Source organism: Amblyomma maculatum, chromosome 5 (assembly GCF_055883805.1).
Source record: "Amblyomma maculatum isolate TAMU_Amacu chromosome 5, ASM5588380v1, whole genome shotgun sequence".
NCBI classification, from domain to species: Eukaryota; Metazoa; Arthropoda; class Arachnida; order Ixodida; family Ixodidae; genus Amblyomma; species Amblyomma maculatum.
The window spans coordinates 119,227,585-119,371,763 of NC_139348.1; the positions used below are offsets into that span (position 1 = coordinate 119,227,585).

The following is a 144,179-nucleotide window of genomic DNA, read 5'->3' on the forward strand; positions in this document are numbered from 1 at the left end:
CACAAAGCACACGCGACTGACACCGAAGCGGCCTACGTAAATGCTGCCGAATACAGTCACCCCATGGCACTTGTCATCAGTGTGATTTCCTATAACTTCATTCACATAGTTTCTGCCTCTGTCAAAGCAAAGACGTCGACAGCATCCGAAGAGGCAGCCATGGCGTTAGCCATCTCCTCTTCCACTGCCACGCTCATTTTCAGCTATTCTAAAACGGCCATTCAAAATTTTGCAAGAGTGAAAATACATCCAGTCGCCCATAAAAGCATAACCTCTGGCTCCACAGCTCCTCGACCCATTCACATCGTCTGGGTACCAGGCCATGCAGGCAACCCCGGTAACGAGGCAACCCACTCAACTGCTCGAGCGCACGTCAACGTAGCTGGGCATACCGAAGACAGGGGAAGCAAACGGGACAGACTTCTCACCTATCATGACATAACACTTTACTACCGAGAACAACGACTCTTATATTCCCCACTTCATACCTCTCTCTCAAAACCCCATCAAATAATCTGGCGACAGCTGCAAGTAAAAATTTTTCCCTCCCCAGCTTGGTTGGCCTTAGCACACCCGGGCTGGTACGACCCCAAATGCTCTCTATGTGGCGCACCTAGAGCCACTCTCAATGAAATAATGTTTCTATGCGAAGATATCAAGCCACCGTCCCAATGGGGCCTCACGGACAAAGAGGGTTGGGAGATTGCGGTCTCCAGCTCGGATCCAGTAGCACAAAAGATGCTGGTTGACTGGGCTGAAGCGGTCGCTGCCAGGCACGGCCTGACAGATACCAGCCGGGATCAGGAACCACCTCAATCCTTATAATGTACCCTGGTTCCCACAATAAATGGTTTACCACCACTACCACCTACATAATTATGAGGCCTCTTGACAGGGGTCCACTATAATGTCAGCATAAATGACGCAGTTCTCCTTTCTACGTGACAGGAGCGTCTCTCTCATCCGAGGAAAACGAAGAACGTGCAGCGATTTCCGCTAGGTAAACGTGTGAAGGTTTGTAGCAAGAGCTACACTACGTCAGCCATATCGCCTCTACGCCGGGATCGCACCTTGAACCATTCAGAAGAAGAATAAGAATTATTGGAAGAATAAGAAGAAGTCGTGGGAGGCGGTAGCTGGCAGCTAACATGGCCGGGCACGAACTGGACGTTGGGCTTCCTGACATTACATTTGGCAGGAGGTGCCAACTCGGGCTTCTTCTTGCATATGGTAGGGTGGTTATCACAATCAGCCTGCCAAAACCCTTGCATTCACGTTATCCCTAGGCCACGCAGGCACGTTCATGCGACTCGGTTAAAGCGGGTTGGTTGGTTGCACAACTTTTCTTTAATCGGAAATGGGCGTCCTCTTCCCCGCCCCCGGCATGCGTGGTGGATAGCTTTATATGTTGACGTCATCGCAAAGGCGGGTGTAAACAGAGAAAGAGGTGCCGTAGCGGAGGGCTTCAGACCACCGCGCAATAGAGGCTTTCGTCTCATCGCACTTTAGTGGTGACATTTGTCCCCTATGGCATAAAAAAGCTGAAACTATAGACCAACACCGTGTTTACAGACAAAGGGGGCGCTCGCGGCGCCGCAGCCGACTGGGGGTGAAAAATAGGGTTAACGTCCATAGGAATACATGGAATCGAAATATTTCAAAGCAGTTTTCTCATTTCACGGGGCACCTGTGATCTCGTTATTCGGTGCGAAGCAACTATGAACATCCTACAACAGATCGTCAAAATATGAAATCTCATTGCCGAGGCGAAGTATTTTTAAAATACCGCGAATTATGTGGGGGTGCGGGTTGGGAGGGCGACCCGTAGAAATACATGTAAACACAACTTACCGGAGCATTTTTCTCATTTCGCAGAGCATCAAAAGTGGTGGCCGTTGACCCGCGCTTTGAAGAAGTGTGTGATAAAGTATGGTGCGTCGTTACGGAGGCAGTCTACTATAAAAACTCCCCGAATAATCTGTGTTATGAATCCAGACGCCGCCAAAAGGCAAGCTGCAAGGTGTAGCGAATCGCGCAGTTTTGCTTACAGTCTGATATGCTGCCGCATAGGGTAAATAAGCTTGATAATACTCTCACTTCAGTGATACTTCCTAGACAGAATTACATTTAAAAAGCCGTTGACAAACGCCATACGACAATATAGACCGGACGAGATTCGCGCATTGCAACAGACGACAGCTCAGCTAGCGACACCGCGGCCGCCTCCACCTCCGGAGCGTCTGCTGGCGACAGCGCCGGTGATGCATGGTCGTCTGCAACTGTGGGCGGTCAGTTTATCGTGCTGTGAGCGGTCTGGCAAGTCGTCAAACTTGCATTAGTTGCAAGAGAATGTAGTGTGTCATGCAACATGACATCGGGTCGTCGTACAAGACGTTCACCAAAAAACGAGAAGGGTTCAACGCTGTTGAATGGAGCACAGTATTGCGGTAAGTTGTGTCTACATGTATTTCTATGGGTCGCCCTCTCAACTCGCACCCCCATAAGTTTCGCTGGGTTTTAAAAATACTTCGCCTCGGTAATGAGATTTGGTACTTTCGTGATCTGTTCTAGGATGTCCATGGCTGCTCTGTGCTAAATAACGACATCGTATGTGCCCTGCGAAATGAGAAAACTGTTTTGAAATCTTTCACTTCCATGTATTCCTATGGGTGTTAACCCTACTTTTCACCCCCAGTCGGACCACGCTAGCGACAGAAGCGCCACCGCATCGTGCTTGCGTCACAGATCGGTGTTGGTCTATAGAATAGACTACTATGTGCAAAAGCCAAGTCGTTACTTTCAAGCCGAACCTAAGCGTAGCGTTGCAGATGGTTCTTGCGTAACTGAACGTTTACCCACAAACTAATCCACAGGTAATTTCTGCCATCTAGCACTTCGCCGCCTTTTTTTTTTTTTGCTTACGTAAGCGTGTGTATACCTTTCTTTGAATTGTTCAATATCAGTGATGCCTGCTTAGTGCCGCTTCTGTATGCATAAATGTTCTGAGTTTTTCTCATTATACTGACTCTCTACTTTATTGTGGTGCTCGGGCGAAAATTGCTCTTGTATCTGGTTCTGGACTTACCTTGGCCCTCCGATACCCCGAATCAAATAAATATTATATACACCTAGCTGTTGCTTATTGACGTGCACACTTTCAAACTTTCAAACAGAAATTTCAATTAGGAGCTGGTGCAAATATTTTATGACATTGGCAACAAGTCATTCAAATAAAAAAACTAATAAAGAGGTCAGAATATTTCCGAACAAAATTGTAAGGATATAGTAAATTAAAGAAAAAATGTCTAGCGTATCGTAAAAGTCAGCGTCATCACTGGATATTTTGTCACCTCAAGAAAATTTCGCAAGAGTTACCATAATGATGCATCACGGCGTCGCAACCTATTTTTTGATGGCAATCCAGACATAAATAGAACCTGGCGGCAAGCGATTAAAAACCTAATTCTCTTCGGACAGCTACCTTTCCTGACATTATCAAAAAGACTACCATTTAGGGGCTTTAATGGCTTACAGAGAGACATGTCTGTCAATGGTTCTTATGAAATATTCAACGCATGTTTGCACAATTACTCGCACTCTCACCATCGTAGTTGCAGGCTTCGACCTTTGCGTGTATTCAGTCACTTTCTATAAACTTAACCAAGAGGTTGTCGGAAAACATCGTTTCCAGAAATTTTGTTTGTCGCTATTGCTTTCATTATTTTAAATATTACTGTTTAGGTCCAAGTATAATACATTTGTGACATTCATATCACCTAAAAGAAATGGAGTACATGTTGGAAAACAAATTACCACAGAATATTCAAAGAACAAATAATGTACCTTTAACTGATACTTTTAGGCTCGGTGGAGAATATGTGCGATCGATAATTCGTAACCTTCGCATTCACAAAACTTTAGCGTATGCACGTTAATATTTTTTCTGATCATCAAACACCATTCTGATCTATAAAAATTACTTTCTCTTTAGAAGCAGAGTCAAACAAGGATTCTTCAGACAAATTACTGGCAACCTTTGCTACTGAAGACTGTTTTATTCTGCAGAAGAACCAAACAGCACCTGAAGTGCGTAAGTACGCGTATTGTGAAATACTGGAGATAGAAGAACTAATGAAAATACTCTATCATGCATTTGGGTTCGCACTGACATGTGGTTTTCCTTTTTACGAGGGAGACTTGTAAGCACTCTTGATGGCTGATTCTCAGTAGAATCAGTAAACTAATGTAGTATGATCTTGTAGTAGTCCCTGCCGGAGTATGTAACCGAAGTTAAACACGCGATATCAGAAAACAGCTCTTAGTGACTCTTGCTTGCTTGACGCTTGCTGTTTTTTTTTTCGTTTTTTTTTTTTTCACGTATTCTAGCTGCGCTGGTAGTTTTTGCATTGCATTATGGCGATTTAAGTGAAGGCTGCCGATGCTGCAGTGCAAAGAAAGGGGTTATCCAAATTTTCCAGCAAGTTATCTAACTGCATTAACAAGGTGACTAAAGAGCTTTCTTTGGCTAACTGACACGACTGGCCGTACGATACCTGTCAAACTTTCGAACAGGAATACAATACCAGCGCAGCGCAGGGATCAGCACTCATCCAGTTATGATATGTTTGCTATCATAGAGGCACGAGCCATGCAGATAAATTCCCCTTCCTCTGATAGAAACTTCACCCCGCTATTCTGAGCCACCTGAGCAAGCAAGTGCGCTTCCTAAGTCACGCCCTGGACGCTATTTTACACTTCCAGGTGAATATCTTCAGGGGACTGCCTTGTTTACTATCGTCGATGGAATGGCATACTCAAAAACCTAAATTGTACCAGAACATTCGCTACGATCATTGTTTGCGCCCATGATGTTCTAAGACAGCAGATCTCCCATAAGGTTTTGTTTTCGGACGCAGATGGTTCCATTTGTGTCTCCACAATACCAATTTCGGAATAAGTGCACTGAATTGTTCATCCTCGGCGTATCAAATACTCTATGATTGCATAGTTTTTTTATTTAGAAGGCCTACATTGCCTCGGAGTACTTTTACATCCTAAGTTTCGTTGTGAATAGGAAGCCATGTGCCGTCCAGTGACTGCAGTGTACCGCGTTCCTGAGAGGTACAAGGCATTATTTCCCAAGGATTTTATGTTTAGTGAGGAAATACATGTTTTAATCTGAGTGGGTATGTATAATGCACTTGGTAGGGCTTACATTTTTCCATATACCTGTATCCGTTGGAAAACTATGCCAATAATATTTTTCTCATCAGGACAGCTCACCGTGAACTATCCCACTTAGTCTTCACAGCCTTTCGTTTCCTTTTCTTTCATATTATCCCGTAGTTTCGTGTACGCTGTAAGATAAATAGCTCCTCTAATGTTATAGGCAAAAATAATGCCGCGATACACTCCTATATCAAAAGAATAAATTCAGTCGTTGACGATAAGTAACGATAAGTAACAAGTATTACTTATCGTTGATGATAAGTAATACCTTTGCCCTCGGGAGCTCAGCAGTTAGGGCTTACCAATCTATGCGGATTCATGTCTCGCCACGGCGACTGCATATGGCTATGGAGCCTGCATATGGCATGTCTCCCCACGGCGACTATGGAGGCTAAAAATGGCACTGTATAATTGTTATTTTCACTGCATTATAAGAAATAAGGGTTTTGAATTTCATGAAACCACTGCCACAGCGTCCACCATACCCTTATGCTGGTGAATCGTTTAGGCAACAAAACCGAATACCTGCGTTCAAGTTTCCTTATCGAAAAATGTGATGGCAGCCATTAAAATTGCACTAATTTTAAATTTCTTAGTGTTCCGTCAGTAGACGCTTTTTTCTGGGGTATGTCATGGAATTATTGACAACTGTAGCAGCGAACCAATGACTATTCCCAGTTTATTGCTATCAACCTCTCAACGCTGCAATAAGTGTTGTGTCGCAAAAATATTTCGCTTCCTCTAATGATATGCATTACAGCATAAAGACGCCCGTTCGGGACTCCTCTTGTGGGTCCATTTTAGTACAATTGCACTTTGGTAATCTCATAATAATTTAAATGGTTTTTATTGCTATCTAATTAGCATGCAGCTCTAAGCCGCCGCAATAGGCAAAATATCACATCATATTTATTTATTTATTCAGGTTACCCATAAAGGCCCTCCAAAAAAGGATATTACAAAGGGGGGGGGGGGTGATACAATTGTAAAAAAAAACGCGATGCAATTAGCAACAATTACAATGAGAACCAATAAATATAACATCAAAAGAGGAAAGCAAAACAACACCACAATACTCTACACATTTCCGTCACAGCGAAGTAGCTCTTGGAATTTATTTATGTTAGTTTCTGTAGCGATGTGCGATGGCAAGTTATTCCATTCAATGATAGTGCGAGGTATGAATGAATTGGCATAAGATGATAAATGACACTTGGCGCGTTTAACTTTGAAAGCATGATCAAATCGTGGAAAAATGACATCAGGTGACTGAAACAAATCACTGCGCAGTAGTGGATGGCGTTAAAGCTTATGGAAAAGTGTTAACCGAGCGTGTTTACGACGACATGGTAAGTCTTCCAGTTCAGCACGTTGTTTTAATGCTGTGACGCTAGTGAAAGGTCTGAAAAAATAAAACGATATATTATAGATATAGATATATATATAGATATTAAAAGAAACTGCTCCCAAGCCGTGCAAACGGCCATCCTTGTCCAGGCAGTGTCGTCTGACTTGTAATCTCAGTGTCATTTTGAGATCGCTGACATGTCAAAAGGGCTAGAAAATTTAAAAATCCTGCATAGTATGTGGTGTAATAATGTCAAAGCACTTGCCGACAAATCAGAACCTGGCCTTATCACACGGCAAAAAATCAATTGCAGGGTTATGCTTGTGAGTTTACCCTCAGAAACCTATGCCTGACAACGGGCACTTTACCCTATTTAGTGCATATTTGTCAGATCTCGCCAGCAGAGCTACATCTTTCTAGGAAGTAGTTTCTGCAAACATGGGGTGAGCTGATCACTTAGAACGAAACCGTAGACGATGGACTCCTTGATAAGTAAGCATTCACACTGTGCATCACAGGCGCAGTCCCATGTTCTTGATCGTGACACAGGTACGATGGTCATTAAAAGATGGATACCATGGCTTTCATAAAAAGTTGCCTTGTACAGCCGGAATTAAGGTTTCGGTCAACTGTGAGTCTAAAAGTACTAAATTGAGATACGCTCCGACGAGTATGAGTTAAAGAACGCGCTGGAGGAAATTATTTTTATTTATGCTGCGCGCTGCAAATCTACAAAGCAGAAGGTTTTCACTTGATAATGGTAAAGGCCTTGCTCGATAAATTATCCTGCTTTAAGGCTGTTCGCGGTCAAAATCAAGAGATGGATTCTAGCAGCTAGTATTCCCCAAGCGACATAGATGCGTACTAATTGGTTGTCCACATGACCAGAAGACATGGGCTAGTTTACAGGAAGTATCTGAGTAGGCCTGGTTAGGTGGTATGCGACATGAAAATGAAGCAGGCGGACCTTAGATCTCAATTCCGTCTCTGTATACAAATCAGGCACCTTCCCCCGGCAAGAGAACTAAAGGAGCCATGTAATAATAGTCAAACGCTCAAAAACCCATCGTATTGATTGATTGATTGATTGATTGATTGATTGATTGATTGCAACTTTATTTTTTCTCCATATCAGGATGCCCCTACTCTCAGCCTCCCGCTCGTAGGATTAGAAAACAGCGGCCGGGACCTTCGCGATTAGAAGCAGTCAATGAGGTCTTGACACTTTGCAGCTTGTTCCCCGAAGCGTACCGCTTTTTGCTTTGGGACATGCATCTCGCTCCGAACCAGTGCTTCCCAGGCATCTCTACACATTATATTTGATTTAGCTCTTGAGGAGTTATTGCATTAGTTGATTATGTCGTAAAATGTCCCTCTCGCCGCATAATGCTTACGCTTATCAATCTGGACATGATATGCGCAGACCGAGTTTAATACGCTACCAGCTTGGAGATGCTGACGCGCAACTCGGCTCTCTGTTGTTTCGATATTTATTTGGTAGTTGCTCCAGTGTCCTGCCTAACCATTAATTTCCCACACTCTCCGAATACGTCTGCAGACGCTCACCAATCTTCAGGCAGTTGGGCGGAAAGCTTGGTCTAACTAGTAGACTGCCTCGTTTCCAGAAACGGACGCGTGTGGGGGTACAAATTGTGCATTTTTTTTTCTGTTTATTCCTCTACTAGCTAGAATTCCTGCCGCGTCAGGCGAGATCTCACCCTTTCCAAAATCCCAAGTGGTCGTTTTGCTATCGCTGTTTATAAAATAGGCTTCCCTTCCAATGCAAGCGAGTGCTATCGCAACTTCTGCAGCAGTTTCTGTGTTGCTGCTTCTAATGATGCCTGCAAATACAGAGGCACCTTGGCCGTTTACCATCGAGGAATCTGCCGACCCCGATCTGTCACTTACTGCGTCAATGACTCGAGTTGCTGTCCATCGAATCGAAACGTCTGATTAACGCTTCTGCTCCCTTCTCTTTCCTCTTCGTGTTGAATAAGGGATGCATGTTAGGAGGGAGGAGGGGGGATGATTACTTTGTCTTGTTATTGCTGCGGGTGCTTGACTTGCCTTGTAGTTCTCTACCTCTTTGTAGGCCTAACATTTTGTGGATAGCTATACCCGTGGGCTTCGGCCTAATGTTTCCATCTGCGAAATTATGAGAGCCTCCGCTATTTAGTTCCAAGTATTGTAGTTAATAATTGGTAAGCGTGTCTGTGGAGTTAATAATTGGTAAGCTCAGGGTCCCCTTTTGCAATGCTGAAAGAGCGAGTCTCGTTTCCTCTGCTCCTCCAACCTGATGTTCAAGAAGTGCTTGGCATAGCTCACGCAGGATGTGCTTGGGTTTAAGCAAGCGGCTTTCATTCAGGCCTCGTCTTTTTCAAGGAGACCCTACAACCCTTTAGAATCCCTCCCCAGTGACTTTCGTGGGGACCCTTTCTAGTTTTCTGATTGTCCTACCAAAGTCCTGAATGAATAGCCCTAACACTGATTTGATTTACTTTTGGAACCAGTTACCCTTGAACTTCAATGTGAAATTCCCAGCTCGATTGCATTGATGTGACTTCGGATTATACACGAACAATTCGGACTTTCGTGGAGAGTACCCTCTGCTAGCAGCATAGTTCACGATAGAGTGCTTTGATTCGTGCGCTTCCCCCCGCCGCCGTTGCGGGTTGGAGACAACCGCATCGTCTGCTACGACGTCCGCTGTTACGATGTCTGCTCCGCAGGCAGCCATGGGCAGCGGAAGGAAGTACGTGCAACGATGCACCTACCGAAGGGACGTTATGCAGGAACATGTCGAGATGGTTGTGATAAAAAGTGTGCTGCGTTAGCACTATGGGAAGAACACAAAATATTCGGATCTGTAGTGCGCAGGGCTGCAATTATTGTTCTGTAATCATTGTTTTTAAAGCGCAATTTTTGGTTCGATTTCATGAAGAAGAAAATTACCGTGAAAACCAGCCGCGTATATACATTAACAGAACGTTTTGTTGGGCTGGTTGGTAACTATTCATCTTGATTAAATATGTGAAATACAGACATGAGTCCCGCCCTCGTTCGTAGTGTTTTTGTGTTTCCCGCGTTTAACCAAATCGTGTAAAGACCGTTTTCCTTCCAGCTGCAATGCGAATTTCATTCAGCGGCATGCCGTCACGAGACATAAAAAAAAAAAACCTCTCATCGCACACCTTACTTTCAAATATTATTTTTGAGACAGCCATTATATAGCCAATTTAATGACTGCTTCAACTCTGACTAGAAGGCGACGGTCATTATAGTAAAATAATTACACTTTGATGGGGTTTAAGGGGCCGTTTGTAGTTCCGTTCTAGCACTATTGAATAGTTGTTCTCGGGATCACGGAAATTGCAATAAAGAAAGCAGCTTTTTCGCTCGAAGCTGCGTTAGTTGCATTGTATGGTGATTTTTAGGTGCGAAAACTTATTTTGGATAGCTTATTGCGGACTTCAGATATGAGGCAGGTCGCAAAGACGCCTTCTTACTGTTCTTACTTTCTCCTTCAGCTCTACTCGATGCTTACAAATGAACGTTATTTTAGACAATACTTCTGGCATACTTTTGTTTAACTTAAATATATGCCATGTTTCGTTTCTTCCATGCCATGTTTCGTTTCGTTGTTCTTCTTCATCGCCCACATTGAACGTTTTCTGCTCAGCAAACTGTTTCCAGAGCTATTCTGAATTTTGGCTTATTTTCTGCTCTTTGTTACCTGAGTTTGCTACCGTTGGCTTGATTCTTCTCTTTTTACATGAGTTAAATATACAGATGTGGGTGAATCAATTTTTAATAGATATGAAATTATTTTGTTCTTAACACCTTTCTTTTGCTCTAATCCTGTCATCACCATTAACAATTTTCTGTTGTTAATGGTGAAACCTTCGTTACTCATTTCTTGTCAGATGTTTGGATAATTCACCGATCATCGGCTCCTCTGAGGAAAGAAAAGCGAACGCCTAGACAATGCGTGATCACAAGGTTCATACCCAGTACCCAGCTATATGGCTTTTATACATAGCATTAACTACCAATTTTCATTCACAATATCAGTCATGATCAATTCTCACATTATAGGCGTCATGCTTAGTCATATGCCTCATCTCTTACTTACACAAACCTGCACGCGCACACCGTCCGAGCTGGACATTACATGAGTGATACTTAGTCATATGCCTGATCTCATACTTACTGAAACACGCACGCGCACACCGTCCGAGCTGGACATTGGCAAAGAATAAAACGCTGGGAAACTGTCTCAACGCGCTCTATATGTTAGCACATGAAAGACAAGCATATAGTTTACTTTACGTTCCACTGTACCTTACACATACTCATTACACAGGGTACAAAAACAAATTGCAGAAGGTTCCGGGTGCACAGAGTGCGCAACATACGCGCACATGTTAAGAACTAAGCATTTTGTGTTACGCAGACATAAACGAGTTAATCATGCAAGCATACGTTTCAGATATCAAGAATACAAGACAGACAAACACTACGCGAAAAAGCACCTACTTTACGAATGCAAAATTCTCTAACGCTGCACACAAATGATTTGTGGGTTGCTACTTGCCGCGCTTGATTTAGACCAGCCTGATAAGTTGTCTTCACAGTTGTTTCGGAAATCTGAACATATTCCAGACATATTGTGACTGGTTCGTGCACTGAGGCACGCAATACCCGAGCATTTCGCCCCCGAAAACGCCATGCCAGTGTCTCTCTCAACAACCCGTGACGAAGCGTAGGCAGCGCAATGGCAGCCACCGGTCGAAAGGCGGCACTCACTCCTTAACAGAATGACTCCACCCTGCGAGGGGGTGCGTGTATCGAGGCACCCTAGTTCACGATAGTGTCCGCCGTCACCTGCAGGCGATGTTCACATCGCTCCTCTGCCTGATTCAGAGGTTTGTCTTCGACCACACGTCAGTGGCACACTTCCACCTCGCATTTTTCCCAACTTTACACCATTAAAACATATTTCGGATGCTCATGGACATATTGTAGTTGCATACGATACATACGTACACAAAATTTGTTTTCAAGCGCACCATTTCAGGCGAGCCATAAGTGGCTCCCTGAGGTTTTTACATGTTCCGTAGTTTTAACATTCTATGTCTCGAGTTAACAACACGTACTCACTCTGCTTGGTTAAACGCCATCTTTGCATTTTTGTGTAACTGTTCACGTTCTTTTTATTTCAGCACCTCATATGTGTATGCTCTGGGTAAAGAAGGACGCAAAAAAAAGGAAGAAGAATAATTGTTTAAATAAGACTAAAACAATTTGTTCTCCGAGCATTGACACCACCTTTCGAAAGGTTCCAACCTGTCACTCAATTTTTCGAAAAGCTGGAAGCAGTCAAGATAAACTACCATAAGCTGAACTAGTGTTCGCTTGCGTGGACACTAGAAGCACGCAAGCTCGTTAAATTTAAATTCTACATTTCAAATATACTCTAGTTTCAGCAAACTTGCGAATACATCTGCAATAACTCCAGTGACTTAAGCCGAAAGGCGCCACATGAATAAAAATGTCATTCTGTTCACGTGCCTCTGTTTTCTCAGTACTCACCAGTTAGACGCTTTACAAATTTGCAGGATTTTTTTCAGGTCGAGGAACCTAAATAGAACAAAATAAGAGAGAAGCGCTGCAAGTATTTTGTTTTCTTAGCACTTTTGCAAGGTGTCACGGTCTGTTATTGTAAAGCAACTATTGACAATGGCCAATGGGTTAAAATTTTCCATGATATTCTACAACAAGTTCTGGTGTACAGAATGAGAATTAAAGCGGTAGAAAAACTTCGAATTTTCGCTTCGCTCTACACATGTCTGACATAAGCAGAAAATATATTATGAAACTAAAAAGGATTCCTTATATAATGTGCGCCTTTTGTTTTTACTCTATCTTATATTATAATTCCTCTGCTATATTATCTACAATATATCAACAGCAACAGCACCTAGCCAACGCCATTCACTGCACCCCAACGAACTCTCCTATATCCATTGAGTTATTAAGAACTGTGACTCATCCATCCACTTGTCCTAGCGAGGATCCTATTATCATCGGCCTGCCTGACTATCTGCCATCACCTGCTTCGTTTTCCATTGCTTAGAATCCAATTAATTAGCTTAGCCCCCCCCCCCCCCTCCCCCTGGTTTTATTGCCTTTGTATTTGGCGCACTGCTTATGCGAATTACTTCGCCGGGGTGGCGCAGTGGTTACGGCGCTCCACTACTGTTCCCAATGACGCGGGATCGAATCCCGGCCTTGACGGCCGCTTTTCGATGGAGGCGAAAAGCAAGGCACCCGTGTGCTGTGTGATGCCAGTGCACGTTAAAGAACCCCAGGTGGTCGAAATTTCCGGAGTCCTTCACTACGGCGTCTCTCATAGCCTGAGTCGCTTTGGGACGTTAAACCCCACAAATCAACCAACCAACTAATCTACTTCGCGAAGCAAATAAATAAATGACATTTGCTCCTTCGCCGCCTTTTGTGGCTTCCTGTTTCTTATGTATATACCCATTATTTTCTGCTCCATACCACTTTCCGCTACCGTTAAGGTTACCATTTAACTCTCTTCTTTATCCACCATGTTTCTTCATCCATAGTAAAATGCTCATGTATCGGTGCAATACAATTCTTATTCTTCGATGAGCTCCCAAATGAGCTCCACCTCAGTGTCTTTCAGACATTTCACTTTTGTGCTTCGGATCTGCGGTCAATACTTTTCGTAAGCAAAAGTATCAACTTTTTATTTCTCGTGGCTCGCTACCCAGGAAAACTGATGTTTGGTTGTAACATGGCTGAAGAGCCTTTTATTTGTATGCATATTATTTTAAATACCTTTGAATTAGTGTTGCCTGTTTATGCCTATTTGCATTTCTTTGCCTCATTTAATTATGGTGGCTAACCTACTTCCTAGGTTCGCAATCCATGCAATAGAGCTGGAGTTTGAAGTGTAAAATCGTTAATCGTAATCTATGGAAGCTATGCGAGGATCCTCGTAATATTTCCTGCACATTTACTTCACATGTTTGAATGTGTGGATATGATAAATCGCCAAATAAGCTTTACGGATGCCTCCTTGATTTTGGAGGTTTAATTATAAGTGTTCTTTTTTTTAGCAAAAACTTCAGTAACTGCCTTCGTACTGTAGCCAATAGCAGGCCAATCGTCCTCTAAATTTAAAGTTCATGAATTCGCATCAGTGATGGACTAAGATATTGTTAGCCTTCTTCTTAAATTCCAGACTGCGGTGTTTCCAATCTCAAAAGAAAGAGTGTATCGAGAACGGTTAGACTTTGTACAATTTCTCAACCATTACTCAATGAATCTGCAGCTAGTTGACCTTGCCTAGCTGCGTTGACATGTCTTACTGATTCTAAGCATTTCTTTACTTCGTTTTTTACTTCGTGGCATGGAGTCTAATACCTCAGAAGCACTGTTCCCATTGTCGCGATAACAATTTGGGTGTTGTAGAGATCAGCCCCATGCCACACACCGACAAATACACCGGCGCTGGCATTACATTGAAGAAAATTGTTGCGAGCCACTGTCCAGCACTGCCGTGTACAAGAAGGGGTTTTTCAAAATACCATAATTGCATGTTTGGTTAGCATAAATATGTACCACGGGTGGACATTTATGCAAAACAGGACCTCTATTTTGCAATTTACGAACATTTGTAACACGTTTATGCCAAAACTGGGCACCTGTTCAGTCTATATGACCATTTCCATGATTTGCGGATGCCCTGATTGGATGTCTAACGGCTTACATGGGCCATAAGCTTCTACCATTGCATTATCAGTTTAAGGGCACATTCGCCTTAGGTCTAATTCGAATTAAAACGCTACCACATTGCCGGTTTATCCACAAAAGCTAAGCCAAGGGCTTAATTCTTGCGTATATATAAGTGCATTTTCTACACACATCGATCTAATCAGCCCACAAAAAGTTTAAACAAATTGTGTTTTAAGAGATGCAGCTACCGTTCGTAGCGCCGCAACCAAGCGAGGGAAAGAGCATGGGGCAAGCTCTTTGGCTGTTGCCTAAGACTCCTGAAGACAATAAACTGATGGCTGTATGGCAAGGGTTTGTCAAAGGCGCATTGCTCGCGGATTCAACAAAGCCTAAGACGGGCTACACCGTGACTTCACGGTGTAATGACCTCACGAAGCTTCACGGTGTAGCCCGGTGTACACCGTGAAGCTTCAGCGGCCGCTTTTTGATGGAAGCGAAAAGTAGGGTGCCCGTGTGTAGATGTGCGATGTCAGTGCACGTTAAAGAAACCCCGGTAATCGATATTTCCAGAGTCTTCCACCCCGGCGTCTCTCATAGCTCGAGTCACTCTGTGACGTTAAACCCCACAATTCAAGCCAAACGAAACCAACCTTCTGGCTCCGAAGTAATACATGGCTTCTTTAATATCGCAAACATTATGCCAGGCTATTGCATCCTGTCGTAAGAAGTGTGAATTCTTAGTGCGTGCATCAAAAGGCAATATATCAACAAAATGGTGGAATGCGTAGCGAAGAAGGAAAAGAAGAAGAATAAGAAGAAGGAGAAGAAGATTTCTTCTTCTTCTTCTTTTCCTTCTTCGCAACTGTTCAATGTCAACCGTGGCCTTTCCCGGGATGACGAGACGGGTCGAAACCTAGAGCAGTATTGCTATCGCAATAAACGTCATTCTTACACTAGAGACCAAAGCTTATACTTGCATCTCTGTAATTCTGCACACATTGTTTGCCGCTCGGGCTTTCGGGTCCTTTTTCCGCACTGCAGGGCTATTGTTATCATACTACGTTGCATATCTGACTGCACTAATGGAAATTGTACCGATAGGCAATGGTTTTCCATGCACGGCAAATTTACAAAAATTAAGAACCAACAAGCGCTTTCCATACAGGTTTGATTCTTTGCACCACGGGCTGTAGCTCTTTTATATGTCGTTTGAGTGCAAGGAGTGACTATTCAGTAATTTGAATGGCCATGCCTACGGGCATCTCCCTTTACATGAAATTTTTTTCTCCCATGAAAAGCATTCTCCCATTTGAGAAATGTGACAGCACAAATTTCAGAAGAAAAAAAGTGCGCAGATAAAGAACATCGGTCAGTAACAGAGAGAAGTTGCATCACTACGCCGAAATTGACAAGCATGCATTTTGATATTTTTACACTGCGTCCGTGTCGCCACCTATAAATGAGCTATGTAGAGCCATACCTAGATGACATGAGGAGATATGTACTTGTGTAAAGAGAACCCTGTTGGGAAAGTCAACTACCAAAGCGTGAAGCAAACCTGCCTATAATTGCGTCAAAAGAGTTCCATGCTTCCGCAAGCAAAAGCTATAAATTTACAACGCAAAACTCGATGTAAAAGCATCTCAGCACTAATGCTACCAACAGAAAGCATAATTCACTCATCTCTACATGAAAATGTTTGCCATGACGCGCTGAGCGGTATTTCATCAAATAGCTTCAGGTTGACTCTCCAACTAAACACGAATAATTAAATGAGTGAGCAAAACTGGTCTTTGATGTCTTCTAGCGCGCTCACTTGTAGGGCCATTGTATTCTTTCGAAGTACTGGGATACATTTTCATTGCTCTAAATGCAGAATGTATGTGATAGCAATGTAAGCTTATTTTAACGTCAAAACATTTGAAGCTCTACCACAGGTTATCACTGAGATTTCAATTTCTACTAATTGCTAACCTGAAAACGCCTGGTTCAGTCGTTAAAAGAATCCTGCATCCGCTAACTGCAACTGTAACATTTCCTACCTTTAGCAGTGAAATCCTACCCCAAATCTGGGAGAGAACACCTTGATCATACAAGAGAGAGTGCTAAATGATAGGCCATTCTCACGTTACTTACTTATGGACTTGTTTACTGTGTTGAAGCCATTTCGAGTAATCTGCTTTGTTTTCTTTCTGAGACACCATTATTTTCAAGCCATTATCTTCCGGCATGGGAACACAAGCTCTTTTTAAGTTTACATCTTACAATGTGAAACAGAAACATATTTTAAGATGCATGCTCAGAAATGTCTGATAATAAATATCATAAACAATCTTTTCAACTGCTTCAGTGATTTTCATTCCCCTGAGCAGGGGAAAAGGCTGTATGAAATTCTCACGGAACAGTGGCAGTTTTCATTCCAAGAAAAGCTTCGCTGTGGTCACTGTAGTATAATGTATTTATTGCAGCATAAAAAAAAACAGCAAAAGTATACCGTTATTTGCCCTTGTAGATGGTCACAATATGGGGATGAACACGAGCATAAAGCATCTTAGATTACGCTGACACTTTCCTTAAGCATATTGTTAAACCATCTGCTGATTACACAACCACGTCCTGAAGCACGATTCCGCTAGAAAAATTAACCCTTCTAGGTTCAATTTAGTTGTATCACTCGAACAGGTTTAAGAAGCAATGCTTTAATCCATGCTGCGCGAGCTCAGTTGAGGTGCCGAGCCTTTCGGACCGAATTTCCAACATACATACAAGCTCTCACCAAACTCGTGGGACCTGTAGAGTCTCTCTTGAAGCGAAATGCTTCACTAGGCTCGTGAACACCGCGCTTCGCATGAGTTGGAGGCCTAGATTTGCCACTTATGCGCATGCACGAAACTTAGTGACGTAATGCATGGCGCAGGTGGCCGCCGTCGCCGCTGACTCTCAGTCGCCTGATTTTTCGCCGCCGCAGCCGCGCGCTACTGTGCATGTGCGCCGCCACTTCTTCGCCTCGATAAGGCACGCTTGCTCACAGAACAGGTGCAACCACTTGCCATGGAAGCAGAAGAAGAGGAAACAGTCGGACGGCGCAGAAATGAAAAGGTAGATTTTTTAGCAAAATCCGCTCTTAGTGGACCTCTTGTTCCATTCATACATAATACCGTTTACTTAGCACGATTTCAAAATTTCCAACGTCTCCATCACCTCATAACGAGCCTCTCCTTTCTGCACCAGATTACCAACACATCAGATGGCCTTGGCGTGGACGCATGTGTGTTTCAAGGATATGTGTGGTGTCTATGACTCTCTTGCGCTGCAGATTACCGAAACTAAATCTGTATTTATATCGTTCGGGGCTATCCGCTACTAAAATCTGTGAGTCTTGCAAAGAGATTGAATCTATCCATCATTTTTTTTCTCTTCTGCCGGAGGTTCGCATCTCTCCGCAAAATTTACTTAGCAACTCCCCTTTCGAGATTAGGCTTTCCACTAACCATTCTAGTTCTCCTCTCCTTCGGAGCAAGCGTCAAGGGATATGCCTTAAAACCAGTTTGCGATTTCATTCATGATTACATAATTTCAACAGGTAAATTCCTATGCTAGGTACAATTTCAACTTTTCTTTTCCTTTTTGGTTTTCGAAATTCTAGTTAAAGATCCATATTTATCTGAAGACTCCAGTCCTTGATCATAATGATTTACAAACTACAATGCACCCTGGCTAATCCCCCGCCGTGGGCATGTGTCATTTTGGCTCAGGGCATCATCATCATCATCAACAACACCGATCCAGAAGAGGTAGCTTGTGAGTTGGGAGGGGAGTGAAGAGTTGCACTTGCAATTAAAGAAAGAGAAAATGCCACGAGTCCTTTACTCACTCCTCCTCGTTTACCAGTATTAATTTGCCTATCGCATCAATATGGAGAAATCTAAGTTAAGCAATCTTTCCTACCTATTTTTTGTAGGCACCGAAAAGTACTTCACACATAGATAGTGCTGTGCTTTGACTTTAGTGCTGATCAAAATTCGTATATTTGCTTCCTTTAAAGTGCGCTGCATATGTGGCTTTCTTCGTGCTCCCAAGCATGCCACCTGTTTGCTAAGTGTGTCGCACCAACTGATCACCGCTTTTAGGAACGACTTCTTAAAAAGTGCGCTTGTTTACACAAATAAGCATACTAGAAAGGTTGACTAAAAAAACTGTCACATAAAATAGTGTCAGTCACCTCACGCAGGATGAATACGTTTCAATTTAATAACGGGCTGTCCCTACTAGCCTAATGCAGCAGTTTTCGGCCTAACCTGGTTCATTATACATTACAACTTCTCTGTGCATTTATTTATTATAAAACGTTCGCAAGCTACTTAACTGACAAGTTTACGCTTGTCAGGAAACTAGCAGTCATATTTGATAGGGAATTATTCTATTCTATCTGCTAATTCCTTGTTAAATAAGGTAATTATGCTAATCTATCTGTTCCCCGCCGGGGTGGCGCAGTGGTTACGGCACTCGACTACTGTTCCCAAGTATGCGGAATCGAATCCCGGCCTCGGCGACAGCTTTTCGATGGAGGCAAAAAGCAAGGCGGCCGTGTGCTGTGCGATGTCAGTGCACATTAAAGAACCCCAGGTAGTCGAAATTTCCGGAGTCCTCCACTACGGCGTCTCTCATAGCCTGAGTCGCTTTGGGACGTTAAACCCCACCAACCAACCAAAGCAGCCATCGATTCTGAGTACAACATAAATATATTACAATATAAAGTGCTAATTTCATATTTGGGCAATGATTACAGTACTTAAAGAGTAAGTATTATGTAATAAATGTATGCCAACGTCGTAATTCGTATCTTTTATCCATAATAAGAATAATTCTTCAAAAAACTGATCAATATTCAATATTAAGTGTTGATTCATTAGGCGCAGCAATAAAAGACCCCAATTGATTATTTAGACATATCGACTTTTCTCTCGTTCTTTAAGCCTCTCAATAGTTGGTATTTCATGTTATGGGAACCTCTCGCCGTCTGTTTGGAATTGAGTCATGCACAGGTCCGGCAGCCGAGAGACCACCAGTGTTTTACACATATATTGTAGAATCACTACGCATGGTGCAGAACGCATTACCCAATTGTGACCCGAAGGAAATGTCCCCCACAGATATATGTGAAAACATAGCTATTCAGCGCCTGGATGATGGCCCGCGCAGGAAGGTTTGCAAAAGAAAGCGGAGGCCGTAGATCACAGCCTCCCTTCCAGCGGATGTCTGCGATTTCATTTGGTTACTAGAATGGCAGGCACTACCAACGGCCGACCGCCTTGCAGCGTGGGGCGTGGCGCGCTCCGCTTTATGCCCGCAATGTGGTCGCACTGAAACCTTAGATCATGCTTTGCATGAATGTTGTGTGGCGCACACATTCTGGCGCCTAGTGACGCGCATGTTTCATGCCAGAATGCAGTGGCAGAGTCGCCACAGAGACATTTTCATAGAGCTTGTCATGTGTATAGGCATGTACGTACTGTGGAGGCGGAGAGGCCTGGCTGTTTTGCGGGGGCGACCGCAAAAAGCCATGTTTCCTATGCTGCATAGATTAAGAACATTAGTATACACTCACTTGAATGAGGAACTTGTCATGCTGGGGGAGGAAGAATTCCTCCGACATTGGTCAGCGAGATTCATTGTTGTTGCAAATGGTAAAGTGACCGCGCCTATCCTTCCATACTAGGAAGATAGGCAAGTGAGAGAAATGTTTCAATGGTGTTATAATGAAATAGCTCCACAAAGCAAAAAAGCTTTGCATAAATGTTATCAGCGAAAGAGCATGTATATTTTTATGTATATTTGTGTATATGTACGTGATTGAACACCTCTAGAATTATTGATTTTTGTCCGCTAAGGCCCCAGACGGATACACTTGTGTTCCATAGATGTTTATGAAAAATAAAATTCCCTTCAACAGGGTGCTTCATGTTGCGCGTTTGCATCGAGTTTGAAGGAGTGCAACTTCCGCACCTCCGCCGATGTCCTTTCTTTTCGTGTTGAGGCCTTTTTGGCGTTAGCAGATTCTCGGCGTTGTAGCGTTGGCGTGATAGCACTTTAACTAGCATACAGGGAATGTGCTCATAGTACATATAGCATAGATGGACGCGTGATTGTCGTCGACGTTTTTCTAGATTGCCGCAGTACTCGTTCTGCCAACGTGTACGCGCCTGTCACGCGTAGTTTGAAAAACGAGTTCTTTCGATCCATCCCGACATACTCTCTCGATGACATGCCTCACATTCTGCTCGGGGATTTCAATTATGTTTTAGACAATGCGCGACATCACGAGACCTGGTCAGGGCGCTTTCAATTACCACACGAAGGAACTTGGAAAGCTAGTACGAGCTGCTGGTGAAGGGTGGCTGTTCCTGGTCCTACGGGGCTGGGACGATAGGGCAACGCCGCTTGCAGCGGGGGCTGGCCAGCCACCAACTTTTTATCTGTTGTAGGCCGTCATTGTACCCGCCACCACTTAGGTGGTGGACAACGGCTGCTGCGGCGCGCATCTTTCTTTCCCTCTTCTTTTTCTTTTTCCTCTACTTTCTCTCTTCTGTCTGCACGCGGCAGTGGAGGTGGCTCAGCTACCGAGCCAATAGCAGGCCCGTGTACTTACTGCTCCTGTTTCCTACAGCCACAACAACAAAGCTAGTACGATCATTACGCTCAGATGAGGCGTGGGTCACTTTTCACAGAGACCATTTCGAGGCAACACGAGTCAGTGGACAGAGCGCGAGCCGAATAGATCGAGTTTACATCCCCTCTGCCATGACACCTGACTTGCTACAGTGTGACATAAAACACTGACCAGACAACAACAAGTAATATGGAGACAGCTACAGACGGGGACCCTCCCCAATCCAAACTACAATCAAAATTCATAAATAAGGATACGAGTCCCTTCTGCCGGTTTGGCAGGGAGAAAGGCAACTTCGAGCATATGATCTGGGCGTGCAAAGCCCATAATCCTCCCTCAGAACTCTTGCCTGATTGCTCTGAAAAAAAAAAAATCAGAAGCTTGGGACAAGCTAAGGTTCAGCGATGACCCTGGCATTCAGTTCAAGGCCGTCGAATGGGCCGGCGTTGCCAAAAGTCTCCACGGCTTGCGGCACGCTAGCTGACTTCCCCTATTCCTCCCACCTATTGTGAATAAAGTTTTATCAGTCTCAGCAGCCATCAGGCCTTAAACTAAGATAGCACTTCCAAGTTAGGGTTATTCTGCTGGCAGCCCCAGGCAGTGCAAACACCCCCTGATGTGGCGCATAGATGCAGCGGTACTCCACGGTGAAAAGTGCATTGATGATATACGCTGAGAGTTGTGCTTGTCTGTGGACGCAGTTAGTAACGTAACCCCTGCTAATTGGGATGCGCTGAAAGCACGCTGGCGCGATGTTTTTGTGTGTGCGGGGAAAGCGCGGCGTATCCTCCTTACGACCATACTGAATGACGTTCTACGCCGTATGCGCATCGAACGTGGCGGTCAAACGCCTTCGCTCGCGATGCGCGAATATCTCGAGACGCTGCGCGAGCGTCACCGCATCCTCGAGGACAGTTCACGCGCATCACTCTCTGCAGGTCCGTCCAACGTGCCACTTGAGGATGGCGCAGACCTCGGACACGCTCGAGCCGTTATTCAGCGCACTAATAGGCGAACTCGCGGGGAGAGCGTCCTGCTTGCGGACTGTACTACGTCTTCGGATCCCACGGACATCCACAACTTGTTTATAGAACATCTCGCGGCCCTCTTTTCATCGCAAGGCCTCGACCAGGAGGAGGATTTTCGAGAAGCTGTCAGCTCCTTCTGTGGGCCTCTTTCTGAACTTCCAAAAAACGCAAGGTCAGCACTTAATGAGGCGGCAACTTTGGAGGAGGTGCGTTTTGACTTAGGCGCCATGAACCAGCCGACCGCACCCGGTTCTGATGGGCTACTAGCCGGCTTTTATTCTACTTTCTTTGAAATTCTCGGCCCTTCTTTACTTAGGCTCATAAATTGTTTCCTCGAGATCGGAGCCAATCCACCCTTGTTCAGTATCGGCTGTATTGTTCTATTTCCGAAGGAGGGAATGCCGCCGTCGAATCCATCATCGTGGCGACCGATTGCCCTCCTTGACACCGACTATAAACTCATAGCTACATTGCTCGTTCGTAGGGTGCGAATCTACCTGCAGGATTTGGTTAGCCCATACCAGTACTGCGGGGTACCTGGACGATCGGTGTTCGCTTCGCTCACACTGACGACCGATATCTTCGAATACGCTTGTGCCAAACGGATCGTTGGAACTTTCATTTCCTTGGACCAGGCGAAGGCTTTCGACTGCGTAGAACATGGTTACTTACTCGCCGTGCTCCGCTCATTTGGTTTTCCTGACGAATTCGTTCAGCTCTTACCTTGGTAGTAAACTAGTACTGAATGTACAAATTGGCGGCAGCTTTTCGATTACGCGGGGAGTGTGTCAGGCGTGCCCACTCTCGCCGGTAATCATACTTTCGTTCGACCCGCTGCTGCGTAGGGTCGCCGCGGACAGGCATATTCGAGGTCTCCCATCAGCAGAACATGAGACTGTCGTTGTACCCTCATACGCCGACGACATATCACTCTTCGTGCGTGACAGTGACAGTTTCGTTGTTTTTTTATCATCTTTTCGTAATACGGAGCTTTATCTGGAGCGCAGCTCAACACGAAGTAAAGCACTCCGCTTCGGTAAATTCAAGGGCCCTTAGACACTGTTGTTGTAGTGGCTGTAGGAAGGAAAAGAAAATGCACGGGACTGCTACTGGCTCTGTAGCTAAGCCACCTCCGCTGCCTGATTGCTTTATAGGAAGGGAAAGCTGCGGTAACTGTCTCGTTTTCTTTGTACACCTCTGATTCATTAAAAAAACTGATTCATTTATAGGAAGGAAAGGCGCGGTAACTGTCTCACTTGTTTCTGTGGACACCTCAACCGCGCCGTAAGGGAAGGGAGGAAGGTGGGAGTCAAAGCCGAAGGAGAGAAAGAGGAGCCGTAATGGAGGGCTACGGAGTAATTTCGACCACCTGGGGATCTTCAACGTGCGCTGACATCGCACAGCACAGGGACGCCTCTTCGTTTCGCCTCCATCGAAACGCAGCCGCCGAGGTCGGGTTCGAACCCGGGTACTCCGGCACAGTAGTCAGGCGTCTTACCACTGCACCACCCCGGTGGGGCCGGGTGAAGAGCCACCTGATTTATTTATAGGAAGGGAAAGGCGCGGTAACTGTTTCACTTGATTTGTGTGGACACCGCAACCGCGCCGTAAGGGAAGGGAGGAAGATGGGAGTGAAAGTGGAAAGACAGAAAGAGGAGCCGTAGTGGAGGGCTACGGAGCAATTTCGACCACCGGGGGATCTTTAACGCCGAGAAAGGAAAAGAAGAGGGAGAGAAGGACGCGCGCCGCGACAACAGCCATCGTCCACCACCGAAGTAGTGGCGGGTGCAATGACGGCCTACAACAGATAAAATTCGGTGGCTGGCTAGCCCCCGCCGCAAGCGGCGTTGACCTACCGTCCCTGTCCCGTATGGACAGGAACTGCCACCCTTAACCACCTCCCACCATTTCTCTTTAGACGACGACATACCGTTTGTGGATGTAGTGCGTGTACTTTGCTTGCTGTTTGAGCTAAGCGGGATTTCTCCCTGTACCTGGGATTTGTTCTCTCGCGAGCAATGCACGCCCTTTCTGACGCAGTGCGTTTCAACCTCACGCTCAATGCTAAAGTCAGTGTCGTCAAGACACGTGCGTGCGCTTTCACCCTTTATGTGGCGCGTATCGCGTGCGACAATCCTGCGCCGTGTGGGGAACAGACTCTCGTCCCTTACAGGGACTTCGGATGGCAGGACAGCGCTATCGCCCGTCACATCCTACACCTTTCGAGAGCAAGAGAGGCTTTGGCCTGCCGTGTATCCGACAGTGGCTCGAGTACTAGCGTTAAGGCTGGTGGAGAGTGATAAAATTATTGGAAAATGCAAAGTCGAAACATTTTACTTCGGTGAACAAGACGTGGTTGGTTAGCTTGAGACTTTAGATTAGATGCACTAGTGAAGTAGCTGTAATTAGAGTAAATAAAGCGGATGGCTCGAATTTGTACTGATTCGACAGTGTTAGCAAGGTATGATTGGTGCAGGTCCCAAATAGCGCATGCGTATTCTAATTTTGGTCGAACGAAGTTTAGGCAGGCCATAAGTTTTACGGAGCGAGAGGCAAGTTTTAAATGACGGCGAAGGAAGCGAAGACAGCGGTTAGCACCGTTCGTGATTCCAGAATATGGTCATACCATGAAAAGTCGCGGGTCAAGTTAATGCCTAAGTATTTGCAGGAGGAAGCACAGGAGATTACTGAACCAAATATTATGTAATTAGGCGGCGGGAAATGCTGTTTCGATGAAAAGATATGACAGATGTTTTGTTAGTATTGATTGACAATAACCACTTGTTACACTAGGATTCAATGTGATTTAGATCGTTTTGTAATACGGTTATGTCAGCAGAACTACTGATGGGGCGATAGATACACAGTCATCGGCAAACAAACGAATGTTAGATGATATATTATTTGACAAATCATTAATATAGATACCTTGAGGCACTCCGGAGACGACCTGGGACATTTGCGATGAACACTTGTTGGCGTAAACGAACTGCTGACGGTTAGTTAGAAAGGAATGGATCCAAGTTTGAACTGAGGGGCTTATATTTAGGCATAAAAGTTTAGAAAAAAGACGTTTGTGAGGAACCTTGTCGAATGCCTTCTCGAAGTCAATGAACGCTGAGTATGCTGGTATATTAATTTCACTGTAAGAGCTTATATCATTAGTAAATAGTGCTAGTTGGGTTTCGCAGGATAGACCATTTAAGAACCGTGTTGGCTAGGATGAAAGGAATTGATGGATTTTAGGAATTTAATTGTGCTAGAGTATATTACGTGTTCCATTAACTTCGAGACAACACTAGTGAGCGAGATAGACGGTAGCTTTGACATGAAGAAGACGGACCTTTTTTTGGAACCGGTACTTTTGCAGTATGTGCGATGCGTGTTCACGTCTTCCACTTGAGCTCTGAAGCGTGCCCTTCATAACTGGTTCACAGGGATGGAAAGGAATGGAAGTCTGTCAAACTTGTTTCTGTAGACAATCGCGTCGTTAGGGACGGAAGGTGGGAGTGAAAGTGGAGAGAGCTCCTTTCATAATAGGTTCACAAGTATGGACAGGCGCAGTATCTGTCACACTTGTTTCTGTTGACGCTTGAATCGGGCTGTAAGGGAAGGAAGGAATGTGGGAGTGAACATGGAGCTGGTTATGAGGGATAACGGCGACGACGACGCGAAACCTAGGAACGGGCGCCAAAGAGCTGCACTCTAAAACTGAAATGAGGTATGGCTCGACTGCACCCGCGGCGGTGCTGCAGTGGTGAGACGCCCGACTTCTGTGCCGGAGTTCCCGGGTTCGATTCCAAACGCGGCGGCGCGTTTCGATGGAGGCGGAATGAAGTGGCGTTCGTGTGCTGTGCGATGTCAGCACACTTTAAAGGTCCCCAGATGGTCGAAATTGCTCCGTAGGCCTCCACTACGGCTCCCCTTACTCTCTTTCCACTTTCACTTCCACCTTCCTCCCATTTCTTACGGCGCGGTTCAGGTGTCCACACAGCAAGCGTGACAGATTCTGGCGAATTCCCTTCCTGTGAACCATTTAAAAAAAATGGCGCGACACGGTTCGAGCGTCACAAAATATTTGTGACACACGGACGGCTCTCCTTTTCATGTGCATCGGACCGCCGGATGTGCGTTTCGATGGAGGCGAAACAGAGGCGTCCGTGTACAGTGCAATGCCAGTGCGTGTTATTATCCCCAGGTGGTCAATATACTCCAATGCCCTCCTCTACGGTTCCTGTTTCTCTCTTTCCACCTTCTCTTCATCATTCCTCCCTTTCCTTACGGTGGGTTCAGATGTTCACAGAAGTAGTGTGACATATACTGCGCATTTCCTTTCCTGCGAACCCAATAAAAAGACATCCTGGAAGGAATGCAGTTTGCCTTTTCCTTAACGAATTTTGCCCTTACGACATTAAGATTTCTTAACTAATTTGGGATTAGCCACCCGGAACCTTCCGTAAACTGCTGCATCGAAGTGAATTTTATACAAACCTTCGAAAGCCAGGTGCACTGTCGGTTTACTTTCTGCTCAATAATAAGCGCAAACAAATCATTTTCACTCCAATTGGTGTATTAGCCGAAGGCACAGCAAGAAGCAATGCCCGTGCAGGAATCCGTTCACTGCACCACGGACTCACTACTTCCTTATGTTTCTGCTCAATAATAAGCGCAAACAAATCATTTTCACTCCAATTGGTGTATTAGCCGAAGGCACAGCAAGAAGCAATGCCCGTGCAGGAATCCGTTCACTGCACCACGGACTCACTACTTAAGCGCAAACAAATCATTTTCACTCCAATCGATGTATTAGCCGAAAGCACAGCAAGAAGCACTACCCGTCCAGGAATTTGCTCACTACACCACAGACTCACCACTTCCTTATGTTCCCATGATGTATAGCGCGGATACTTGCATGAGTAGACAAAATCAATTCTGGACTTGTACAGTCGAGTATAGCAAAACTCTATGAATCACAAAGATAGTGCCTACTTCTGCACTTTGTTTCTTGCCGTGCTTTCGGCTGTTATACCAAGAGGAGTGAACGAGAAACAATAATTATGTATGAAGGGAAGCCCGGATGATTGGTTAGCGCTCATTATAGAGCAGAAAGTAAACCGATAGTACGTCTGGCCCTCAAAAATAAATTATTTTATACAACTGCCACTTCAATGAAGCCGTTTACGAAAGGCTTCATATGGCTAATCCCAAATTAGTTAGCAAGTGTACCTGTCGTAAGGACAAAATTCGTTAAAGAAAAGGCAATGAAGTTAGCTCTTACGACAGAAAGCCTTACTAACTACATTGGGATTAGCAATGCGAAACCTTCTGTAAACTGCTTCATCGAAGAGATCACTGCTTCCGTATGTTCCACCATATTTTTATCAGTTGGCCGTCATTGTACCCGTCATCGATTCGGTAGTAGACGACGGCAGTTGCGACGCGCATCCTTCTCCCCCTTTTCTTTTTTTTTTTTCGATGTATTCTCTTCTGTCCACACGATGCAGCGGACCCGCCACCGCTAAGGTGGTGGATGATGGCGGTAGCGGCGCGCGTCTTTCTCTCCTCTTTGTTTTTTTTTCTCTACGTTCTCTCTCCTGTCCGCACGAGGCAGCGGAGCGAAACGAAGAGGCGTCCGTGTGCTGTTCGATGTCAGCGTACGTTAAAGATCCCCAGGTGGTCGAAATTACTCCGTAGCCCTCCACTACGGCTCCTCTTTCTCTCTTTCCACTTTCACTCCCACCTCGCTCCCAGTTACCGCGCCTTTCCCTTCCTCAGGCAGCGGAGTTGCCTTAGCTACAGAGCCAGTAGCAGGCTCGTGCATTTTCTTTTCATTCTTCCTTCAGTCGCCACAACAACAACTTCCGTATGTTCACTTATTTAACAGTAAGGCAGGCAGCCGCCGACATATTCGCTGTTGTGAATAATCTGAGTGAGTGGTGCATGTTTAAGGTTTCATAATCATGCTGTTTACTGATGCAAGTTTGTACCCCAAAAATTCAGGAGCCACTGTAGCTGTGGAATTCAGCTGTTTTGGGAGACTTTAGCATATATTGTTAGATTTTTAAACAGATTCTTTATACAGCTCCCGTGTGCTGTGCGATGTCAGTGCACGTTAAAGAACCCCAGGTGGTCGAAATTTCTGGAGTCCTCCACTGCAGCGTCTCATAGCCTGAGTTGCTTTGGGAGGTTATACTCCACAAACCACAAACCAAACCAAACCTTCTGTCGAAACTCTGTCGTACCAGTAATAGTCCGCACCGCATGTTCGAAATAATCGGGGCTGTATGAAGTAATGGCATGATGGTAATTTTTGTTCCAGGGTTTTTTGTTGGATTGATGGCGAGTTCATTATTTTAACGAATTAAACAAATAGAAAAACAGTTTGGTGTCAAAATGCAGAGAATAAAAGCCAATGTTTGGAGATGATAATTACGAAATATAGAGTGCACAATTCAATAAATAAACATAATATGGGTTCAAAGGTCCACACTGTTCAGAACCGAAGGCCGACGATTGCTGATGCTTAGTATCGGAGTATTAAAAAATATAGCGGAAAAATTGTCCATACGGGAAACGCTATTGCGGATACTCTCCACGGCAGAACTTATTCGTTCTTGTCAATTTTGCTTTGCTGAATGGCTCTCATAATAGCAGTGAGTGTCATGTATTTCAAAATTATGACTCAAAACTATAAGTTGTCCGAGGCTGTTGCTTGATAAGGTCTGATTGATTTGATCTTGAAAAAGATCTTTTCCTGCTTTGCTTTGGCTTAGATTGTAAACCCGTGCCATTCTGGAAGGGTAAAAATATTAAAGGTCATCGCTGAAACTACTTGTGCGAAGTCGGAAGTATTAGCGCCGCCGTCACGTTTAGAACCACCTACCCTAATGGATCACCAGTTACGTTAACAATATTATCTTATCTCTTCTAGAATGGCGCTTATTGAACCTTTTTTTTTAATCACGAGGAGCACGGGCATGTACTTGCTGGAAAGTGAAGTGGAATCTTCCTTCAATTGCGACAACAACTTGCATACGTTAACTTAATTAACAGTAAGGCAGGCATCCGCCGACCTATTTGTTGTTGTGAACGATATGTCAGCGAGTGACATATGCTTACGTTTTTATGATCACGCTGTTTACGGATATAAATTTGTACCCATGAAATTCAGGAGCCCTGTGGCTGTGGAATTCAGCTGTTTTGGGAGTCTTCGGCATACAGTTGTTTGATTTTTAACGAATTCTTTCGAACGTCGTACTAGTAATAGCCCGCATCGCATGTCGCAAATAATCGGGGCTGTGTGAAATAATTGTATCATGGTAATGTTTTGTTCTAGGGATTTCTGTTGGATAGATGGTGAGTTCATTGGTTAAAACAATAAACAAATGGAAAAACAGAGTTCTATGTCAAAAGGCTCAGAATAAAAACCAATGTTTGAAACCTTGTTTACCTGATCACTAATTATCGCATTTTGATTGTCTTCTCACTAACTAGCTGTCATTATCCCATTCCTAAATATTTTCATCGTTTCTGTTAACAATAGTAATCTCATCATATCTTATTATCATTACTCACTACTTAAAAATAAAAACTAACTAAAAATTGTGCGTACCAGCAACGCTATCGTGCGCTCTCTCAAAGGCAGATCTTTTGCGTCCTCGTCATTTTGCTTCGCTGATTGGGTGAGAACGCATCACATGTAAGGTGATGGCCTCACAACGGCGAGACATTTTGATGAACGATAAATTTCAACATAGCTTTGGGAGCACTTCCGGTCAATTTATTCACGTGAATAAATAGCTGCATATTGGCATTGGCCTGTTGCTAATATAGTTTGGCTTTAGAGTCTCAATGAATCCTAAGTCATTATTGAATGGTCTCAAATAAATATTTGCATAGGGTTTCAAGATTTTAGCCCGCCGTTGAGAAAAATGATATCCTTTGACAGGCGGCGCGCGCCACGCATTCTGGCGAACCACTGCTTGTACAGAGAACATTGCTGTGAAGTCTGGTAATCTGTTGCGCAGGGTGGCAATGACAGGAAATTGGGCGGTGCTCAGTCGTGCAGCTAAGCATCCTTAGCATAATTAGCATCTTTAGCATAGTATAATAAGCAAATGACAGGCTGTTCTCTACCTTTGTGTGTCTAGTCTAGAAATGATAGAGCGGGATGTTTTCGTTTCTCTTGCGGTCAGGCTGAGAGAAATGCACGCCATGCGATAGCAAAGGGTGAAAATTGAAATCCAATAGCATTTTAGATCCTGCCACAGACTCGCATGCAGTTGTGTGCTTTCCACACCAATAGCATGACTCCACTCCACTTCCCCGCAAATATATGCCCATGTTTTCGTGATTTGAAAAAAAAAAAAAAAAAATGGGGCAATAAGTGCCATTCTAGTAAAGCGGAACACGTTAGAATGGGGTTTCAAATGACCTGCTGAAGTACTAATATCGATCACACCGATGACAACCTTTATTTTCTTTAGTGAAATATAACTGCATGAAGTTTAGTCATTTTATTTGAGCTCAGAACAGCATCGCAATTTTAAGTTTGTTCAAGTTCAATTCAGATTTTATGCAATTTCAATTTTTTACTTTATGTGCGAAATTTTAGATCGCGTTTTTAGTATCAGTTGCTTTTCCTTTTTTTTCCTCTCCTCAACTGCCAGCCTTCTTAAGGGCAAGACAGGAAAGCAATGCAACCAAAACGTCGAAGTCAGGATCTTCGTTCATACAGCTAGTTTAGCGCCATCGCAATAAACATTGCTGTAGCGCAACAGCAGATATTTTATTTTGACACGTTTCCCGAGTGGCGCAGTGCTTAAGGTCTCGACTACTGTTCCCAAGGATGTGGGATCGAATCCCGCCCCAGGCGGCCGCTTTTAGTTGAAGGCAGGAAGCCAGGCGCCCGTGCGCTGTGCGATGTCAGTTCACGATAAAGAACCCCCGGATGGTTGAAATTTCCGGTGTCATCCACTACGGTGTCTCCCATAGCCTAGTCACTTTGGGACATTAAGCGCCTGTAACCAAACAAGACATTTTGATGTATCTTTTTTTACTACTGCGTTGATAGAAACGTCGTAATCGAAAAGGTAGAATCTGATGTGCTTAATCGAATTCCAAGTATCAGGTGTAGCGCTCTGATGTTTTCAATTGACTTGTTACAACGGCGAGGTTCAAAATTGTGAAGCCTAATTATAAGCTGATAAAAGGACAATTGCGCTTGTTACACTATTACCAAGTAGAAAAATCCTGTTACTTTCAACACAATCGCTTTAATCTCGTCGCGCATTGGCACATGGCCCATATTGATGAGTTAGCTCTTCTCCAATAGCAAACTGAATATACTCCCTTCGACCACGCTCTGTGGTAGACGTAGACATATAGTAACCGCCTCGGTTCGGCAAAAAATGCTTTAAAATACATGTGCGACTTCCCATTGAAGAATACCGATGACATATTCCCAGGTCGAGCGGATGTGCTCTATGCGGACACAACAACCGTTCAGTACGCTCTACGACTGTATCTTAATCCTTGATACAAACGCGCTGAAAAATTCGATTAACTTCCTGAAGAAGTTCTCAAAGAAAACGTGATATATTTTAGTATGCGTTAAGTGCACCTCTTATATGAAAGCCAATTAACAGTGAGGTCAGGCAACACCTTTCGTAAACAGGCAGGAAAAGCGGCTCCATTAAGCGAGAACGAAAATTGCTCGTACAGTTAAACCTCAAACAGGGGCTCGTTACAAGCAAATCTAGTGAGAACGGCAGGCAAAACGACATCAAAACTGTGTATAGCCACCCTGCTTCAGTATTCTGGAAACCAAGTAGCCGAGCTTTCTACGCTTGGTGCGAAAATGTTTCCTAATATTTGTACAAGAACAAAAACCTTCAAAGTGCTTCCGTGTGTTTTAAATATTATGGGTATCAGTACGAGACATTATAGTCACACCATCATGACTGATGTGACCAGACCCTCTTTACCAGTACTCTGCTTACTACAGAAATAGAAGTTTTCGAAATACGCGGCTAACTGAAACATAACCTGGTTAATAGGATACATTTAAGAAATACGAACGTAGTCTGCGGCTTGTTAAGTGACTTATAAACAATTTTTCTTCTCCTTGAGCGTCGAAAAGCGTGGCGCTAATAGCAGACTATCGTTTTATGGGGAAAGGGACTGATAGATTAGGAACGCACTGTAATTACTACGAGCCACCAATTGGGGCTGCAGCCATCAACTGACGTTAACTTACTTTGTTTCCTTATTAATCATCGCTGCATTATCCAAAACCACTATCATACATCACGCTAGAAGACTCAGCATTAGTTGAGTGGCGCAGTATGCTGGATGATAATATTCTAACCGAGACTTCTTTACTTTTCTGTTTTGTAAGCCTGAATTCTAATTCTGTCTCAACACCTGCATCGTCGCCCCTTCCCCTGAACATCATGCTTGTGTGACTCGTTGTCGCTTTTCCGCATGCATAATTATTTCATGACATTAGTTTTTACGTCTACTGCGCAAACTTGATGTAGGTTCAGCAGCACTGATAGAGGCTTTGTAATCCTTAAAAAATTGCGAGAAACGTTCCATGAAGACGGTAGAGCGCAAAGCAGGAAGAAGACGACACACGAGGAAAGCGATGTGTAAAAAGGAGTGGTATTAACTGAAAATAAATGACGACATCTTAGCATTGGAGTCCGATTTATTCAGTCGCATTGATTATATACTCTTATTGCTGTCAGTGGCTGATTAGGTGAGCCTTACAAAAATTTAATTATTTGCGGTTGCATAATGCAGCACTAGAGGTTTTAACGCGCTGATGAAACGAATGAGGACGAACATGGAATGTACTTCGAATAAGGGTTGTTACTTCATAATGCATGCCGCGATTCAATCACTAAAGAACTAAGTGAAAAATGCAATTCGGCAGGATCACAAAAGCTTATCCTCACGAATGCTACATAGAACACCTGGCAGCATGGGCTTATACAAGGCTGCAAGCGGAACTTGTGAATTCTTCAGCTGCAGGTGAATGTCGGCGCTGCTGATGCATCGATGCGTATGATGATGAAATCAGAGGGACGTTGAGCAGTAGATAAACTGATGAGGCCCGGTAAAAGTAGCTATTGTTGGGCAGGTGTTGTCTTGCTAGTTGTGCTCGTGGTTGCCAGTTGGACTCAATGCTGCTGTTTTGTGCTCGAGGTGGGCGAAAACACTCAATATAGTTCCCTTTTAGTTGAGTGGCATTACAACTCAAATCTTGCGTCGAACAGTATAACCGAGAATCATGCTTTTTGTTATGTTTCGAAATTTTTCTCCTCGACACACTTTCGTCTCTTTTGTTTCTGCGGCACGGTAAATAGCTAACATATCCTGTTCAATCCCCTCTTTGCACCATCCGGATTTCCCTCGCATTAACACTTAATGTGGTGCAGAGAAGGATAAGAGTCATTGAACAATAAACAGGTGTCTCTACGCCTAATCCAACACATGAGATTATATAATAATTATCATCATAATTATCATCATCATCACCATCATCAGCCGGACTATACCCACTGCAAGGCGAAGGCCTCTCACATATATTCTCCACTTAACCCGGTTTTGTGCTAGCTGCATCCACTTGACCCCTGCGAAATTCTTAATCTCATCCGCCCACCTAACTTTCTGCCGCCCCTTGCTACGCTTACCATCCCTTGGAATCCAGTTTGTTACCCTAATCGACCATCGGTTATCCTCTCTTCGCGCTACATGTCCTGCCCAGGCCCATTTCATATTCTTGATTTCCACTAGAATGTCAATAACTTGAGTTATTTCTCTGACCCACTCTGCACGCTTCCTATCTCTTAATGTTACCCCTACCATTTTTCTTTCCATAGCCATCTGCGTTGTCCTCAACTTAAGTAGAATCCTCTTGGTTAGCCTCCACGTTTCAGGCCCATAGTTGAGTACAGGTATATAATGATAAGCTTTCAGGAACCCCACGTTTCACCTTCGCCAGTCCTGGTACTATTGTTTCGCTACGTGCACTTGGGATGGCGCATGGAATAACTAAATTTACGATTCCATTTTTATTGTTCAATGGAAGATTGCATCCCAAGGCGGGAATTTGCAGTATCGTTATACGGTTTACGCAAGCTTGAGTTAGCCTCTTTTCTCCCTCTTCAATATATAATCTCTCATGCCCCCGTATTCCATAACTCTACACCGATGTGCCATTTGGCCTTACTTAATTTCGAAAGTTTTTAAATGCGTTTTATGTCTATTATGTTGTTCACGCTCTCCCTGCACGTTTCAGGTGAGTCTATAACAGCGACGACGTTACTGGTACACCTGATGTGCAGTAACCGAAAACTATGGTGGGCGACTGGGCTTCTGGCGGGTTTGCAGTGGCGATGAAAGTGATAACTAGTGCGTGCTTTAAGTGGTCTACCATAAATGCAACCGACACCTTTTTGGGGTACCGAGGTAATTGCTTTACATTAAGTCGTATCCGATTCATGCGGGTTAAATAAAGCATTCACCTATGTATCTTAACTACGCAGCCTACCGTTCAGGCTATTTCTCTTGGACAAGGCATTGAAATCCATTGCCTTGCCCATAGGGCACGAGAGGTTCTCCTTGGATAGTATACCACCTAGGTTAGTTGCCAAGGTAATTCTCTGTAGGGCGTGCATGACCGGGGTGATTGTTTTTAGTCTGCAGTTGTGCGTACTCAAAACTGCTTTTAAACGTTCGGAATAAGCATTATGTACCGATCCCTTGATTAGTGTTCCAGTCAATGTCGGGTAACCAAAACGCTCCTGAAATGATTTCCGTTTGACTGCGTCCAAGCCGTTTTCATCGGCTTATCTTGGCTCGTGTTGGGGAAAGTTACTCAATTGACATCGCCATGGATGACCTCTGTACCAAAATTGTAACTTCTTTTTCCTTGCGTGCCCCGAGGCCCTGGTATTTCATTCCAACGCGTGTGTAGTAACGTATGCAGGGACCACTGGCAGTGCTGGGTGCCGCCGGTTACTGCAATGGTAGAGTTATGCCTTGCATTTGTTGCTGGATGTAGTGTAGCGTGTTCTGAAGACGCGTTCCCTCTATCACAGTAACATAAATGGCATTGAAAAATTATTTTTGCTTCGGGCACATTAACAGCCTCTTAGGCTTGCTGCCTCTTAAAACAGAGTTACGGGTACGCAAAGGAGTTGCGCATTCCAGTGTTGGAAAGAAATTATTGAAACGTGCAACTCAAAAGCACCAATACCAGATGAAAACCACAAAATCAATATTTGATCGAACATTCCCGCGAAACGCACAAGGCAGAATAGATTTGTAATAAGGTTACTGTTTGTCTACGCTAGTGTGGATATCAGTGATTGATTGCTTTCCTAGTAATATTCAATATTTTCATCAAAGGGATAAATATCGCTAATAATATTTTTAATCCTTATATCAGATCTCGAAATATTGTTAGGAACACGTTTTCTCATTCGATTGGAAACTCCTTAATACGAAGCGTCCATTCTCAGGAATATTCAGTGTATCTTGTGTTGACTGACATTAGAGTGCAAAAACACTTCTTTTTCTGGAATACTTGTAAGAGTCTGCGGACATTTTCACTCGCCGAAAGACGTCGTCTGCTTCTTATTGGCTGCCGAACTACTCTGCGGTCGAGTGTACGCTCATATGTCCTGTTCTGGGCAGGTTGCCACCTCAGTTCCAACATGCATATTCATGTCGTGCCGATAGTAAGTCTTACATTTGCTAGCAATTTGTAGCATTTACCCCGCCACTGGAATACAGCTAGAATAATGAGGTTGTTATTCGTCATGTCGGTTCACATTACCTTCCCGGCATGCACTTGATGATGTTTAGACTACAGAACAGGACTACTAATTGTCCTGTGCGCGTATCCTGTGCTCAAGTTTGATAACTTTATGCGAATAAAATCTACTAAAATCCTAAATACTTCTGCGAACTGTCTGAAAACAAGTATGTACCTTTGATTTCCATTTATTTGTAGGTTGCATGACAGCAAAGTTAAGTTTTCTGGTCTTCAGAATAGTGGAAGAGCCCGGAGATATCGACCTCCTGGCGTTATATATAGCGCACTAGCACGGCATAGTACACGGGAGCATTGATGATTGCTTGCATCTAAAAGTGGCCGTGGTGGCTGGGATCCGATTCCACATCTTTGGGCACAGCGGTCGAGTGCCCTTGAAAAGTAAAGATATCACCAAGCGTGTAGCAAAGTGCATAGAAGTGAACATGAACGGGAAACGGGATGATTTAACGCGGTCCCACCATGCCCTTTAGACGAAGCTTAGGGAAAGCGCAATGCATCAGCAGTGAGGAAAAATATGCTTTTAACGTATTCAAACCGAGTAGGGCACGAGAAGGCACTTTGCGCGCAGAATGAAGATCATAGAGACGACGACGTGCAATACAAATTGCGAGAGTGTTCTCAATCCGCTTGTGGGTGATCGGCTGCCGCGATAGCTGCGACATTGCGTACTCGTTCCCAGGGTAATTTCGATGCGAATCCGCTCCACTCCGACACGTTGCTCTTTTTAAGGCGAAAGCATTCGGGCTCATAGAGTCGGCGTTCATTCGTCCGGCCACACAATATCTGTCCGTCAGATGACGTCATCACCCGAAGCCGAAACTAACGGCCTCAGATAAGTAACAATTCGCTCTCCAATGAGAATCGAACCTCCCTACCTGTATCCCGAGTCCAGCACTTTAACGGGATCATTAAACACACATCATAATTCTCCTTGTCTGCAGTAATGATGATACAAGTGATGACAATGACGCTGCAATTAGTGATAATATGAAAGATGGCAATAACGATCAAAATGATGCTGCAGTTAGTTTATAATAATAATGAGAGCACATCTGACGCACCGAGTGCAGCAGCAACATTCAGGCTTTCGCCATTCTGTAGTGCACACTCAAGTGCTCCCTGAATTTTTTAGTGCGAAGTCTCTAGAAATAAACATAAAAAGTTAGAGGGTTTTGCTAGGTTCGGTTCGATGTTTACTCTTGTTTGCCCAATGATAGCATATGAGAGCAGTTTTATTTTAATTACCCATGACGTCATGCTTTGACTGCAATGGAAGGATCTGATGGGCCAGTGAGGAGCCAGGCATAACAAGCTCGTTGGACGGCTCTAACAATTGGATGAGTCTTTTGGAAGTAACATCATCGCACATGAGAGTGACGCCACACTGGTGCCGACTCACACGACGAGTTATGGTTGGAGCACTGCGTTGGCGTAGACATGAACCTGCTTCGTTTGTAACTTCAAGATCTGGGGAATGAGCTAGTGTGATTTCAAACATGGTTGTGGGGGCTACATAAACGCGCTAGAACTGCACATATTTAGAATAGGTATCTCACATTCTTTATCTAAGCGTGTAGTAAAACTATAATACATGGATAACTGTAGTCACATTTCGCATTAGCGAATATTGCTATCGTCAGCCATTTCATTTGCAGAGCAGATAACTTGCAAAAGTAGTCGATGAAGGTCTGTGTTCTTAACGGCGCCTGCTGAAACAAACTGAGCTGTGTGTACTCCGGGCTGTGCGTGTACTAGGTAGCTGCTGGAATGATTACGAGCTGATCCGTATTAGGCCTGAGCGGTATATATTTACAAACAGCTCGCAGTCAACTCCGCACGATATCCATACGAGGAAGGATGAAGCCGGAGTGTCCGTCGTGTTGGCTTCACGGTGGTACACGATTGCTTGCGTGTGAAAGAACAGAAATGCCGAACTCTGGCAGAGCGAGCATATTAACTCTAGTTTCCCGAGCTCCACGAGAGGCTGTGTCTGGTATGCCACCTTTTCTCACTAGTGTGAATGTGGCACGCCTTATGAGAGCCGCCGCGTCAGCCCGGATAGAGGGTGAAGGCTGACTTTGCAGGAGCTCCAGTACAACGCAGTACTGATCGCGCGCAGGCCACTTGCTAACTACTTGTGGCGTCATCTAACCGTAATTAGGATGAAGCGGGCAAAAACCTTTATTTAGTGAACGGGGGGACCCTCAGGCTAGAATCCCATTGGCCGAGGCTGCAGTAACAGCGTGGGAAGCCAGCTATTGCTGGCGCTTTTGACAGCGATGCTGCAGGGCGGCCTCCTAATCATATATGCAGGGGTGAGGAAGTGACAGAGAGAAGGAGTAACCTGGTACGCCCAAACCATGTTCCAGATCGTTGCCTACTCATCGCAATGAGAGCAGTCAGGGGAATAAATGAGGGTTACCAGAGGTTTAGCCGCCAAGTTAAATGCCGAACGTCTAGCCCTTCTTAAACTTCGTTATAACGAGCGAAACCACCTCCCGTGGCGGCTCAGTGGTTGAGAGGTTCATCTGCTGAACTCGAATACCCCCATGAATACGATCGGTTCAATTCCGCTTTTATGGCTCTGCTCTAGTATGAAATATTTCTTCTAGCAAGGAGGTAAGTCACTGGTCAGTCATAAGTTCTGTCACACTCTCTGCTTGGTGGCGAATCTGACAGACCCATCAGAGAGACCTGCACTTCGGCCCCGCTATGCCGAACTTTTGTTTGAATTCCCCGCGCGACGTCGTCACTTGCTTGCTGCTCACTAAACAGCATAGAAAATAGAGCGATGGTCCAAACGCTATACGAATTTGCTAGGATCTGAATCCGGGATAGTGCTTTCTCACTAAGAGTAAAACGTGAATGGGCCTATCTAGCTAGTACGTCCGGGATTTTCTAAAAACTCGATCGACGCGTTCATCCAACTAAGCTTACTTATTCAGATTAATGCGCAAAGTTTCCCAAGTTGGTAAACACCTCTGGCTAGTATTATTTGGGATAAGAAAGGCGTTGTATCTGTTTCACTTCTCGGTGGACACCTACACTCCAATAATAATAATAATAATAATAATAATAATAATAATAATAATAATAATAATAATAATAATAATAATAATAATAATAATAATAATAATAATAATAATAATAATAATAATAATAATAATAATAATAATAATAATAATAATAATAATAATAATAATATTGACGATAATACAGTAGTAATAATAATATTAATAATAATCATAAATTGGTTCACAGGAGAGAAAAGACGCAGTATCTGTCACACTGGTTCTGAGGACACCTGACCCCGCTGCAAGGGAAGGGAAGGGAGGAAGCCGGGCAGAAAGTGAAAAGAGAAAAAGGGGAGCCGTAGTGGAGGTCTTCCGAGTAATTTCGACTACATGTATCTTGAACTGGTATCGGACAGCAGAGTTTTTCCCCTGATGGGCCTGGGGCAGGTGGGTCACCGCCTCTTGCGGCGGGAACTGGCCTGCCGCAGATTTTTTATCTGTTGTAGGTCGTCATTGCACCCGCCACCGCTTCGGTGGTGGACGACGGCTGTTGTAGCGGCACGCGTCTTTCTTTCCCTCTTCCTTTTCTTTCTTTTTGCTTCACCAAACATAAAAAAGGAGCTCAAGGGCATTCAGTGCACTACAGTCACATAAGGTCGCATGCCTGCGCTAAGAGAAACAACAAAATCAAGACTTCAAAGCTTCGCGGAGTTATCAAGGCTTCGTCATCTGTACCTATTGAAACGTGGCAAGAAGGTTAGCTAGAGAACACAACGACTGGTGACTTGCGTGAATGTTCGGGCAAACGCCAACCTTCTCGTAGCACCAACTACCATTGCTACAGCTCCGTCTTCCTTCTGTGTCACTACTGTTGATTGCCGTCTTATTCAACATCCAGCGACGCAGGGCATATATGTAACATTACCCCCCCTCCCTCCCATCCCCCCACGAAAGGCACAGTCCCGGTGCGCAGTGTGTCGAACTACTGCAGGTGTAGTACGGTTTCATTCGGGTGACATGAACGATCTCGGTACGTGGCATAGCGGATTGTTGCGGCGGATGCACAGGGGTGATCTCATATGTCACAGGAGTGACTGGCCTTAAAACACGGTAGGGTCGTCTTGCGTAGAGTGGCAAGAGCTTCTCACATAGCCCAACTCTAGGAGCGGGAGTCCAGAGCAAGACGAGAGAGCCCATAGCGGCGTTTTTGGCAATTTCGGGAGGAAGCTAGTCGGCGGCGAGCAATAACGCGGGCGGAGTCAGCTTGATATATGGCATCACGAACATAGGGACTGGCATTAATGGTGGGAGGCAGTACGCTGTCAAATGGAAGGTGAGGGCCGAGGCCGTATTGAAGATAGAAGGGTGAGTAGCCCATTGTGTCGTGACAGGAGGAGTTATATGCGAATGTTACAAACGGCAAAGTAACATTCCAACCACGGTGATCATCCGATGCATACATTGACAACATTTCATGAGCGTGCGGTTGAGGCGTGCGGTGAAGTCTTTCGTTTTATTTTTTTATTCATATTTTAAGAAATGGCATCTGCTGTGGAATGCGGCTATTCACCTACACTGACGAGTTGAACAAAGAAATAAACCCTTGAGTGATGTGCATACTCTAGAAAAAGGCTTAGGGAGAGCCAGCGAATGTAGTGCAAAATGACATTTGAGAATAACTTCAACAAAAACGTACAAATGACATTTACCTGAAAGGAATGCTCCCACGTCAGGAGTCATAATCTATGCCGTTAACGTAAAATTAGGTGCAATAATCCAAGAGTCTCTGTTCGCTTTGCATTCGACATGGAGCAGCAGAATCGTGTTTTGATAATGTTGTAGTCACAGCTGACAAATCTTAGACGTTTAATATTTAAATACCCGAGCTTTCACATCATTAAAAAAACTATAAAACAACACTAATGCTATATCAATTTTCCGGTATGCTTTCATATTTTGGCCCATTGGGCTGAACTAGAGAAAATCAATTTACAAATGGGGGCCGAAATTCAGCTAATGGGTGTGTGCAGGAGATTTATTATAAATATATATATTTCTGCTGTTTTATTGGAAGAAAGACAGCAATAAGAATGCTTGAAAATGTGCAAATGTAGCTTTCGACGGAAGCGTTTTCGTCCGATATTGCTCTATTTTGTTAGTATACAGTAGGGTAAATATTCATTAACCCTTACTATAGTATCTCTGATCACGTTGACCATATTTTCGATATAAAGTATATCGACTACATGACAAGAAACTTTCTATCCCTATTTTGCAAGAGCAAAACACAATAGGAATACGGTCTTAAAATGGTATATTGTTTGCTTAACAATATTTTAGTTTTTATACCATAATGAAAATATAATTTTGGTGTTATATAACAAATTTTTTGCTTCTATTTCGCTACTCGTTCCTAAAGCAATCTTGGTTCTTTCCGTGGGTGACACTGAGTACACCCAGATGTCCTTCTTTTTTTAACCTCCCCAATGTATTGAATCCGAAGCTGAGAGTATTTATTTAGATGGTGTGATAAAACAAAGTTTCAAAGGGGTTGACGTAAACATAAGTTGCGTACATGAGTCTTAGATAAAGGTCAACTGAGGAATGTTTTTTCTGATGTGTTAATTGCTTGCTCAGGCACGTGACCCGGTGTCAACATGTTGAGATAATAATACATTGAAGAGCAGAAATCTGCCTGTATTTGCACTAGACTTGCAAATGATGCGATGGCGTACAGGAATCCAATCTTTTTCTTAAGACTGAGCGGTTCATACATGTGCAATTTTTCTCCTTCATTTCTATAGTGACTTTCACCCGAGCTATATAAATTCTACTTTTTAAGCCCAAATATTGAAATTCGTTAGGAAAACTGCGGCAATATTCCGTTGGCATCTTATGAATGGTAAGCTTGGTTTGCTTAACCCACTTTTTTTGTACAACATTCATGGATAGGAACGAAATCTTCTCGGTTGATCGACACAGTTATACACGATTCCAGTGAATATCTAAATTTCCTTGGCCCGTGGGTTATAAGAAAGGATTTTTCTGAAGAAAATCGGAGCACGGCTTCAATTTGATCGATTGGGAAAGGAAAAAAACACGCCGATAACTATGAACAGAAAAAAAAAATGCAGGCGACATTACAGTCTTGATTTCAGGATAATACGCGACAGCTTTATGGGGTCGCGTTTTCCAGCTCTTCATTTGAGATCGTCTTTTACGCACAGTCACTTTGTGAGTGGCATATCGATATTGTTTTATTTTACACGTCGCCGTGGTGGCACGAAGGTGACTGCTTGGAACGGGCACCAGTGTGCTGTGCGATGTCACTCAGTGCACGTTAAAAGCCCGCAAGTGGTAATTGTAGAGTGTCGTATAGCTATAGTCGCTATGAGGCGTTAAACCCTACAGCCAAACCAAATCATTTTCTTAGGTTACTGCGTCTGTTATCAGTATATACTAATGAGGACAAAGTTTAAAGTGCCCAGATTCTATAAGTATCACAGCACGTATATATAAAGCCCGAATATAGCCAAGCCGAACGAATATGAGCTCGTGGCGTATGAGCTACATGTCTTTGAATTCAAAAAGCATAGAAGGCTACTTTCTGATGTAACCCTCTAATTTCAAAGGGAACGCAGAGTTAGTAGCGCCAATCAAATGGAGTTTGTATTATGTTCTCGGAAACTCGCAGAACCCGATGAAAATTCTGCGCGCGGAAATGTAACCATACCAACTACCTCCTTCTGAATCCTTCCAGCTGCATATATCTTACAGCTCTGACAAAGCTGATGGCAGCTTTTCAGAGGACCATGACTTTTAATGCTCTCTCTTTTTACAAAGGCAATACAGGGATAAAACATCTACTGCTTAATAACATTAATCAGTGGAAATACATCGAAGGTTGCTGATCTCAAAAACAGCAAAATGAAATTCAAAAGATTAACTTAGAGCGAAAACCGCGCAAAGGACGAAACCGTTTCCTGCTTTGCGCGGGTTTCTTTCCAAGTTCATGCTCTACCAAGTAGCCCCTAATTTTTCTCTTCTAGAATAGAAGAGATGTCGTATCAGGCTGAACACTCATGCAAGGAGGAAGATAAGTTATAGAGAAATAAAGTGTATTTGGTGATAGCAGGGGTTCAGACAAATAATAACTGTTATAAATAACAGTGCAATTGTGAACCCCATAATAACTGCCAAAACATTTTTATATCTCTAAAGAATTATGTAGAAAGTTTAAACGTTGCAGGGAATTTATCTCAGTTTGGTTATCTCATTTTTATTGTTTACTCAATTCTGTTTACTTTTTGTTTTATGTGAAAGTGTGGCGAGACAGCGTTTTATAGAACTTGGCATCCGAAAACTTTACGTGCACTGTCAAACAAGTGTCTGTTTTAGTAATTTTGCATGCTGTCCTTTATATGCGTGCCTAAGGAAGTTGCATTATTAGGATTGAGCGCACTGGAAGCAGGAGGCGCCCAGCAGAAAGAAGACAAACTCAACGAGACCACGGTTGCGGTAATAAATTTTCGCGCAAAGCGAAACAAACGTAAGGATGCAATTGAAGAAAAAGTAGTCAGTGCTGATCTCTTAGTGCTTTCTTAAAGATTATTTCTACCAGCATTTGTGTTTTGAATGCGAGAACGAATTAAGTGCCATGTCTGCAGGACAAGGTAAACGCATTTTATACTGCGTCAACTGCACGGTTTCTGTTTATCGAACTTCCTTGACTGTTCTTACGCTTTGACCTGTGAATAAATATAGACAATATCGCCGCGAATAGGTGTTGATGCAATGTTGCGGAATATAGAACTACTCCGCCTACCATGGCGCAAGTGCTTTGTATAATTTGTCTGCAAAGTTTCCTCCTGTATTTCACGGAAATGCATGAACACGATTGCCTGCTAGCCTTACCTGTTTAGGATATATTTATGAAACCAACCTCAAATTGTGATTTCAGTATCCTGCCATTACTGTATCCATTATACAGATCTCCTTACGGTGCACGCATGCAGCAATTACTGTCACCGAGGAGGTCAATCATGGATAGTGTATAGCTTCCTCACCAGCTGTTTTCCTCGGCACAGAAACATTCACGTGTTTCGCAAATCTTGGTGGCCATCTATATGTCATTTGTCGTTACCTGAACAAACCCATGAGCAGCAATATGTCACATGCAAGCTTCTGTCTTAGAACTTTCCAGCTGAGGAGGAGAGAGAGAGAAATAACATTTATTTGCAACCGTCAAAAGTGTGGCGAGAATCCGAGGCGCGGCTCGATCCCAGCCATGCCATTCTACTCAGCCATGGACCGGGGTATCCTGGATATAAGCAGCGGCCAGCGGTAGACGGCTTACTCCACATTATCCTTTTTCGTTCTGTTTGAAAAGTAACGCATCATCAGACTCCTCTCTCCGGTCAGGTCCTCCAAATCTAGGACACTTCAATATCCTGTGGACCATGTCCGCTATGCCCTCGCAAACATTTGCACCTGGGGTTAAAATTTCTGAGTGCCACTTGCTGTAAACCTGAGGGCTGGAGAATACTCTAGGTTGTATTTTATGATTTTGATTAGTTGCGTACGTGTACTTGTTAGTACTGTTCTGCCTAATTTGTAATGATTTAGGACGACTTGATACGTATTAAGATCGTCATAAACCTTTAGGGGCTTCTCATCACGCAAGGGGCAGAGATTGCATACGAGAACTCACTGGTGTCCCGGAAGGCAGTACGTACGCTTTATCGTTATCTATCTACCGTCTTTCGTGCAAGAGCGGAGGCATGTTTTGGGAAGTGCAGGTGTCTTTGCTTTGTCCCTAACCTATATAGGATCCATATCAGTGCGTCTGCAGTTCCCTATTGCAAAAACCAGTGCCACTGGGAGCCAGCGCACCAGCGCCATACCTGATTATGGTCCCAGTATGACGCTGGACACTGGGCGCACTGGGACGCGGCATACTGGGACGCGGCATACTGGGACGCTCCGCGCTGGCGGCACTGTTCGCCCGGAAAAAAAAGGCGTGGGATAAAAATTAAAAAGTAAAAAGTAACGAAACAAGTTAGGTACATAAAAAAACCTAAAAAAAGTAAAAAAAAAACCGAAAAAAAACGGTGCACTATGCGTGCCTCGAACTAAGTCACTTGGTACATACCAATCACTAGCTCTGCACGCTAACCACTCGGCCACGCCGAGAACTGGATTTTCTATAAACATTTTTGCATTTTATGTCATGACCCGCATTTATAAGGTTGGGACTTCATGTTTCGCTGTCTACAGGCCATTGCTACCGCTCTAACAATTGCAACTTCTTGATCATTTTAGCTTGCTGTCTGCTCTCACGACTTGCAACTAATGTTCTGGGTGCCTATGCGCGCTATTTTGTGCACTGGAACCATTTTAACGTGTGGAGTTTGGCATCGCTGGCAAATTTACCAACGCCGGCTCTTGGGTGGTGCTCTGCTACCGTGGGCGTAATTTTCGCTGAACACGGAGCTTTAGTAGAAGCCTTCAAGGAAAAACGTGCGACCAAGCTTCAATACCGGCAAGCACCGCAGCGATGACCCTAATTGCGTGTAACTAAACCTTATTTGTATGTAAACATTGCGGGAAGCGTTGCGATGACCGAGGGTTCGGCTGCTTGATACGCAGAGTAAGAAGGAGCGCAAAAGCTTGAGAAACACGCCAAATATTATGTATTACAAGCGCTGTATGTTGTTGCTTTTTCTCTCATGGACCCATCGCTCGGTAAACTACTCTCTTCCCCGTTTTAGTTTTTCTTTCTGCTGTTGATACTGGGCCGTGGTGCAGGCTACGCTCGCCTGCGATTGAGCCCGCATTGAACATTTTGGCAGTAATCATTGTGTTAGAGTGCCCTTAAGATCAGCTGTGAAGTTGGTTATGCATGGTAGCCCACATTACTCAATTCCAGCTTTAGTAGTGCGTTAATCGTCAGTCTGTCATGAGACGAAGGCTCGGCGATCGTTGTCGCTCTCGAAACGCTCGAAACGACCTATCGAAACATGGAAACTCTAGAAAAAAGATACTGCCTTTGTTTTCTTACAAATGCGCAACGACTTCGCAGCAAAAAGCGCTTGCTTGAACCATATTTTTTATATGCCCCCCGATGGTCGATTGAAAGTACGCTGTTGCCCTGTTGGCCCCTGAGGGATGCTACTCCGGCTGACGCCGCAGGCCGCACCGGCTATACTGGGGCACTGGGACCAGTGCGGCCCAGCGCGCATACAGCGCTTCCCAGTGCATCCCCAGTGCATCGCGGATGCCAGCGACACACCCAGCGTCAAAAGTCTAATCCCAGCGTTTTTCTCCCATCGCACCAGTGCAGCCAGTGTCTTCCCGTTACTGCTCCAGTGAATATCGCAGGCCTCCAGCGTGCCCAGCAGATCCAGTGCAAAACCAGCGCGAAAATCTTACTGGTTTCGCACTGGAGACGCTGGTTTTTGCAATAGGGTTTGCTCATGGATCGTGCCCCAGTTTCTCCAGAAAGCTACGACCAGTGCGACTACGAAACAGTCTCCTTTAAAGCGAGGTCGTTGCAGCCTCAATGAGGTCATCGAGGATGTAAGAAATCTTTAGGCTCAAGATCCTGTTCGTCTATGCGTTGGGCAGTAAGCGTAATGCCGTTTTGGTCCCATCACGTAATAGAAAGTTAAGTTTGTCATTTACCGCATTGTGAAGCCGTCAGTATGGCGTCGATAATAGACTATCCGGCTGGCTACGAACGATTTGACAAGCCAAAGTCTAGCTGGTTTCATGCTCGCATATTTGTTTGTGATTCTCGTCAGGTGTCCACAAGCTTGACTTGTGCTATCCCCTAGCCTCTCAATGGTTTCAGAGTTGTTGCTCTTGAGATGAATTCGTAACTAAGCATCCTAATACTTACCACCATTGGTATCACTGACGCTGAGTTATTTCAAGGTTATATCGTCTGTCCTGCTTTATCGTCGACAATGGAGCGGCCAAACTGACGCGAGAACAAGCGTTTCCGAATTCACTGCCGAGCACCTGATCCCGATCAATTTTAATTACCTTCTGCGACAATGTTTTCTCGCTGCAGTGTCTTCAGTTTTTCACCACTTTACATGAACATTTACAGTATCAGGTCATCTGCCTATAATCTGTGTGTTTCATTCCAGGGATTTTGTTCCTGTTGTGCGGGGAGGCCTAGCATGGCAACGTTAAACCATGTCGGGAATAATGAAGATTCTTGCTGTGCGGTGTGGCCTTGTTGTCCATTTGAATACCCGTCACTGTGTGCCCCCGCCAAGTAGCATTTTATATGTGGCCGTCCTGTGGACCATATGACAGAGTCGGGCTGGGGAAACTACTCTAACTACCACGCGGATCCCTTTAGGGTCGAACAGAGAGCCGCAAATGGGGCTTGCATGTTTGACTCTAAAGGGGGTCCATATCAGACGCAAGCCCAAATGAAGCTTGCCCTTTCTTATCCTATTTGGGCATCATATAGGGGCATAAAAAGGCAACTGAGCACATATTTAAACATCAGGCTCTCAAGGAGCCTTCATGGGAAACATTAAGGCAGATGAAAACCAAATTTGGGCTTTGTGTAGACAAAGCCTGGGCTAGCCGAAATGAGTCTGCCCACTTGAAAGCCCAATAGTTCCTGCATGGGCCATGGCGGTGCTTAAAGCGTGCTAGCCCGCACATGGTCTACGTCGGTTCCTTGCGTGATACTCGAGCGAAAGTGCAATGGCTTTACGCAAAAAAGTTTCAGCTACCCCAAATGAGGCTGCCCGCCCCAAAATTTGATGGGCTCCGCTTGGGCTGTGGCGGGGCTGGGCAGCGGTCATACACGTGTGCTGCCACAATCGGTCTCTTGCGGCGCAGTTTAGGGCAGATGCGACGCAATTGAAGCCTAAAAGAAAAGCTGAAACGCGTTTTCTGCTCAAAAAATGATTTGTGCGCGGAATTTTATAGTGTTTTTTTTTTGCTGAACCATATTATTATGCCTAAAAATGACAGTTGTCCCTCCCTGGAAATTTATAATATACAGCTAGGAGACAACAAGCCAACTGACATCCGCAGACCAACGTATGCCAACTCGGCATCGTTGCTTCGCCAGAAATTTGAAGAGCAAGATACTCACCTGCCTCAAAATTCCATAGTAGTGTACGTAGATGGAAGCCTTTAAGGCTTTGAAGCCAAAACGGCAATCTACTGTCCACGGAGACCTAGCCTGAATCAGACAACTACGTTTCAGCTTTCGGAACCACTTACATCTTTCTGCGCTGAGGAGGCACTCTGCTCCGTGACTTCCATAACCATGCTCCCTAGAGCCCACGCTGTCATCCGCACTGACGCACTTCAAGCAGTACGTCTGCTCCGACGTGTCAGCCGCTGCCCTAAATGTTGCCAGGACATCCACCAGCTTGCGGCGCGCATCCCACAATCAATACGCATTGAGTGGGTCCCACGGGATCTGCTGCCTTCCCAAAGTCAAGCTGATTTTGCAACCCGCCTCGTGAACCAAGACGCATCAATCCCAAGGCTTCTCGAAGTCGACGACGCTACCCTCCTTTTGTCAAGAAAGGAGCACCTCCGGCGCTACACACGTGCACCTATCCCTCGGTGTGCGATATCCATTTCCCGCAGTCTCACCCGTGCAGAGGAGGCGGCGCTTAGGAGGATCCGTGTCGGTGTTGCCTTTACACCAGCTGTCACTAGGACGTGGTCATACTTCCAACACTTATATCCTCGCCCAGGATACCCGATCTGTAAAAGCGAAGATGTCGAGGCCGACATCCATTACTTGCTGTGGGACTGCCCAGCACTCAAGCCAACACGAATCCGGCACCTGAGCATATCTGGCTTTTCAGCAACCAACCCTGCCTCATACGTCACTTGGACGCAGGGACCTAATCATCGCTCACTTCTGGACTTCATAAAATCAGCCAACCTTTTTCCATTCATTTAATCATTCATTCATCCTTCATCTCATTCCCTACTGATGCCATGAGGCAATAAATATCGACTAAAAAAAGATGAGCACCAACGAGTCCGCCCTACAAGCAAACGCCTCGGTTGTTCGCTATTGGCCGAGCCCATGATGACGTCATACTTGGTAAGCCTGGCCGACAAAGGCGTAGTTGCTACATGCGCGTTGCTTTTGGTGACTTGACAGCTAAATTTAGCATGTCATTAATTATGCGAACAATGTAAAACATCTTGGACACTTATCGCACGTGTTCGAGCAAACAGCCCAAGAAGTGGGGCTATTAGAAACGCTGTCGAGTAGTACGTCGGCAGCGAAATCGAAGTCAGCACATTTCCGCGAGTCGGAAATTGGCGCCCGAGCGCGAAAAGCGCACGAGCTGGTCCGCTTTAACAACTGCTCTTTACACACTATTTCAAGTTTCAGTAGCAATAAATGGAAACGACATTATATAGGCTGCAATCCTAGTCCACAGTGGTTTATACAACCTTCGACTATCGTGCAAAGGCGCCACGACACGCGCACGCCTACTGCAGCTGCATTCTGTCCCTACATCTTTGCAGCTTTGTTTAAGCAGTGCGCTATTCAACGCAAAGCTGTAAAAAGTCCAGCTTCAGCGGCATCATCAAATGAGACAAATTCACAGCAACTGCAGTGCAAGATGAAGCGAGCTTACCGTAGTGGTGCCCGCAGCGAGCGCGGCGCCGGGCGCTCTGGCCGAGTGAACTCCCTGGTCGTCGCTAGGCATATATTATTTTGCTTCGACTCCACAGAACAACGCGTGAGGACTGAGCAGCGCTGCAGTAAACGGGCTACTCAGTGAACTGCCCACTGTTTATCACTTTGTCTCACAATGAAATGAAGATACCAATAATTACGACGCCTCCTTAGCAGAGTAGCTAATATATACAAGAAGACCGCATGAGGCGCAACGCACCGGTGACTGCCGCTTCACAGCTGTAAAGAGGGCCTGTACCGTGCTATACCGAGTTAATTGGAGAAATATGTGAGAGGCCTTTGCCCTGCAGTGGGTATATTCAGGCCGATGATGATGATGATGATGATGATATAGTGCTTATAACTTGCTTATATCGCACATATCATTCCGACTAGTACCGTCGTACATGTCAGTGATCTTCAATAAGGGTTACATTTTGACAGTCTGTTATCACTGGAAAATATATTTTATGAGAACATGATATTTGAGCACACGCTTTATTGCCGCTAGCTCAAGGGATCCACGGACAGCTTGCAGGAGGAGGGGCATCAGTAGGTAGCGCAACCTCCGGGAAATATGCTTGAGTGTACTGTTGCCACGCTAGCAGCACGGCATTCCAGACACTGTGTTATAAATGATAATTGGGAATGAAGCTTCGTTCTACCGATTATGCATTGTGTTTGCTATACATAATTGATAATTGTTGACGCAGCCGTGAACGGCGGAGAGCTGCGTAGTGACAGCAAGCAGCGAATCACGTTTTAAGTTCTGTATCCTGAATTATGCGTAACGACAGTGAAGTCAGTCGTGCAACAAGAATATCGACCTAATTAGTTACAGGAAGAATGCCAGAACGGTACCTTACTTCAGTTGCACTGATTTAATTGGAATCACAAGTGGCCGCCATCGCTGCCAGATTCGATTATCGTCATCTGCGCGAAATCAGTGCAAAACACAACTGATTCTAAAGGTAAGAAATTTTTTCTTTTCATGACAGAGACCCACTTTACTGAAAGTTTCTTATTCCCTGGGAAATTATAAAGCACCATGTCAAAGAGATCACCGATGTTCGCATAGCGGAAAGCTCTGCTGACAGCCACTAGTCGCTGCACACACTCATAACAACGTTTTTTTTAATGACACGAGAAAAATACTTTTCGAACATCCTACGACGCTTATTTTAAAACTGCACAAAAGAAGCTCACTATAGTCAGAAGGCGTCGGGAAGCGCGATGCGCGTCATTCTACAACAGCTGTGTATCTGCTGTTGATTTCGTGGAATCTTTGAACACGCAGAACTTTCAGTACAGAACAACCGAACAGGAGAATAAAAAAAAAAAACGGCAGCAGCAGCAGATTGAGCTGATCCGTAGATCTCTAAGGGCGGGATAGAGAGAAGCAAGCGTGAACCAGCCTAGATGGCCAGCCGGAATTTTGAGATTGGCGACACATCAGTCATTCCCGGCACCGATGAGGGAGTGATCGTGGCGCATTTTTACCAAACGATTTCGGTTTTTCTTACCGATAGAATTCAGCTCAGGGTGTCTAAATTAATCCAAACATTTCCAGTCAAGCGTCCCTGGCAGGCAGAGTAGCCGAATGCCCCCTCCAGTGCAAAGCCTGAAACACCCTTTTTTGTTAGTGCTCGCTCTTTTGAACATCGTTCGTTATTTTATTTCGGCCGACGTCCGCTGGGAGTCTCGTTGCTGCGGTGTTTTGAGTATAGCTGAAGTTGCAAGAATAAATAAACGCACAGCGTCCAATAACTAGAAATATTAGTCAATATAAGCTTGCTTGTAAAAAATTTAAACAAACAGGTTCGTAAGCCACCTTTACCGCCACGCGATATCCAAGCACTGCGACATCAGAGGAGAAAATCATGAATGCTGGTGGCTATATCGGATGTATAGCCCTGGATGTATATCGGATGTATAGGATGTATAGCGGATGTATAACCACGTCGCAATGCCGGTTTGTTGTAGTTCCTACCGCTACTTGCCAGTCGGTTTTTGCAATATGTCCTAGATACCAAGGACGATGAAAAAAGCGCTAAGATTAATAAAAGAAGAAACACCGCTTGCTGAAGCCGATTTATTGTTTCCCTAGTCTAGACCAACACCGTGTTTATAAACACGGTGCTCGGGGTGCCGCAGGAGACTGGGTTTCAAATGTAGGCTTAGCTCCCCTAGGAATACATGAAACCGATAGATTTCAAATCATATTTCTGCACGGGGCACCTATGAGGTCGTTATTCGGTACAGAGCCATCATGAACGTAATAAAACAGATTGTCAAATCGAGCATTCTTTAAGGCAACGAAATGTATGGGGGTGCTAATTAGAAGTGCGACCCCTAGAAACAGATGTGCACACCGTAGAATTATTCTTCTTTCGCAGAAAAATAACAAAGGAAGCCGATTGTTAAACGTTGGCGAGAGCTTTGAATAAATGTGTGACAAAGTATACTACGTCATTCTGGAGGTAGTCTATTTTCAAAAGGCCATTAAATGATATTTGAAGCCATACATACCGACGACAAGCTTGCTAGTCACAAGGTGTTTCTCAGAATCGTACAAGCTTCTCTTTTAGCCTGATATGCTGGAATAGCTAAGCAAAAATACAATGAAAAATTCCTTCTCAAACTTCTTTACAAGGTAGTGAAAGAGAACGACCCCCTGTAACAGACGGCATCGCAAATGACGCTCTATTCGACCGCGAACGTAGCCGTATCTACGAAAGCTACTTCTGTGAGTAGAGGGGGCATTTTCGTCACCTGCGGTTGCGTGTGGTTCGTATATCGGGACGTGTGAAGTGCGCCTTCAGCATAAACGTATGTATCATCGGAGCGGCAGTATTCAAGAGGCAAATAAACCTGTGCGGCAACATGTCGGACATCACGATATGCTTGAACACGACCCCTAGTCATCCCATCCTGGCAACAGCAGCGCCACCGTATCTTTCTTAGGTAAAAAAAAAATGGTGTTGCTCTATAAGCCGATTTCTTTGCTGCACATACATTCTCACATGTGGTCTACAGTGTTTCAATTTCTTTCGCTGCGTGGTTTGAAGGCACCATAATTCCTTCTTTTGCCAAATATATTTTTCGGTCCGGCACGAATACTGCTTATTCTAACCGAGCAAGTGTCGAATGTCTGAGTGCGTATTTACTTGCGCGTGAATTTCTAAACGCTTCTGCATCGCATGTCCAATTTAGCGTTTTATTCGAGCAGCAAGCTTGCTTTAAACACTGTAGAAATTGTATATCAGAGGCGCCGAATCTGTGCAGAAGGGAAGGCTTCAGCTTTCCATTGTGTGTTGTGATCTCGATTTTGCTCGTGTAACAAAAGAAATCGAACGGGAATAGCGGTAATCTATCCGATATCTGGTTACTGATTATTGAAACGTCAGAATTGTTATTACTGCAACAATCACGGCCCAGGCTTGCGGCCAGCGTTATCTAGGAGATATGCGAACCGAAAACTTAAGTGCTGGTATGAAGCTTTATTTGGGAAGGGCCCCCAGTTATTGCCTTTTTCTACGGGAAGTCACCTCAATGCCCCGCAAGATTTTTACAATTGCTCGTCGCTTTTTCTCAACGTCTCGAAATCACTTGGGCACTGAAGAGAACGTTTCTGGAAGACTCCAAAAATGTAAACCACATAGAGTTCACTAACGTTTATACATTGCACAGGACATGGGCACCTTGGTGTTCTTCCCCTTCGAAAAGCGGCTGCCTCAGCTAGAGTTGAACCCGCGTACCTTCATCCTACAGTTGAGCGTACTATAGCCGGTGAGCTGCCCCGCATTTGTCACTTTAAATTCGTAAATCAGCTTTGTAGGAAAGTCGCGAAAGGCTTATAGATTGCGGCGAACGTTTCAAATGCGATGATGAGTTCCGAGGACATTTGTTCCTAAATCTCACTAGGCCTCACTTTGGAAAGTATGAAACTAGAACCATACCAGCAGTAAAAATCAAGTTGGGCATATGAAATTTATCAAGTTTTGGAGCATGTATTGGTCATGTGGAACGGTCACAGAATGACGACAATGATTTTCCTTTTGAGGCATTGGTTGGCGATCTGCATGTTCGTTTAATGCTGTGCACTTTATTATAAAGCAGTAACGTGAAATCGAAAGTGAATCATGTTTTCGACTCAAAATTGTTGCAATATGCAGGTCATATTTGCTACATCGTGCGGGAATATGGTCCATAGGGTCACGAAGAGTCGGACACGACTGAACGACTGAACTGAACTGTATTTGCCACTATGCATTTTTAAATGCTTTTCGTGCGTGCAAATTTTCAGGTTAGCTAAATAGCATACCTGCCAATCATCTGTCATACAAAACCAGCACATGAAGCCACTACGCTGTAGCTGCATGCAATTATCATAGCATGTATGGTATGTGCCGGCATCTGTGTGGTAGACACGGGCATAAAACTTCTAGGCCCATGCGTAGCTGCTAGAGGTCAAAATGGTGAACTCTTGGGCTAGTTTGTGTTCAGACTTCGCAACCATAGTTTTAGAGCAAAAATAAAGGATGTCAGAAAGACAAGATAAACACGAGCGCTGCTGACAATATTTATAGAATTGAGAACGAGACACATAGATATACAATCGGCCGGGGTGCGCCAGTGAAACTCACAACCTTTTAGTCAAGAAAGGGGGACTGAACTTCGTTAGGGACGCATCTATCGTATTGTACAATGCCAATATGAATTTCCTATCGCATCAGGTGTACGTCCGACGCAGATTAAAGTTTTTTGTTCGGTTGCACTGGTGCAGGCTTGCTTCATATTTGCCATTCCCATTAGCACTTAAATAAACTACCTCTCAGTAGTGTTCGTGTTCGTGTTGTCTTTCTGTCTTCCTATCTTTTGGCGCCAAAATATTCTTGCGAAGACAAGTGAATGTTCGTTTGGTTTATGGAGTTTAACAATAGAAAGCGACTCGGGCTATCAGAGATGTCGGAGTGGAGGCGACCACCTAGGGTTCTTTAACAAGGAGCCATGTTGCACAACACACGGTGCCTGACTCTTCGTTTCCATCGAAAAACGACCGCCGAGGCGGGGATTAGGTCCTGCAGAAATGGATACACCTACTAACTGCACCACCGCGGCGAGGACTGCTAAAGGTCCGCGCAGGGTAATGCACGGCCAGGCCGAAGTGCAGTACTTACACTTCGCCACTAAGGATCCGCCAGCTGAGTCCTATATGCTGCGGAGTTCCTTGTGGTGTACACGGGGCCGTGCTAGCTGTCTGCGTGCACAGCTACGCTAGTGGACCCTTCAGAGTACGCGGGCAGCCAACAAGGGGAGGTGCCCACATGCCTGCTGCACTGCCCACGGTTGAGCACTGCTATGTCCTGTGAGGGACCTCTGTTGGCTAGACGCGGGCAAGCCAGCTGTTTACTCACATACCATTATGTCCGCTCTCGGCTGTACGCGGTAGTTTGTTGTAGGCGTGCGCACACTTCGCCAATGAAGTGCTCGGGGCTCAGCCCCGTCGTATACTGCTTAGGACCTCTGTGAGCTAGTTGGAAACATACTAGTTGCTTGCCCATTCACTCGTGCAATCGGTCTCCGCATGAGAATGCATTGCCATTGCATGGTGGGGAAAATTGCCCTTTGTCATCATGTAGCCCGCCCAAGCCACCGCTGGCATTTTTCGCATGAACAACATGGGCTGTCCCGTTTGGGCGCAAGCAAGGGGCCCATTTAGGTGTCATATTGGCCGCCGAAGTGTATTTTGCCCGCATTCTCCTCAAGTGGGACTAATCAATATTTCATGCGGGCGAAGCTGTGCCCAAATTGCCCTTCTCCGACGTACATGGCCCCATCATTCTACTGGGGAATATAATATCTTTACCTAAAAGGTTTTATAGTGCATTTCGAAATGTATTTCGTTGCTACCTAAGACAAGCTAAACAGCATGAGTGCTTTTAACAATTCCTTCCATTACAACCCCATCTTTAACGGCTGATTTTCTTTCTGTATAGGTTGAAAGAGGAAATAAATGGCCCTTTCAGGTATTTTTCTTCTGTTGGTAATCTTCCCTCTGGAATGTGAGTTTTCGCAGTATTTTCCTAGTCCTTAGTCGCTAAATAAGGAGATGAAAATGAAAAAAAAAAATGTTGGGATTACGCACCTAATGCGGCATTGTTTTTTGGCCTGACTTGGTTCAGCCTATGATGCGTTAGATGTTTTCTCTATATATCAAAAAAGAAGAACCTGCATTACAACTATTAAAGGCTAGAGCTTTACTAAGATTTTGATTGAAACACCAAATATAGATTTTGAAGTGCAGCAGCATGCGCGCCGCTATTTGCGCTTGGACAATAAGTTTACGTCACAGTATTGGGATATTATTTCATTGAAAAGACGACAAGTGAAAACTAACATCGAATGCTGCGTTTATAAAGCATTTCGTTTCTTATTCTTCGGTCAGGCAAGGTCTCATTAACAGTAATAACAAGAACACAGTTGGAACGTAATTTACATATATATGTTGACTAGTTGTGGACAGTGGAAACTTGTCTACAGAGTAAAACCTGTGAACTCCTTTTTCGTATTTCTTCATAAATGACACAGTTATACGAGCCACCCCAGCACGGAGAACGGGGTTTAATAATGACCTGCAGCACATATGTAACCAAAAATTTAACTTACGCAAGTGGCACCAGCCTGAAGATAATGTTGTGAATTGTAAAGATTAGTAACAGCATAATAGTAAGAAAATCAAATGTTGTTGTATAGCATGACACGTGTGGGGATAATCAAGCATCGTTTATTGCTGACACGTTTATTAGTTCATGCGCCTTACTGTCACATGTGTTGTAAATAACTGTCGTTTGATTCATATGTGGCCTGCAAGGTATGCAAGGTTGGACCAACCTTAAAGGCGTCATGACAGCTCAACGTTAAGCATAAACTTATTATTGCTTTTCTCCCCAGACACGTTAAATGATAAATCTTAGAAATTTGGACTCATTCGACGCCGTAGATAGTTTTACCATGAATTTTTACTGCTAATATCGAAAGCAACAAAAGCAGCATCCTGATCTGGCAACCGCTGGCCGCTGACAGCAGAACGAGATATCATCTCCATGTCGTCTGCTATTCGCGGTGTCAGCTGCAGTCTTGCATTGAAGCCATGGATGGTGGTCACTGAGAGCTTTTGTTTTCTTCACCAATTACTTTATTCGCATACTTGTTTTATTTGAAAAGCCTTCACATAATATACGACCCTAGTGATCCGCGGACCTGTTTTGGGCTTCGCCTAGAGATTGTCGAGGAAGCCGAAAATAGATGAGCTCATGCTGCGGTATTTAAGCACATAATTAGAAGGTAATTATTACGTAATGAGAGTTAGCTTGATTTAGCAACAAGCACTCACGCATATAAAAAGGCACATATCTAACGTTTTCTTTTCCACCATGTGTGCCGCTAAGGGGGCTAGGGGTCAGCGTTGTATTGCAGAGCTGCCACCCGCCGCACTTTCTGCCCCAGAACTAGGAGGAAATTTCAAACAAGCATACGTATAGGGAGTTACATGGAGGTGTCTCTGGGGTCAGGCTTAGCGCCTTTCCTTTCACAAACACTAGGTGGAGTCCCTAGTACGGGACTACATCTAGTGCTATTTGTCGTGTCTTTAATTACGTAGCTTTAAAATTATGTGAATCTTGCATTCTTCCAAAGACGTTTCCATGCAGTGTATGACGTGTCATCGTTTTTAGGATCCTGCGGGTATATGTAACTCTAAAAAATATATTTTGTATACTGCTTGGTGGACGATACTCTGAATGCCGTGCTCTGAAACTGCTATAATGGAAAACTAGCGAACGCAAGGAGTTCTATTTTGGGCAACCAGGATATGATGAACTGTTCAGTGTCACTCCATAGGCGCAAGCTTTTATGAGATTCAAATTTTATAATAACACACAACACTGCTGATACCAGGATGTTTGTGTTAATTTCGCTTTAAATATGTGAAGGTCAAGTTAATGTTTGTACATTGTAGGCACTACGGTAGCTGACACGGGAGATTCTCATGTCGAAAATGCAGGCAACTTGGAGACCGATTCTGCGGTAAATTCTTCTTTTCTCTCTACATTAGTCGGGGCAAAAACTCATTCGTAAGTTTTTATCCACAGAGTGTCAACAACGAAACATCGGAAACGTTGTATTTTCACGGAATGACGGCTATATACAAGAAGGTCGTTAAGGTGTGTCAAACTGTTTTTCTTACTTCTTTTAACAGTTGGCAGCTAGCTCTATGAAGGGTGCTCAGGGGTCCAGAACTTTCGATGCTTAGCTTCCTCAAGTCCTATAGGCTTCAAATAGAGAAACGATGGCGTTATATATTTATATACACGATACCAAGGTTCTGATGCGTCCCCATACTGCCCCAATTGTGCTCTGTGTGTTGTTTTTCACAGAATAACTCGTGTAGCCAACCACACAACACTAGCTACCACCCATCGATGCAAAGGAATGCATAAAAATATGAGCTCAAAGTACAAGACAATGATTCCAATATCTATACTGCTTGCTAGGTAGCTTTCGGCCGTGCATGCCTGCGTCGTGCCAGGTTGTCTCTGAGTGGAGCCGCCGTCGCCTTGCCCGTGGCCAGCAGCAGCTCATAGGTTCGTACAGGCGAGCCGCACCCACTACAGGGCCATTGCTTTGTCGCGTCGTCTGCTCGAAAACACTTGAACGACGGTGACGTCATCAAGAACGATGGTGGCCCTAAAGCTTCTCTGGGAGCGTGAGTCACGGGTCCCGGAACGCTATCTTTAAAATTACAGAAACACTAAAGCGTTCTCAACTGTGCTTTATTAGAAAACGCAATGTTGACACTGAGAAGAACATCTCATAAATGTTGTCGATATCTGTGATCATCGAAAAAGTACCGGAGTTGACCCATAACAGATAGTTTTCATAATTATTGTCATGCAGCGCTTTCGCGGCATTGCAGGAAACGCACACGATCAGCCGGGTCTGCATGCTGTAATGATCCGGCTGGACAGTAATCTTAAACCCATTATGAGAAAAATATTGCCGCAAAGTAGTTTTGATTAACTGTAAGGTAACGAATTCGCGCCTACATCGTTTCTTTGTAGAATGGAGTAGAAAATAAATTATACTTAAGGGATACTATAAGGGCTCTAGGCATTGGAAGATAGAGAGAGAAAGAGAGAGAAAACTTTTAGTGAGCATATAATCAGTAAAAATTCGCAGGAGCTGGGAGGTTGGTGCCCCTAGTCCAGGGCTCCGCTGGCAGCAGCTGACTTGCGGACTAGCTGGATAATCCAGGCTTGCTGGTCCAGGTTGTCGCTGGTCAGGGCCGCCTCCTACTGCTCGTGTGTCGGGCATGGCACTATTAACGTTGGGTCAGGTTTGTCCTGGCATTCCCAAGAGATGTGATAGAGTGTGGGGCTTGCACCGCACCAAGGACAGTAACTCGTGTATTTTGTTGGGCTTATCTTATTTAAAATTTGAAGATTAGGGAATGTGTTTGTTTGTATTTTTCTCCAGTCTATAGCGTCTGAGGAAGGAAGTTGTTTGTGTGGTGGTGAGAAAATTCTTCGTTCTAACCGTAGGTGTTCCAGCCTGTCGCCGTAGGGTCCTAGGAGAGGGGTGAGGTAGGGATGGGGATCCGCCCGGTTTGTGAGAGCTCGGGCTAGATCATTCGCTACCTCATTTCCTTCTAGGCCTTCGTATCCAGGTGTCCATGTAATTGTGTGCGTCTGGGAGATGGAACGTAATATTGCACACTCTCTTTTGTGAGGTTTTCCGGCCAGGTAGTCCCTGCAGGCTGGTTGGGAGTCCTTCACTACGTGTGATGACTTCTTTTGGTTGTCTTGTGTTTTTATGGTGAAGGCTAATGCCAGTGATTCCGCTTCCGCAGGATCCTCTGCATAGATCGAAGCCTGAATAATTGGCCTCTTCTTGTGGTCAACTACAGCTATTGTGAACTTTCCAGGTTTGCCGTAAGCCCCTATGTCCACGTAGACAACTTCCGCGTCTTTAGACAATTGTTTTTCCAATGATTTGACTCTGGCTTTCCTTCGACCCTTCTGTAACTCATGGTGCATGGTCCACAGCACCAAAACTCTGATCTTGTCCTTCTCTTGAATTATCTGGTCTCCTAGAGAAAGCTGAATTTCTCCTGGGGACTTGAAATTTCTTCTGTGTAGCCTGATAAGTTCGGATTTTTCTGGGGAGCATTGAAGACCGCTCTCCCCGGCAAATTCCTCGACTAGGTCTATAGCGGCTTGCAGAGCTTCTTCTTTTTGCGCCAAGGATCCCTGAGTAGCCCAGATGGTGATGTCGTCCGCGTATAAAGTGAAGCCAATATCAGTGCGGGTCAACAGTTTTTTTGCTAAATTTATCATTGCTATGTTAAATAGCATTGCAGAAATTATAGAACCCTGCGGTGTACCTTTGTTTGGCATGGGTACTTTTGGTGATCGGATCTCTCCAATTCCTATGTTGGCTGTGCGATCTGAGAGGAAAGCCTTCACGTATGTGAAAATTTTCTCCCCGCAGTTGATATTGTTTAATTCGTGCAATATGGTTTGGTGGCCAATGTTGTCGAATGCTCCTTTGAGATCTAGTGCCACAATGAAATTTTCGCCTTTTCGGGGTATGGTGCTGATGACTTCTTTCCTAATCCAGAGGAAAGCATCTTGCGTGCAGAGTCCCTTGCGGAAGCCCAGCATGCAGGAAGGAAAGATGTTGTTTTCGTCGATGTAATTTTGGAGCCTTAGGTGGACTACTTTTTCATAGAGTTTTCGCAGGCAAGAAGTGAGGGAGATAGGACGGATACTCTCCACAGCCGGTGGCTTTCCAGCCTTTGGTATGGTGATGATATCCGCGTGTCTCCAAGCTGATGGGACCTGTCCCTTCTCCCACAGTTCTTCGTTGATGTACTTCGTTAGGTCTTGCAGATGTTCGGTGCTTAAGTTCCTAATCATAGCGTAGGTGACTTTGTCTCCTCCAGGGGCAGTGTTTCTTGTAAATGTACGGGCGGCTGAGTAGACCTCCGCCAGTGTTATGGGGGAGTCAAGGGAGGGGTTTGGTTGACCCGCATATGAAGTTTGGCAAGCCGGAGTAGTGTCTCCTATGTATTTCTTGTGCATGGCGGTGATCAACTCTGCATCTGTGCCCGGGTATTTATGGGCTATGGTGTGGAGGGTTCTTCTTGTGGCCGTTTTGGTTTTTGAGGTGTCTATCATGCTTCTTAATATTGACCATGCTTTAGCCGTGCTTAGGGTACCTTTCAGCGAATGGCAGAAATCTGCCCAGTTTTGCTTGGCGAGCTTTATAGCATACTCTTGTGCTTCAGCCGTAACCTGTGCTATCTTCATTTTAGGTTTTCTATTTAATTTTTGCATTTTCCACCGTTTTAATAGACTTTTTCGGGCTTCCCACAAATGTAGGAGATGTCTGTCTACTTCTGGGGTTTTTGTCGTTGTGTTGATGGTCTTGGTCGTTTTTGCATGAGCATCCTTCAGGCTTTGAACCCAATCTTCAATTGTTGTGATGCCGTCGTGTGGCGGTCTAATTTGTCTGAACGTATCCCAGTCTGTTATTTTAGTAGAGCCAATGTTCCTTTTCATACGGGTTGTCATTAGGGATAAGCTAAGGATTTTGTGATCGCTGCCAAGTGTTTCTTCTAGATTGGTCCAGGTGCAATGTCTTATGTTTTTGGTGAAAGCTAGGTCTGGGCAGGTGTCTCTCCTTACACTGTTTTCTATTCTAGTGGGGGACATGGTGTCCGTCATAAGACAGAGATCCAGCTGCTCAGCCGCTTCCAACAACTTGGTTCCCTTCGGGGTGTCCTTGTGGTAGCCCCATGCCGTATGTACAGCGTTTAGGTCCCCCATAATAATAAGGGGGTTCGTTCCCGCTATGCGTGTGCATTCCAGTAAAAGTGGCTTGAAATCTTCCTGCGTGTTGCTTGGCGGACTGTAAAGGTTTAGGACAAACACACTCTGCTTTCTTCTTTTTTGAGAGATGATCTCGATGAGAACTTGATTAATTTCACTGAAGGGAAGGTCGTGCGGTATGACTGTTAGTGTGGAGGCCACTGGTGTAGCTATTTTAGGTGCCGTGTCATGGGTGTATGTGAGGTATCCTTTGAGGTATGTTGTTCATCCTGTTTCTTGGAGACAGATGACGTCCGGAGGTATCGGTTGATTTTGAATAAACATCTGCAGGGAGCTGCGTTTCCTCTTGAAGGAGCGACAGTTCCACTGCCAGAGCTCTAGGTGGTTTGGTTGCCGGTTAGGGGAGGCAGCCATCAGCGTTACTCGCCACTGACTCGCAGTCGCTGAGATCTGTCATGCCAGCGGACCTTCGGTGGGCTTTTAGTCGAGGGTCATCGGGGATTCCCGTGCGTTTTCGCACCCCCTGAGTTATTATTTGGATTTTCGATTTTCGATTTAGGATAGACTGGGCATCTAGGCTAATAACAAAACATCGTCCGGATTTTACGCACCTTTTTGGGAAGAATTCCTTCTAAAAACTGCCCTGCTTATTCTGACTCGCTCTCCATTTTAACAAAAAGCGATGTACACATGTCAAGTATATGGGAATACCTGAGCAGCAGAGTAGGTTTACGCGGGTTTCATCTGCAAGTGATAATTGTCTAATTTATCACAAATCACAAAAAAGCAGCAATGTCAAGGCTAAAATTTGGATTTAACTAGTAAAATAATTATCGGCTGTTATCAGGATATAAGAGCAATTTTATATCTGCACTTCATTTTATTATTACATGCTTCAGTTAGGTGCGGTTTAGATTGGTTGTAATTATAGTATTGCCTGAGTTCCACATAGGCGTCGAAGGCAAATCGGTCAAATCCGTATTTCTTGCCTAATAGCAGCTTTGCACTGAAATAGTGCAACTGAGATTGGGGACCACACATCAATTGGGATATGAAGAAAAAGGTATGGGCGGAAAATTCAAACATAAGAGGTAGGATTACATCAAGCAACTCCGACATAATAACATTTATTTCATGGCAGAAAAAGGAACTAGTAAGGGAAAATATAGCGCATGCAACATATCTGAAAGATTCTGATTGTTTTGGCAAAAAATCTAAAGATTAGAAGCTTATTAAAATTTATCAGACAACATGGTGGGGATAGGTTTAAGAACTCTCAGTGCGCGCAGGACACCGAAAATTCTAGGCATATGAAATCGTCCTTTTCCTTGCAGCGCCCGTAGTCAAGGCGATACTAATGATGTTATGAAAGTTATGCGTTAACATCAAATACCAAACAATTCACCCCCCCCCCCATCTAAAATAAAATGAAATTAAACTCAGTCATCATACTCTGTACAATGTTAGGACTGTACATAATTCCGTCCGTCTTCAGCCGTCCTGTTCGTAGAAAAAAAGCTGTAGAGTAGACCTGAGCGACAAGCGATACCGGCTTGGATTTACAACGTGTCGCAAACGCCAGATAACTCGCTTATTTACAGGCTGTGGTCTTCATAACTGGGGATTGATAAAAGAACCAGTTGAGGGTTAAGTTGCTAACCTAGAATGGAGAATAAAGCATCATTTTGATTGGTTTGTTTTTAGTTAGACTTAGGTTTCGACACTGTCATACACAGTTTTGAAGCGATCCAATTGCCTAAACTCTCGAATCGGGGACGCCATAAACTACAAGAGGGAACACGTGAGGCTGCATTTGCCGTCAGACGTTAAGACCAAAGATAAAGTGGTGGAACACCATACCATGGACACACTGTGACCTCTGTGTCGTTGAACCTCGTGCGGACGCCCATATTGGCCTTGGCGGTACATGGCGTGTTAAATCTCTCACTTCAAGTTTAGATATGCTTCTATTTTTAAGCACGTATACGGCATCCATGCGATGAACTTATTTAAACACAAACTGTGGGCCTAAAAGGATCCCCGCTACCTCTCTCGTACTTTACTCATGGACATAGGCTGAAAGCTAATTAGGCTTGGTTGCGGAAGTTAATCACCATGCAACAAAAGCCTAATACTCAGAATTGAACAGGGCAATAGAGACAAATGGTACAATTTCTCTACCTAATATTTATTGACTAGGAACAAAAAGTAACCTACTTAAACGTTAGAGAAGAATATTAGTTATGAGCAGAAGTCTAAAGAAATTTTCAGGTCGTAAAGAATTTATGACGTTAAGGTAAATGTTCAATACAATCATTTTCCTTGAAGCGAAATACAATCAAATTTTCTACCACGAGCTTTTTAGTCAACATTTATATGGAAAGGAAAGTGATGTTCCCATCTCGGCACTCTGTGGGGTTGGGTTACCAAGATACTTTGTCGGGCGAGTTGGTACTTATTCATTATTAATATAAACAGCTCGAACACGAAGACAAAGGACAAGATAAAAGAAAGCCACAGTACAAGCGCTTGTACTGTGGGTTTCTTTTATCTTGTCCTTTGTCTTCGTGTTCGCGCTGTTTATATTAACTCTGTGGGGTTGGGGTTGTGATCTAAGCCTGAAAGGTCTCAATGTGAGAGAGAGGAAAGGTTCAGACTGCCAGAATCGCACCCCAAACTCATCACGCAACAACAGACAATCCTGCGTCGAGCGGAGGCGCGATCGTTTGCGCATCCCGTACTGATGAACCGCATGTACCCTGCGGCACACGATATGTTTTGTCCTTTTTGCAAAACAAAAAGAGCATCCTGCCGCGCGTTTGAGCAGAATGCACAAAACACAAGACCCCATCCTCTCTTTCCCGCCAATTCTCACAATCCCCAACCCCTTGAGTGATGGAAGACCGTATCCAGCCCCGCCTTATCGATTCAGCTCGCATTGATGGACAGGGACCAAGAGCTGCTGAGAACATATGGGTCCCACAACTGGGGAACGACCCCGTCTGGTGCCTGCATGCACAACGAATTTATTTCGACAGTAATCAATGTCGACTCATCATCATCCCATTGAGAGGCTTTCGAAATCTGCCGGGCGATCAGCAAATCGCAATTCTTGTCGTCGTGGTTAAAGCCCTTCCGCAATGACAATTTGTGCTCTTAGGCCTATCACAATATTATACATATTTTCGCTACCGTGTAAAATATATAATCTACTTTTTCCAGGTGTTAGAAGCTGACAAAAAACTTGATGTACTTGTATCTGCCACTGGCCCCGTAAGTCAAACTGAGCAAACATCTATCGTTTGCCTAGAGTCTATATATATCGACCAGGTCGCGGATTCATGGGTTCTTCGCACATTCGGCTCCACAAAAGTGTAAGTGCTGCTGGCTCTACGTGCAATTAATTGTGTATTGCCCTTCTAGGGACGCTTATATATCATCTGCAAATGGTTGCACCTCATTAGCGCTGATACAGTTCAAAACTTAGTACAAATATCTAGAATAATGCATTCCTAATGTTTGTTCTTATTATACTGAAACATAATTGTCCAAATTCGGGAAGTTCTTCATAAAGGCAATTAACCCGGTTCGCCTTTTAGTAATGAGAAAGCGCAATATCTTTTATGCGAAATCTTGTAATAGGAAATAATGAATAAAAAATTTGACTTAATCACGTTCAATTCGAAAATAAGTTCTGACAATATTTTATCAATATCGGGAACCAAAGCTGGAGTTTGCTCCGCGACGCCAGCGCTCGGTTTCCAGCGGAGCGGAGAGGAAGTACAAAACCTACGCGCATCCGTGCCCGCGCTGCGCGTGGCTGTCTGCGGAGTCTGCGCAGCCCGCTCGCTCGGGAGCGCGTGCTACAGGCAGCCGCACGTGCAAGCGGAGCGAGAGAAGGAGAGTGAGGACGAGGGGGGATGCTCGTCCGTCTGTGCGCGCAAAGCCGGCGCTCTTTGCCAGTGGTGTTTCTTATTTTTGCTTTTTTCTGTGCCCCGGCTGACATAGAGGCTGGCTGGAGGCACGCTTTTTATCGGTGCTTTCGAAAGTGAGAAATTATGATTAATTGATCGCCGCGGACATTGTTTTCAAAGAGCGCTTGTTGGCAGGCTCAGACAAAATAAACATGAACGCGTATTTGGTACTCGAAGGCAGAGGCAAGCGACAGGTATTTTGAAGGACTTGAGGCGGCACCTCTTGATGTCTCTTCCATGTTGTTCAGAGAATGAAGGGTCCAGCCTTCTCGTTGAGAATTGATACGCGTGTACACAGCGACGAATGCTCCGGGCGCTGGTTGGGGAGCTTCCTTTCCATTTGTGACTGCTCACTTGAAAGGGGCCTATTCAACTCTTTGGGGACAGACGTTTTAGGCGATGCTGCCGGCGCCGTGGTGCCTGCTTTCGGCGCGTTTAGGACGCGTGCCCTATCAAGGCACCAAGCATGCTGCCTTACCCTTTGGTTCCTGCTGACAGCGGTCAGGGGGAGTTCCCGCACCCGGCCCTACGCACTACTTAAAACTATTATCGACGCTGCCAACCTCTCTGAAAGCTCCAGTAACGACCTCACCCTCGAGACCAAGCCAGTGCTGAACTTGGTCTTTCTGAAAACGCACTCTGACCTCACTGCCGGCCTTCTATTGCATATCACCCACATCAACATCTCCAGTAAGATCGTGAAAGTCCGTCCCTACCCTGTCACACCTCCTCTTTCCTTCATGGTGTCGAACGCGGCCTTTCGACCGCCGATCTCATGAGGGACATAGAGACATACACAGGCGATATCATAATCGCGCGCGTGATGGGGTCCACCGAAACAGTACTAATAGCATTTGCTGGTACTGTCATCCCCTGCACTGTTTACTTTCGTCGAGCAGCGTTTCGATGCCGCCCTCACACACCTCGCGTTCCTGCATGTACGTGCTGTCTCGAGATTGGCCACCGCACACATTAGTGCTCTAGAGCCACTGTTAACTGCCCCAAGTGCACTTCACCCATCTCCCCACCGCCCTCTGTCCACGAGTGCACGCGGCCCTGGTACCAGCACTGCCAGACAAATGAGCATGCTACTTTCGCGCCTATTAGCCCCTACTATAAGCAGAAAAACGAGGAGTGTGCCAATAACACCTACCAACAGCGCGTAAACCTTCGCCAGGCCACTCAGCCGGCTCCTCCGCAGCCCCCTATAAACGATGGCTATCCTATTGCAGAGCATGCGTTCTATTCCCCTCCCGGTTCCTACGCAGCAATAACACAGGCACTTTCCCAGCTTCAGCTCGGGTGCTCTTCATCTCGTCAATCTCCGGCGCGTCGAATACCCAAGCCTCGCTACTCTCTCCAATCATCTCCACAGTCACTCGTTTCCCACTCGTCCCCTCCTCTGTCCTTTATTGAAGAACACTTTCATACCCTCGAGCTCCGTGTGGCTAGTTTGGAAGTGGCCATTCGCTCCTTCAAACAAGATCTCAACAGCATCGGTCACTGCCTAGATAATCTTGAAGCTCACATGGACCAGCTACTCACTAAAATCGATTCCGAATTCTCAAACATAGAGAATGTTATCGCTGACTGTCTCAAATACCAGTCTGACCTTGAGCGCCGCCTCCAACATCATGAGGAGGCTGTTACCCAAATTGATGCCAAATTCAATAGCCTCAATACTTACGTCAATGTTCAGTTCGAAAGTATCCTTAAATTGATCTCACCTTTCAGACTTCACTGCAAACCATCACGTATCCTCTTCCACCTCTCCCAAAGAAGCGCGATGACACGCCACAGCGCAATCAGATTATTTAGATGTCAACATAGTCTCCCCTCTCTGCCCCACTTCCTTCTCCTTCAAGAAACTCGCTGCTCCGCTAACGTCCCTGGCTTCCGGGCATTTCACTGTATACTACTCTTCTATCTACGTTCGCCGCGACCTCTCGGTAGCAGCCCTTGAAATTCCTTCATCGCTCCAATCCTACCTAGTGGGCACCCTCTACTGTCTTCCTCAGGCTCACAACGGCCTGGCACTGTTGTCCTTTTACACACCTCTCCCACTCACGCCACACATTTCACGGCCCTAGGTAAATTTCCTAACACATTGCCCTCTCATATGGCTATACTTCTCTGCGGCGATTTTAATGCCCCTCACAGACCTTTCGTGCCGGCCGCCTACTCTACTCCATGGCCCAGCAAGCTCACCTCACTCTCCTCAACACCCCCGGAGTACCTATTATGGTGGGCACCTCCTCCCTACTCCACACAGCCCCTGAGCTCAATTACTGTTCTGGTCCTATATCACCTCAGTGGTCAGCCACTACCGATACACTTCTTAGTGAGCACTATATTATTTTCATTTCCGTCCCCCTTCGGATACCCACCCGCAAGCAGCGCATTCGGCATACCGACTGGCAGGCCTTTTGCTGTCTCCTCTCCTCTGTCTCCTTCCCGTCCTATGAGGAGTGGACTAATGCCCTTCTCTAACTGGCTTCATCTTCTACTCGCACGGAGACCGCTGCATATCCCACTTCTGACCCCGACCCCCATTTCATCAGGCTATGGAAGCGTCGCAAAAAGCTTCTCCGAACAGCCAAAGATCAACCTGGACTCTTTTTCGAACCCTACTTGGTGCCACCTTGCCCCTGCCCCGACTCTTGCTAAAGCCCTAGCCACAAAGTCTCCCGAAGAGGTTTTCCAAACCCTTGCAGATCTTTATCTCCCACCGCCTTTGTCCCCGAGTTATCCTGAATACACAGGCTGTGCAAGTAAAGACCTCGATGTCCCTTTTACACTGCGAGAGCTTGAAGCTACACTTCTTGCTAACGCGGCCTGGTCGGCTCCCAGTGAAGAGAGAAGCACTCCGCCCTTCGAAATCTTTCCGATAGCACAAAAGAGCCCCTGCTCAACCTCTATAACACCACCCCTGAAGAAGGTTCTCTGCCATCGTCCTGGACTTCCTCACTCATTTCTACCATTCCTAACCTAAACCTAAGCCTCCAGCCCTTTCAAATCTCCGGCCCATTTCTGTGACCTCCTGTGTCGGCAAGATGATGGAAAGAAGGGCGCTCACTAGGCTTAATAGAAATTTAGAGGCTTCAAACTCGCTTCCTAATACCCTCATTGGGTTTCAATCCCACGTATCTGCACAGGGCCTTTTCCTCATACTTCAGCATACGTTCTTCACCTGTGGTAGCTCTCAGCTTCACGCCCTGGTCACAGTCGATGTCCGCAAGGCATTCGATTGCGTCACTCATGACCACTTTCTTACCTGCCTTTCCAGCACCGGCTGCGGCTCCCGCATGTATAACTACATTGGAGCGTTTCTTTCTAATCGCGAGGCCCGTTTCCGAGCATTGAACTTCACTTCTACACCACACCCTCTCACCCGGGGTACTCCGTAGGATGCCGTTCTTTCACCCAACCTTTTTAATATCGCCATGGCCCCTCTCGCGGTTCAGTTATCGTCTATCCCCGATCTTCAGCACTTTTTTTACGACGATGACAGCACATTGTGGTGCTCGCGCGGATCTCCTGATAACATTCTAAGACACCAGTCAGAAGGGATGGGATGTCCTCTCTTGCTTTCTAGACCAAGCAGACCTGTCTCCCGCACCCGAGAAGTCAAAACTCCTACTTTGGACTCACTCTGCTTATCAACAAGCTCATAACGCACTGATATTCCTTACCTTGGGTGGATGCCCAGTCGCCAAAGTTTCTCAATGCCGCGTTCTTGGCATGGCTCTGCATGCCGCCAAAAATGTCCGGGCTCTCCATGCGGCTGTTGCTACCTTTCAGTCCGTCATCTATTTACTTCGCCGAGTTGTGAGACGGTCCTTTGGCCTGAGGGAAGCTCACGCCTCTCGACTAGCTCCGACGCTGGCTCTTAACAAATTCCTTCATTTCATACCATATATTTCATTCATGCAGGGCCACCTGGACACACTTGCAACAACTCTTCACAGCGTTTATAAAGCTGCTCCTTGTCTTCCCATAACCAGTTCCACCGATAAGCTTTATGCCACCGGGCTTTCTCATCCTCTTCGCAGTCTCCTTTCCCTTCGCCGTGACCGACAGATAGCTCGCCTCTCCGGCACAGTTCATGGACGTTGGCTTCTAAACTAGGCTAACATTTTCCCCATCCAGTCAGTCCCTCTGCCAACTCCTTCCCCTCCAGACACCACAAACCTCCATATACTTCCTCTTCCAGCCAATATGTCGCCGATCCTGCATGCTGGCCGCCGACATGCTGCTGCCTCTCATCATAGTCCGCCCCTGAATACCAATGGAGTCGCTTACACGGATGCCTCTTATTTGGCTCCTCGCGGGACCGGAAGCCAGGTCCTCTTTCATCGTTGTCTATCTGCCCCTGTCACACACACTAGCGGCCCTTTTCTCCACCCTTCGAATATTATCTCGCTTGAGGTCCTCTCCATCATTCTTGCCATTTAAAGTTTCCATTCTCACCCACCTGTGCCTCAGTATATTATATACACCGACTCCCAGGCTGCTATCCGTGCCATTCAACCTAAAAGTCTAACACGTCATCTGTCCACAGAGCTCAAGGTTGCACTTGTTGCACTGCAGCCCTGCCCTTTCTTCCTCCGATGGATTCCTGGACACTCAAGGATTGATGGCAATGAGCTGGCGAACCAGCTCGCCCGTGAAACTCGTAACTGGGCACCGTTCATCCCCTGGCCAAGATCCTTGGAGGGCGGGTCGAAACTGTCTTTTCGCGCCACCATAAGTGAATATTACAATGCTGCTCACTTAGACTGCAAGCTCTACCCCGACCCTTATGCTAATCTTTCCGATCGGGAGGCTCATATCATTCGGCAAATATAGTTGAATACACTCATAACCCCTGCACGGCTACATCTCTAAAATTTCGTCGTGATCCATCATGCCCAACTGCCCTTCCTTTTATGCCAACCTTTCACACTGACTATTCTCATGTCCGGTTGCACTGCAATCGGGATTCTTTCCGACCTCCTCTCATACTATCTGGACCTTGGTGTACTAGCTTGGGGCTGCTCGTACAGCAGGCCGTCGATGTAGTAGGCGCCTATTGTTGCGCTTGAATAGTATTTTACTATAACTAAGGAAATATGTAGCATGTGTGATCCAGTTTGAAGAGAAACAGTTCTCGGTAAAATTAAAAATACGGCGGCGCGGATTAGCCTGGCAGTGTACCGCAATAATGAACTTGGCAGCAAATGTATCAGCGGGCCGCCTTTTTCTATGTTCGTGGCTGAGATCGTCTCTTTGATGAAGCTCCCAATTTATTCGCTGGGGAAGATAAACAGCAGTATTATTTGGCGTGATACATGCACCCATCCGCCTGTGTTGTACTTAGCTGGCTCAATTACAACCAATAGTTTCTTCGTGCATTTTTGGATTGCCCTTCTTTTCTCTACTTACTATTCGACCTGTATAACTGTATAAGGTGTGGCTTTTCAATAATAAAGCCAGTCGATGGCACTTCTGCCTTTGTGCCACCTCTTATTTCCTTGTCGGTTTTGCGCTATAAGGCTAATACTTCAAGACAGACATCTGTCTTAAGGAAAACATAAAAACCTGCTGATATTAATGGCAGTCTCGGATATTTACCCGACTAACTGTAGGCACCTCTTGAGCGCAAATAAATCGTGTCCCTCCAAACCTATCATTACAATTTCCATATTCCTTGCGTAGCTTTTTCAATTGCTTGAGAATGAAATGAGAGAAAACTGTCCAGGCAAAGAGATGACAATAATCGGTGTGGCCATAACAATATACCTTATTAATTATTCGCATCAGTGCAATTCAAAAGCCATTATAACAATATTTCATACTTGTTTTGCTCCTTATGTGTCTTCTCAACGCACTCCATCAGATTAATAATTACACAGTTGTACCTAACCAGCTTTATTGATTATGCGAAAGCGTTTGACTGCGTAGATCACAGCAGACTGTGGCAAGCTCTCCAAGAGATGGGAGTTCCAATTCACCTCATCTGTCTCCTCAGGAACCTGTATGAAGGGCAATAGGCCACAGTCAGAACTGGGCATGGTCTCACTGATTGGTTTCCGATTGAGAAAGGAGCGAGACAAGGCTGCATACTGTTGCCCTGCATATTTAACCTATATGCTGAGTGCATCATGAGGAAGGCCGGTCTGGACGAGTCTTCAGCTAGGGTAAATATTGCTGGAAAACGTATCAACAACCTTAGATATGCAGATGATACCACTTTATTGGCAGAAAGTGAAGTGGAACTCAAGAGATTTCTGATGCGCGTACAAGGAGAGAGTGAGAAGTTTGGGCTTAAACTGAACATTAAAAAGACAAAGATCATGGCGTCTTGCCCTATCTAGTCCTGGAGTATCAAGGGACAAGAAGTGGAATCTGTGACACGTTTTCTCTTCTTGGGCTCCAAGATTAATCAGGAAGCTGATGAAATTAGGAGATGCCTCCTTTTGGGAAACAGAGCCATGGCTAGCCTTGACTGCCTAATAAAGAGCAGAGACATTAGACTGCCAATCAAGATCCGTATAATTCGTGCTATGTTCTTTCAAGTTGTTGCGAGAGTTGGACTGTGAAGAAGGCTGACCGCCGAAGAATTGACGCGTTTTAATTGTGGTGCTGGCGGAGACTTTTGAGAGGTCCTTGGACTGCCAGAAGGTCGTATCAGTCGATATTGTCGACCATAAACCCAAACTGCTCATTGGAGGGTCAAATTCGTAAGGTAAAGCTCAGCTACTTTGGTCATCTGATGAGAAGAAAGGAGTCGCCGGAGAAAGATTTGTTGTTGGGAAAGATTGAGGGTCACCGGAGAAGGGGTAGGCAGCGAACGGGGTGGTTAGATGGCATCCTCAAGGCGCTGCAGATGAAGTCAGGTGTTGTTAGGAAGATAGTGAGAGACCGGAAAGCATGGCGTGGTATGGTCCATAGGGTCACGAAGAGTCGGACACGACTGAACGACTGAACTGAACTGAACTAACCTAACCAGTATCAGTCTAAAGCACGCTCATATTTTTTGAAGATGAGTATTGGAAAGATCAATCAAAACGTTTTGCATAATATTATAAAAACAGCTGGCGGAGTGCATTGTAATTTTCATATAAGCACGTTTATTAAGCAGTATTTCATTGATAGTTGATGTATGTATTTATCCTAATTTTATAGAAGTGTACAAAATTATTGATTTGATTTTTGCTTGAGGTTGCTTGAAAAAGTCTCGCACAGGAGCATGCACATATATTTGTTTTACTTTTACATCAGTACACACATCTTTTGGAGGAGTGAAAGCAGTATCTCCACGTGACGAATAACTAGAATTCTATTTCTGCAGGTACCACACTTACGATAGTGAGCAGCGTCCATTCAATGGCATGTACAATATTATCACGTGGTGGTGACGAGGTCAGTGACACAAAGGAAAAGTCTTAGAGTACAGGGAAGAAACACTTTATTGGACTGATGTGCCCCGCACAAGAAAAAAGCAACCCGGTGGCAGCGATAGCAACAATCGTGCTCGTCGTTCGTCGGACTGACAATTCCCGTCGCACTCGTCAACACTCAGTTTAAAGGCTGCTCAGAACCATCTAGATAATGTCGCAAACGGCTACTAGCACAACCTGGAACATTGTAAAAACATCAGCGAATAATCGAAATCTTCGAGACAGATCTCGGCGCACCTTACGTGACAACGAAACTCATAAAGGAGCGTCTCGCTACATCGAGCATTAAAAACACAGAATACAGAACTGATACGCGAGCCAGAATAAGAATGATAAGGCCGCATGCCGGTGGCTGCTAAAAAACAACAAATACAGATTTGAAGGTTTCGCGGCACTACTCTCGCCTTTAAAAACATCGCCTCAATGTTCCAAAATAAACAAAGCCACTTAAATAAAAACAACACAAAGTTTAAACGCCACGGATTCTTTAACGCGCGTAATAAGGCTTCAGGCGAACAACATATACGATTTCTGGGCGTTCGAGTCGCACTTGTGATGCTGCCGTACCATCGGGAATGATTTCATAGTCGAGTTGTCCGACGCGGTGAAGGATTTTGTATGGCCCAAATTATTGACGCAGCAGCTTTTCGCTTAGTTCGCGGCGCGAATTGGAGTCCAAACTTACACTTGGTCTCTTTGATTGAACTCTGTGTGGCGTCGTCGTAAGGTGTATCGTCGGGTGTCGGTGCGCTGTTGGTCTTTAATACGTAGCCGTGCGAGTCGTCGGGCTTCCTTTGCACGCTGCAGGTAGGCGGCGACGTCAAAGTTGTCCTCGTTGGTTACTTGCGGCACCATTGCCTCCAGCATCGTCGTAGGCTCCCTGCCATACACAAGCTCTGGTCGTTTCCTGGACTTCCGTGTTATACGCGAAGATCACGTACGGCAAGATGACGTCCCAGGTCTTGTGTTCAGCATCGAAGGACATGGCGAGCAGGTCCGCTATCGTTTTGTTCAGGCGCTCCATAAGGCCATCGGTCTGGGGATGGTACGCAGTTGTTCGTCGATGGCTTATATGACTGCATTCCAAGATGGCTTGCTGCAACTCTGCCGTAAACGTCGTTCCCGTGTCCATGATGAGCCCTTCTGTGGCACCGTGTCGCAAGAGAATTTGTTTGACAAAAACTGCGGCGACTTCTGCCGTGGTACCATTCGGTAGTACTTTTGCTTCGGCGTAACGGGTAAGGTAGTCAGTGGCCAAGATGATCCACTTGTTATCCATAGACGAAGATGGAAAGGAACTGAGGAGATCTATCCCAATTTGTTGAAAGGACAGGGTCGGGGGCGGAATCGGGTTCAGTAGTTCGGTTGAAGTGGTCGCTCGTAGTGGCGCATCCGGGTGTCCAACGTCTTCTCGATGGTAGACGCTTCCGTGTCAAATTCCACCACGGGTTTTGGCGGACTTTGGGCAAGACCTGCAAAAGCGACTCTGTAACGCCTCGCATTAAAAATTTGACTCTCTTACGTTCGAGCATTTTAGGGTCAGCGCAGCGAAAGAGGCGCTTCATTTCCTCAACGTATGCCAGGATAGGGCCGTTAGGGAGTTGAAGTCTTGACTGAAGGAGTGCCTGGGCTCTTTCTTTTCGGACGACACTTGAAGAGACAGTCAAGAACTCTTTCTTGAAAACCTCCCAAGCCTTCAAAGCTGACTCATAATTTTCTAATCACATTGTAGCATGGGTCAGATCCTTCAAGATAAAAGTAGACTTGCCTGAGCTCCGTTTCGTCGTTCCAGGTGTTCAAACTTGCCACGCGTTCGAACAGATCGAGCAGTTTCCGCATCCTCGTCCGGTCTTCCATGGAAGCAGGGCGGCTCAGGTGGTTGGACGAAAACAACCGGCGCTGTAGGCTGGGCCATTGTCAGCGTTGATGCCTTCCGAGATCGAATGGGGTCCGGCAGCAGACCGCGTTCAGGTTGAAGCACTTGAAGTTGGCGGCTGGTTCGCTGGCCTGTAGGCTAACCCCCCAAGTTGACAGCAACAGGGCTGGTGTCTTGGCTTGAAGGAGTAAACCGGGACTCGAAGGGCAGCACCTCCACCAGATGTCACGTGGTGGTGAGGTGGTCGATGACACAAATAAAGAGTCTCGGAGTGGAGGGAAGAAACTCTTTATTGGATTGACTTGCGCCCGCAAAAAAATAAGCAACTCGGCGGCAACGATAGCAACAAACGTGCTTGTCGATCATCGAACTAAGAATGCCCGTCGCACTCGTCAACGCTCAATTTGAAGGCTGCTCAGATCAATCTAGATAACTTCGCAAACTGCTATTAGCAAAACCTTGAATATTGCAGAAACATAAATGAGTAATTGGAATCTTCTAGACAGATCTCGGCGCATCCTACGCGACAACGAAGCTGATAAAGGTGTGTCTCGCGACACAGAGCCTTAACAAACAAAGAATGCAGAACTGATACGCGAGCCAGAATCAGAGTGAAAAGGCCGCATGCCGGCGACTGCTAAAAAACAACAAATAAAGTTTTGAATGTTTCGCGGCAATATAATGAATCGTAGCAGTTCTGCAATCAATACTGGCATGAGTGACACACTGAGTTATCGTGTTGGCATCACCTATATTGAGGGCACAGCTTCGTGTTATTTTTTATAGCTATCTTTATTATCTTACGGCGCATAACAAACCATGACTATATTTCATCAATACGTTTCGTTAAACAAATATTGTTTCTTTAAAGAAAACAGATCGGCCTGTAGTTTTTATTTTGACTCACTTAAGAGCAACAGTCATTGTACCTGATGGCCTTTATTTTTCATTCTGCAGAGCATGGGATATTTGGGTAAACCCCGAGGTGAGACAACGATTCCCAACTGTAGGAATGGCGCCAAGAACGGGTGAGTCTTTTTTATATCTTAGTTGATGGCGTATAAACCTCCCAAAAATAACTTTTCCAGTTTACAAAGAATGGTAAGACATTATTAATACCGCAGTGCATTGCAGAACACAGAGAAGGTATTCAGAATTTATGTGTATCATAACCGGTTGAAAAACCAATCTCCGGTTCAACCATTAACGTTGAAATGTCACATTTAATTTTAAATTGACAAGCTTAGCTCAACACCTGCGGATACTATGCTTTGGGGTGTTCAGAGTAACTAAGCGTATTTGCAAGTGAGCCTCTTTAGATTTGAAGAAGTTGAAACAACGTTTCTACCAATTGCCACGGCCATAATAAATATCTTGTCTATCGACGGAGGTATCCGATATCTCGTAATTATGTGCAGAGAATCGTCTGTACGAGGCTTTCGGTAGTTAACTCTTGATCACCTGCCTCACGATCTTAAAAATATACACAGATGCTTTGCGGTTATCATTGATTTCTGGGAAGCTTTTTTCATATAGCAACGCTGTTTGACAAATAACAAACATTTTTGCACGTGAGGTAAATACTGTGAAGCAATCACGCAACAAGAGCAATGAGGAAAATATGGCCGCCTTGCAAAAGAGAAAAGTTGCGAAGATTTATCCATAATATTATTCAAACGCTGTACAGGAAAGGAATATCAAATATTACTCTGCAGATTACGCTTGGATGCTAAAAGAAAGCGCTACTGTAACTGCCAGAGCTACGCATATTAGCTGATGTTGAACAGATGTCCTAAACCAGTAAATAGGGCGGATGCCTTTCTTAATAATGCTTACATATAATGATGAAAAGACAATACAGAAGGGACGATGAGAAGATGTCAAAAAGAGATTAAAATAATGACCTTTACACTAACTGGGAGGGCGAAACAATTTGTTTGCAACAAAGACTCGCTCCTAAACAAAAGGGATGTTTTGATGACTTTCATTCTTAGATCACAATTTTTATGTTGAAGTATCGTTTGCTAATGCTCATTTATTGTCACTCTCTTTTGTGGGCTTTATATATAAAGAGTACAGATTCACATATGTGGCTCAGCGTCACTGCGCTTCGTATCTCACGACGCATTGTGCTCTTCTTTCTATTACTGTGCCATACTGCAACCACAATAATTTTTTTTTTTCAGGTAAGAAAAAAGACACCGATGCATTAGGTAAGTTATAGGGATGCATTCATGGCACCAAAAAGCATATTTCATGTCATCGCGCCTTATTTCAGTAGACCGCAGAGAAAAAACATTTTGAAGCAAGGTGCAGCATCTGAAGTAGTGAAGCTTGGTTTCTTCTTTAGGACAGCAATGACACTTGTGTAGCCCAAACTCAGGTTAGGAGAATTTCAGACTACTTCACCAGCAAGCGTCAAAGAACGCCTGCTTTTTCTCAGGAGAAATATCTTAGCGAGCGCCAAATTGAGCCTCATTAAATTTTTGGGCTAATGGCAAAACTGCCACCAGTAGTTTCTTAGTACAATAAGCAAGGTTTTACTCAAGAGGCTTTAAAACATTTAACTGAATCGTACAAATCAGGTATCACACGTTACAGCAAATGTAGAACATTACCATTCGCTAGATCAACCCATGCAGAAGAAGGAGAGTTTGGGCTTGTAAAGCGCCATTTGAAGCCATCAAGGTGACTACATCGAAACAAAGTTAGTCAGCTTCCCAGCATGCACAATCTAATTTGTTTTCACGTCAGCATAGCTAATTTTAGATGAAAATGGACAGTCCATCCCGAAATAGTTTCGCAGTCATTTTTATTTTTAAATTGCAGCCTCCAATCCTTCTTTAGAGACAAGAGCACAAGAAAAGGCGACAAGCTTAAATGAATTTCTTAAGCTACATGATATTGTAGCAGCCTCTCAAAAACGTTCAGCTGATAAATGTCTAAGAAATCAAAAGACAGATTCCAGATGAAGCTTAATTAGTGTCGAGTATGAGTTTCAGATCATTATATTCGTCACTAGGAATCGCTATGGCGGAAGTAATCATAAAGCTGGAGCGCAGGGGAAATTTTATTCCAGCCGACATGGATTGATAAGGGTTAGCACCAAATGACAAATAATTCCAGCATCGTTTACATCCTACTCGCCAGACAATTAAAACCCTTTTATTATCATCCTAAGCAAAAAGATGTCCTAGGATTAAACAATTGCATAGACATTTTTGATCTATCAGGATAAGAAGGCACCATAGGATTTGCTGATTATTTGTTTTATCTTTGAACATAGGCGCATGACCATTCATATCAGAGATATCTTCGCGTTCACTACACGATTTTATGAGCACAACTTATGTATATTTCAGAGGACGAACAATCGACAGAGCAGCCAGGTAAGCCGAATAAATATATATCACACCGATCGAAACGGTTTTTATCATCGCAGCCTAATTTGATGGAATGCCACCTCCCGTGCTCTACATTAGTGCTGTCAAATAAAAATTAAGCACACTTTGACGCGTGTATGTGCCAATATCTTTCCGATGCAATTCTTGCAAACGCAAAATAAAAATATAGACCGGTAGTATTTTTTCCTTTCTAAATCAGTGCAATAAAACTAATGATATTTAACTGAGAGCCCTAAAATTATTGAGTGTTGTGTAGCTCTTCACTTTTTTGTTGGTTTATTTGCAACGAGAGATTAAACGGTGGATTAGAAAAATCTTTTACATTACGTGGACTATGAAAATAATTAACCACCTTATCCAGGAGAACGTACATGCCTATGGAGATTAGCGTCACTGTATTCCATGGAGACCCTCGTATGCTTGCACGTGGACCATTTCTTTTTGGTCCTAAAGCGTCAGAGTGGCCGACCGTGTTGTAAAGATGAAAAATTCTGCATACAATTTTTCACTCTAAAGCAAAAGCCTTTATAAGCTCATCAGTGTTATCAAGATATGTGCGTTCGCGATATGTGCATTCGTGAAGTTCCGATTAATATCTGCGGGGTTCTCTAACCTTCAGGTAAAAAAATCATCCTACACCTGCAATCGAACTCCTACTCCTCCGATCACCAGAGGAACAGCTTATGCTCTGAGGCAAAAAACAACGTCATTAAAAAAAAAAAAGAAAAGAAAACACCTTATTCAACTACGCCACTCCGGACATCTTTTTCATTACTGCCTGGAAAACTTCCGAGGAACAGAAACTAAAACAAATCAATCCTCACATCAGAGAGCTGCATAGTGCAAGCCCGCTATAAAAGAGTAATTCTCTTCCGTACCAAATGTGAAAATTTTGGGAGGAATACATAATTATCGAGATGCGTTAGACAACTAGGGGGCTCTTCCACGGTAGCATACACTCCACGCAGAAGAAGATATTACTATTGGAATAAAGACAGACCATCGTGATGGTTCTACATCACGGTCCATAATTAGGCATTGCATAAACTCTATAGTGCTATCAATGTGAGCAAAGCATAACGCACCATAACAGTTCTTCTAAAATTTCAAGAACAAATATAATATTAGAGTGATTTAGATGTGCTTCTTAAGCGTCCATTGCAATATGTCTCAGAAAAACGCAGCATCACGGCACTGAATCTAGAGTCGCCAATGATCTCGCGTGTTGCACAGGCGGTGGTTCTCCGGATATGGCACAACATTTGCCGGATGTAAAGCCATGCCTTTCCTGTGAAGTTTAAATTTTTTTTCGAGCAGATATGAAAGCAAATTCACTTAACACGCTTTAAAACAATAGCCTCAGGAAACTCCTGGTAAGATTGCGGGTAAATATTTATGGGCAAGAAAGGCTAAATAAGAACCTCGGTCATCTGCGCAGAGGTTAGGCTATACATGTAATCTAAAAAATGCGCTCAGTGAGGAAACTGATCGTGTCCGCAACCTCCTCAAGGATTCCTCTTAAAGTCCCATCAAGCGTTTATGAGGTCGGTGAGAAGAGGTAAGGCAAGTGAAATCTAAGTCATTTAATAAGCACAGACACTAAAAATGGATGGTTAACCCATTTGGAAAAAAAAAAACACGAAACTAGCTGGTGTACGAAGAAGTGTATAAGAGAAGGCCTAATTCGTAAAACTCTTTTTGAATAAAGATGTTTCACGAAGCATGGGCTGCCACTGAAAGCACTACCCGAAAACTGCGATTATTTTATATATTGCCTGCAACATTTTTCTCTCATAATGTAGACCTTGCAGGATACGTTGAAGCTTTGCAAATAACAATTTTTGAAAGATTTGTGCGGGAGGAAAACTTTAAATCGACGCCTGAGTTTATCACCTAGCAGCTACGATTTCAGAACCCCAAAATGCAACAATTCTGTGAACCCGATGCAGAGAAACCACAGTCTATATTTAGGTCCTCTAAATTGCCCGGTCTCGTAGCTCATAGTCTAAATCAGGAACCTTTGGATTTGTTTAAAATACATGTCGACACTAAACAGTTATGTGCAAAGCCACGAATAATTATTTTTTAGAACAAAAAAGAGCGGCTTCATCAGCATAAGCCGGATTCAATTTAAAATTGAGCCAAGCTGAAAACTCGAATAGCCGCACTAATAATATTGTTTGATAATTTGGCGAAATTTCTGGAGTCCTCCACTAAAGCGTTCCTCATAGCCTGAGTCGCTTTTGGATGTTAAACCCACTAAATAAACCCAAGGACAATACCGGCGCATATAATATGATTTACATGAAACCAAAAAAACTCCTAAATACAGGATTTAGGCGTTTCAGAGTGTTAAGCCCGGATACTGCGAAGTTGGGGCTCAATGCGGTCTTTCATGGGCGGCCTCTGTTAAGCTAATCTAATTTAACCACATAGTCTAAAAATATGTTTAATTGGCCCGCTTGCAACCAGCAAAAAAAAAAAAACATATTGTCAACGTCGGGCATGCCCGCTTTTTAGACCCGGAGCGGCCAACGCGGGTCAGCTGGGGCAGCCCCATTACAGCTAGCCCATTGTACATCTTCCTAAGGCCCACATTTGCGTCGAATGTGACCTAAAGTGACCTGCAAGAGATCTTTCTGGACAGAAAGTGGGTATGACAGCTCTCCAGCCCCGCCATAGCACATGCGAAATCAATCGACTTGCTTGGAAGGCGGCACATGTTTGTGTAGCCGAGGATCTTTCTGCGCAAATCGAGCAGGTCCTTCAGACTCTCCCTCCAGTACCTCACAATGAACCCACGTTGGGAAACGCCAAGAATGCACGTTTTTAATCTCGGCACGGTCCATGTAGTCCATGTTAAATTTAGATTGGGTAGCGCCCTATAATTAGCCCCGGGTTTTCCTACATAAAGTCTAGGAGTTTTGTACTACTACCCTAAACCTTCCCCCGAGGGACCCTGGAGTGCGTGCTGTGGAAATAAGTGCTGCGTTAGCACTTAGCAGGATAATATGACGCCCAAAAACATGAATTGGGTTAAGCTCAATTTGGGCCTGGAACCTTGATTCCTAAATGGACCCTCACGGGTATTATTTTGGCTGTACCAGCCCAACTTGCCGATAATAGACCTAAGGGACCGCTACTCTCGTTATGTGGAAATTACCACCAATATTTGCATGCTGCAAGATCGCGAACAAGAAATCGCGACAGGTCACTCTGAATTAGAGCGACCTGGTCTACCTCACCTGATGCTGCCTTCATCACCGAACGCGCAGGGCGCTGCGAGCAGTCGGGAAGGACGGCCGTGTGTTACATCGGCTCCGCCGAATTTATGCTCCTTTCCCGGACAAGGATTTCCAAAGCGCTTCAAAAGCAGCAGGACTTGTTCCCGGGCACTTCAGAACAACGAGGAGACCACCGTTTCTCAGGTGGGACCATTTTCAACGAGGATTTCAAGTTCAAGCGGATCGAGCGAGTAGCTAAGCCTAACAGATAGGCCTCGAGTCAGCTGCCCGCCGCGGCTCCGCGGGCAAACTCTGCCGCAAATCATGACAACCTTGACGGGGTACGACCCGGATGGAATGCGTATCGTCACCATTCCGCAGGCGAAAACGCCAGTTTTCGACAAAGTAACAGAAGCCAACATCCAACGCAAGATAGAAGAGTGGGAACGCGCATCAGCCCGTAACAACCGCTCGGCACGGCAGAAAGGACGAACGCCAGATGGCCACTTCACCGCCGCAGCTGATACGCCGCTGCAGGAGACGCCACGCACGCAAGTCAAGCGTTGGAAGCCTCCTCCGCAGCCGCGTCTCGACAAGCAAGATGCAGTCATCATAATCAAACCTAGAGGAACGCTGGATCTCAGCAAATTCAGGGGAAGCAACACTCTCGGAAGCTCCTTGCACATGGCAGCAGGCATTAATAACACATCAGCAGCGCTCAGCGTTTGGCCCATTTGGGAACAAAACATCATCGTCGTCGGCGTACGAGATGCCGAAATAATCAGAAAGATCCTCGCAATTCAAGAACTTAAACTAGGGGACACAGCACACGCAGTGTACTCCTACCTCCGGCCTTCTGACGACACATGTAAAGGAGTAATACAGGTGGACCCTAGGGTTTCCAACGAAGACATCACGGAAGCGCTTCGCTCCCCGGACGCACCAGTGGTGAGCGTGAGAAAACTAGGTTCTTCCAACAAAGCGGCCGTCACTTTCGAAGGAAGAAAGGTCCCTTTTCACGTCTTTTACTACGGAGAGGCGCTTCCTGTGCGCCTGTACAAGAAAACAACACCAGCCTGTTTGCTGTGCGGGAAACTTGGACACCGGGCGGATGTCTGCCCTTGCCCTGCGCAGTCACGATGTCCGCAGTGTGGCCAGGACGACATTCAAGAAGCCCATGACTGCCAACCCAAGTGCACAGTGTGCGAAGGCCCACATCCCATGGGGTCGAATCAATGCAAGTTCAAGTACCGAACATCACAACCAGCCAAATCCAAGACAGGTCAAGACAGTCACCAGTCCAGGGCCAAGTTTCGGGACCGGTCCAGCCGCAGAGGCACATCTAACAGCGGGGACCGACTGACCCAACGGGCCCAGTCCAACAGCAGCAACTCAGGACCACGCGGCTCCCGGTCATCAAGCAAAGGACGTGACACTAGCGACAAGGCGTCGCACCCCACCGGCAGTCGTCCAGCTGAGAAAACAACAGGACCCCATTACAAGGACCAGCGCAACGACGGCAAGGTGAGCTGGGCAGATGTAGCTGCCTCCTCCCCCGAAGCGTTGGCTTACAAACAACTTAAAGCAGAGATCGAGAAACTAAAGTCAGAAAATAGGAAATTAAAAGAGCAATTAGGCGTCGCAGCCAACCCGAAGAACACATTACCTCCATTGACACAACAGGCATGTCCGATGGAGGAGGACAAGGAAGAGGTACACCCTCCGTACCCACAGGAGCTAAATACTAGCACTATCGACAGGCAAACTGCACTAGAGACGCCACAGCAGGCGCCAATGCCGCAGGTACCACAACCGCAGGCAGCAGCACCGCAGGCACCCATGCCGCAATTTATTGAGAACACCGAAACACAGGACCGCATTACCCGCTTGGAAAACACAGTCCAAGATCTCATGGCCAATAAATTACAAATTATGATCGAGACGACAATCAAAAGCATGTTAGAATCAGTCATCAAGCCCATGATGGAAAAACTTGAACCAGTTCTAATCAGGATGCAAGCGCAGGAGATTAGAATTGACCGAAAAATTCAGGAATATTCGGATGTTTCTCACAACAAGGGCACAAAACTACAGGGCAAAATGGGAAATCGTCGCCTAGTCATCCCTGAACTTGATAAAGAACCTGAAGATCCACCACAGGATCCGACACACATTTCTAATCCTCAACATGGCGCCACAACCAAGACCTAAACTCACCATCCTACAATGGAACTGCAGGGGACTAAAGCGCAAGAGGGAAACATTACAACAATACATAGACTCTTATTCTCATGCGCCGCAAATAATAGCCCTGCAAGAAGTAAATATGGAGGCTAAGATCAGAGGATACTCAACACATCAAACAAACCCCTCGACATGTATTTTGGTCCACAAATCATGCACAGCAACCACTGTAGACCTTGACCTACACAGCGACATTGAATATACCTTCATAAAGTTGCTACCACAACACCGTAACAGCAAGGGCACCTATATACTCAATATATATAGTCGCCCCAAACAGCGCCGCGCAGCCTTTGACGCTATCTTTATCAAAGCACTAAGAGAAGCTCACACAGCTCCCCTAGCTATAGTCGGCGACTTTAACGCTTCTAGCCCATTATGGGGATATCCAAAGGAAGACACTAAAGGCAGGAAACTAGCTTCCGCCATCGCTGACATGGCACTCACCTTACTTACTGACCCGCAGCATCCGACTCGAGTCGGTACCAGCATAACTCGGGATACCTCCCCCGACCTGACGCTCGTCCGCAACGCCCGCAACTATGAGTGGCTCAATACGGGAGAGACCTTAGGCAGCGATCACTACATGCTGCAGACCATCTTTGAAAGCAACAAGCACAGCAAACCTCGTGGGCAAGCCAGAATGACAGACTGGGAGAAATTCAGGAAGGATACTAAACTAGTTACATCGGAACAAATAACTAGTTACGAAGAGTGGGCGGCATCTATTCTCGACCTTAAAGAAAACCTCACAAAAACCCTTGCCACCACGGAGGACCACCCAGCTGTTGACAACCATCTTCTACACCTTTGGGAAGCTAGGCGTAGTCTCATAAAACGGTGGAAGAAACAAAGGCACAATCGAAAACTCAGAATTCGAATAGCGAAGCTAACTACTCAAGCAGACCAATACGCATGGGACCTCGCTCGCACCAATTGGCTAAAAAGGTGCGAATCCCTCAAAGGTCGCCTAGACAGCAAGACTACGTGGAACCTTCTCCGATGCCTAATTGATCCACCGAAATCGAAGAGTGAACAACGTAGAAATTTGCATCGAGCCTTACACAACTTTCAAGGCACGGATGATGAACTCATGGATGAACTCACGCGTCGCTATATCTGCACTTCGAGAGACGCAGAACCCTCAAATCCAGAATACCGGGGGGAACCGAACGAAGACCTAGATAAAGACTTCACTTTAGAAGAAATCATAGCAGCACTAGCAGATATGCGCCGAGGTACAGCCCCGGGACAAGACAAAATTACGGTCGGACTTCTAACCAACCTCGGCACGGAGGCACTGCAGCAACTTACGGATTACGTTAACGAATGCTGGCGCATCGGCACCATTCCACAGGCATGGAAAACAGCCAATGTACACTTTATCCCCAAACCCGGCAAGAAAATCAGCATTGAAAACCTACGCCCCATATCCCTCACGTCGTGCGCAGGCAAACTCATGGAAAAGGCAGTCCACGCACGTCTCTCCAACTATCTAGAGAACAACGAGCTACTGCCACACACGATGTTTGGATTCAGAGCACATCTGTCCACCCATGATGTGCTTCTGCAACTCAAACGCGAAGTCATTGATCCAGCACGCAGAAACAGTGACCGAGCACTTCTATCCCTCGACCTCAAAGGAGCGTTTGACAATGTCAAACATTCCACAATCCTCCAAAATCTCCAGACCACCAACTGTGGCCAGCGAGTCTACTCATACATCTATGATTTCCTTAAAGACAGAACAGTCAACATCAGCATCGGCACTAAACAAACAACGCAAGTGAAGATGGGCACGAGAGGCACTCCGCAAGGGGCAGTATTATCCCCACTTCTGTTCAATATTGCACTCCGCAATCTTCCACCTCTTCTAAATCAGATACAGGGCATACGACACGCCCTGTACGCTGACGATATAACCATCTGGACAACTAGGGGTAGTATGGGAATGATGGAAGAACAACTACAAACAGCGGCAACAACAGTTCAGAATTATGCACGAGCGTGTGGACTAACCTGCTCTCCCGAAAAATGTGAACTCCTAGTCTTCCGCCAGCACAAAAATCAGGCCACGATCGACATCCACGTTGACAACTCACCCATAAAGGAAGTTCAGACCGTTAAGATACTGGGTCTATGCATCAATAACAAGGGCAACAACCACCTCGCCATCCAGAAACTCCGCCTCGTGAGCGAGCAAGTCGGCAGGATGATCGCCAGAATAACGACGCGGAAATCAGGGATGCGCGAAGAAGATACTCTCCGACTGGTGCAGGCCTTCGTCGTGAGCCGCATCGTCTATGCGGCACCCTACCTTCGTCTCAAGAAGTTTGACATCAAGAACCTCGACGTCATAATCAGAACAGCCTACAAGAAGGCCCTGGGCCTCCCTCTTACGACATCGACGGACCGGCTTTTACGACTGGGCGTCCACAACACGGTAGACGAGCTGATTGAGGCACACCTCACGGCGCAGGTGGTACGACTCTCCACGACTCTGACTGGCCGACAAGTCTTGAACGATTTGAACATCAATTGCCCCGAACAGCTAGACCCTAAAAGCGACATCCCAGCCTCATGGAGAGGACAATTCAAGGGAACTCCATTACCGAGGAATATGCACCCCGACTTTCACCAGCCAAGAAGACAAGCACGAGCGGAAGCTATAAAAAGGCACTACGGCGGGCGCGAGGGCGTGTTCTATGTCGATGCTGCGGGTCCTGAACAGGGAATGGCGGCCGTTGCGGTAGTACACCAAGATAAAACAGTGGATGGACTAATATTACACAGCCATGACACACTGGCTGCGGAGGAAGTGGCAATTGCCCTAGCTGCGACACACACTACCTCAGAATACATTCTTACAGATTCACAGACAGCATATCGCAATTACCTCAGGGGCAGGATTGCACCGCTAGCAGCTAAAATCCTGCAAGATAGTTACACCCGTGGCTACCAACCCATGGATAAACACTTAGTATGGGTACCAGGTCACCAGGGCATCCCAGGGAACGAGAGCGCACACGCCTCAGCCCGAGCATTTCTCCCCCGGGCACCCAATACGGATCTCGTGGAACCTCCTATCCCATTGCTAACTTACACCGAAATACTTCAGCACTTAAGATTATCTCGCCGGGTCTACCCTCCACCGGCAAAGACACTAGACAAAGGGGAGGAGATACACCTCCGCAAGCTACAGACCAACACTTTTAACAATCCACGCAGACTACACGCAATAGATCCAGAGTCATTTGACTCACAATGCAAATTCTGCGGGGAGAAGGCGGACCTATACCATATGGTGTGGGCATGCCAGCGAAATCAGACTGTCACTATTAATAACCAGCCAACGCAGGAGGGGTGGGAGGCAGCTCTGACCAGCTCGGACGCAAGGGTTCAAAAAGAACTCATCGGAAGAGCGCGGACAGCAGCCTACGCCAATGGGGTTCCGGACTGAGGACTCCAACCGCCGCTACAACCTCCTAATCATTTTCATTAAAATATTTTTACCACCACCACCGAACGCGCAATACGGACACAGGTTTGATATTGCTGCCGCAGATGCCGCATACCTGACACATTCCTATGTAGTTTCTGACTATCAACTGCATACGGCGACAAAGAATCATTAAAAAATTTGTGCTCTTCATTGAAGATAACTATTTGATGATATACTTCAATATTCTTTGGGTGATTACTGTCTGCTTTTTGTATGAACATAGTATGCGGAGAGTAGAAAGTGGGAGGCAGCAAACTATCTCCATAAGATGATTGCAAAAGCCTCCAACAAAACAGGCGCAAGACTAGGTGAAATTGTTTTGTGAAACTCGCTAGTAATAACACCTTGCCCAGAGGTTTTCTTACCCTGCAATCTCAGAAATAACATACTTAGCGTCGTCCAAAATGATAGGTCCATCTACTACAGCGTGCTTTTCATCTTAAAATATAGGAAAAGCTCTAAAAAGGCACCAGGTAACGGTAACGAAAGAATACAGAATTCCAGATAATCACTGTAGATCAAACCGCTATACTAAATTAACAATAATTTCTTGCCAAGAGCAGCCTCCATTTCATCCCTCACGTCCCTTCGAGATGGATACTCGTCTAGGAATCTAGTGGATCTACACCTTATTAATACAATCACTAGCTCTCAGCTGCAAATTGTTGAAATGTGTTTTAGCATTATTGATTTGTTCTGCATAGGCACCTGGAGGAATTCTCTCTAGTTCCTGTAACTAAATTATTGTACGTCCTTCTCACGAATTGATGCTTTTTCAGGAATGCAACCCTTGCTGACTCTTCGATGTCCAATTCCCCTGTCTCTTGTATAAATAATTCCTTCTTGTGTATTATGCCTCCGAGCAAGCAGATACAGCAAACTTAAATATTTCACATGACAGGAGACATCAATTCATTTTCCACAACTCCTAACCGGGGTGCACTATGCACCGAACTGTACTTTCCTATCTGCGTAGACACAAAAGCAGTGATCACTGAAGTGCATGTACAGCTCCCAGCAACGAGTATATTGCCTAGCCCACCTAGTGAAACGTAAATCCTAATAAGCAGAGCGCTGGATGAACAACAATTAATCACAAATATAATTTCAGCATTATTTACATCCTGCTCGTCAAAGAACTATAACCTTTTTATTAGCACAATAACGAAAGTTGTCTTATGATTTCGCAATTTGCACACAAGTTCTTCATCTATCGGGATAAGTGGGGGTCTCACTATTGAACGTTTGTTCGTTTTATCGTTTAAAATTGGCACTGGCCATTCTTTATTGGAAATGTTCTCTTATTCACTAAGCGAATTTACCAGCATGACCTATGTCTATTTCAGAGGAAGAACAACCGGCAGAGCAGCCAGGTGAGCTGAATAAATTGTAGCACAAAAATGGAGGCGGTTTTTATCATCACAGCCTAATTTTATTGAATGCGACTTCATGAACTCCAAAATAATAGTTTCTAATAAAATTCTGATCTGTTCGGCGCGCGTTTGTGTTAATATCTCGGACGATGAAAGTCTTCCAAACGCATTATAAAATTACAGACCAGTAGTTTTTCTTACTTTCTAAACTAGTGCAATAAAATCAATCATATTCAGCTGAGTGCCCTAAAAGCCGCTAGTATTCTGTACCTCTTCTCTTTACAACAAATTTGACAAGAGCTGGCGTAATGTTTGACATTGTTTGATCCATGAAAATAATAGACCAGTTTATTCTTAAAAACAGTGTAGTAGGCTGATTCACAATGCAGAAAGTGCATAGCCTTGCAGATTAATGTCCCTGTAGTCTATAGAGAAAGTTGTATGCTTGCGCCTGGACTCATTTGGTTTCGGTCCCAAAGCGTCAGACTGGCTGACCATGCTGTAAGGAATAAAAATTCTTAAGGCTTTTTTTTTTCAAGGCAAGAACCTTTATAGGCTCATCAGTGTTAGCCAAATCTGTGCGTTCGCGAGATGCTTGTCCGTGAGATTCTGCTGGATATCGGCGGACGTCTTTTTAACATTTAAGAAACAAAATACTCTACAGGAATCGAGCTCCTACTGCTCCAATCATCGGAGGAGAAACCATAGCCAACTACGCCACGTCGGCACCTGTTGCTTTATTGCTTGGAAAACGTCTGAGAAACAAACTAAAATAGCTGATGTCTAAAATCACCGGGCTGCATATTGGAAGCCGCTATAATCGAGTAGTTTCGTTTCATACGATTTGGGAAAATGTCAAGGACGCGCTCACAATCATGGAGGTGCGTCACACAACCAAGCAACTCTTCCACGACAGCATACACTCCGGCTCCAAATCGCATTGCTCTCGGAATAATGACTTAGATAATCTAGGTAATTTAGCGAAAATGAATAAAATGATCATCTCATCCTGCCTTGTTCAAAGTGCACAAATGCACAAGACTGTACTCAGATACCAAATCTGCAAGTACATCAGCACTAGGGTCATAAGGCTTACTTAATAATGCTGGGCCATCATCTCTGGAAACACAATTCAAGTCTCCCAAGACAATAATTTTAAGATCTATGCGCAAATGATCAACCAATGAAATAATAATAGATTTGCTGCTTTAAGCGGCAAAACCGCCAATAATTCTCAATCAACACCCTAATTTCCGACGTCACAGCGTGTAAGTCGCCCGTCATCATTTGTTTACTATATGATGTCCACTATGTTGGCCAGGAATAGCGGTAAATTTTCCAGATAAGCCTCGCGAGTGGTTAACCATAACTTTTTTGACTCGCAAAATGGCTCAAGAGCTGCACCGTATCCTCCTCGACGAACAGCTTGCTTTTATTAATAGCTGTCATGCTCACGTTCCATTTCTTTAGAAGATGACGTAACTGATTTTGCCTGCGGAGATGGTGCAAATCCCTAACTTTAGGGGCAGCGACTTGATATGTTGTGACGCTCGCCAATTTCAGGACCTCTTGTAATGCCCACCTAAAAACTGGCGGCCTACAGGGCAGATATCGCCCTCATTTTTGAATTTAACCTCCCCGCGGCCACCACATTAAATACATCTTGCTTTAAACAGCTGCACACACTTCATCTGCAGGACACTTCAAACTGAACTAGTGTCTACGGCCTCTACCACTTCCGATACCACCTAGGCGTCAATTTATGAAGCCGGGCTACCACGTCACTCGCAGCAACGATAACAGCCTATGAAGCACCGGCCACACTAGACGATGACACAGCACTTGGAACGCTGCTGTATTCCAGCGACAAAAACGCATCATGGACAAAGCTGCAACCTTTTTCTCTAGACAGCGAGATGAGTATCCAGCTGTACTTCAGAGAGATATGGTACTGCAGGCACTCGCCAGTGAGTGGTTAGCCCAGCCAGGGCTGGCTCTAGTGGCTTGGTTCTGAAGATGCTAAACTTAGGAGACCAGCTGTTGCAGCTAGTTCAATGGGATTCAGCGGAGATGAGCTGTCTGTAGTGAGCTCACTGCTAAGCTCACCAGTAGCATCCATATCCGTCACCTCCATAATATGCTGAGACGACACGCCATCGACAATCGTTTCTTGGTCTTGACGCAACCTGTCAGTACAGCCCAGTATGCAGGCCTCCACTGTATGTCGAAATGTCGGCGCTGGTTGCACCAAGGTATGGGTGCTGGCGCCCAACCTTGCCGACTCGGCTGTGCCGAACACACGGCGGAGGGCTTCCTCCGCTGTGTGTTTACTAAGGGAGTTTACTTGCAGTGACTACATCCTTGGGTATCAGCGTGCTTCACATACAGTTTGCATGAGCGTCATCCTAGGACATCGCCACTTCTCGTGTTTCAGACTGAGCAGTTCAAAAAGGCTCCAAAACGTCTACTATCCTTCTGTTCTCCAAAGCAGAATAACATTGATGTCCTTTTTTTTCCGGAACAATTACACCGCGCATTATATCTTTGACTAGGAAGTCTGCTTTTTATCAAACTTCTTTTTGACAAACAGCTTTTTCTGGTAAGAATCCTGGTAACAATGTGAGGTTAGTGCCTCATACAATGTTTTTCAGTAGGGTTGTATTGAAGACAGGCCTTGCCAGTGAAAGGCTGGTCACTGCATATTCAGCGGATGTGAGGCAACGTTATTTGCACTCGCACCACCCTCGTTTCTGGCCCCGACCATAGCTTGCGTTCGTTCATACTCTAGTAAGCTAACGAAGTAGTTGACGAAGCGCATCGTTTTCCTAAAGTTTGGCAGCTGCCATTTCTTTCACTTGCGGAAATATTAATTGTGAAGGGTCAAGTATATTCTACGTAGCTATTCACGTGGGTGCAAAAAATAATGAGTTACATTTTGGAAGGTTCAACAGAAAATACAAAATTGTCACAAACCCCCGCCTTTACGGTCACAAGAGGTGCGGGATCCTCTTTACGATTACTCGTCGTTCCTCTATGAGGGTTGTGAACACATTTAAAAGTTAGGCCGGTCAACCCGTGAAGCACGTGTGTCGGTGTGTGATTGAGGAATAAGTACAAATAGGTCACTTTCTTTTACAAACAATTGAAGGTTTATAAATAGCAGACCAAAATTACACTGATAATAATAGAGTACAATGAAAGAGAATACAACGCCACGACAAGATATTGATAAAGACGAAGAAATAAATGATAAGAGAAAAAAAAAATAACCCGACAATGAACAAAACACTGTGATAAAAATATGAAGACTATAAAGATAATAAAGCAGGTATTTCAGATATTATAAGTATGAGCAAAAGTTACATAAGAACACAGCGTAAAATACTACTAAGTCAGGTCAAAAGTTAACAAAGCGAAAATAATGTTCGATTGAACAACAGTCCGAAGTTCTCACGTCTTTCTTGTTTGCTGAGGCGTCGAAGGCTGTGTTGCTCGGTAGCGGCGGCCGTACAGGTGCAGAGGACGATGCGTCGATCGCGGGCCCGAAGAACACAATACGCTTTCGGAGCACCGCGGAGTGGCCGGAAGTTTGAATCTTCCCAAACGCACTGGTGAGGGCGTTCTGCTGTCGGTTATTTTATACCCTCGGCCGACTATGCAGCAGCCGCGTCAAGGACAGGCGGTCACTGCCCCATCGGCTTGTCGAATCTTGTCCAGAGGAGCGACGGAGTCCCGTGAATTTCGCTCTATATTCCAGCCATAAGCTCCCGCATCTTCCGCTGTATAATAGGTGAGGCAGCTTGTGACACTGCCCCCCACTGAAGAATATTGCCTCGGAATATTCTAGAACTCCACAAGCGCCGAGAACGATGTTATTACGCCCCTATAGAGGGGTGCAGTAGATTGGGTCCGTTCAGTGCACTGAAGATCGTTCGTCACTCACTACCGTTCATGACGCGCACCATATACGCACTGATCTGAACCCGCACACACCACAACACTGTAGTTCTTCAGTCATGTCTTGCGCACATGTCACAAATCACGGATCACTGATAACAATCAAGTGCACATATATACAGGCACATCGTGTACGATTTTCATTACACAATCAACACAATGCAGCTATGCAGTAGTGCAAGCTTAACAACTATTCCAGCCGGCTCATGTAATCTGCTCCCACGTTCTCGCTGCCTTTAATATACTCGACACGGAAGTTGTATTCCTGAAGCTTAATACTCCAGCGTCTGTGTCTTCTTCTGCCGATATTACTGCACCGACAGCTGCAACAATGGTGTCGTCTTTCCTTTGCTGGTATCTCTTCAGCATATTGATGTGGAATATTTTTGTGGCATGGCCCAAATCCACTTCATAGTCGACATCGCCCCTGCGGCTGATGACCGAAAAGGGACCCTTCCATTGCATGAGCAGCTTATTGTGCTCTGTGGGAAGAAGAATAAGAACCTTCTCTCCCGGTTTGAGTGAGCGTTTGCGGCTCTTGATGTTGTAGTAGCGGCTGTAACGCTCTCCTGCGCGCTCTAGCTCTTCGTGGGCAAGTTTACAGGTATTTTCCAGTCTGTCCCGTAGAGCAAGCACATACTCGTACGTCGTTCGCAACTCGTTAGGGATGGTTGCATTCGTCGAAAGCTCTCTAAGTACAGCCAGGGGTCCACGCACATTTCGCCCATATAACAGTTCGAATGGGGAAAAGCCGAGGCTTTCTTGGGGCACTTCCCTGTATGCAAACAAAAGTGGAGCCAGGTAGCGATCCCAATCGGTTGGTCTCTCTTGACACATGCGCTTGAGCATTTGTTTAAGCGTGCCGTTAAACCGTTCGACTAGGCCGTTCGCTATCGGGTGGTAGGGAGAGGTATGCAGCTGTTTTACTGACAACAGACGGCTAACCTCCTTCATTACTTCGGACGTAAAATTCGTGCCCCTGTCACTGAGGACCTCTCTGGGCACTCCTACACGGGAAAACATTTCGACAAGTGCTTCGGCTACCCTTTCGGTCTCGACGCTAGGAAGTGCGACTGCATCAGGGTACCGAGTGGCATAGTCCACCATGGTCAGGATGTACCGATTGCCTTGAGCGGACTTCGGGTTGAGTGGACCAACGATGTCGATCGCCACCCTCTGAAACGGTGTCTCAATGACGGGCACTCGAACCAAAGGCGCTCGTGTGGTGTGACCCTTCGGAGTTGTGCGTTGGCACAGATCGCAAGAGGCAACGAACCGCTTAGCGTCAGCCTGCATTGCTGGCCAGAAGAATTCTGTCTGAAGCTTCAGTAGGGTTTTCTTCGCGCCTTGGTGGCCTCCCATCAACCCATCATGTGCCAGCTTGAGAATAGCTGATCTGTACTTTTGGGGCACAACAACTTGAGTGTACTCCCCGCCCGACTCGGCGACGTATTTCCTTTGAAGGACGCCGTTAGCAATGAAAAACTGGTGGCTCCCCTTTCCTTTCTTCGCTTGCGGCGGGCCTACGCGATCGAAACACGAGCGTAGGGTCGCGTCATTCTCTTGCTCTTGAACCAACTCTTCGCGGCATACACTAGGGAGGCCTTGCAGGACTTTAAGCTTTTTCAGCGTTTTATCCTTGCACGCCTGCGCTCTAGTCACTACCGGACAAGCTTCAGCAGCATCCGAAATGGGTGCGGGGCTCTCGGTGTCAGGCGCTAGCTCTTCAACTTTTACTGCAGTGGACTTCGTACTCTCTTTCTGTTGTCTTGTGCCAGTTCGGATCGGGGTCGTCTGCTGGCCTAGCACCTTCCACATTTCCCAGCACCAAATCGTACAAGGGATTCTCCATACACTTAGCGAGAAGTCGTCCCTGAAAGTACGGGGTGTCGACATCGACCCAAGCTTCTGGGAGCATTAGGACTGAGCGGTCAAGTAGGTAAACTGGAGACTTCGTATCGGTGATATCTTCTTTCCGTACTAAGTCCTTTCTTACCACCACCGTGTTGCAGCCTGTGTCTCTCAGGACTCGGACTGTCTGGCCTCCGATCATGCCGGCTACGACAGGTAAGCATTCCCTGACGGCGCATTCTTTACTGGTGAACCCAGCGTTGATGACGGGGATCTTCCCTCCATCCTTAAGTTCGAGGTATCCGTTCTCAACACATACTGCAGCGGACTCCCGATTTTCTTCTCTCTGTTTCGGGGCCCCATTTGCCCAGCATCTCCAGCTTGGATGACCTGGTTTTCCGCATTTGTGGCATTTCTTGGGCGGTCCCGATCCGTCGGATGGGGCGGCCCGGCAATTTTCGGGGCGGTGTCCCGTGCGTGAACAAATAAAACATTTCTTTTCATCGCTGCTCTTCGCATCCGATGATTGAAGCAAAGTTTCCCTTCTCTCGGTCGTCTTGGAGACGGCGTTTTCTGCCTTATTCTTCGGGGTGCTTCGCTTTCCGAAGTTTGACCAGCCATGGGCCTCCATATACTTTTCTGCCCTTGCTACTGTTTCAGAGAAGGATGTGTCCTTCTTTTCTTTCAAAAACATTTGTAGCGGAGTGGCGCAGTTAGAAAGGAACTGTTCCTTTAGAATCAGGTCAAAGAGATCTGCGTACTCTTTCTTTGTGTCCGACAGCTCTATCCATCTGTCTAGGAAGTTCTGAAGACGCGTCACGAACTGTGAACACGTTTCCTCGTTCCGGGGACTAGCAGACCTGAATTTTTCTCTGAACCCTTCCTTTGTCATACGGAAGCGAATCATGAGTGCCTGCCGGAGCTTGTTGTAGTCCAAGCACTCGGACGCAGACATGCGACTAAAAACGCTGAGCGCTTCGCCGCTTAAACATAGACTAAGGGCTGTAGCCCACTGGTCGCGAGGCCAATTCTGACTCTCAGCGACGCGCTCGAAACGCATGAGGTAAGCGTCAAGGTCGTCCCTGCCCTCATTAAAAACCGGCATCAGCTTGTGCGGGCTTATGCGTTCGGGCCGAGCAGCTTGACTCACCCCCGTTTCTGACCTTGACTCTCCGGTGCTGTTAGCGTCAGTTGCCGGATTATTAGGTAGGTCTCGTCGGAGCATCAGTAACTCCTTTTCTTTCTCCATCTCCGCCATCCGGAGTTTAGATTCTAGTTCTGCCTCCTCTTTCCGCCGCGTACGTTCCTCATTGCGTTCTTCTCTGCGACGAGCTCGCTCCTGATCTACCCATTTGAGCAGCTCTTGACCCTCAAAGCCAAAAGTTCGGCCATACTCAACAAGCCGTTCTAACTCTGCATCAGCCATGTTAGGTGGAAAGCGTTATGCAGTGCTAGGATACAACACTAAAAAAAATTGCACCTACTCCTCTCTCCCTCACCGACACTTGGTTGACCAGTCCTGTTCGCGGACGCCAATTATGTCACAAACCCCCGCCTTTACGGTCACAAGAGGTGCGGGATCCTCTTTACGATTACTCGTCGTTCCTCTATGAGGGTTGTGAACACATTTAAAAGTTAGGCCGGTCAACCCGTGAAGCACGTGTGTCGGTGTGTGATTGAGGAATAAGTACAAATAGGTCACTTTCTTTTACAAACAATTGAAGGTTTATAAATAGCAGACCAAAATTACACTGATAATAATAGAGTACAATGAAAGAGAATACAACGCCACGACAAGATATTGATAAAGACGAAGAAATAAATGATAAGAGAAAAAAAAAATAACCCGACAATGAACAAAACACTGTGATAAAAATATGAAGACTATAAAGATAATAAAGCAGGTATTTCAGATATTATAAGTATGAGCAAAAGTTACATAAGAACACAGCGTAAAATACTACTAAGTCAGGTCAAAAGTTAACAAAGCGAAAATAATGTTCGATTGAACAACAGTCCGAAGTTCTCACGTCTTTCTTGTTTGCTGAGGCGTCGAAGGCTGTGTTGCTCGGTAGCGGCGGCCGTACAGGTGCAGAGGACGATGCGTCGATCGCGGGCCCGAAGAACACAATACGCTTTCGGAGCACCGCGGAGTGGCCGGAAGTTTGAATCTTCCCAAACGCACTGGTGAGGGCGTTCTGCTGTCGGTTATTTTATACCCTCGGCCGACTACGCAGCAGCCGCGTCAAGGACAGGCGGTCACTGCCCCATCGGCTTGTCGAATCTTGTCCAGAGGAGCGACGGAGTCCCGTGAATTTCGCTCTATATTCCAGCCATAAGCTCCCGCATCTTCCGCTGTATAATAGGTGAGGCAGCTTGTGACAAAAATACATAGGGAAAAATATATAAACTTTACATTTTACCTACAGAGTCGGAGTAGAATCATTGCGGTTTCTCAAGTTTTGCATTCGCATTCACGAGCTCTAAATTTTGTGCTTTAAAAATTTTATTCTCAGTACCAAACAGAATTGTGATCTATAAAAATGGTTCCCTTTTTAGGAGCAGAAACACAGAGGGATTCTTCTGATTTATGGGCAACCTTTGCAAATAAAAACTGCTTTATCCTGCAGAAGACCCAGACGGCACCAGACGCGCGTAAGTACGCTTACCATGAACTGCTATCGATAGAAATTTCAAGGAAAATACACTATCGAGCCTTCGGCTTCCCACGTACATTGCGTCTTGTATTCTTAAGAGAGGGGAATGTATGTTCCGTTGTTGGTTCAATTCACAGGGTTTTCAGTGCAGTAATGTAGTGTTATCACCTTGTTGTCTTTGCCGCATTACATTACTACTCCGTCCCCAATTGTAGCGAACTCAAATCAATACTGTTATAAGCCGCTCTTATAGATATGGGGGCGTTTTTGTTCTCACTAAGTACAGCTAACTTTGTTTTGCATTACAGGGCAAAAAAGTAAGATATGCTAGTAGTTCAAGTGACCAAGGGGTAATTCTAATTCTCCCAAATGAGATGGTTAGATCCTCAACCACATCAGCAAGCTTACCGAAGAGCTTACTTTTCCACAGAGATGATTCCCATTGCGATGATAGCTGTATTCAAGCCCAACACTGCGCAGTGATAAAAACTCCCCCTCCTCGTGCCACTTGTTACCATCTCGGTATAAAGCCTGCGGACAAACCTTCTCTTTTATATGCCGAAAACTACCCCCATCATTTTGAGTCACATCAACCGGCAAAAAATTGTAACAAGGGACTAATTACTTATTCACATCCATCCAAGCGTAGCCATCCGGCTACAAAGGAAAGCTATAGATCTTTCTCAGAAATTTTGTAGTTAAAAAAAAAAAAATTATCGTGATCGAACTCGGCACCACCGCCATTTCGGAGTAGTCGCTCTACCGACTGAGCTAATCAGGACGGCCAGCAGATCAGATGGTAGGGCGAAAGCGAATTGATCTATAACTCGAAGTGGGAATGGTGTTGGTCAAATATTTAGGGGAATCCTTCAAGGTGGGGTAGGTTTCTAATAAGGGAGTGATTATTCATTTACATCCAGCCCAAGCGCAGCCAATTATGCGTTTTAAGTTCAACGCTCAGGACTCTGCCCTCTACTTAAAATGTAAAGATTTTGCGAGAAGTGCTGTAGTTTTATCATCAACGTAAAAGGCTAAAATGCATCAAAATGTTCGCATCGAGATCTGTTTGCTTCCATGACTATCTAGTGCAGCGCAACTTCAATCCGGGGTAAATTTATCCGCTGACATGGCGATATATGTCTCCACCGAACCCATTTTTACATACGCGATCATTTTTGCATCCGCAAAAAAAAAAAAAAAAAAAAAAAAGATCAGTTGGTGCAGCCAGATGGGTTATGAATTATAAACTTGCTTGTGGCAAGATTTCTTTATGCAGTTCTATTCGTTCTTTAGCTGCGCCTCCATTGTTCTCGTCTATAAGACAGATTGCAATAAACTATTTTGCTTAGCCTTCACAGTCTTCCTATTTTTTTAATGTCCTCCTGTAATTTGCGACACGCTAGAAGACGAACTGCGCGTCATACTATCGCTGTGGATGCATTTAAGAAGAAGTTGGTACCTAATACCACAATAGCTCAATATTATATTAATAATAGTAAATGCCCTTTAAAATACCTCTAAACATATCCAAGAATTTAAGGGTTCGACGAAGTTTCGTGTGGTCAGGCATGGTAGTTGAGTGAAAAGAATTACAGTCACTGAAAAAGTCAACATGAGAAAAAGAAGACGTTTCAGAACCAATACGGATTCACTTGATCACAATGAGACGAACAAGGCGAGGGAATGGAAATCTAAAGGTAAAGCTGGTGACGTAATGATTGTGAATAGATTAATGACATGTTTCCTGTTGTGCGATTCATGACTCCGGTTGTCGTTTGGATGAAATACGACTCAAGCAGCAGCCGCGTTTGTCAGATTCTTTTCTTTAGCTAAGATTGTAGCATCGTCCCAGGCAATTTGGAACCCCGTTTTGTGCGCGTGCTCTGCCAGTACACTTGCAGCAATCTTATTGTTTCGGAAGTCACGCTGGTGTTCTTTCAATCTTCGCGTGAATTTCCCAGTTTCACCCATATAAACTTTACTGGAATCGCCACAGGGTATCTTATAGATCACTCCGGGGAATTGAACAGAAGGCAGGGGGTCCTCAACATTAACAAGCATATTGCGAAGCTCGCAGGTCGGCACGTGTCCAATGCGCCAGTCATATTTTGAAAATACGCGGGAAAGAGCTTCACTAACACCACGCATATAAGGGATCCTTGCGCTAGCCGAAAAAGTCTTGGGAGTGGTTATCCTAGGTTGCGAAACAGTTTTCTCAATCCTCGAAATAAAATGCGTGGGATATCCATTCTTACGTCTTCGTTTTTCATGTTGACTTGGTCAGTGACTGTCTCTTTTTACTCAAGAATCTAATACCTGCGTCTCGGGAGCTCAGTAATGAGGACGCTCGACTACTGTACTCGATGATGCGGCTTAAATTTCACCGCGGCTACTGCATACATACTTAGACAAAACCCGTGACAGGTTATTACTGGCATTTTTGAATCCATTAGAAGAAATAAAAGCGGTCAAAATTCAATATTTTTAGAACCCTCTAGTACGGTGCCCGTCGCACCTCACGGGATTTATGCCGCTAAACAAGCCAAAGCAAAAAGACCATATACCTGCCCTCACCTCCTTTTCTGTCTGACAAATTGAATAGGCACCAAATAAACTATTCTTGTTTTTTATTACTTAGTTATTCGCGAGCCGGTGATCAATAAACCTGTTCTAGAATGTCGTAGTTTGGACTCAACAGACGTAGGTTGAAAGCCTCCCGTCAGCGAACACTGGTGAGCTAGCTGGAGCATTAAAACTCTCAGGGCGCAATCAAGGACAACTTAAAGTTTTTATAAAATATCCACCCTCTTCAAGTGTAGCTTGTTAGGATTTTTCAGTTCCTTAATGAAATTGGCCGTACCAGAATATGTCGACCAGTGGACAGACTGGCATGAGAATATAAAATTCGGTCTAAATATAGTTGCGATCTGCACATTTTGCAATCACTACATATTCCGGCATGACGGTACGTCTATAAACGATGCCAACTTCATCTCAATAACGGTCTAAAGATGTGAAACCATATTTTTTACTTTTTTTCTTGGATATCGCTTTACATTTACTTCTACGGCAAAATAATAAACGATAGGCTGTATGCTAGATTAATATTTTGTATTGTAATTGGCAAATGTTCGCCTCAGTATATTCGGTGCAACGCAAAAAAAAAATTAATACAGGAAGAAAAAGCGCAACTGTGAATTCCAATTTGTCGCCAACGGTTAACTCTACGTATTTGAGCGCGGTTACATCGACAGTATTGCCTGCGGTTTTGTTCTATCCAAATGTCATCCGCTATCAGCGTCCAGTGGTTAACAGACAGATTACGCGTCCCATAGGCCACATACCTCCCATGCTGATACTACCTTTTTTTACTTCGTATAGGCAGTACTGAGGACATGAAACACTCTTGGAGATAAGACATCCACAATCGCTTCATGGAAAGCTGAAAGTTGACATGGAAAGCATATAGCAACTTCAATATGTTCAAAATATTGGGCAGCTAATCAGAGAGTTTTTAGTATATTTGAAAAGTAGGCAAACCTGCCATTAAGAGAAAACTGAACTCAAATTAGTAAACAATAGGCAGATGAAAACCTTCGGCCTTACGCAGCATTCGCAGGGCCGTGCACTGCAATCGTTTCACAAATTGTATATTATTGCGAAAGCAATACTACGCAAGCTTTCGGCCCTTTGCGTAGTCCGTGGCGGCAGTCATGAATGAAATTGAACAGCCGCAAAGACAAAAACGAAGTAGAAGATGAAGAAGAAGATAAACAACGCTTGGTGACATGCGGCTAATGCTTTCGCCCGATATTCGGTTCAGCAGCATTGAGCCCATCGAAAATTTGTTTTTCGTGGTGGACTTTCGGATATCGCCTTGCTGGATCCGAATGACATTCACATAAATGGTGAAGATATCGACCGCAAAGCGAAATAGATACTGCATCTTCCCCCTTCCCAAAAGCAAACACACGACAAATGTTATTTCAGAAATCGCGAAATGAATACACTTTAATAATGTGCTATTGCGGCTACCCTTGGGTAAATCTTGAACTGAGTGCGTCCTGATTATCCAACCAATGAAGCCGTGTACGACATTACTATTCCTTGCGAAACCCTGCCTTAAAACCATTTGCCCATTTCACTGGGTTATAGCCACGCCTAAACTCCGTCCATTTTATTCTCCGACCCCCTTCCAAAGTTTTGTGAAATAGGACAATATAATATCCCTTCAAAAAGAATGCGAGAAATCGAAATGTTTAGCATTTATAGGCCATGGCTGACAATTATTAGCAGATAAGATTTGAGTTCTTATGATGACAAAACTCCTTATAAAAGCCTATAATGAATAAGAAATCGAAGTGCATTAACCATATCAATAATGAAACTTTAAGCTCACTTGGAGAACACTGCAAATTTTCCCCAGGTAATATACCTATGACGTATGTGAAGCAAGAAAAGCTAATTAGTAAAGGTAGAAAACGGCTCGAGCAACGTATATTTAATCAGTTCTGCCTGTTACACAGGAATGTATATGCCAGCTTCCATAACATCCAATATGTGGACGATGGAAAGTGTAGTGCCTCCTCTCCACCCTCTACTTGGTGTACGCCGAAAAGCGTGTTCTGATTTGAGCGTGTACACAGTGGCAATGGAGCCCTTTTAGCCCGTTCCACATTTGAGCGTCCAATTAATGAATGCACAGAGCAGGTCTGGATGACGTGTACAGGAAGGTATCACGCGGTGAGCTGTCGCTCTAATCGGTGCCGAGCTTTCGCCTGGAGTGCTTTTAAGCTTAATCGTAAATTATAGGCTTCATGCTGACCTCTACTTGAATTCAAATAAAGTTTTAACCAGGACATATTTCGCGAACTTGTCATAAGGCACACAATACTACCCGTGCACCGCCTATAGGGGCGCCACTGAAAGCTGCCTAGCGTTCATTTTCGAACGTCCTTCTGGGATACGAGTTGCGGCTGTTCATGCGTCGCTGCGAGGATTGCCGATGTTCGCGGCGACGATTTTTGATTTCAACTCTTGCTGATTTTTTTTTATATGGCAGCCTGAAGCATAAAGTGTAGAGTTGCTTTTGTGTAGAAGCGAAAACTTCGGTGATGCTGCAGCCATTTGGGAGAAACTACTGCGTACACATGACGGTGCACCCTATAAAAAAGCCCTAAAAGACCAGCTGCGCTTTTTAGCCCTGCTTTACTTTGGGTATGCTGCGTCGACGGATTAATTACTTGAACAGAATAATAGTTTTTTTTTTTCAGTTACCCTGCTTCTACTCTACAAGCTCTTTAATTATGTGCTCATGGTGGCACGCATCAACCCATTATATGAGACCTTTTTCACCACCTGCCGTTACATAATGCCAGCACCACTCCCTTAGAGGCATATTGCTTCATCTGTCGAATTCACAAGGATTTAATGCGATGTCGGTAATTGTAAGGTCCCATGTCATAGAAAACTTGGCGTCGTCGTCGTTGGCCGTGAGTGAAAAATCTCGATGGAAAATCCAGAAACAGTTTGAAACGTTCACATTAAAGTCAAAACTAGTTTTCAAGGAAGTTCGCTACCTTAAGAAAGATAATTGACCAAAAATGAACACTGAGTCAACACTGAGTGGGGGTGGAAGCCGTTCCCAGGACTTTTGTGTTGAAACACAGACACATGTTCATAGGTTGCGAAGGCTCGATAATTCAAGCTGAATAAAGGTAAACGTACACAATTCGCGATGCGAACGGTGCCCGACAACCCAGTCGAATTCTGCTCTTAATAGGCGACGCTTAAATAGGCACCTCCATGTTTAAAACATCCCCTTCGCGCTAAGCCGTAATGATCAATTGGATCGTGGTGGTGACACGTTTAATAGCGTAGAAGTCGGAAATGGGAGAAACGCGATAAAACAACCGCTTAAAACCTTCGCTTCGTAAATCTTATGCGCAGTAAAAAAATGAAATATTTAGAGTTGCAGGTCCTAACAAGAACCTTTTATAGGTCATTAAATGAATATATTATGCGCTTGAGGCACCGTGTTTCATTCGTTGCATCTCGTACCAATTATGCTCATCATATCGTTTTTACTTTGCACTTAGGACTTATTCATGACTTCAGAAATTAAGCGCCACAAAAATATGTAGCACTGTTCTAAGTAAATGAGATATAACAGGTTTGCACACTAAATCCTATATATTGTTTTCGTGTACTTAAACGCGAATGCTAGCGTTTGTTAGAAAATGCAGTCATGCACCGTAATTGTTCGAAGAGCTTTAATATCTAAGTATAAGACAGGAATGACAAACGGCATGTTAACGCGAAAAAATATTTAGAAGAGTTCAACACTGCTGAACCAAATATTGAGCGAAAGCATTAGCTGTGGGTGACCGAGCGTTTTTCTTCTTCTCTTTTTCTTTTTCCTCAACCCACATATCAAGTCCCGCTTTAACCAAGCCGTATGAACATGTCTTAGTGGCCTATACGGGGAAAGTGAATTCCAGGGTCCCAGCAGGCTGATTCGTACATGACCGTCCCATGTGAAACGAGAGACTCAAGTTGGAAGCTCCTGCCAGCCCACGTGGAATGTGACGTCACAGCGTCCCGTGGATAAGACGTGGCTACTAGCCGCGCTACGCTGAAGGCTCGAAACCTAGAGTAGTATTGATTTCCCAGTAAAACTCAAACAGTACACTCTCGGTCGTATTGCTTGTCAAGCTGAGACGGGTAAACACAATCTCTAGGGCATTTTTTATAGCTTTCGAACATTTACCTAATGAAAACCTATTGTTGGAGACGTCCCGTACTTTTGTCAGAGTGCATTGGCAGCGAATGCTGTTTATGCAACAAAGCGAACGCCGCACGAAAACGAATTTATGACGCGAGGACTCCATAGAAACACACGGCCAGCAGACGACGCGGCAAGCCCCGCTCCCGGATTTATTTTCAACTCCACCACCAGTGACACGGCCGTCGCTTTGTACGGAGCGAGTAAGAAATCGTGTAAACCATTTTCTTGACAAAACCGGAAAAGGCTCCTGCTCACATCGTTTTCAGTCTGGCCTTTGGAGAAAATTGGAAGAAGCTCCGCTAACTCCGCTGCGCCCTCCAGGCCACAATCAGTTTCGAACACGTCAGCCTGCAAAGGTGGTTGAAGATTAGGTTGAGATTGATGATGACATGCTGATGATTAAGTGATGACGTAAAGAAAAAAAGGGCCACATAATGGGCTTTCGCCGCACAAGGCGGACTTATTGTTGTCCGATGACGGAACTGATAACTCTAGGCCACGCTTCGGTATCATCCTCCTCCCTCACCGTTGACACTACCACTTTCTTTAGAACCTGTGTTCGTTGCGCCCGCCCTTGTCCCTATACAAGTCCACAGCACGTGCACTTCTGTTTCAGCATTCTAATGTATTTTTTATTAGAATGTTACCACAGTTATTGTTTAAGGGGCTCTTAAAGGTGCAAATATTTCCATCACGCTTTGGGATTTGCTGCCCCTTTAGAATGCACTATTCTAACGGGGAATGAGCAGTAAATGAGGAATTAAAAAAAAAAGGATCTTTCTCGTTTTGCAAAACCTAAAATTCATACCTAGGCCAACTATTTTCACCATATGCATGGAAGGATAAACTTATGAAATATGTGGACGTGTCTTGAGCGCTTCAAATCTGCACGCGCACATCGTTAATATTTGTAAATGTTAAATGTATTGTCCGCTGAAAATCTGGCTTAGAAGCTGTGTATTGCTTGCGCAAAAAACCCTAGCTGTTTCTGGCTGATGATACTTGGCTGGATGCTAATTCGCCAATGAGTATTCTGCCAAATGCTGGATTTTGTGAAAAAGAAACTTAAGAACTTGGATATTGATCCGGACACCTGTGTGTAGGCAGAGTAGGCATGTTCATGTTCATACGTTAGGTGGTTAGGTGGAGGCTTACGATAACACTAGTGGAAGAAATATATTGCCACAAAACATTGAAAGCTCTATTCATTGTTTTTTAGCATGCCACGCAGATTCTGGCATGCGGATAAATTCTGTATTCTTTGTTTTTTCATGCTCGTTGTCGCGAGACTCAGCTTTATCAGTTTCTTTGTCGCGTAAGATGCGTCAAGCTGTGTCTTGAAGATTCCGGCCACTCGAGTGTGTTTCTGTTATGTTCCAGGTAGTCCTAGTCACCATTTGCGGCTTTCTCTTGATGTTTTTCAGCCACCTTTAAATTGAGCGTGGATAGGTGGGACGGGAATTCATAGTTCGACGACTAGAGAGCACGTTTGTTGCTATCGCCTCCGCCGAGTTGTTTAGTTTATTTGCAGGCGCAAGTAAGCCCAATAAAGAGTTGATTTCGGTGCATTTATACCAGTCTCTCTTTTAGTGCCAACGGCCTTGTCACCCCCACGAGACATTATAAAAAGGTAGTTGGGGATATGTGTAGAATGAGAAAGCCAAACAGCCAAGGAATGAATGCCAAATACTAAACCATGCTTAATCTTTGTCATCTACCACATGTAAACACCACACTTTCTCCTCGTGTTCCATATGTAATGCTGTCATATTATATTTCGAATACTCATTCACATAAATTATTAGAATTTCATTTCATTTCATTTCATTTTATTTTCCTTAAAGACCCCCCTGTTGGGGGTTCTACATAAGGGGTGGGGTTAACATGAGAAAGCAAAATATTTATTTCATGATGACAGGTGGGATGTAACTTTATCTAGGAAGGTTGTTGGGCAGGTTATGGCTGCAATTTCATGGGGAAGGTCGTTCCAGTCGCTGGCTGTTTGGGGGAAAAATAACTTGGAAAATGTAGTCGTACGGGCACTCTGGCGTGAAACTTTCAGCGGATGACCAATGCGTTGAGAAGTGCGTGGTGGTGGTGCGCAGATGTATGGCTGCTGTTTGAGCTGGGAGTAATAAAATTTGTGGAATAGGCACAGGCTAGAAATGCTCATGTGTATCTATCAGATAATTAAAGCATGGCTTCTGATGATATTAGTGATTAAATAAGGAGCAAAGTAAATGAACGCGAAAACGTTCCAGTGAAAGTGGAACCGCAGTTGGCCGAAAAAGGAACTGAAGACGTAAACCATAATTCCTGCCGTCTCGTATTTTTTGCGGACGGCCTGAAGTGTTTCCTAGAGACTGTATTTGAGGTTGTACAGTTTGAACGACGCCTTATTTTTGCAGTCACGATATATTTTTGCTTTATGCGTCTAAACGATATCTCATAATTCATTCCTGTTTAAGGTCTGTTTTTCTTACATTTCCACCCGCTTTTTTCAGCACAGCTTATGTGTATGCTTTGGGCAAAGGATGATATAAAAAGAAAGAGGAAGAATCACTGCTTGGAAGAATTTCAGAAAAAGTGCTCTGTTAGTTTTGACACATCATTGAAAGGAGTTGCAAACTGTCGCGAAGTTTTCCGATCTGCAAGCACTGGTCGCCGTCAAGATAAAATTCCTTAAGCCCACCCAGCATTCGTTTGCATGGTCATCAAAAGATCTCCCATTTTTCACTGCCTCAACATGTCTATACTATTTAAACGAATAAAATGATTGAAATAAAAACCAGAGTGTTACTGAATTATTCGGTAATTGATAAAATCTTCTTGCCCCATCTAATATCAAAAGTAATTATTTGCGTACAATTCCTTTGACCTTCATCACCAATAGTAGCAGAAGACTAAAACATTCATTTCTTCTCAACACAGTCTCCCATATTTCTTCAGTTACTCAAAGCTATGCCAGATTCGTCCACATTGTCACAGCAGACTTCCTAATCTTCTTGGCAGGCCTGATTTTTTTTCCACCCTCTGCTTCGCATTCTATTCCTTGATTTCCATGTTGTCAACTTCGCAACAAATTCGATCGTTATCTCACCTTCGTATTACTTGTCCTCACCCTGCATTTCTAATTTATTTTGACTAAAATGTGAATAAATGATGTTTCTACCATGACCTATTTGTAAGACGTTTTTTTTTTTTTTGCCGTTTCGTATCCTTGCCGCCATGAAGCGCTAAAATTCATGCTATTCCAGGCTTTCCTGCTCTTTCGATTTCCGTTTAATGCACCGCCAACGAACACAATGCAAATTTGGACGCTGCAGATCCCAGCCGACTCGCGAAATAGACAAAGCCGCCGTTTTCGGACGAGTGCCTACCCATCGTTTGATAACTGGGGCCATGTACAGCCACCCACCCTGCTATCAGCGCTGGGAGCACGGCATATAACCTGCAGTCGGGCAACGCTTTTATTGCGTAAGCAATACAGCGCCAGGTTGCGAGCCGTCGCGTATCTCCGGCGGACGCCACGCTTGACGTTGAGCCGAAACTGCGTCGACAACGGAAGCGCGCCGTAAGGGAAGGGAGGAAGGGGGAGTGTTAGGATTAGAACGAAAGCTGACGCACCGCTCTCTCCCGTCCTCTCGGACTTCGCACTCCTGGCGTTCCCCGGATCGCACTCTCTCAACGCATGCGCTTCAAGCAAGGTCCGATGTTGCACGCCGCCCGACTACTGTGCTGGAGTACCCGGGTTCGAACCCGACCTCGGCGGCTGCGTTTCGATGGAGGCGAAACGAAGTGGCGTCGTGTGCTGTGCGATCTCAGCGCACGTTAAAGATCCCCAGGTGGTCCAAATTACTCCGTAGCCCTCCACTACGACTCCTCTTTCTGTCTTTCCACCTTCACTCCCATCTTCCTCCCTTTCCTTACGGCGTGGTTGCGGTGTCCACAGAAAAACAAGTGAGACAGTTACCTTCCTTTCCCTTCCTCTATATAAATCAATAAATCAATGTTGCACGCGCGCGTCGAAATCCAGGCACGTGCGCCAAAGCGATGGTGTGGACGCACCACTCAGGGTCCAAAGGGGGGACGGTGTCCGCCCAGGGTAAGGAATTGCGTAGTAATAAAATACGCAATAAAAGATGATCGCTAATAGGAGTGAAAGTGGAAAGAGAGAAATAGTAGTTCGCGTCAGGGTAAATCAGTTGCTATGCAGTCTTACAAGGAGAAGCATCGGCGATGCTACACTACATGCCGAACCTTAAGCGCAATATGGCAGTATTGATTGCGCAATTTAGCAGGGTTAACCAGAAGTAAACTACTGCCAATTTTTTTTGGTGGGAGGGGGGAGGGATGTTGAAGTATTAACGCGTGCATGTCGTGTGCTTTCTAGCTTGGCATTACTGCAATTGTCGTTGTGCAGAATGGACAAGCAGCTTGTATATCATTGTTTAATATAGTGTGGACAGAGTGTATAGTATAGAGTGTGTATATGTGTATATGAGTTGCAATAAACTTCTATTCAGTGATTAATAGATGATAATGCGAGGATTCTGGAGAAATGAAAAATGTCAAAAGGTTAATTAGTTTACCAAAATTTGAGTAAAATTGTAAAAGAACAATCACTCAAAAGTTGAAATAGCCATACGACCAATATCGACGTCCAAGGCATGTGACATCATGCACACCGAAAGTGGATGTGTTTCTGACTTAATGAGCCAAATAGATGCTTTACCGTGATCAGAAGTGTGCAGTGAGTGTCAAAGTCTCGTGTCGGCGAGATTTGTCGTCAAGATGTGTCAGCGAGATTTCGCGAGTAAGAAATACTGCACCTTTCCTTTCCTGAAACCAATTATAGAACACCGGTGAACTTTGATACGTTCTATGGAACGCTGATTGTGTTCGACAAGGGGTGCGCAATGTACCGTGTGCACCAGTAACGCTCAGGCTTTAGCATTTCTCCACTGCAGATTCTGCAGTCCCCTCTGAACATTTTTTTTGACACCGTAGTTGCATGAGCAGAAACGATAGCACGCCAAAAGTGCTTGTGAATTAATGCGCTTAACAGCAATTAAATTCAGTTCCTTGCTCTACCCAGTCTTCACATTTGAACACCTGAGCTGCACTCTTTTCATAGTTTCAATTGCCAAGGGAAATAAAACAAGCAGGCATCGCTTAGGGACAAAAACGAAGACAGATCGACAAAAGGAGAAATCGCATCCATATTGTTGTGCCCGAGCGGTGGTTCGGGATCGAAACTGCAAGGAGCTGGGCCTTCCCTGCGCTGCCCGGGGCCTCGAGGAAGAGACTTAAAGCGGGAGAGGTGGTGAAGGGTGGCAGTTCCTGGCCCTACGTGGCTGGCACGGCAGGTCAACGCCGCTTGCGGCGGAGGCTAGCCAGCCACTGATTTTAACGCGGTAGCGTTAAGGAGCTCGTGTCGCAGAAAAGCCGGTGTCGTCGGCGGCGTTGGCCGTGAGCGATAAACCACGGCATGCACTTCATGCATGTACTTCATAAATAAAAAGCAACTGCCAAGATGGGCTGGGTGGGAATCGAACCAGGGTCTCCGGAGTGTGAGACGGAGACGCTACCACTCAGCCACGAGTTCGATGCTTGAAAGCGGTACAAAAGCGCTTCTAGTGAATGCGGTGTTGCCTAAGAAACGTGCCGTAGAATGTTATATTGCGGTATATATCGGTAATTATGAGCATGTTACTTACAGAAGTCGCAGTTACACGAGTAGCGAAGTACGTTTCCGCTACATTTCTTCTGCGCTCTGCGCACATGCAGAGCCATCTTGCGGTAAACACAGAAGAACCCCTCCTCGCAATGTGCGGCGCTGCCCCGACACGTGGCGCGCCACTCGCCCCTGACGTTTCGCCGTGCACCCTCACGGGTTGTAGAATCAAGCGTCTTTCCTTTCTTTAGATCCCTATCTTCGCTCACCCCCTTCTCCCCTTCGGGCCGCGCGGGTACCGGTGCGAGGATGCCCCAATACCCTTGCGTTTGATAAGTTTTCCCGCTCTCTCCCCTTCCAACATCCAGCGTGCGTCCCTCGAACAGTGGTGTTTAGGCGACGCGGCTCCTCTTTCCGCTCACAGCGCGATTGCTAGGTGCAGCGTCTGGTGCCGGACGCCTCTGACGTGGTCGCTGCGCCGTAGCGCTTCTGCTGGGAAAGCGTCCCCTGCGATGTGTGCCGAGCTGCTTCCGAGGAATCATGCTTCTGCGTGGTGCTCCCAAGTGAGATAGAGGACGATCCCATCAAGGCGTCAGCCCCATGATCGCGTCCGCCTTCCTGGCGCGTCGCTGCCCGGCTTTCTCCCTCCGAGACACCGAGTTCTTTGGTTCGTTCCGCTTGCTCAGGCGCACGTTTCGTTGCCGCGCCGAACGCTGTGTGACTCAAGAGCATACCGAGCGAATGAGTGGGCGGTGCGAACGAGGTGCAATAACGCTATCGCTTTCCACTCTTGAAGGCGAAGCTTAAGCGTCCTCCAAATTTTTTATATGTTGTAGGCCATCATTGCACCCGTCACCGCTTCGGTGGTGGTGGACGACGGCTGTTGTTGCGGCGCGCGTCTTTCTCTCCCTCTTTTTTTCTTTTTTGTCTATTTTCTCTTCTGTCCGCAAGAGGCAGCGGAGGTGGCTTAGCTACAGAGCCAGTAGCAGGCCCGTGCATTTTCTTTTCTTTCTTCCTACAGTCACAACAACAACAACAAGAGACTCAAAGCTCGACCATCTCCGTTTATTTCTAGGAGACTCCTCTAACAAACTGTACAATAATGAGGGCGCGTAGCCCGTTTAGAGAGAGAGAGTGTGAAATATAGCAACAAAAAAGTACAAAACAAATAGTCACGGCTGCTTCCAAAGGGCCGTTTGTCTTTCGGCGAATCGCCACCGTAACGCCGACACAGGCACACAGCAGTTCACAGGAAACAGAGTGGTCCCACCGAAGGCTTCAAAGGGACCGCGGAGAACGCGCAGCCCAGCGGGCGGTCATCTCTGCTCGGCCACCGGAAACATAATTCTTCTCCCTCTTTTCCTCGCCGCGACGTCTTGTCGTCTGCATCGCGGCCCGCTGCGCGGTCGCTCCTTCCCGTCGTGGCGGCGTCGAGCGCCCTGTTGAAAGCCAGGGGAGTCGTCCCGATTACAACAATATACAAGTCGAGAACGGACCTGTATATTGCTGCCCAAGGTGGCCTTCCCACCATCAGCATCGGCTTATCATTCTGAAGTCTCGGTCAACCATATCGCATCTGGTGGCATCTCTTCGCATACGGCTGCTATGCACGTGCCATGTGACTTATTGAGACCTTGGGGAAGGATACCAAAATAAAATGATTTTCGAAATTTTCAACCTATTCGTAATTTCGTTTTTGATTTGCACATGGAAAATATTTATTTGTCTAAATATTTACTTCAACTTAAGAATTATATGCTATTGTTTCGTTGCCTGGGAAGGCTCTCGAATTAATCAACTTTCGCCATGAGTCTCTTGCGCCACTGCGCAGTGCAGCGACCACCCGTGTTCTAAATGGAACAATAGTCCGACAGCAGAGATTGGCGATATGCATATGGCAATGTATTGTTTTTTGTTCTTGTCATCTTTTTGCGAGGGAGGATTTTTAAACTTGTTTGCTGCGTTTGCGGTGTGCAGTGGTGCTTTGGAAATAAGTGAGAAGGCGTTTTACAGGCAGCAATAAAAGAAAAAAAATAAGGGTACGTTGCCAGCAAAACTGGGTAGGAACAATACCGTAAACCGGTTCGGAACGGTTCCTCCTTTTTTCGGTTCGGGTTCAGTTCCCAGATGGCGGAAAAAATTCGGGTTCTGTTCGGTTCGGCTCTGATTCCGGGCGAAAATTTGAGTTCGGTTTCAGTTTTGGTTCGGTTCCGGTTCCGGTTTGACACCTTGGGCATAACAAGTGCCAACCACCAAATTGCCAAATGTATGTTTATGAGGGAAACAGGAAAGACGCAAAACCGCCAGACAGTGACTTTTCAGTGGAGCTGAATTGCTGGTGCTAGCGCATTAAAATAGTTCTCCGGGCAAGCCATTCATAAAGTTAGTAAGGAAATACCTCTGAAACTGTCTCAAAAGGAAACGACTTACTTGAAGAGTTCAAGCAACCGCTGATACCGCAAGCGTCCTGAAATGTCTACGTCTCTTTCCTATGATTGCAAAGATGGTAGACCTGATTGATTTTCATTGGTGTATCCTTATTATAGTCTTAATTTCTAGTCGAGAACAAAGTAATTAATTTTTCTTACATTAACACCATTCATGCAGATTATTTCTTCACGTCAACTTTCTGCACTCAATTCTGTTGTTTTGAATGAGGTGTATTAGGATTAGCGCCTAACTTACATGAGTCGAACCGGTTTACAAGGTAGTAGGCTTCACAGCTTATGCACGATTAACGTAAGGTGACGAGAAGCCTGCATATTACAGTTGCTCTCATTCTCGCATCTGCCACCTCTCAGTCGCATCGGTGTTCCGTGGAGCCGACACCTTTCTATTTCGCCTAAACTAGTTTCTCTTAAACCGTCTCTCATTCCTTCCCAAAATAGTCCGCCAACTTGTAAAAAGACTCATGGTGGTGTATGGATCTGCCAAAATTATAAAGGTCTAAGATATCAGGTAATGACCTAAGGGGGAAGTACAGTAGTGCAACGCAAAAATATCTGTAACATTTGAAAAACTGTACAGTAAACGTTCTTAAGTTCTGGTCTCGCTGTGACGTGGGGCGCCACAAGACGGTTCCAGATTTACTTACGAGTTAATTTAAGAAAAATTGCTTCTCACTTGTTCAAGGCATGGTGCGTTGATGAAGGCTGCAAACAGGTCTTTTACACTAGCTTGAAGTGAGCTCCTTCCCCAGCGTATTTTTAACAATGCTGTATACATCAGTTTTACTGCTCCATTGGGCTTCCTTCTGATCTCTTTATTGTCACAGCTCACCAAGAAACTTTATGTATTATTTGTCTTGTAACTCATTTTTTGTAATCCTAAAGCAACTGAAGCGGCCTCGAGCTGCAGAGTAAAAGCAGTATAAAATTTTGAACTCCTTGGCTTAATTAACTTGTTTTGAGATCACACTGTAAATGGATAGTTTGCTTTTCATCTCTATCTAAATACCCATGATGCGGCCAGGACTGAAGCTGCTTTCTTGGGTTGATCAGCATACCACTCTCTTACCAGCAAGTTGCGCAAAGCTGTTACACTAAAGGTTTGTGTAATCTATATGAAAATCGACTAACTGGTGTTTTATAGTAGGGCTGATCCTCCCCTCCAGAATTTAATTTATTTTCTGTGGAGCTCGGTAAGGTTAGGTTAACAATGAAAGATTCGTATCCTCTTATTGAGATTCTCATCGCGACGTTTTCTCTCAGGCAGGGTGCACAGTCAGCCGAATAAAAATTTAAGACCTTTTGTTTCCTCCAAGTGCGAGGCGTGAAATTATTTGTGCTTATAAATGGTTTTGAAGCAAGGGGACACAGGATATGTGTTCAGCACCAGAGGCACTGGAGCAGCATGCACTTAAAGTATTGCGATCTCTCACAGAGAGCCACAAAAATCCTAGCTATTCCAGTTCAGCAAATAAGTGTTGCTTTTCCGAGACTTAAGTTAATTTGTTTGTCTCTGATGGATGCTCTAGTTGGCGCTAGGTTACGTAGAAACTAAGAAATAAATATTCGCTGGTAAAAGTAACAAATAATTTCTTCTGTACATACATCAAATGCTTCACACCAGCAAGGCACAAAGCAAAACAGCTGAGATTTGACGAAATTAAGAACAGCGGTACTTAACATCTGCTCCCCAACAATTGACTGTCGAGAGTAATCAATTGTTGCGTGTTAAAGTATGAGAGCCTGTTCGCTCCTAAAATGTTTATGCTTTGAACTCCTTAAGCTCTTAACTATCCTTCTGTTTGTACTAACTTTTTAATAGTCGTTTTTGGTAATTTACAATATATTCAGCATAATATGAAATAATAGACTTGCTTTCGTATCGCGCCTATTATGTAAATGTTGCTTCTTTAAGCTGCACTTTTCAGCTTGTTTTTCAGGTACAATTGGTTCATAATTTGTGTATTTTAGAGGACAATTAAGGATAAGGAATATGCCCATATTCGGAAATTCGCAAAAGTATGGCATAGCTTGCTTTCCGAAAATGGATGCACAGTTGATGTAGTGACATCCATATCCATGACGAGAGCTCTCAACAGACGTCGTTTGAACGTTCCCTAGGGCTTGGAACGATGCACCATGCTTGTAGTTATAAATTAATTGCAGTTAGTGATTCTGTCTATAAAAGCGCCGTCAAGAACAGTAAGCGTCGATTACTCTCATGCAAGCGCATCGTATTGCCCTGCTTTCCCTCACCAACGAATGCTTTGACCTTTATGTACTACTCATGTTGAGCCATCACATGCTCAACAAAAACACATTGCTATTGTTTGAGCTCTAAAACACCGATGTTTTCCTCGCCTTCAGCTCTATCGATCCCAACCAAAAGGCGTGGCATCTTCAAGCTGGACTCATGACATTGGTGACCTTAAATTACAGGCATGAATTTGCACAGTGAAACGATATCTATGTAATCGTTAAAAAGTGGGGATGACTTCATTCTGCATGTATATAGTTTAGTCTTATTGAGGTACCGCCTCTCCTGCAGCTTGTGGTTTTGTAAGGAGTGGCTAATTATGATGTACGTTTTTCACATAACCCCGCTAGTGTGCTCTTGATGACGAAAGCAATGAATAATGGAAGCGTAGAACCACATGCAGCAAGTTATTTAGAGTGGTGCTTGAATGCCTTGATTTCGAAGAAAAGAGCATTCATGTTAGCCAAGAAACACAGCTCTCTCGAATTGTCTCTTTACCTGCTTTTTCTGCCAAACCTCCAAAAATGTTCAATCCTCCTCAGCTGGCGGGAAAGTTTTTAGCCGCAGAGAGCGACCAGTAGTGTCGGATCTCGATAAACATCCAAAGAAAAACTCTTTATTAAAAACATTTTAAAATTGCCAACTTCCTTCACCTCGGCCATTTTTTGTATTACATGCATGGGTGATAGGCTTCAATGAGTAAAACACAGCATATGGTGCTGCTGTGATGCGATACAACAGTGCTTAGTATAAACAAGACAGCGTGCAGTGCACAGTTCTAACCAACTATAATTTTGGTCTGCCGCGATCACTGACACAGATATGCTATTGACTCTGGAAGACAAATATTTATTTCGAGACAGATAAACCAAATACACCAAAGGTTGTCTATTTTCGGAGCGACATTAATAAAAATAGAGGTCTTATAAGGGAACAAAAGTTGGGGATAATGCAAGACGGTCCTCACACCTTCTACGGCACGGCTTCTACGGCTTTTTAGCCCCCATAGATTAATCTTTAGAAGGACTAGCGGTTTATTTCTTGGTATTCATGTCCAAAAAACTATAAAAATCGAAGCGAAGTTAACGTGATAAAAGGATAAAATATACGCGCTTTTGGTCCTTTCGGGCTGAATGGGCACCGCAATTGTTACGGGCGCTTATGTTACATAAATCAGAAGCTAAATGTTCGAATGTTGATTCGTACATCTCAGTTTATAAGCGAAGTCGGTAATGTATTCATAGAATAGAGTGCAGCCGCTAAATAGAGAATAGAGGAGAGTACGATTGCTGCATTATTGACGAGGTTCATGAGAATAGGTAAGATTAGCAGTCTTTAGGTGGAATTAAGAGCCTTGCATATTTTTTTTATCAATTGTTTAGGGCTTAGATAGTTGCTGCTTCTCTGCGGTGTATTACAAGGGAGGAGCTTGAGCCACTGTGATGTTTCTATTTTATGTCTCATATTGTTGCAGTTGAAATTGTATCTCCATGTTGCGGCTTGAATCGGGTCTCTGTGGTCAAGTCGCCTTGAATCCTTCGCGAAATGAGCTCATACCTCCATTGGAAACGATGTAAAGATATTTGTTTACCACATCATTGAGTTCCATGACCAGAATTAAATCGCCTTGTGCAGTTTAGCGAGCCGCAATTGATGGTCGGGGCGAAGTTCCTGCAAGGCTTCGTGGCAAAGTGATTGACTGTTTGTTGTGGTTAGACGAGGCCCAAAAACAGAACTTTAGAAACAATAGGGCTGTTATTCTGAGCTGCGCTGGCATACATAGATTCAATGTGGTAAAATAATACAGTTTTAGGAGAGTTGGTGAATAGCAGCGGTAAAAAACAATTCGAACTAGACACGACACTAAAGACACGTACAGAGCAACACACACGTTGAACGTTCTCTAGTCTGAGGAGGCGTTCATTGGCTCGTTTGAACTAACAACCTCTACGTGTGCTTCCGAATGCAAGTTACAGCTATGCTAAGACATTTGCGTGTGAAAGTCGCATGTTTTGCTGTTTATTTTGGACTCTCTTGGCGGTTTACCTAAGTGACTTTCCCTGTTTAGTTGGATGTGGCCACATACGTGCAAGAGCTAAGGGAATAATAGACAGTTTTAGTTTCACGTACGTGGGAGGTTAGCGTACGTGAAGCGCCTACGTGTTACCAGTGCGCATGCGCAGAACGTGAAGAGTCCGCGGGACGTTTACGGACGTACATGAGATTCGGATTTTCACGTTGGCGTCTTTACGTTGCTGGCGTACGTAGAGTTGACAACATGGCGACGCCCTGCCCGCCCGCTTCACAGCAATAACAGCTTCGCCGCTAATTCCTCGGCGCGATATCGTGTTCTAAACTGTTGTATTCGCTTTCAGCTTACCCAATCTTACCCTCGCGTAAAGTTTCAAGTGACAAACAGCCTTTTTTTTTAGATAGAAGGACGATTTTTCAGCTGTTAAGCCTGACGCAGAAGCGTTTGTCGTCGTCATAGCAACGATCTCGCGAGTCACGCCAAACCAGGGTTGAGCGAGAAGTGGCTAGAGTGCCAGATGCAAGCCGGCAGCCAACCAGAGCCAATCCGTTGTAGGGGGAAGGTTGTGAAGTTGTAAGCATGAGTTCTGTTGGTTCTGTTGCCCAGCGAATTCGCTTCTCCAAAAGCGACGATCTGGATATGCTTCGCGACGTGAGAGAATGTAATCCATTCGAAAACTGCATGCGACACGCAGTGCGGTGGACGCATATAGGTATGCGCCTGTCGGAGGCAAAAAACAAAGCCTCGATGGCATAGCGCGAACTGCTAATTGTTCACTGTAGAGCAACGACGTTGAGAACAGCAATTTCCAATCCGACCGACTCTTGGCTACGGCCGCAGCGTGGCTCGGCTCAAGGCAGCTCGACTAAACAAAATTAGTTTTGTTCATCTGTACTAGATGGCGCGGCATAACACGTACGCAGTTTTTCGAGGCTTGTATGAAAGGTCCATACATTTTGCTTCACGTACACGTAGACACGTACGACACGTACGTGAAACTAAAAATAGTCCTGGCGTAATGCGCGTAGCGCACGTAGACTTCTCATGTTTGCGTGCGTAACTCTGTACGTACGTGAAACTAAAACTGTCTAATAATACTTGCGATAAACATGAATTCCGATTTTTTTGCAATTTTTATTTTCTTAGGGAATATGAGAAGTTGTCTCATTTCATATATATACATTATATAATGACACTAGCGATGTCGCATTAAAAATTCTAGTATGCACTTTCGACCATTGAAGTGCTATGAGGCGAAATACGTTATAGCGAGGTGGATCATAGCCTTCAAATACGGCGCCTCTATTTCCCTCTCTTCTTTCACTACCAACTTCCTCTTTTCTTGGTACCTTGTCCACGGAGAAATCTAGCAGATATAATAATAATAATAATAATAATAATAATAATAATAATAATAATAATAATAATAATAATAATAATAATAATAATAATAATAATAATAATAATAATGATAATAATAATAATAATAATAAAATGCTGAGGCTTTGCTAAGGTTAAGCCTAGTCAGATGCGAAGCATATTGGTGGCTAGGCTTGGGAATGCACGGTTTTTCCTTGGTTAAACTCGGAAATACACGGTTTTCCTTGGTTAAACTCGGCAATAGCATAACTCGTTCATCTCGAAACTACGGTAGTATAACTGTGTTACCGACACACAACGAACATGAAGAACCCCGAGCCAACGTTGATCGATTACCACTACGCGAATATGTACGCGTACCAAAAGCTCTTAGAACATCGACGTGCTGAAGGGATCAACGATTATGAATTTTTCGGCAACAACACGGTCATATGGGAAAGCCTCCCCGTAAACTACCCATGTCCAGCTGGCTTGACATGCAGCAACGGTCGTTTCGTCTTCACTAGGCATGGTTGTGAGGTCACGTCATGTATACCTTTCGAGCCATATCCCCGCCACGGTGGTCCTTCAATTACACCACCGAAGCCCATAAAGCGGTCCTTACGAAAACTGTTCAAAACCAAATCACGCAATTTGTTTTGTTACCTAGACGAGGAAACGATAGGTATAGTGCACACGAGCGCGTGCCTCGCTATAAGAATTCCATTATGAGAAGAAAGATAAAACTGCCTGCAAACGATACTGCTACGAATGACATACCCAATACACAGATGCACAATTGGTTCCAACTGAAGATGACCGACGAACGGTGGAGGTGTTACGCAGACAACCCGGATATTTACAACTTGGCTACAATGTACAAGTTACCCTTGGTTCATCTCGATAGTGACTCCGAAACGTACGACAAGCTTTATCGTATTTTGGACGGAGACAATAATTCAAGCATTTATTACGGCGTAACGCTACCTCACTTCAACGAACGGTATTGCAAGCATCGGGTAGTCATATCATACGACCCGGAAAACATGGAGTGTTACCGAACGGTGGGGCAAGCAATATCGGAAGATTTTGTGATGGGTACTCTCGTAAGTAAAGAGCCGAGACATTAGTCTGCCAATCAAGATCCGTATAACTCGTGCTATGGTCTTTCCAGTTGTGATGTATGGATGAGTTGGACTGTGAAAAAGGCTGACCGCCGAAGAATTGACGCGTTTGAATTGTGGTACTGGAGAAGACTCTTGAGAGTTCCTTGGACTGCCAGAAGATTAAATCAGTCGATATTGTCAAACATCAACCCTGACTGCTCATTGGAAGGTCAAATTATAAAGTTAAAGCTCAGCTACTTTGGTCATCTGATGAGAAGAGAGGAGTCGCTGGAGAAAGATTTGATGTTGGGAAAGGTTGAGGGTCGGCGGAGAAGGGGTAGGCAGCGAACGCGATGGTTAGATGGCATCCTCGAGGCACTGCAGATGAAGTTATGTGATGTTAGGAAGATAGTGAGAGACCGGAAAGCGTGGCGTCACATGGTCCATAGGGTCACGAAGAGTCGGACACGACTGAACGACTGAACTGAACTGACTCTCGTAAGGGAATTGTTTGTCTCTATACACGGTTTCGATAGTTGACACTACCCAGTACCTCACCGATTCGACGAATAGATAGAGACAAACACACGTGTTACTCTGCTTCTTCCTTTATTTTCTCCAAACCAATAAACACACTCTTGTGATGCGTAAAACTATGACTCTTAGTCTGTACATCACGTATTCGGTATTGTTGCCCACTATTCCTGTACAAAACCAAATCTAGACTGTAACGCCATTGGGTTGTAGACTTTGGTTGCAGTTCACACAAGTTGAGGCCATATCGCTCTTCAACATCTTGCAGAATTCCTTTGTCCCTCACTGGGTCCTTATTAAAGTCTCCCGTGCAGATCAACATCCTTTTGTCTGTTCCTTGTGGCAGTCCATCTGCCATGATGTTTATAGAGTCTGCATTGGCCGTCTGGGGCGCGATATATACACCGGACACAACCAAGTCTAAGGCTGAAATCTCCACACACATAGCTTCTCCTCGTTCCATCGGTACCGGAGGCGTCACAACTTTAGCTTGTAGGGGCTCACACCCACATTTCTCGTCTGGTCGAGTCGTCTCGTTGCACCAACCAGGCTGAAACCACATATTGTCACTGGATAACCGTCCGTGTTTAACCCAGTCTCTGTAAACACCAAGACATGAGCAGACATGAGCAACGAATCGGTGGAAATTTCCTGATTATGAGTAGTCAATGATCTAACGTTCAACGTAACCACTGTGACCACGCTGTTCGTCAGTAGTTGTTCACATCTGTTAAACGCAGTGTCCAACCTGTGCTTCTCCAACCATTAAAAATCTGCCTTGAGACACTTATCCGGATTTAGCCCTCTGTGCGTAAATTTATAGCACCCCTCTTTTTTGGTGAGATACAATCCCTTTAAACTCGTGGCCCTACTGAGAGCTACGTAAACTAGCTTCTGAGGTTGGTTAGCTGCATACTCGCAGACGACTGTATCAAAGGTTCCTCCTTGCGATTTGTGTATGGTCATGGCACTAGCAGGCACTAGGGGAAACTGCGTCCGCTTGACCGACATGTGTTTGACCAATTTGCCCTTCAATTGGAATTGCATGGACACCAAATCTATAAGAAGTACTTTGCTTTGGGCTAGTTGGTTCATGGTTGAAGTGGATTATGGACACGGCGCGAAAGGGGCGAGGACAAGGAAAGGAACACCAAAATAACAGGACAGGTGCCAACTTTCAACTGATGTTTATTCGCGCAAACCCTGTCATTTTTGGAGAAGGGACCAAAGTTCAGCTTACCACCACGCGCCAAACGTCAAGAGTTGCTGGCTATGGTCAGAAGAGTGGCTCCATGCACCGGAGCGAGAAAAAGAAAGGATCTTAGGAGATGGCGTCGCCTGCGTTGTGAAATGCGTTGGAGCTAATCCCCCAAAACACCCGCCGCTTGGAAAAGTGTCGCAAGCTCTCAAGGAAAATGATCTTCTAGCACTCCAATCTGACAAGGAAGGTGGTTTCGCTGTCCTGCCGACATGGTTGTTCCGGGAAAAAGCTACTGCAGCCGCCAACAAGAACTTCAAACGCGTCAAGTTCAATGCGCGTTCTGTAAAACGGCAAGCAATTAAGATTCTGGATGATTTGCATTTGGACGCCATCAAGAAGAGAGCAAAAGACGAAGATAGAACTTTTCTTGAAGTATTCTTTACAGTAAAGACTCACAAGCCTGGAATGCCACTACGCACCATTGTTTCGGAAAGAGGAACGTGGCAACGGGTCGTCAGTTGCTACCTGCAGAAGAACCTTTGCACACTGGTGAGCGATGATCCCTTCCTTGTGCGCAGTTATTCAAACGTCGTACAGCAACTAGAGTCTTTGCCTCCCCTAGAATACAATGAGTTCTCCATCGACATTGAAGAATTGTATTATTCCGTTCCTAATCAAGGACTCCTATGTGCGGTCAGAGAAAAGATCATGGACACAGGTGTTGTTCAGTTTCAAAATTCCGCTCGGATTAGCAGCGAGAGCTTTGTAGCTTTGCTAGAATCTACTTGAACTCAACCGCTATTTCGTTTGAAGGTGATTTCTTTGTTAAAAAAGAGGTGTCTGTATTGGGTCTTCTGTGGCACCTGTTCTTTGTGACATTTTCTTGTCAGCTGTTGGAAATGAAATCAAAAGTCAACTCCATCACCCGAATATTGTTTCCGTTTTCAGATATGTCGATGATTTTTTGATTATACTGAAGGGGGCAACTGAGTTTGATTTAGCTGAGAGAGTGACTAGGACGTTGTCCGTTCTCCGCAATCACAGCCAAGGCCTCAGATTTTCATGGGAGGAACCAGTTAACAACGAACTGCAGTTCTTAGACTTAAGGCTTGTGGTCAAGAACGATCATATTTGCTGGACGTACAATCCCAGATCAAAGAAAGGATTGCTACCTTTTGACAGTGCCCACTCGAAGCTCGTCAAAAGAGCTATAATTGCGAATTCCCTTCAGAGCGCTTTAGGAAAATCATGCCATCACATGATGTCGGTTAGCTTTGGCGCCCAAGTGAAAAGGCTGGAAGAAGCAGGCTACCCGCCCCCATTAATATTGGCTGTTTCTGAAATGTTGCTTCAGAAAGTGAAGAGACAAATGTTGAAAGAAACCCGGAAGTACGAAGGAAGCCTATGCCAGTTATTCCTTACATCCATAAAGTATCCCATGGCATCAAAAAAGGTGCATAAATTTCAGGTTCAAGTTGTGTTTTCGGCGCCTTCAAAATTTTCTAAGCTTTGCTCAATGAATAAGCCTGATAAACGACCAGTTTGCGCTATTAAACCTCAAAATAAGTTCACCAAATGTAAGTAAAGAGTTGTGTATCAGATTCCTTTGAGCTGTGGTTTGGTCTACATAGGGCAAACCGGTCGTTGTTTCAATGAGTGTGCCAGTGAACATATGCGGAATGTTCGCAATTAGCATGGAAGCTTCCTAGCAGACCACTGCAAAGCCTGCCAAGGGTGTCGTCCGGAACTAGAAAAGAGGATTTTTTTAAAAATCTGGTAGAGATAAAGTAGAGCGAGAAGTAGTGGAGGTTTATTTCATCAAGAAAGTAGGAAGTTTGTGTGTTAGCAAGCCGTCCATATCAATCAGCGACTCTGAGGTGGCTTTTCTTGAAGGATTCCTGTAGATTTTATACTTAGGTTTTATTTATTCTTGATAGGTGTTTTCGGTTGTTTTCGTTTTACGTTGACGATGAGTTGATTCCCTTAGCTTTTAAACTGCTCATGCACGTTCTTTCTGAGTTTCTGTTGGTCATTTTTGTTCCCATTGTCACCTGTTCAAGCCTTCATGTGCATCTTTTTTTCGGCGTTTCTGTTGGTCTTTCTGGTGATCATTGTCACCTGTTTTCGTTATTGCGGTCGAAGGGAAGATTACAAACACGTGCCGTGTTTGTCTTGGGCTTAGCGTATCTGCATTGTGTGGTTGATTTCAATTTGTGGTTGATATGTTTTTTGTGTGTTTGTGCACTCCGATAATCTTAGGACTCTTTCGAACAGGTTGCTTTTATATATATTTTGGATGGCGTGCTTTACTATGATGAATTGCTATTTTTTTGTTTACTGGCTTATTATACTGTGAGGTTTTTTCTTGCCTGTGACCAATACCGCCGGTGATCTGAGTGCTCCACGTGGATGACTATGTGATAGGCCTTTGTGATACGGTTTGGGTGCTTCATAAAAAAAATGAAAGGGTTTGCGCGAATAAACATCATTTGAAAGTTGGCGCCTGTCCTGTTATTTTGGTATTCCTTCCTTGTCCTCGTCCCATTCGCGCCGTCTTCATAATCCATGCATCAATGTAAAAAATATTCGTCACTTTGACGGCCTCCCTCTACTCAGTTTTGATGGAGCGCTGACGCCAACAGAATAAACTGCGCCGAGGAGTCAAATAGCGGGAGAGAGTGAAGAGACCAGGAGTCCGCAGATCGTTCGCCGCCGTTTGGGTTACGTCACACAACCCGTGATCCGCACTTGGCCTATCGCAATGTTTTGTTCGGCGTCGGGCGAGACCCAGCCTGCCGCTGCGTTGACTGCGTGCGAAGTCGACGCTTCCTGCACCGTTTTCGTCGGCTTCTCGTGTTCCTTCTTCCTTTGTGTGTGTTGCGCCATTTTGTATTGCACTTTGCAAAAGGACGGCGTGGTTCGGAGTCGGCCCCGCACACTAAGCTGCAGTCTCCGACCAAGTCCGCCTGATTACGGTAAGTGTACTGCGTGTTTTTTTATTTACTTGAAGACTTTGTGGAGTTTGTGGTGTAGGATACAAGCGCGTGCGGCGAGCTTATGCGAAACATGCATCTGAAGGCAGCCGGCGTGCGCTCGTATTGTGCTCCACATGACGACAGAAGGCTGTCCGCTAGCATTCGTTAAGGGAAAGTTGTAGACGCGATATATTTGTATAGAGAACGTGAATTTTTCACGTGTATTTGTGCAAGTGTGTCCATGGTTTGGTTTCTGCGGCTTAACGTCACAAATTGAAAGGTTACGTATAAGAGGTGATTAGGAAGGAGTTGCTGTGGAGATGGGGTTGCTGAATATATGTGATAATGGCGTGGCTCACGGCCAGGGTGCTCACGGCGCATTGTGCAAGTAATATTTAAAGCGCGCATGGACCGCACGTTGGCCGTGATACAGGTGCATAAGTTAAATGGTACGTTGTTCTCGGTGATTGAAGAGCAGCAGTCAGAGTGGGCTCTCGCGTGTTCAAAACGTTCAAAAGCACGAAACCCAGCAGCGGGTTGAAATATTGTGGTGTTGACCGGAGTGATGTCACGAGGCTCACATTTACAACATGTGCATTCGCCTGTTAAAAGCACAGGACAACGCTGGCTGTTTTTTTTTTCTGTGCTGTTTTCTTTATATCAAAATGCACAGATCAATTTTGTGTGTTTTGCTACTTTTGGTGACTGCAGACATTGAAAGGATTAACATCCGATGCCTGGCGAGCTGCCGTCTGTTTGAAGATCGTTTTATCTCTCTTTGACGCTTAGCCGCCAGGGCAGGGTATGTGGCGTGTGCGGAAAATTTGGAAGATGGCGTCTTGCTGACGCTCATAGTCGATTTGCTCAAGCGGCGGGGCCTAGCGCCCGCCTGAACACCTGCGTCCTTCGGCGCTGTTCTTGGGAGCTATCATATAACTCGTCGCTGCGGGCCACAGTGCGGCCATGGTGCCCGAGCTTGTGTTTCGTCTACCGCGTGACCACCTGCAGTCCGCAGAGAAAGGTGTTTGATAACAATACCTTCTGTCCCTTTTTGCTTTTTGGTGGGACGATGTTCGCTGAAAGCCTCAGCCAGCTTTTCTCTGTACTTAAGTATAGTGTTACTTAAATAGGCGAACGTACGCGCGGAAAAAACCGCGTGCCACGCGTTACACGACTCCAGTCAACATCACAGTAGAGCTGCCCGCTGCTGCGTTTTGCCCAGAGAGCCTTCTGCATGGCAGCCCCGCCACCATGGTCGCATGCGCAGAGAAAGGTGTTTGCTAACAAGATTTTGTCTTTCTTCGGCCGCAGGGGCATCTTCTCTGGAGCCAAAACAAAGTCAAATATAGTATGAGTTCGCAGTGCTATTACTTTTGAATAATTTTGTTTATAGAATTAAAAGATATTGTAAACATTTTTTTTTATTTAGATGGGCAAAGTTGTAGCTGTAATCCTTATGGTCTGTCAGTAGTCATTTTCCAGTCAAGTCTATTTTGTGTACATATATTATTATATTTTCTTGTTAATAAATAGCCTCATTTTGTAGAAACAGTGCTCTTGCTAGAAAAACTTGTTCTAAATCAAGAAAGGCGGGTTGCACCATGCTGAGAGTTTTTGCTCATCTTACAACTGAACAGTTTATATTAATATAGAAACAATAGTCCTGTATGTTATTATTCTCGAGATTCATTTCATATTTGTCAGTGTACTTATGCAAAGTATGTTGCAAATCATAATTGTTTTGTGTACCCGTGATACGTTTTATGTGAAGTAATGTGGTTTTCACATGCAGGCTCAGACATGGGGGACATCCATCGAGTTGTGCTGGCAGTAGATGAAGAAGAGTGCTTTAGCATTGCAAGCATGGAGAAAGCAATGGCACTACTACTTGGAGCGTTCTTCGTGTTCAATATCTCCTATCCACCTGGCGCCCTCTCACTATGGTGTTTTCGCAGAGGTAAATGAGTTTCAAATGATGGAAAAAATCTTTTCATCAGGTGTTGTAATTTCTGTACTGGTTACATATTTAAGATAAAAGTGTTACTATAAGGATAAAGCCCTTTAGCTGCTAGGAAATAAACAGAATTTAATCTCTAGTTTTTGAGGAACTTAATCATTGCTGAGGCTTTGTATATATTGCGTTCCATTGAACAACTTGCACAACTGATATTTTTTATTTTGATGACTAGGAAAGGTGAATAAACACTCTGCACTTGGATCAACCATGCCATCATGAAACCGTTTGATGGCAATTGCTGAAGGGACTTGTAGAGCAACTGCTGGTTGATTCTTTAGTTGTGCCTGACTATCGTGCGTAAAAAAATTACTTAGCAGGTAATTAGCATGGCAAGATGGCAGTCTTAAATAATTAACACTAGTAAATATCATGCATATTAGTAATGCATTTTGCATCATGTGCTTATTATATTTCTGACTTGCATAAAAATTTCTGAAAATGTACTGTCGCACTTAATATGCACTACAATGCACAAGATGCAGTAGGAGCTATGTTCTTGGCCCACACTGGCTATAGCCTTGCTCACAATTTATTCATTCAGTTGATGAAATGGATAACAGAGTTCATTTATTATTTTTACAAGTTGCATGCTCTCCCTAAATGCTCACTAATTTATTGTTGCATGGATGCCACAATTTATTCACTTGTGATGCGTTGCAACTCGTATTGAGCGTGACAGTACATTCTATTTACTTTGTTGAATAGGAAGCATCCAATTTGTTAATGATATCTAATAGCCTCCTTTACTGAACTCTAGGTGATGTCCACATAACTACCTGAAGGTTTTGAGTTCGCGTCCTGTGTTTTGGGCTGATATTTAAGGCTTTCACGGTAATAATGTGAAAATGTTGTTTCAGTGCTGTCGCTCATCGTCATATGTAGAGACTGCTTCGGTTTATTTAGCTGCATCTTGAAGTAAGTTAAGTCTTTTGCCCTAACTGCAACCTACTACTATTGAGTGGACTTGTCTTCGTCTAAACCCAGACGAAGACGAGTCCACTTGTCGAAACGTTGGGTCTACCTGCGAACTGAGGCGTACACCCTTTGCAATTGTTGAGTGCTCCATCATACCGTGTAAACCATCTTCTTCCCCTCGTTCTACCAAGGCCGGTGATTGAGATATTTGAGGTAACATGTGCTATCCTAATCAAAAGTAATGCGTGGTGTAAATAAATTAATATTTTTGTTGAGCATTATAGTGTTTATTGTTCGATTACGCATAGATACAGGCTACTAAAAAGTCGTGGGAAAGGTGAAAAAAAATTATGGGAATTTGCCTCATTTTATAAGAATATATGGAAGATGTGCCCATAATATAACTGCAAAATAATGGCAAGCTAGGTTTAACAATTATTTCATTTTTGCGACACTAACGAAGCAAAGTAATTAGAAAAGAGGATGCAAGGAAAATAATTCTTGACACTCAAAATTCATTCCCATGTCATATTTCCATGTCATGCCAGACGAAGACAAGTCTACTTATAGGGAACCAAAGCTGGAGTTTCCTCCGCGACGCCAGCGCTCGGTTTCCAGCGGAGCGGAGAGGAACTACAAAACCTACGCGCATCCGCGCCCGCGCTGCGCGCGGCTGTCTGCGGAGTCTGCGCAGCCCGCTCGCTCGGGAGCGCGTGCTACAGGCAGCCGTACGTGCACGCGGAGCGGGAGAAGGAGAGTGAGGACGAGGGGGGATGGTCGTCCGTCTGTGCGCGCAAAGCCGGCGCTCTTTGCCAGTGGTGTTTCTTATTTTTGCTTTTTTCTGTGCCCCGGCTGACATAGAGGGTGGCTGGAGGCACGCTTTTTATCAGTGCTTTCGAAAGTGAGAAATTATGATTAATTGATCGCCGCGGACATTGTTTTCAAAGAGCGCTTGTTGGCAGGCTCAGACAAAAAAAGAAAAAAAAATACGAACGCGAATTCGGTACTCGAAGGCAGAGGCAAGCGACAGGTATTTTGAAGGACTTGTGGCGGCACATGTCTCTTCCATGTTGTTCAGAGAATGAAGGGTCCAGCCTTCTCGCACAGCGACGAGTGCTCCGGGCGCTGGTTGGGGAGCTTCTTTTCCATTTGTGACTGCTCACTTGAAAGGAGCCTATTCAACTCTTTGGGAACAGACGTTTTAGGCGATGCTGCCGGTGCCGTGGTGCCTGCTTCGGCGCGTTTAGGACGCGTTCCCTACCAAGGCACAAAGCATGCCGCCTTACCCTTTGGTTCCTGCTGACAGCGGTCAGGGGGAGCTCGCTGCTGTGGCGCTGCCATCCGAAATCAATGACTTATCTACCTTTTACGATGAGAGGTTTCTTAACGACCTGGATCACTGACGAGAAGCCGAGACATGCCATTTTTTCGGCAGTTTCCTCTCTCCGCGAGACGAAGAGCGAGGAAATGTCTGACGACTTTTCATGCAGGCGGGGACATCTCTCCAAGTAAACCTTTGTCTTCTTAATTCCACAGCTACGCTGTGCAATCCCTAGTTCAGTTATCTCCTCTAGCGAATGCGCAGTTTTGACCTCCCGAAGCAGGATCGCGTATGAGGATAGAACGATTAACGTATGTGTTTTCCCTTTATAAGCGCCGAGCGATGGCATTAATGACATATATCTGTTTCTTGAGGCCGACTTCGTTCCGCGATGGCTGCTGCGGCGCCGCCAGTTACAAACAGAGGTGCGAGATACGAGCGGTACGAGATACCTAAAAAAAAACCGACAGCCATCGTTTCAACACAAAAGAGAGAAGAGAAAAAAACACTTTCACGAGTTTTGCGAAAAAGTGCGCCGTCACTTTTTCATTCCTTTTTTTTTTTTTTCTTGCCCCCTTTGTTCGAGCGCGACGGCGGCCAGAATGCGGCCGGAGGAGGAGAGAAACAACCGAGCGTGGGAGCGCAAACACGTGCTGGAAAGCAGCGCGGAGCAGACGACAGCATGCTTTTCTATGCAGCTGGGAGCAGACGACGCGGCCGCACTGCGCGGAGGTTTTGACGGGGTTTGGCGCTGACGCACAGAGCGGCGCAGCGCCCCCTGGCCCACGTTTTCTCCCCTATAGAAACATTGGCTCGACTTGCGAACTCTTTATCCTCGTTCAGTGCTCATTCATACCATTACTGGCCTTGCCATTTTTAGACAAATTATTGAGTATATGCTGGAACTACTCCATGCATATCTTTACTTTCTTGCTTCTCCCACCCCTCTGCTTTTTAATGCAGCATTGTTAGCAGCGTCGCTCACCAAATCAATCTAATATATTTTACTGTTCATATTTTAAAGGTACTTTGGAAAAATAAACCCTTTCAAGGGCCGAGGAAAAGGGCCAGCCAGCGGTATTTCACTGAGGTCGTTGAGCCTGCTACGGGTGTTTTTACACTGGTTAGTTGACCTTTGAATAGATCACAGTCACTGTTATGTGGCTTGTGCTACTGTGATAGCTTATAGCAGTGGCTAGAGTTAATGCACATCTACACAATGCATTAGGATTTCCTTCACTCCTCTTAGTTCAAGGAACCTCATTCCTACATGAAAGGCTTTTTAAAGAAAGTGTTGTTCAGTGTGACTTGATTGATGCACCATTAGACATGAAATGCTAAGTTGCAAATTGTGTAGTGCATTAAGAAAGAATTCATTTGTATTATAAATTCGTCTGAGAATAAGGCGAGGAAATATTTGGCGGCAGGTGGTAGTTGCTCTGGTAGTCAAAGTAAATTGCAAAACCCCTTTACTGTGATTATTTCTTGCAGCTCCAAACATTTGAATATATGTAGTTGCTGAGATTTAAAGCAGGCAATGTGCACAACGACCAACTATGTAGCAGTCAAAGGCGAAATGTCTGACCTGTGAGTTTTCCGACTCTCGATTATTTCGACATTTTCATGGAACCACAGCAGTAGTCATAGAATAAATGTTCTATGTTTTTCAAACCTTTTATATTCGCCGCAGTGCTGCTGCAAAGAGCCGTACCACTATATAATATGCAGAGTGGAAAGTCAATAATCCAGAATTGAAGGGGATCGAAAATGTGATCAGACAGAAAATTTAATCCAGAAAGGAGCCTAATAAAAGCAAGTCTATTATCATCAGTGGGTTCATTCAGTACATACGAATGGCTGCAAGCTCTTACTGTTCTGAGATATTGTCCACTGCCAAAGCTTGCACTGCTCAAAGTTCGCAGAGCTCACAAGTGCTTGCTTTCTTCGCAAATACAACAATCTTGATTAATTCATCATTAAGAGATGAGGTAAATGCTTAGAATTTTTGAATAACCATATGAAACTGACAAGACTGCCAAGAACATACAGCATCACACTACTTTTGCCTAATGAACGCTCTGAATATTATTCAAAACCATGCGTCAAGGACCATTTTTTTCCATTTCATCTGGTGTTCTGTTTTTGCACACATTCTTGGAAATGTTCAAGAAATGATCCAGAATTGTGAGTGCCTTCGCACACCTTTCTGCAGTGCAACGCAGTAGCAGTGGTGGCTTTTTTTAGCTATAACTGCCGTATTTTGAAAGTGGTTGGTCACATGAACTACAACACTATGCAGGGAAGTGTCCCACAAAATGTGGTCGTTCAGTGAGCTTAAAGAAAAATTATGTAGCGCAAAAAGACATGGGCACAAGTAGGAGAGACATGCAGTGCGACAAATGTTTATTTTAGTAAAGAAATGTTTTTATACCTTCATATCACAGTGGACCAACTGGCATGCACTAGCAAAGCGTATCTGACAGATGCACAAGTTCCCTTGACTGCAGTGCGACTGAAGGGTTGCTTGCAGAATTTTCTTTCGAAAGGGACGATCCACTGGGCTTCAATTATTTCACGTGTTAACCTTTTTTATGCACTTTTAAAATCACACGTTTTTTGAAATGAGAAATGCATTCACACACATGGAATTGGGTCGATAAACCTTTCCCGCACATGCTCTTAACGCCCAGCCCTTGGTCCCAAAGCTTATCACTCAAGCATCTGCCCACTTCTGCGACATATTGTTTGCCATAGCCCATAGGAGAGATAAATTGGATAGACAACATTTTCAGTGCAATAAATGGATTTTTCTTCAAGCTTCATTGTGCAGCTAACTGCCTTATTGAGTTTTGAAAATGTTTTCGTGCACAGACAGAGAACTCTGCCACTGGGCTGCTGGGCTCAAAAGAAAATAGCGCAGTGATCTAGCAGCAGAGTTGGTTTTTCGGCTCCTAACAAGTTGAGTTGTCTGTGGACAAAAACTTTTTCAGAGCGCAATAAGGCGGTTGGCTGCTGCACAAGGAAGCTTGGGGAAAAGTTTGTTTATTGCTCCCAGAATGTTCCCTACCAAATTCCTCTCCCATGTGGCAAACAATATGTAGGAAAAATGGGCAGATGCCTGAATGATAAGCTTCGGGACCATGGGCTGGATTTAGAAGAACATGTGCGGGAAAAGTTTGTCGACTCACTGCCATGTGTGTGAATGCATTTCCCATATCAGAAAGCCTGTGGTTTTTAAAGTGCATAAAAACAGGTTAACATGTAAAATAATTGAAGCCCAGTGATTGTCCCTTTTCAAAGAACATTATGCAAGCAGCCCTTTGGTCGCACTTTGTCAAGGGAACTTGTGTATCTGTCAGATATGCTTTGCTAGTGCATGCCTGATGGTCCACTATAATATGAAGGTATAAAAACCTTTCTATACTGAAATAAACATTTGTTGGAAGATCGCACTGTGTGTCTTGACCGTGTGTCCATGTCTTTTTCTGCTATGCTTCTTTCCTTTTATACCATGAACCAACAAGCCCAAGCATCTACACTTGAGTGAACTCACAGTGGAAGGTTTATTTTGAGTCTAAACTTCGTTTAAGCCCATGTTTGCCTTAGGCTTGCAGAACCACTACAGCCATTGTCATCGATTACTGCTTGTCGTCTATGTAAACAATGTGCTGAGACAGTCAAGCATCAGAACGGAAACAAAACTGCGAATCTCTTGCTCCACCATGTTGGCAATTGGAAGTTTATGTAAAGTCATGTTTTTGTGCAAAATTTGATTTTTATAGCCTTCCTGCAGCCCTGGTGAATCTGAAAAGTTGGCTGTCGGTTTTGTGACGGTTGCAAATGTGCCTTGCGGGAGGGACAATTTGTTTCTCGGAGCTGGCCAGTTGAGTGAGATGGTACTGATGCATTCAACTACGACTGTGCCTAAATTGCAGCATATGAAGTGCCCCATAAGTGAAAGTTTGACCTGCAGGAATTACTATTACGATTGAAGATGACTTTAAGCGTTTGTGTTCTTTAACTGAAAGAATCAGGCAAAGGAAGAAAATTGACCAATATAGTTGCCTTCACATGGGAAACATGAAAGTAATTGCATGAATATAATCTCAATGGTTTAGAGATGAAATGGTGTTGAAGTGAGAAAATGAAGCCATTCCTTCCGACAGTGTAAAATGTTTACCTGAACTACGGTACTATAAAGAATTTGACTGTCATCGCAACTTTTGTGGTTCAACTCTGTTCAAATTGTTTAATTGCTAAGGCTTTGGGAAATAACAGCTGGGATAAGTGGACTTGGAAACTGGAGTGTCAGGCTAGCTTGACAAAATCACTATTTCTCGCAGAGTCAGGGAAGAGGCTGGACAAAATTACTCAAAGTTCGTAAATACGAGTTGGACAGATTTCTGTTGTCTCCTTTTATAGAAATTACTGGTATGCAATGACGGTAACAGAAGTTGCCCACGTTTTGAATGTTTGTATTTTTTACATCCGAAGTTAGTTTCAGCGTACGTTGGATGCTTTTCTTATGGCCCCATATTGTTCTATTGACCCTTAATATGATCATGTATCTAATATGAGTATACGTCATATTCTGTTTTCTAGATACACCGTGCATGATTTTGGGAAGAATCTGCGAGCAGCAAGCTGCAAATTCAAAGTGTATTTTTACATTACATTTTAGCGCATTTATAGCAATAAAGGTTTTTTGAAAGTGCAAATTTTTGTGACTTCTTTAAAGATATTCTGCGAGTCAGTCTGCAGCTTGACAGCAGCAGCAGTGGAAGTCCTTGATTAAAAATAAAAGGGAACAGATCCAAATGACAAAGAGAAGCAGTTGAACTTAGCTCTTGAGGCTCGATTTCAGAGCGGCACAAACTTAAATTTTGCTAAGCATCTTACAACCAATGCAGTAGGAAATTCTAAGTAAATGTGTTCCAGACTCAAATAGCTGAAATGATATTGATGGATTCTTATAGCATTATATAGATGGCTTAAATATGCCTTATGTTGAATGATAAAAAATGTTTAACTGATGCTGTACCGCAGAAAAAAGTACTTAATGTCATTGAACCGTGAAGTGAAAACATGCCAAGTTGTCATATTGACACTTTAAATGTATTTCAAACTGACACAACAACCGTCAATATGACGGCATATTGTACAATGCCACATTGATGACTCCGTTGTATTCCTGGTTCACAAGCAGTGCATCAAAATGATTAACAACACCATCATGTGGAAATGACAGCCAGCCATCATACTGACGGCCTAATTGTTTTATACCAAATAATGAAATGAACCGTCATTTGAGAATGACAATCAACTGTCATATTTACAACTTAAGTACATTATATCGAAATGAGGAAATGCACCGTCATTTAGAAATGATGGTCCACTGTCATATTGACGGCTTAAATGTATTCCAGTTTGACAAGTAAACATCAAAAAGACTAAAAGCACCATCAGCTGAAATGACGGATAATGCTTGGAAATAGAGCTGCCAAGAATTTTCCGTCATTTTGACCAATTTTTTTTTTTTTACAGTGCACTTCAACCAAATCTATGGGTATCCAGCTGTTCATGTTACGCCTATACCCACGTTGAGCAAGCCTAGCTTTGGCTAAGATTCCAACTCCAGAGGGGCATCGCAGCCATGCAGGGTTCTCCTTGCGCATCGTGCTCAATCAACTTTAGCTTTCCAACCATTCCATTCACCAACCTATCGGTGATTTTCAGTAACATGTATGCTTTTTCCCCACACAAGACAACCATGGAAGGCAGGTTCCCCGTCTCCACACGGCTGAAAGTTTCCAATCCTCGTATAGCCAATTCCTTCTCTTCCTGTGACCTGTAGCCAATTACTACATCTCTGGCTGGATGTTCTACTTTATCATCACATTGGTGCAAGATTTTCTCATGGTAAGGCTCCCCTTCTATCACTGCGCTTAATCTCGGACGTCGCCATGGTCGTGATAGTTGGCTTTGCTTCTGGCTTAATGTATCTGGCGTGGCCGAGGTATATATGCGGAAACGACAGTTCCTCCGCATGCTTATCGTAGAGAATGCTCATTGGCCTCTGACCTTCTCCGGGAGCCATTGTCACAGTACGGTTGAGAACCTCGTCTTCGTCATACATCACAGTGTGTTGGTCCATTGTTAACGCGGCTGCGTCAGACATTGGGTCCTCTCCACCGTCATCGCATTCCTCAAGATCCATCCTATTGTCTTGAATCGCATCAGTCAAATTGTTGACCTTTTCAAGATCAATATTAATGTCATTGTGCTGGTATAATGAGGAATTTCGCAACACTTCTATGCACGGCAGTAACTGTTCGCGCGTATCCTCATCGGCCAGATACACTCCCCGGTCGATGTGACGTCTTTTTATGTTCACCAGTATCTGCTGCTGGTCGTCCACATCTCTCGGTAACTGCTTCAACATCTGGTCAGTGTCCACGGGTACGTTCACGATCGGGCCCTTGATACCATACTGTCCGTTCTTCCAGTTCAATAACCTACGGATTTGCACAAAAGGTATGCGCGGCGATATGAGTCTCTCGGCAACCGGGTTCAAACGCGGCAGTCCCTCTGGCATCGGCGGGTACTTGTAACCGTTAGAAACACTATACAGTGGAATCTTTTGCTCAAATTGTGTAGTGCATTAAGAAAGAATTCATTTGTATTATAAATTCGTCTGAGAATAAGGCGAGGAAATATTTGGCGGCAGGTGGTAGTTGCTCTGGTAGTCAAAGTAAATTGCAAAACCCCTTTACTGTGATTATTTCTTGCAGCTCCAAACATTTGAATATATGTAGTTGCTGAGATTTAAAGCAGGCAATGTGCACAACGACCAACTATGTAGCAGTCAAAGGCGAAATGTCTGACCTGTGAGTTTTCCGACTCTCGATTATTTCGACATTTTCATGGAACCACAGCAGTAGTCATAGAATAAATGTTCTATGTTTTTCAAACCTTTTATATTCGCCGCAGTGCTGCTGCAAAGAGCCGTACCACTATATAATATGCAGAGTGGAAAGTCAATAATCCAGAATTGAAGGGGATCGAAAATGTGATCAGACAGAAAATTTAATCCAGAAAGGAGCCTAATAAAAGCAAGTCTATTATCATCAGTGGGTTCATTCAGTACATACGAATGGCTGCAAGCTCTTACTGTTCTGAGATATTGTCCACTGCCAAAGCTTGCACTGCTCAAAGTTCGCAGAGCTCACAAGTGCTTGCTTTCTTCGCAAATACAACAATCTTGATTAATTCATCATTAAGAGATGAGGTAAATGCTTAGAATTTTTGAATAACCATATGAAACTGACAAGACTGCCAAGAACATACAGCATCACACTACTTTTGCCTAATGAACGCTCTGAATATTATTCAAAACCATGCGTCAAGGACCATTTTTTTCCATTTCATCTAGTGTTCTGTTTTTGCACACATTCTTGGAAATGTTCAAGAAATGATCCAGAATTGTGAGTGCCTTCGCACACCTTTCTGCAGTGCAACGCAGTAGCAGTGGTGGCTTTTTTTAGCTATAACTGCCGTATTTTGAAAGTGGTTGGTCACATGAACTACAACACTATGCAGGGAAGTGTCCCACAAAATGTGGTCGTTCAGTGAGCTTAAAGAAAAATTATGTAGCGCAAAAAGACATGGGCACAAGTAGGAGAGACATGCAGTGCGACAAATGTTTATTTTAGTAAAGAAATGTTTTTATACCTTCATATCACAGTGGACCAACTGGCATGCACTAGCAAAGCGTATCTGACAGATGCACAAGTTCCCTTGACTGCAGTGCGACTGAAGGGTTGCTTGCAGAATTTTCTTTCGAAAGGGACGATCCACTGGGCTTCAATTATTTCACGTGTTAACCTTTTTTATGCACTTTTAAAATCACACGTTTTTTGAAATGAGAAATGCATTCACACACATGGAATTGGGTCGATAAACCTTTCCCGCACATGCTCTTAACGCCCAGCCCTTGGTCCCAAAGCTTATCACTCAAGCATCTGCCCACTTCTGCGACATATTGTTTGCCATAGCCCATAGGAGAGATAAATTGGATAGACAACATTTTCAGTGCAATAAATGGATTTTTCTTCAAGCTTCATTGTGCAGCTAACTGCCTTATTGAGTTTTGAAAATGTTTTCGTGCACAGACAGAGAACTCTGCCACTGGGCTGCTGGGCTCAAAAGAAAATAGCGCAGTGATCTAGCAGCAGAGTTGGTTTTTCGGCTCCTAACAAGTTGAGTTGTCTGTGGACAAAAACTTTTTCAGAGCGCAATAAGGCGGTTGGCTGCTGCACAAGGAAGCTTGGGGAAAAGTTTGTTTATTGCTCCCAGAATGTTCCCTACCAAATTCCTCTCCCATGTGGCAAACAATATGTAGGAAAAATGGGCAGATGCCTGAATGATAAGCTTCGGGACCATGGGCTGGATTTAGAAGAACATGTGCGGGAAAAGTTTGTCGACTCACTGTCATGTGTGTGAATGCATTTCCCATATCAGAAAGCCTGTGGTTTTTAAAGTGCATAAAAACAGGTTAACATGTAAAATAATTGAAGCCCAGTGATTGTCCCTTTTCAAAGAACATTATGCAAGCAGCCCTTTGGTCGCACTTTGTCAAGGGAACTTGTGTATCTGTCAGATATGCTTTGCTAGTGCATGCCTGATGGTCCACTATAATATGAAGGTATAAAAACCTTTCTATACTGAAATAAACATTTGTTGGAAGATCGCACTGTGTGTCTTGACCGTGTGTCCATGTCTTTTTCTGCTATGCTTCTTTCCTTTTATACCATGAACCAACAAGCCCAAGCATCTACACTTGAGTGAACTCACAGTGGAAGGTTTATTTTGAGTCTAAACTTCGTTTAAGCCCATGTTTGCCTTAGGCTTGCAGAACCACTACAGCCATTGTCATCGATTACTGCTTGTCGTCTATGTAAACAATGTGCTGAGACAGTCAAGCATCAGAACGGAAACAAAACTGCGAATCTCTTGCTCCACCATGTTGGCAATTGGAAGTTTATGTAAAGTCATGTTTTTGTGCAAAATTTGATTTTTATAGCCTTCCTGCAGCCCTGGTGAATCTGAAAAGTTGGCTGTCGGTTTTGTGACGGTTGCAAATGTGCCTTGCGGGAGGGACAATTTGTTTCTCGGAGCTGGCCAGTTGAGTGAGATGGTACTGATGCATTCAACTACGACTGTGCCTAAATTGCAGCATATGAAGTGCCCCATAAGTGAAAGTTTGACCTGCAGGAATTACTATTACGATTGAAGATGACTTTAAGCGTTTGTGTTCTTTAACTGAAAGAATCAGGCAAAGGAAGAAAATTGACCAATATAGTTGCCTTCACATGGGAAACATGAAAGTAATTGCATGAATATAATCTCAATGGTTTAGAGATGAAATGGTGTTGAAGTGAGAAAATGAAGCCATTCCTTCCGACAGTGTAAAATGTTTACCTGAACTACGGTACTATAAAGAATTTGACTGTCATCGCAACTTTTGTGGTTCAACTCTGTTCAAATTGTTTAATTGCTAAGGCTTTGGGAAATAACAGCTGGGATAAGTGGACTTGGAAACTGGAGTGTCAGGCTAGCTTGACAAAATCACTATTTCTCGCAGAGTCAGGGAAGAGGCTGGACAAAATTACTCAAAGTTCGTAAATACGAGTTGGACAGATTTCTGTTGTCTCCTTTTATAGAAATTACTGGTATGCAATGACGGTAACAGAAGTTGCCCACGTTTTGAATGTTTGTATTTTTTACATCCGAAGTTAGTTTCAGCGTACGTTGGATGCTTTTCTTATGGCCCCATATTGTTCTATTGACCCTTAATATGATCATGTATCTAATATGAGTATACGTCATATTCTGTTTTCTAGATACACCGTGCATGATTTTGGGAAGAATCTGCGAGCAGCAAGCTGCAAATTCAAAGTGTATTTTTACATTACATTTTAGCGCATTTATAGCAATAAAGGTTTTTTGAAAGTGCAAATTTTTGTGACTTCTTTAAAGATATTCTGCGAGTCAGTCTGCAGCTTGACAGCAGCAGCAGTGGAAGTCCTTGATTAAAAATAAAAGGGAACAGATCCAAATGACAAAGAGAAGCAGTTGAACTTAGCTCTTGAGGCTCGATTTCAGAGCGGCACAAACTTAAATTTTGCTAAGCATCTTACAACCAATGCAGTAGGAAATTCTAAGTAAATGTGTTCCAGACTCAAATAGCTGAAATGATATTGATGGATTCTTATAGCATTATATAGATGGCTTAAATATGCCTTATGTTGAATGATAAAAAATGTTTAACTGATGCTGTACCGCAGAAAAAAGTACTTAATGTCATTGAACCGTGAAGTGAAAACATGCCAAGTTGTCATATTGACACTTTAAATGTATTTCAAACTGACACAACAACCGTCAATATGACGGCATATTGTACAATGCCACATTGATGACTCCGTTGTATTCCTGGTTCACAAGCAGTGCATCAAAATGATTAACAACACCATCATGTGGAAATGACAGCCAGCCATCATACTGACGGCCTAATTGTTTTATACCAAATAATGAAATGAACCGTCATTTGAGAATGACAATCAACTGTCATATTTACAACTTAAGTACATTATATCGAAATGAGGAAATGCACCGTCATTTAGAAATGATGGTCCACTGTCATATTGACGGCTTAAATGTATTCCAGTTTGACAAGTAAACATCAAAAAGACTAAAAGCACCATCAGCTGAAATGACGGATAATGCTTGGAAATAGAGCTGCCAAGAATTTTCCGTCATTTTGACCAATTTTTTTTTTTACAGTGCACTTCAACCAAATCTATGGGTATCCAGCTGTTCATGTTACGCCTATACCCACGTTGAGCAAGCCTAGCTTTGGCTAAGATTCCAACTCCAGAGGGGCATCGCAGCCATGCAGGGTTCTCCTTGCGCATCGTGCTCAATCAACTTTAGCTTTCCAACCATTCCATTCACCAACCTATCGGTGATTTTCAGTAACATGTATGCTTTTTCCCCACACAAGACAACCATGGAAGGCAGGTTCCCCGTCTCCACACGGCTGAAAGTTTCCAATCCTCGTATAGCCAATTCCTTCTCTTCCTGTGACCTGTAGCCAATTACTACATCTCTGGCTGGATGTTCTACTTTATCATCACATTGGTGCAAGATTTTCTCATGGTAAGGCTCCCCTTCTATCACTGCGCTTAATCTCGGACGTCGCCATGGTCGTGATAGTTGGCTTTGCTTCTGGCTTAATGTATCTGGCGTGGCCGAGGTATATATGCGGAAACGACAGTTCCTCCGCATGCTTATCGTAGAGAATGCTCATTGGCCTCTGACCTTCTCCGGGAGCCATTGTCACAGTACGGTTGAGAACCTCGTCTTCGTCATACATCACAGTGTGTTGGTCCATTGTTAACGCGGCTGCGTCAGACATTGGGTCCTCTCCACCGTCATCGCATTCCTCAAGATCCATCCTATTGTCTTGAATCGCATCAGTCAAATTGTTGACCTTTTCAAGATCAATATTAATGTCATTGTGCTGGTATAATGAGGAATTTCGCAACACTTCTATGCACGGCAGTAACTGTTCGCGCGTATCCTCATCGGCCAGATACACTCCCCGGTCGATGTGACGTCTTTTTATGTTCACCAGTATCTGCTGCTGGTCGTCCACATCTCTCGGTAACTGCTTCAACATCTGGTCAGTGTCCACGGGTACGTTCACGATCGGGCCCTTGATACCATACTGTCCGTTCTTCCAGTTCAATAACCTACGGATTTGCACAAAAGGTATGCGCGGCGATATGAGTCTCTCGGCAACCGGGTTCAAACGCGGCAGTCCCTCTGGCATCGGCGGGTACTTGTAACCGTTAGAAACACTATACAGTGGAATCTTTTGCTCTCGGAGGCTACCCTTGCACGTGTTGCACACCACAGCACTGGCTAAAGTCTCTTCGTTCCAATCCGGATAAGCCAGAATTAGCGTAGGAAACATCACGGCAGTTACTGGGGTAAGTTTGTCTTTATGCCATAGCCGGTCACACACCGAACATGCATAGCCAAATGGATTGTTAACGAAACGTCTGGTAAACTCACGCGTTGCAGACTCGAATTCACCCACTCTTCTGGCATGTTCCACACGACGTTCTTCTACAACAGCCTCGCTGATTTGCAAAAGGCTAGCCGCCTCTTCAGCACGTCGTTTCCTCCGCGTCTCCTTTTCCCTTTCTCGCCTTGGTCGTTCTGTGTCAAGTCGCTGCCGTCGCTCTTCAGAAGTAATTCGTTTCGTAGCATTCCAGCGTTCCGAACTGGTAGAATTATTGTCAGACTCACTGGCCGCACTAGTGGAATCACTACTGAGAAGTTCCTCGCTTTGTTCTTCAGTTGTTGTAGAAAGTTGTCGCCGAGCCGCATATTGAGCACGCCGCTTGGCTAGACGTTCTTCACACTCTTCATCGGTCTCTGTAGCACGCCGCAGCTCTCGCTTCGCCTTGTCAGATGGAAGGAAGGATGCACTAGGTGCGATCCTCCTGTGAGGGTACAGACCTCAACCTGTGACCATCATCATCCTACGGCTACCCCCGGCAAGGCCTCCCGCACCATAAGATTTGGGGGGTTTTTGTTTCGGGGAGCGGGGTTTTCCCAGCCAAGGGGCTCATGCAATCCCGCCTGTTCCCACCGGGGCGGGGTCGCAGTGCATATACACCACGTCCGCACCACCCCGGTGGGTCGAAGCCTGACGCGAGCAAGTCTTCTAATATCTCACTTCGAGTTTTCCGTTTTCTTCTTTGAAGATCACCCTGGGGTGTCCCCATTCTTCAAAAAACTTCTTTCTCCCTAAGTGGCGTCTCTCTCTCTCCAGGTGGAACCATAGTTATTTTCTGATTTTGGCCTTCACTTCATGGAGGCTCGGAGTCTTGCTCGAGTAGGCCGCTTTGCAGCGGGCCAACCACACCTGATAGTTGACCTCTGCCAGTGTCAAGACAAACTGCTTGCTCCCGTCCTTTGGAAGCGGGTTGAAGTAGCGCACGGTGGGGTATGGGATCCCGGGGAGGCCGAACATATCTCTCAGACGCTCTCGGAGTGCTGCGGGAATTAGGCAGTCAAGAAAGATGTGCTCCGCTGTCTCTCGGGCCAAGCAGAAGGGACACAGGTCAATCATTCCTGACGTAGCAGGGACGAAGGCATGCCTTCTGATTGGTAAGATGCCTCTTGCGAACCTCCACATCAGGGAGGCTCGGCGTGCATCGAGGAAGTGGGCGGTTATGTACTGCCAACTGGGTCTTTCTGCACATAGCATGTAGCTTGATAGGCGGGCAGGGAGCGGAGGCGTGATCATATTGATAATATCTTTCAGGTGCATGGTTCGTGGGTCAACGTCAGACGAGTTTTCTTTCAGGTACTCTAAGTCTGTGGCTGCGGTTCGGTAAAATGATAGGGGTGACCCTGCATGCGGGGTGTTGTGGTGTAGGGCCTTCTCAGTGAATGTTCTTAGCCGTGTCGACAGATAGTACGAAGCCATCGTTTTTGTTAGCGGCATGTCGCATTCGACGGCTCTAAATGTCAATTTGATGTGCAGAGCCCTTGCGAGAATATCCAGATCGGGCAGCCCCAGGCCACCTTTGAATCTGGGCAGGCAGACAATGGCTCGCTTTACCTTATCGGGGGTTCCCTGCCCCAAAAAGCGGTATATATGTTTTTGGAGCTGTTTTTTCTTGTCTGGGGGGATGTCAAGAATGCTGTCCACAAAGCTGAGGGTAGAAATCAGCATTGTCTTGATTATGGTGGCCTGAGCAGTCAGGAGACATTTTAGAGCGCCGAGATTGTGGGTTTTGATGCTTAGTTGCTCTAGAGCCCTATTCCGATTTCTAGGCGCTGGCCCAGCCGAATCGAAGAAATATCCGAGGATTCGTGTCTCGCGAGTAACAGAGATCGATTGGATAGTGGTAGGGGAGGGGGTCGTGTTCAAGGCCATAACAGTGGACTTCTTGTGATTGAGGCGAGCCCCACTCGCTTGGCAGTACTCCGTAGTTAATTCAAGTAGTTTCTCCACTGATGTGGTGTCTGGCACCACCACAGAAACGTCATCCGCGTAGGCGAACACTGGAGTGCAGGGAGGGCCCGCTGGAAATGGTGTTCTGCGGATGCCGCCATCTCCAACAATCTTTTGCAGGAGGGGTTCAATCGCTATGACAGAGCAACGGGTAGAGGGGGCAACCTTGTCGGACACCCCTTTCCACGGGGAATGACATTGTGATGTGCCCTTGTACAATGACTGCTGCTTGTTGCGCGGTATAAAGCGCCTTGCACATAGTTATGTATTGTACGGGAATGCGCGCGAGCTCAAGTGTCCTAAACAGGTACTCGTGACTCAAGCGGTCGAATGCCTTCTCTTGGTCCAGGGAGCGAAGAAAGCCATTGATGCTGCGCGATTCCATCCATGTCAAAAGGTCTCTCAGAGCCATGCCATGGAGTCCTACCGAACGGCCTGGGACACAGCAAGCCTGTTGCGGGCCTACTATTGACGATAGAGCAGGCGTCAGGCGTAAGGAGAGACATTTGGCAATTGCCTTGTAGACCGTATTTAGAAGGGTTATTGGCCTCCAAGCTTTACGGTCGCTGCTCCTGGAAGTGTCCTTGCACAGGAGCGTGATGAGGCCTTCGTTCATACTTGGAGTTAGTTCCCCTCGCTCTAGGGCGTCGTTTGCTAAGTTGGTGAAAGCGGTCTTTAGCGACGGCCAAAACTTTATGTAAAAAGCTGGCGGGAGTCCATCCTTACCCGGGCTTCTGTTTGGCTTCATCTGTTTTAGGGCTGTGTGTAGCTCTTCAGACGACAGCCATGTGTCGTCTAGGTTAGGTGCGTCAGTTGCTGCCTCCAGCTGAAACGATGTGGGGGTGCAGGGCTCAGCAGCATAATGTTCGATGCAGAAATTGCGTGCTAAGCTCAATACCTGCTCAGGGTTCGTAACAATATGGCCGGTGAGTGGATCTTCGACTGCAAAGAGGGTTTCGTTCTTTCTGGCAAGGCGACGGCGTAGCAGATGCCGCGAACACCATGCCTCGGTTTCCATCGTTCAGCGCGTGCTGTTGCGCGAAGTTTGTCCCAGCGCCGATTTAGAAGACGATGGAACTCCTTACGCAGGGTGGCCAACGCCGCGGGGATGCTTGGTCCCTGAGAAAATGGGGCCGATAGTGCGATGATGGCATCCGAGACTATTCGGATTTCTTCTCTCTCTTCCAACGCCATCTTCTTCCCCCACTCTTGGAGGCAAATCTTGATGGAGGTTTTCATATTATCCCAGCTTTCTGCATCCATGTTAGGGGAGACGTAACGCTTTATAACTTTGACGACTTCCTGCTGGACACGCTCGTCATCCAGAAGTCGCGTGTTCAATTTCCAGCAACCCTTTCCTCGTGGAGAAATATCAGCCGCACACAAGCGCGTGATAAGCAGCCTGTGATCACTTAGGGCATTGGGGAATACCCACACAGAGTGCAGGGAACGAGCTACGCTAGCAGACACATAGACGCGGTCAGTACGGGTTTCGAGACCATGGCCAGACCAGGTCATGCCGGCGCGACCAGGTTGGAGTGCGCGCCAAGCATCGGTTAAGTCTAACTCCTCCACCAGATCACGCAAGGCCTACGCGCCATTGTGGTCTCGTCTAAGCCGCCGTGGTGTACCCGGAAGAGAGCGGCGGTCTTCTTTGAAGAGGACACAGTTAAAATCGCCCAATAACACTATTTTGGCTGGGCCCATAAATCTCTCTTCTAGCCCCTCAAAAAATTCTCGCTGTCCAAAACGGCATGGGGCATAAACATTAAAGATGCGCATGCCATTGTTAAGGTCAATCGAGACAAAGCGTCCTGCGTTGTCCCGATCCTGGCGTAGGACTGACAGGCCGGCGTCCCTTAGGAAGATGAGCGCAACTCCCCCTGAACCCTTCCTTTCGAAACTCCAATAGGATTTTGTGCTGAAACGGAGGTCAAAATTTTCAATTTGTTCTTGCCGGTGAATATAAGTTTCTTGAAGTGCGAGGATGTCGATCTTTTTGGCGCGGGCAATGTCTATTGTTACAGCTTGTTTCGCAGCTTTAGCAAAGCCGCGAATATTTAGCGTTGCGAGAACGAAGGAAAAGGCCAGGATGTAGCTAAAGGAAGGAAAGGGGGGGAATGCGCGACCACCTCATGAGGAGGGAGCGGTGTTATGAGCAGTAGGAGAAGCGGAAGGTGACTCCGCTGTGGAATCGGCGTCGTAGATGTCCGAGTAGTAATCACAATTCGTTGTGTTGCAAATGTGACAGGGAGGTTGGCTCGGCATTTCTGTTTCAGTGTCGGAGCTGCTTTCGCTTATTGGTGGAGGGTTTTCAGAAACGCACGCTTCGTCAACGGCGCGTCGGCGGAAGATTCCGACGATGTTGATGGCGCTGATTTTTTGGTTTTCTTCTTTCTGGGACTGCGCTTGCGTTTGGGGCGCACTGTGGTCATATCCATGTCTCTCTCTTCATCTTCTTCAGTT

The 144,179-nt window shown here is 44.9% G+C and overlaps 1 protein-coding gene and 1 pseudogene across 6 annotated transcripts; both read left to right on the forward strand.

The window, feature by feature from the left end:
* Positions 1-17,355: 17,355 nt before the first annotated feature.
* Positions 17,356-106,534, forward strand: LOC146189338 (uncharacterized). Of its 6 annotated transcripts, none has more exons than XM_084604191.1 (13): positions 17,357-17,443; positions 41,710-41,807; positions 50,428-50,563; positions 55,592-55,657; positions 57,613-57,680; positions 57,746-57,817; positions 64,709-64,860; positions 75,736-75,806; positions 76,965-76,991; positions 78,141-78,167; positions 88,499-88,525; positions 96,893-96,988; positions 106,287-106,450. In XM_084604191.1, exons 4-13 carry the CDS (start codon positions 55,609-55,611, stop codon positions 106,313-106,315), a joined length of 618 nt encoding a protein of 205 aa, XP_084460317.1. In that variant the 5' UTR covers positions 17,357-17,443; positions 41,710-41,807; positions 50,428-50,563; positions 55,592-55,608; the 3' UTR covers positions 106,316-106,450. The 6 variants fall into 6 exon arrangements, with proteins under 6 accessions (XP_084460316.1, XP_084460317.1, XP_084460313.1 ...); XM_084604187.1 differs by having other exon boundaries at positions 17,425-17,443; positions 106,282-106,534; XM_084604190.1 differs by lacking the exon at positions 88,499-88,525 and having other exon boundaries at positions 17,356-17,443; positions 106,282-106,534.
* LOC146189339 (uncharacterized) lies at positions 68,451-70,486 on the forward strand (annotated as a pseudogene).
* Positions 106,535-144,179: the final 37,645 nt, after the last annotated feature.

Bases quoted from the DNA above. Each gene is read 5' to 3' on its own strand.
- LOC146189338 (XM_084604187.1), top strand. From the start codon at position 55,609: ATGGCCCTTTCAGGTATTTTTCTTCTGTTGGTAATCTTCCCTCTGGAA. The intron at 75,807-76,964 runs GTGAGTCTTTTT...TTTTTTTTTCAG, and splicing joins AGGAATGGCGCCAAGAACGG to GTAAGAAAAAAGACACCGAT. The intron at 88,526-96,892 runs GTGAGCTGAATA...TTCCCTTTTTAG, and splicing joins ACAACCGGCAGAGCAGCCAG to GAGCAGAAACACAGAGGGAT.